This window comes from Periplaneta americana, chromosome 14 (genome assembly GCF_040183065.1).
Source record: "Periplaneta americana isolate PAMFEO1 chromosome 14, P.americana_PAMFEO1_priV1, whole genome shotgun sequence".
NCBI lineage: Eukaryota > Metazoa > Arthropoda > Insecta > Blattodea > Blattidae > Periplaneta > Periplaneta americana.
In genome coordinates, this window is record NC_091130.1 from 83,424,887 (window position 1) to 83,569,065 (window position 144,179).

Below are 144,179 nucleotides of genomic sequence, written 5' to 3' on the forward strand. Positions count from 1 at the left end.
CAAAATAATATCACAAGAGTATTTATCCAAAGAGATTAGAGTTCGAGTGATATTTCAATAAGATTCTCTCGAGAATAACGATAAATAAATGATTTTAATAGAATAAGATATTTAATGTTGCTAATTTAATATAGTATTTAATTGACCGACATGATCTTGATCTCTTGGAATATAAAATTCATGGGTAAACAGTTTACAATAGCTGTAGAAATTATTATTAGTGTACCGCCTCCTGGAACGCATCCACGCATCTGATAGCTGCTTATACTGCTTGCTCATAAAAACATTCTAACAATGTTTTCATTGAAATAATGTGTTTCCAAATTCCAACGGTAGGTGCAGCACCAACAGCTCATCTGTATGTCTGCTTCAAACTATATAAAAAAATTCTTGTACCTACTCTGTGCCAGTGTGACATATTGAAGTATGTTACAAATAATAATCATCAGAAACTTGTGTCAGAATCTCTTGTGGATAAATTCGTGGAACCTCTACTTGGTAATGTAGGGAAATTCCACACAGAAAAAGTTTTCCGGTTTCCTTTTTCGGAGAAACCCGCAAAAACTAAATTTTTACAAACTTTTTCTTTGGGTCGAAAATCGAAACTAATGATAGATAACGGTGTAGATTCGCGCTATTAAACACTTTCTGAAATAATTAGCATAATCGGTTGGAATTTATAGATTTTATTAACGTTTATACAAATCTCCTTTCTCGGAAAGTACTGAAACTGTAAGTTCCTGGGGCACCAGTTCATTTTTATTGAATTACCTAGTTGCAAAAGTCCCTATCTGGAAAGTTCATATATTTTTTGTAAGTCATCAAATATTGGTAGCATATGAACAGATTATGATCTCCTGCAGTTTTTAAAGAATAAAAACAATTAATTAACCTTACAAGTTCCATAAAATGCCCTACTGATGGTTAGTTTGCAAGTTTAATTTGAAAACTGTTTTTAATTCTGCCACGTAGAAGCTTTTGTAACTGAGCAACTCATTGGCTTTCATATTTTAAATTATGCATATCTTGTTGTATTTCCTTTTATTTCAAGAGCAAAGAATATAATGGATTAATGAAGCTGTTAGAGTCGTGAAACAAAGTAATATTTCAAGCACGTAATATAAACATAAAGCATACGACCTATACACACAAGAGACTTCAAGGGCCATTAGGAGCTGCCATCTAGCGGTAATTTTTTCCTATTCGTTACATGTTTGCCCTTTAAATGAGGAGGCAGTATAAAAAGCCATGGGATGTGTTCCAGGAGGCGGTGAATTAGTAAAATAGCAAAATTAAATAAATATTAGAGGTTATAAATTTTATTATAAACTAGTTCTTTCATTTGGTGAATTATCGACAAGATTAGAACTCATGTGATAATTGAATAATACTATTTCGCGAATATATGGGTATTAATAAATAAGGCCTAGTTTAAACATACAAAAACAGGTTAAATCACTGGCGCAGCGAGGTGGGCTTGGGGATAAAATTACCCCCTATAACCTGCAGAAAAAATAAACTAAACACTGTTGAAGTTCTAGAAATTCCAGTAATACATAATCTGATCACAATAATGGCAACTCTCTATTAACAACTCGCATTCCTGAAATATCATTTTCATAATTAAGAAATCGTACCTTAGGAAGAGCACAGGGGTGAACGCCTTAATGAATTGGCTCTCATGTACACCCCTTGACACGGAAATTGATCGCTGTTCAGAGACTATGTCCCACCTCGGAATAGCTCTGGAATCATCGTGTATGCCATGTTTACACGCGTGCGTTTTACATAGATTCGAAAGCTAATGTAGGCTATACCAATGCACTGATGGAGTGTAAGGATATAATGAGTTTCAACAAACCAAATCCAACTATCATTCTGAAATCTTGTCGAAATAATCTTGTCGTACCTGATGCGCAATTTGTTTAATATCTTGTATATGATGCACTTTTGTTTAATATATTGTCGCACCTGGTGTTCAGATGGTTATATTTTCATTGTTTCTTTAACAGTACAGTGGGCCATAAACTGCGTAATGGTCGTGCTAATATGAGTATTAAATATGCCTTAATTTATAATAAAACCAGTGGCGGAGCCAGATTTTAGTTCTGGGGTTGGCGGTTTTGAAAAATTTTTCAAAACCGGACTATAGCCTAATACAATACTGTAAGAAAACTTTAACATAGTGACGGGTCATTGTTACTAATGATGTCATGTTTATCTTCTTTCTACGAGTATCCAGTCAGTCACCCCGATGGCTCGATGTCTCCTGTTGCTCTCCTCAGCCAATATCCAAAAAGTCTTATTCTTGAGGATTCTTTCCAGCGTTGCTTCGTTGGCTAGTCTAGTTTTTAGCATGTCTCTTCTTTCAATAGCTCTGAGCATTTCAGTAGTATGTGTGCTAGTGCTGGTATATTCATTTAAGGTAAGAAAAATAGATAAACCCTTTTCATACTGTATTCATCCTATAGTACACGTGTCACTGATCGAAGAGCAGAAGGGAATTGTAAGAGTTATACCACAACCAGGTTTTCCACGTCGAAATCGGGACATTATTTCAAACAAACTGATGTGTAAATTTATTATACATTAAAAAGTGAACATATGAGGAATGAGAGTGTTTTTTCATGTGTTTATATTCTATAACTTTTAATACGGGTGTCCAAAAATTCTTACTTTTTTTTTCTTATATGACAATGAAACGGTAATAGAAAGGTCAGAAAATAACAGTGGATAGAAGAGGATTTTGTATATACTGTACCATGATCAGTTATGTAAACATTAAAAAAACTTAAACAAGTAATATAAAATAACGATTTATTAATAAAACAACGCTGTACAAATATTGTATAAATATAATTTACACATCATTCACAGTCCAAACTTAAACGAAAAATGAAGCTTTGACGTGAGACATAGAAATCATATAATTGAAAGAGACAATTCACATTAGACCTACGTAGACATAATCGGAAACGCAATTATTTAAATTAGGTGCTTGCCAGCTATAAGCATTTATGTAGGTCTATAAGTTTATGTCAAAACGAATTCCAGACAATTTAAAATACAAGAGTGACGCAATAATGGATGGTAGGACATCGAATCGGACAGAATAAGAATGTTACAGTATTTTCTGAAGTTTTCTCTGCTCAACGATTTAAGGAGCCAAGTGCTATAACAAAACCTTCTTCCAAACTCTACGACAGAGTACTTAAATAGGACTTACTGCCTTGTCAGCAACACACAAGCGACTCCTTCCAACACTCAATTCCATCACTCAAAAATATTACATGAAAATGAGTAATTTTTGTATCTCTTACATGTACGTTTCCTATTTTGAGTTCTTAATTTTATTGCTCATTTACGTCAAAGTGTTATGTTTGCATTTAAGTTTGCATTATGAATGTAATCTTGCCGTTCAGGATCTAGGGTAATAGGCGTCTCTTTCCGTAAACATCTTGAAACCAGGCTTTGGATATCTAAAAGGGTTCGAAACGGGTGGATCGTACCTATAACCGCCCTCTGGCTCGCCGAAAACTTGTCCCTGTGGCGCGCCATTCGACACATCTCCGGAATCTCCCGTAGGGGCAGGAGTGGTTGTCGTTGTGGTTGTAGTTTGAGTTGTGGTCGCTGGTGTCGTCGTGGTCGTGGTTTCCGGCGGTTGGTGCTGCGGAGGTGAGGCAGGGAATTCCTCGTTGCCGAGGTGATTATAAGTTGAATAGTAATTCTGAATTCTCTGAACAATTGCCTCGATGAAAGGAGGAAATCGTGTGAAGAAAATCTTGAGCGGAACTGCTACTGGAACGCCATGAGCGGCGGCGTAGGGAACTACGTGATGCGCCAGAAGGTGAGGAGGGTGATGGTGGACGTTGATTGGTGCTGCAACAAAAGCTCCGGCCCCTATTGGTCCGATCACTGGGCCCGGTGCCAGTATGGCGCCTCCAGCTGGCAGCGGGTGTGGGATTAACTTCACCGGAACGCTGTGGGAAATAATAACAAGGTTTGTATTGAAATTCAGTGCAGATGAGCGGCTATCACTGTCTGTGATCTCAGCTCTGTTTCGTCATAGCTTTATGAAACCAACGAAATAGCCATTCGATATGAATATGCTAATTGATTATATTATTACAGAAATAGTTTCAGGCCATCTCGACATCCACGCCGCCATAGATCTTGTCATGCTTTTCCATTTGAATTCATTTAACCGGGAACCAAACCTCTTGAGATCTACATACGCAGTAGTGTGTGTGAAAAGTAACAATTTTATTGCAATCGAATGAACTCGAATGAAGGCGAATAAAACTGTATAATTGTCATGATTGAGTAGGCCTAATCTTCAATTCGAAATAATTGAACAGAATAATGAAAGAATTTAAATGTTTTGAGGAAGAACCTACATATATTTTGCTAACAGAATAACCAGGTGTAAGGTGGTTGTTTGACATATCTCACCCCGCATTATAGCTTGTCCCGGCATATAAAAAAAGTGCCTTCTAGGATAAAGAACGAGGATGAGGAAATAGATTTTAACGTACCTGTAAGTAAATTTATATTAGAAAAAAAAAACAAATAAAAATTACAGGCTTCTACATCTTTACTCCTGCGGAACATAAAATGCATTAAATATATCGTACAATTGTAAATATTAAAGAGAAATTTACTCTCTGTCTATAATTTCTAATGAAGGAGTAAGGGAACATACCATAACAGATAAATTATTTAGGACCAAAAATTAAACGTAAACGAAGCCATAAGCATTGGGAAAAATATGTCGAATTAATTAAGAAACTTGAGTGTGAAAAAAGGTTAGCTCAGGAAAATTTTCTAAAAACTATTTTAAAAGAAGATGAAAGTAACAATTGGAGACAGTTTTATAATTATGTACGCAGGAGAAAAGGAAAAAACGAAGGAGTAGTGCTTTTACGAAATCAGAACGGAGAAAGTATAACTGATGACAAAGAAAAGGCCGACTTATTAAATTCCTATTTCATTTCGGTTTTCAATAATAATAATAATAATAATAATAATAATAATAATAATAATAATAATAATAATAATAATAATAATCCCGCTGATAGGAGTGGTTGTGTCACAGACCATGAATGTGAACCAAATTCGACTTTCAAAATAACTTCCAAAGGGGTTAGAGAGAGAATAACGAAATTAAAAAATCGGAAGTCTCGAGGACCAGATAGTATTGCTACAGAGATTCTTAAATTAGGTTCCGAGGCCATAATTCTATACTTAATGCGTATATTTCATGTTTCCATAAACAATGCAGCTATTCCATGTGACTGGAAATCAGCTATAGTGGTACCCATACATAAAGGTGGAAATAAATTAGATGTCCGGAAACTACAGACCGATTAGCCTTACATCTGTCGTATGTAAAGTCATGGAACATTTGATATCGGATTGTATTCGTCATGTTCTAAATGCGAAAGACTGGTTTTACAACCGCCAGCATGGTTTTAGGGAAGGCTTCTCATGTGATAGTCAAATTACGTCGCTGGTTCAGGATCTAGCTGAAGAGGTAGATAGAGGCGGAAGAATCGATGCAGTTGTGATTGATTTTTCGAAAGCATTTGATTTGGTGCCACATGACATATTAATAGATAAGTTAAGTAGGCTAGGAATAGATAAAAGAGTGGTGCTATGGATCCAAGAATTCTTAAAAGGTAGAACCCAGAGAGTTAGAGTAGGTCATGAAATATCGGAAATTGGAAATATAAGTTCAGGGGTGAAACAGGGCAGCGTTCTGGGTCCATTACTCTTTATAATATACGTAAATGACCTATGCCAGAATATTACATCAAATATGAGGCTATTTGCAGACGACAGCATTATCTATAGAAAGATTAGATTAAAACAGACTTGAATAAAATTTATAACTGGGCGTTAAAGCATAGGATGAAAGTAAATGGTTCTAAAAGTAAATTTACAACATTTTGTAAAACCCGAGGGGAAACTAGTCTTAATTACGAATTCAGTGGTGTTGTAATTCCGCAAGAACAATGTTGTAAATACCTAGGAGTGTATTTAAACTCCAAACTTTCTTGGGGAGAGCATGTTGATTATGTTACGGGTAAAGCATGGAGGGCACTTCACTTTATTATGAGAATCTTGAGAAAGGCTAGCCCCAAATCGAGGGAAATAGCATATCTAACGTTAGTGCGACCGTTAATGGAATACGGAACTAGTTTTGGGATCCCTATAGAATATACCAGATAAATTCCTTAGAAAGAATCCAGTATAGGGCAGCGAAATTTGTTAAAGGTAAAAGAGAAGATGGAAACGATACGATAAAAGAACTTAAATGGGAAACTTTGGAAAACAGACGTAGGAAAACTAGAATAACATCATTGTATAGAGGACATCTAGGTCAGGAAGCATGGGTAGACATAACGGCTCGGTTAGAAAAGCCAACGTACTATGGTAGGAACGATCATGATTTTAAAATCAAATGTAGGAAACAGAAAACGGATGTAGGTAAATTCTCATTTTTAAATAGAACTATAAATGATTGGAATGACCTTCCTGCAGCGGTCTTTGAGGGCTGTCCTTCCTTAAGGAGATTCAAGAATAATTTAAAAAGTTGTATATAAAGTGAAAATTAAAATTAAGGTGACATTCAACATTTAATTTTTTAAGGTGACATGTATTTATCTAGGCTGACGAGTTTACTTCCTTGGTTTGAATTGTAAATTATTTAAAACTAGCGTGTAAGAGGGCCTTAGACTAGAAATGTTTAGTTTAAATGTAGTTCTGTTTATAAGTATGCATAAGGATGTAATTATTTGACTTATTTGAACTGTTGTATCAGTGAAGCGAGGTGAGTCAGTGAAGTTATGGTTTTACAGTGCAGTGAACAGTTCCGATCAGTGATAATTTATAGCGTCAATGAAATGTGTTCTATAGTGTCAGTGAAATGTGTTACAGAGTGTCAGTGACATGTGTGCTAAAGTGTCAGTGAAATGCGTCATAGTGCCACTACAGGGAATGAGATGAGAGTAAAGTGAAATACTATTGAAACTTATGTAGGACCTATAGATAATTATGTAGGTTGTATTGTAAAATGAGGTATTTTATTTCATGTTTTATTATTATTGTGTTAAATTGTATTGTGTATTATTATTGTATTGTGTGTAAAATTGTATATGTGTTGTAAAATTGTATTGTGTATTGTAAATTTTATTGTGTATTGGTTATCATTTTATTGTGTATTGTTAATATTGTATATACCACTGCCACCGGGTGCTTGCCCACTTGCAGTGTAAATAAATACATACATACATACATAATCTTTACGTAGACTCTTCGCCCAAAAGTGCGTATACTGTTAAATCTCGGCTGTTAAAGTCACTCATTCGTGCGCTCCTTGTATAATGACAGTTGACTTAATATATATCAACATATATGCCGAACATAGAGTCAGGCCACAAAGGGAAAAACACCAGAGGAGGGGGATTCGATCCGGTGCTGTGGATTGAACTTCGGCATAGTGCAGTGGTTAGAATACTTGGTATATAGAACCAGGGACCCGGGTTCGATCCCGGCGCCGGAGCGTATTTTTCTCTTCTAATAACCATTGTTACCGTAACAGATAAATTCTGTAGGACCGAAATTAATCTTTACGTAGATTAAGAGTTACAATCGGATAGGAAAGGAAAATTTGATCAAAAGGAGTTACAACTCCAAGAATAGATGGGGGGGGGGAATTTCGAAGAATCACTTTGAAAACCGAAGAAAGCTAAAAAAAGATATCAGAGAATACCGGTAATATAGTGGCAGTTTATATTGGAAATCTAGAAAGAAGATTCAAGGAAATGAAGTTATATTGATACCGACCTCTAAAGAAAGCATAGTGAATGAATGAAAGACAAACGATTACAATGGAACAAAAGATGTAAGGAATCGTCAGAGGAAGACTGAAGTAAGATATGCAACATTGGAGGCATTACCAACTTAAACATTCTCCCCAACAAAAACAATTAGTTGCGAAGTCAAACAAGTGGCTCAAATCCATTCGCATAATTTACATTTTCAGCTGATTTCGAGTAAAGTAATTTCTGGCTGAAATCAATTGCGCCCAGCTGCATGGCCCCCGAGGTCGTTCTGGAAGTTTTATCAGTGGTGAAACTACACTGTCGGTAATTAGCGCCAATTTGTGGGAGGAAATATTGCATAAGCTCCAATGACCGTATTACAAAAGCGCCAACATCACAGTAAAACACGTGAAAAATATACAAAGTATAAATATGGCAACATAGCTGACAAAAAAATAAGCTAATTCTACTTACATACACATTAAATAATATGATAAATATAACCTAAATTAAAACGATTGTATTCACACATACTGTACAGTTGCGAAAAAATTTGGACCTAATACATAAATGTGTTAGCTGCTAAAATATTGCTTTGTTCATTGGCTAAAAATTGTAAATTATTTTGAACTGTTAACATAACGACATCAGTATTACCATACAAAAATTGCTAGTTTTTAATAATCAGAACTTCTATATTTTTCAATCGCAATATAGCTTCTTTCATTTTTTTTTGTAACAACAGAAATTTATTTCCTTCTTTTCGTTCATGTACATAGCTATTCCAGTATTTAAAATGAATGTACAGTAGAATTGAAGGATATATTTTCTACTGCACTGTCGCATTATCTTCCTACTTTTCTGACTTAAATGATCCTCTGTTTTACACTTACAAAGTATTTTGCAAAACGTGGATACTCAGACTCATGTTCATACTTTCAGACTCGCTTAAAATATCTGTGACGTTGCTGTTATAGGCCGTGCCACCGTTTTTGTCATGCCAAATAAGTAATGGGATCTTTAAGTGCGAGTGTCTTACCTTTGTAGCAGAGTATGGCAGATTGTGATTGGCAGATTGTTGATGTGACGTCTGTTTAGGAGGAAGTACCGTTCTAAGCTGCAGTGGCAACCGAAACTCACTGACTGGACTCTGTACTCAAGGACACACCGCAGGAACGCTAGCGTAGGGAAAGTTAAGTATACTTGGCTCGGAAACATGACGGCCTCTGTTCTTGGAATTGGTAATCCCTCATAAACCCCCATCCTCTACTCAACCCCTAGCCGCATGGCAGGAATACAATAGATCCCAGCATTGCCAAATCTAGCAGTCATTGCCTCTACCTGTTGGGTTTCACCCATTTTTAGTGTCTTTGTCGACGTGTTGTTTTATACCGTTGTGCGCTTCAATATGTCTAATTTATTCCGGCCATGATTAATGAGTGTTGGAGCACATGATCCGCAGCCAGGCCTCCTGATACACCTGAAGATCCAGGACCATCACGACAAGAACAACAAATAACACCGTCGAAGAAAACAGAATATCTTATTTGCAGAGGAGCGTAGCTAAGAAAACAAAGTGTTAAAATTGTGTCTAACGTTAGAAATTCTATCCATAAAGTAATCGAAAGTTCAGGCAGTTTAATAAGTATAAATCTTAACCACTTAACATCGGACGCAACCGGCGGAGTTGGATATATGGGCATAGAAATTAAGAATTACGGTTCACCAACTAAAGAGAAAATAAACAAATTAAAACAGAATTCGGTAAGATAGACGATTTTATACGTGATTTACTTCGCCGAACAGTATGTGAACAGTACGCGAAAGAGATATCGCCAACAGCAACACCGTCCTTAGCAACCTAAATAATGACATTATTCACAGTAGTGCTTAAAACTTTTCTAACTTACAGCAGTGAATTAAATGTTTTTAAATCACTCTCTACACGACAACCAACATATTAGCAATAGTAAAATGAATATATATATATATATATATATATATATATATATATATATATATATATATATATATATATGAACTTCTTCGCCAACAACACATTACAAAGAAAAGCCCTACAATTTAAAATTAAATTTACATACCAGTAATGAATAAAATATTGTATAGCACACTAGAGTAAACAGATTTTATGCGTTTGTGGAAATTATCACCCAAGGCGAAGCTGATAAAATCTAACTTTACTCTTTTGTACTATAAATTCTATAACTATTCAATGATCACAGTTTCAGAAAATTTTACCGGCGCAACATTTTTAATTAAGTATAAAATTCTGGAACTTCAATAACATGAGAATTTAACACTTATTATAGAAGTCTGCATTTTTTTTGTTTATTTAGGCAAAATATGTTAGTGAAAATATAAATATAAAGTGTTTTTTGAAATAAGTTTGTTCATTTTTACACCAATTTTGTTTTAGTAATTATAAATTAAGGTATATTTACAAAGATAATATAGTCTTTCTGAAAATCGCAGTTTCACGGAACACAGTTTGAAAAACGTTCGCAAATCACAATGACTTCAAGAATTGGCAACTCGGCTAAGGGTTTATCCCTTGCGCGTGCCTGCAGTTAACTGGTGAAGGGGATGAGGGAAGGTCGTCATGTTTTCGTGCGAAGTATACGAGTATCTTACTTTTGCCGCAGTCTGGGTAGCAAGACTGTGGTTGGCAGATTGTTAACGTGACGTATATAGCAGGTGGTACCATTCTCAGCTACACTATCAACAGATGCTCGCAGACTGTGCATTGTACTCAAGGACACGGGCCAGAGACGCTGGCGTCAGCAATAGTTGCAGTATTATACTTGAACAAGCTTGATAAATATACCTCTATGCTATTTCACCAACGCCCTTTATATATTTTTTTTCGATACTTGTAACTTTCTGGTGCTATACACAGCATAACTTTGTTTGTAGCGGTGTTGTCAAATTTTTCTTAGGGTTTCTTTTATTTATCGCTATTGTTTTGTTTACGTTGGGGCTTTTGTTACATCGCCATTGGCATTTATGATGGCTCTTATAAACAATAGTTGCCGCAAACATAATCCACTGGAAAATACAGCCACCACTCGAAATTGAACCCTGGGCCATTCTGCAGGAAGGTAGACTTTGTAAATAAAAAGTCGGCAGACCTCAACTTTTACTACCAATAAGTCATTTATTTTTGAGTTTTGTATAAATTAGGTGTTGCTACTCTTGGTCTTGCATTAATTTCCATACGAAATTGTAGTTTATTATCAAAATCGGTGATCCCAGAAGCGTGTTCTTGTCAGTACGAAAATTGAACACGAACGTTGTTTCTTTTTTATTTTGTCATATATGAAGTGAGTCACCGAGCATCTTGGATGCGACCTTGTTACCTGTGGAACGGCACCGCTGCATGTGGAGGCGGTGCAGGAATTGCTGCGGCGATCAGATGCGTAGTTGTCACCCGCAAACACAGCGCCAACAGCGGCCAACTCTGAAAACAGGAATAAGTTTGTTACGGGTTTTGCAAATATTGATTTTTTTTAAATTTGGTTTATTTTATGACGCTATGTCAATTGCTATTGTCTACTTTGGTCTGCAGTGGTCGTCAGCACTCGCTGAAATGGGTAATGGGTAAGGAGTGTATCGGAATATGCTCCGTGGTGCAGAAGGGAGAGAGAAAGCATACCCGCCAGCAGGTACGGACGCATGCTAGTACACCTCTTATCAGCGGGTAAGAGACGCTAGTCCGAAGGTGCACTGTGCTGATGACCGCTGTCTAGCTTTTGAGTGAGATGAAGGTGATAATGCCAGCGACATGAGTCCAGGGTCCAGCGCCGAAAGTTACCCAGCATTTGCTCTTTGTGGGTTGAGAGGAAACCCTGGAAGTAACCTCAATCAGGTATCTTATTGTAACTAGAATTTGAATCAGGGTCCGCTAGTTTCACGCTCAGACATGCTAACCATTACTCCACATTATTGATGTTATAATGATGATGATGAATTGATTATTATTTTAATGATGTTGATCCTTACATTGTACAGTTTAAGTAGATGGAATACTTTGTAATTTACCTTTCACAACAATTTTATTTCCTTTATTATGTTGGGAATATATTACTGTTTATAATTTATTTCTTGATCATTAAAATACACTGTGGAAACCAAAGTATTGAACATAGGAATTTAACATGGAAATTCACTTTATTATAAACAGTCTTTATCATTAGTGAAAATTGTTCACATTGTACAGACCGATTATTTAGTCCTAACAGCTCAGCGACGCGACGCGAAAGAGGGGAAGGAATAGGAGTAGTGAGGAGAGCTGCGGAGTAGAGATAAGAGCGAGCGGTCGGTAAAGGAATGCAGTACAGCTTAATTGTATTGGAAACATACCTCTCTACAGAACGCATGAGATCCGATCGCTTCGAATTCAAGCGAGTAACTAACCCATACACCCCTTGGCGTAACTAAATGGACTCGCCTGAACCAGGCGCATATCTCCGGCGACTGTCAGGACTAAATAATCGTACTGTACCTGTGTCGTAAAATATTACCATGCCAAATAAAGCTTCGTGACTTCTATTATCACGTCGTAACTTATGCCAAAAAGCAGGCCTGGGAAACTTTCAGCCATAGATGATCTACTTGTTGCCGAGGCCTCCTATAGATCTACTTTCAAGACTGAAAACAAAAATGATTTATTGTTCATATAAGTTACAAAAAGGCGATATTCCATAGTAGTAAAAGGAAATCATTTCCCTTAAAAACCAAATTCAGATGTATTTTAAAATAGAACAAAATGAAATAATGCATTTGTACCTGCTTTCTCGAATCAATCTGATGTCTGTGTCTGCATTTTATTCGCCAAGTGCTAAAAATCAAGGGGATAGTTTGTAAGAGCAAGCCTCAGATAATCTCCTAAATGTTTATCAGTGAGACTTGAGCGGTCTGAAATTTTAATCATGTTTAAATATGAAAATGCTGATTCACAGAGATGTGTTAAGCCAAAACAAGAGTAGGTCATTTCACTGCATCTTCTTAAGTTGTGGTACTTGTCTCTGGGCACTAATTTCCATAATGATGAATCACCGACATGAGCTTTCAAAAGAATGTCATTTTGCAGATTTACAATTTCATTTTCCAGACTAAGCTCGCTAATTCTAAAAATTTCATTGAAAAGGGCTGCAGTTTTCTTGACAACCAAATCTGAACAATATCTTGAATACTTTGGGATTCACTGAACCTTGCTTCAAACTCATTTAGAGTGTGTCAATTTCAGTTATGTACTTGTCTTTTCCAAATAATGTTTTGGATAACTCTCCAAATGGTCCTGAATTCTAGGAGAATGAGAAAAATCATTGTATTTGAGATCATTCATCATGAGAATAAATTTACTTTTGTACGTGAAAATTGTGCTTACCATCTCTCTGATGTACTTATTTTTGTCATGTAATTCTACATTCATTCACTAAGAGTGCCAGTAAAATTAGCTAAAAAGACAAGATTAGACAGCCACTATTCATTTTCCAACTGCTCATATTCGTCTTTGCTCTCCTTCAAGAATGATTTTACTTCATTGAGCAAACTGCGAAATCTGTGCAAAAATTTGTTGCTGCTTAATCATCGGACCATCGCACTTCAGTTTACAAAACTAAATGTGGTATTCCCTCATCAAGAGTTAAATTGAAGAGACGCCTCTGGAGAGGTTTTCCACGGATGGAGTCAATATGAAACGATTTGCAATAGAATAATATTTAATGCATAATTGTTGTCATAGCAACCCAGTTCTACATATATCTTTATATCAAACTACTCATCATTACAAATTTCATAATATGCTATTTCTTTATTAATTTTATTATAATGCTGTCGAAAAAAGTATAACATACGTCGTACTATTTTTTACTGTTAGAGGAAAATAGAATTATTGTTAATAAAGGTAAAGGTATTCCCGTAACATGCCATGAAGGCACTTGGGGGGCATGGAGGTAGAGCCCCATGCTTTCCATGACCTCGGCACTAGAATGAGGTGGTGTGGTCGGCACCATGCTCTGACCGCCTTGTACCCCCGGGAAAGACCCGATACTCAATTTTATAGGAGGTTGAGTGAACCTCGGGACCGTTCTGAAAGTTTGGCAACGAGAAAAAATCCTGTCACCACCTGGGATCGAACCCAGGACATTATTGTTAATACTTTTATTAATTTATCTAAGCTGGTATCTAAATTCGTCTTTATATTTTCACCATCATTAGCAACCTAAACAATGGATTCATTCACAGCAGTGAATTGAAGGTTTTTTAGTCAGTCTTGCATTAGTCACATTTCGATTGTCATTTTAGTTTCGAAATGACTTACTTTTACGCATTTAAGTTTGTTTTACGCACTAAAGTTTCTTTGACGTACTTTTTCTTAAAGTAGCAATATTAAAAACACAAACGTTTAAAGTCTTTATTATTTATTTATTTCCACTAGCGGATAAAATCTAATTTTACTCTCTTTATAAACTACTTTTTTTTTCGTTGTTGGTAATTCTATAAGCATCTATTAGATGCTTCATGGTTCGGCTAACAGATGGAGTTACTTGTCAACAATGTGACGCTGAAATGTGTGTTCAGGTTACTGCCCAGCGACAGTCCTGATGTATTTTTATATTTGTGATGATTGATTAATTAATATTAACCCGGCACACTCACAATCACAATCATACAAATTTCCAGACTCTAGACACCCAGAGAATTCCTCTTCTTCAAGAAAAATTCACCGAGAGCCAGCCCGGGAATCGAACCCGGGACCTCCTGATCTGCTGACCAACAGACCACGGAGGCAGTCTTTATAAACTACTATTTTATGTCAATAATTCTGTTTTATTAATATGGATCATGATTCATAACAATGTTACAATACAACTTTTATAACAAATGAGGGCTATGAGATAAAAGAAAGTCATGTAAGTTTTTCTGCTGATTAATAACAAAATATCTGAAATGAAGTATTACAATCTTCAAGAAAAGATATTGCTTGTGAAATGGTGTTATACTGCATATAAGAGAGTTTAGTTCAAGCAGGTTGAACGTTATATCATATTCAAAATAAGGAGGAGTAAATACTATTTTTGAAATAAATTAGTCAATGAAGTTTAATTTAGTTACAGTTGAAAAAAAAGTCTGTATTAATATTTCACCTAAAAGTATGCGTATAATATAATATTGTTGGGACAAGTTTCCCGGAGTTTTTTTCTCAGCCCATTAAGAGCAAATGCTGGGAACTTTCGGCATCGCACCACGGACTCGTTTCGCCGTCATTATTACCTTTATCTTCACCCATCCTACCTACTACCATACTCATGTTATACTTCATACGGGGGTAACAGAATCCGACGTAATGGATGTCCCAATCTCAGAACAGGTTTCTTCATTTAATTGTCAAAAATAGGTCGAGGAGCAAATGTCAATAAGCCAATATGCGCTGCGTTGAAAAAAAAAGTTGCATTTCTGGATTATACGTAAGTTATATTATTTATTCGTGTTTTCATAACATTACTTTAGGTTTTTCCAGTCTCTTTGACATTATAGACCTATTAGAGGAATTACAGTCTGTAATAACTTGATTGAAAATTTTCCTAATTTGTTTCGTGGTAACAGAATCTATTTCCGATTCTCGGTAACATTTATATTTTACAACAATAATTTCTATAGGCCTACGTATTCTCTCGCTCTTGTGTTCTCTGTGGTTATTATTTTTTTACTTGGTTATTTAACGACACTGTATAAACTACTAGGTTATTTAGCGTCGATGGGATTGGTCATAGCTAGGTGATATTTTGTGAGATGAGGCCGAGGATTAGCCATGAATTACCTGACATTTTCCTTAAGGATGGGGAAAACCTCGGAAAAACCCAACCAAAAAATCAACTCAAGCGGGAATCGAATCCACGCTCGAGTTCAACTCCGGATCAGCAGTCAAGCGCCTCTGCCGTATGAGCTTTTGGTCATGTGTGTTATGAAGGAGACAATTGAATGTCGAACAATGTATTGCATATAAACATATTTTCCCTATTATGTCGTACTCTTGTCACATCTTGTCTTATTTTAGATCAGCACTAAGCCAAGTTCATGTAATCTAAGATTGATGTTACATAACAGAAACAAAAATACCTATGATTCAGTGCATTGTCTGATCTATGATCAAAATTAAATTCCAGTTAGCGATATTCATGCAACATTCTTAGTGAAATACAAGTATAGGGGCGATACCTGCAGGAGATTTTTAAGGAGGGGGGAAGGGGAAAGGCTTTTATTTATAATCGCTTTAATGTCTCTAGTCATATCGCGAGTTAATCTTTTGGGTGAAATCCGAATGCTGTGTTCTATTGTTGTGAACTAAATGGCGTCTGTATATGTATTATTGATTTTTTATGAATATGATTTGTGTGATGAATGCGGCCAGTGATATTCAGGGATGTTGTAGCCAGAATTTCCTGGCATTTTTCTTACGATTGAGGGAAAATCCTGAAAAACCTCAACTAGGAAATTCAACTCGACCGGGAATCGAACCCGGGCCCTCTGCGTAAGAGACAAGTATGCTGACTCCTAAACCGCAGAGGTGGTCTAAAACTGTTATTTTTGCTTAACTGTATTTAGAAGGCTTAGGCAATTATTAAAAACGAAGAATAATATTATAGCAAACCAGTCAAACCTGTATAATGTAGCCGAATATTTAAGCTATTGTGTGAAATAAATTAATTTGTACAGAAAAATGAAGACAGTTGGCGAAGTGATGTTTGAACCCACACTCTCTCGCTGATGAAATGGGAGAACTGAATAAATTGCTATTCCATTGGAGCTTGTGGCCCGAGGTGAGACGCTAGAACTGCTCTCCACGCTTCTCAGAATAGCTACAGATGATTAATGGCAAACAGGAATTATGGCTTCAGTGAAACATGATGAGTATGAAAGCCTTCGAGCTTGCATTTAAGCAAGATTCGCTTTTACTAACGCGGCTTTAATTAAGAACAATGCACCTTCGATTTTCATCATAGGAATTTGCTTACTCGCTTAGCCGGATGGAATAGGCCTAGTTGATACCTCATGATATCAGTTAACGATATGTTTGCTCTACTAGTTTACAAGACTGCTGTAGAGCTCAATATGAATACTGTTTGTATTATAACCGATGGTAATGTTAAAAGTATTGATTTACAATGAAGTTCTAAATACATTATTTACTTGTCAAGAAACCAACAATACTATGAAATCAAATCATTCAATGACGATAATATTTACTGATATTCCTTCGCGAGTACAAAAGTAATCTTTGAATCTTACTGTTATGATTGCGATGCTTCTCCTTAGATCCAAGGTTTCTGATTTCATACCAGGTCCAGGGTGGTGACTGATGGATTCGCGATGAAATGCTTATCATAACTTTATTCAGAAAGGAAGTGAACTGAAGTGCCTTGTAGATTTATGCCACTCGAGGAAGAACCCCCCTAAGTAAAAATTGTCCAAGGCTGGATTTTCCTGCTTCACTCAGATGTCTCTGCGGATCTGTGAGACTTAAAGAATATTTTACTTTCGAATCACAAAAGTCTTGCTCGACCAGTTCGCACATATGGAAGGGAAGCCTGGACCATCAAAAAGGCTGACGAAAGGAGACTTACAACAGCCGAAATGCGGTTTATGAGAATAACTGCTGGTTACTCCCTTGTTACCATAAAAGAAATGAGGACATTCTTAAAGACATTCCAGACTGAACTGGAAAAAACATGTTGCTAGGATGTCCTCTAATAGCTTGCCAAAACTCATCTTATGCTATACTCCAAGAGGGCGAAGAAACTAAGACCTAAAAAGCGCTGGATAGACATCGTAGCAGACCCCTAGGTAGGGTGACCAGACGTCCTCTTTTGTCCGGACATGTCCTCTTTTTTAGGCCTTTGTCCGGAGTCCGGGCGGATTTTTTAAAAATCAAGAAATGTCTTCCTTTTCTAACTTGTATGCCTGACATTTTGAAATTATGTGATTTGACGCCTTTTTCGAGTAATTTGTCTTTAGGTGGCAGCAGCATCGATGGAATATACTCTTTGCCAACGATCATAACTCTCTTTCGCCTACTTATTATTGTCGTTGCTTTCATATGTAGGCAACTGTAAAATAATTTTGTACTGTTAAGTTTTATCATTAGTATGTTGTAAGAAAATAGATTTTGACATTTAAAGTATAATACAGACCTAACCCTAAATCTAAATAGATATTTTCTGTCCTCTTGAATATTATATTTCCCTTGACTTTCACTTTTTAACTAACTGTAAAATCGTTATTATTATTATTATTATTATTATTATTATTATTATTATTATTATTATTATTATTATTATTATTATTATTATTGTTATTATTGTTATTAAGTTTCATCATATCTATTTTGTAATAAAATAGATATTAATATAGTTTTGAGTATGATCTAAGCCTAAATTGTACTGTAAATAATTTGTAATAAAATATATTTTGACGTAATTTAAAGTATAATATAGGCCAAAGCCTAAATCTAAGTACATATTTTCTGTCCTCTTTTTTCTATTCTATTCTATTCTATTCTATTCTATTCTATTCTATTCTATTCTATTCTATTCTAAAAGCATGACTTTGAAGTGAAGATAAGAATGGTGATAAGTTTATAATAATTTAGAAACAAAGAAGTTTATCCTGTCTAACACAATACCGTTTTTACTTATGTTTCATTGGATCTCCTGCAGTGAACGGTTACTAATTTCGTAATCGTGCATTTCTGTTTACCATGCTCTTCAAGCGCTGGAGGAAACTTTCACAGCAAAGAAGATTCTGGATTACAAATCAAAACCTTTATTTTATGCACCTCCCACTAGAAATGGCGCCATGTTTATTCATCACCATGGAAACACAGATCATGCTTTGTGTCTGGAAATGCTGATGGGGCTTGTCTATCAAGCCGTGAGTAGTGGAGAATGCTCAAACTGGACGTCATGCACACACCTCTCGGCACGTTGTATTCGAGAGAAGACATAAGTGCCCTTGTCACACTTGCTTCTTTTTTTCTGTTGAGTGCCTTACACTTCTATACATTGTTAGTAATTTCCTTCTTCTGTCTTCACAGATCCTTCCACTGTGCAAGCCTTTGGTTCCGTAATTCGCGGGTCAAATTTCGGCGGAAGGTGATAGATTTTGATAGGCGATCATATTCCTAGAAGTTTCCAGAACTTTGGTCTCGTAAATAATGTCCGCTTGGACATTTAGTTCCGTCAGAAACGTCCTGGTCATGGACCTGGTCGTAACGTCTGGTTAGACATTTAGTCCGGTCCAATTGGGCCTTTGCAATATGTCCAATATGTGCAGGACATTTGGTCCTGTTAGTAATGTCCGGGTCATTTGGTCGTCTTGGAGAACGGTTTAAAGAATGATTTGTAATTTAATTACTATTCTACCAATTAATTCACACAGTCTTAATCTTCTCGGGTTTGTGAGTTCAATTTGCAAAGAATACCTCTCGTATTTCCTTCCCCATTACGGATTATTTCTTGTAACTAGTTTGAATGTAGCAACGTCTCACTAGAAATTGAAGGGTTCAGAGCCATAGTGGGCCATTTATTAAAAACAGAGAAAGCAAGGTTTAAAGTTAAGTGAATACCATAGTTTAATTAAGATTGATATGCCATATAGTTTTAATATGCATACTTTATGTTACTTGCTATACGTTTCATTAAATTATAATAATCACTTAATTTTAATCCTTGTTTTCTTCGCATTTTATTTATGGCGTTTGGCCCACTATGGCTCTGAACCCTTCAATTGTGTGTTATTCTAATAATAATAATAATAATAATAATAATAATAATAATAATAATAATAATAATAATAATAATAATAATCCGTGGCGCTATAGTCCACAAGGGCCAAGACCGACCAGCCGGCTGCTAGCCTCGCAGCCACATGCCGAAGCAAAGGTGGACGATCATCCAACTAGAATGGAGGTATCGTGTGGTTAGCACGATGTTCCCCCCAGCCGTTATATCTGGTTTGCGCAACCGGATTTCGCTACCTATCGTAGCTCCCCAAGTGCATCACGATGCTAGGTGGGCACCGGTTCCATACAGTGGCCGAAATTTCATGAGAAAATTTCTTCTCCCATGAGGACTCGAACCAGCGCGTATTCCGTAACGCGAATCCCAGGCAGGATGCCTTAGACCACGACGCCATGGCGCGGGACGTGTGTCTTCTAATACTATAAATAAAATGCATTATGACTCTGGACTTGTGATTAAAAGATTTATTACCGATCGAAAAATTGCAACTAATTGTCTTGGTTAGCTTACCTTCTCACTTCCTAAGCACAATAACATTCACCAGCAACTGATGAAGTACCCATACTTTTTAAGGAACAGTACCGCTATTGCGTCACAACGTAAGCATTGATATTACTAACATACTCCCCCCCCCCTGCCGCCTTATCTCCCGCTATTCTATTCATCTCGTAACATAAATATACAGGGTGATTCACGAGGATTTACCATCCCTTACGGAGCTTATTTCCGAAGACATTGTGAGCAAAAAATGTCATAGGCTATAAACATTTGTCCTAATCGCAATATTTTTAAAGTTGCATTAATTTGAAGTTATTAGTAAAATACCTTTTTTATTTAGTTTTACGGGTAAAAAAAAATTACAAATAGAGAATGAACTATTCAGAAGTATCATTTCTTTAATTCGCTGGTATTCTGAAGCTAAAAATGTGTTGTTAATTGCTTTGTACAGGTTGTATTTATCAATATTTAACTAAAAATGACATCATTTTTACGCGCTTATCACAAAAATTGTTACAAATCATACGACTTTAGGAACTTGATTCTTTACAGTTCAATTATTCATCCCAATGTACAGTCTTAAAGAATTTACAGGAGTGGCGTGATTTGTAGCAAGTTATTGTGATAAATGCGTAAGAAAATGCAATTTTGTAGTTAAAATCGAAAAAAAAAAAAAAAAATATCTACACGAAGCAACTGTGGAATTCACAACATATTTTTAGCTTCAGAATACTACCTAATTAAAGAAATGATACTCCTGGATAGTTCATTCTTTATCTGTAATATTTGTTTACCCTTAAAACTCAAGAAAATGGTATTTTACAAACAACTTTAAATTAGTGTAATTCTGAAAATAATGAGATTAGGACAAATGTTTATATGACATTTTTTGCTCAGAATGTTTTCGGAAATAAGCTCCGTAACGGACGGTAAATCCTTGTGAATCACCCTGTATAGACAATGAATTGATGAAGATTCAGAAATTAAAAACGCATTGAATTTGTTCCTTTTAATTTACGTGTTGATGTAGTGGATAATTTCTAAAGAGAGGAAAAAAATCCATACAATTTTACTTACTGCACGCATTTACTTACCTCACGATTTTATTTACAGCACTCGTTACCATAACAACCACTCGAATGCGGCATGATCGACTTACAGACATGAAAACCATAACGCTAAGTACATCATATTAAAAATATTATAATTACATCTCTGTTGCAGAGAAATAGTCGATATAAGTTACTAATTCGCTGATTAAAATGAATTACGTAATATAAAAACAGCAGATTTCCTACACGGAAAGATATCAATCATTTTATTCTGTTATAATGAAATCTGAACTTGAACGATATCCAATTTTCTATCATGGTAATACTTTCCTTGTACTTCGTGATATGACAAAATACAAATAGCGTAAGTGAGCTCGTCAGGTCCGGTCCGCTTGGCGCCCTGGATGTCCCGAGGTGCAGCAATGACCCAGCCACTCAAATTGCATACTCGTATGCGACATAGTGACTTGCCTGACGACTGTTGCGTGTTCCGTTACGAGACGCTCCGTTAGGCGGTGACTGGTAAGCAGAAGACCTGGATTAGAATTTCCAGGAGTTCAACTCGAAATTCATGCTATCGGGGAAGAGAAATTTCGTCCTCTCCGATATCATGCCCCACTTTATTACCAGAAAACAGAAGGAAACTACACTATTTTGTTGTACACAGACATTTATTAGTAATTCTAGCGAATTTTTTATCTCAGTAAATTTTTTATCGTTTCACGTGGACTTCTGTAAATATTTAAATGAAATAACGTACTGTGAACCCTGTTGCTTTTAAAATCATAACAAAATTCAGCATGTTTAGTCGGTATCCATTGATGTTTACTTTTCACTCAAATTCTTACTTTAGTTTAGTTACAACATTATTTTAATTTTAAAAATTGTATTATGTTTTACTTAATCTTATTTATTTCGCTCATGCAATATCATTTTATTGCAGGTACACCCTCTTTTAGATTCTGGCTGATACGAGTATGTACAGTACTATACTCGTACATCTAAATCTCATTACTGTAATATGTAATTAGTGAGAGATTTATGCAATGGAGGGAGAAAGGGCCACCATATCCCATTATATATTGACTTGGTTGCCTCATGAGTGATGCTTTGGTGTCACTTATGAAATTCAAACCTGTCTTCGAACAGTTGACTAAACAAAAACACAGAGGTGAAATTTGAATATTATTAACCATTTGAGCTAGAACTTTGAAAATGTGTATAGATAGATATATTTCTGCATATAAATAGCCTTTATGCAAAGTTTAATCTAATTTGGTCCCAAAATTTTATCAATTGTTACAAAGTTTGTAAATTAAAATTGTATTTTAAAAAATCACTCCTCCTCCTACAAATTTAAAAATTTTATTATCGTCTGAAATTTGCTCCACGTACCTTTCAAATTTCCTGAAACCAAGTTCCTATTTACTTTTTTTCAGATTATTCCCCAAGAGCTAATAATAGTAATATGCGTTACAAGAGCGGTATGTTGAAGTTTTCATGTTCGAGGAAAAGTTTGAAAAGGCGAAACGTAGTTGAGCTTTTTTAATTTCCGAGAATTGAAAGAAAACATACCGCTCGTGTATCGTACATTATTTTGTGCGAAAATCGTTTATTACATACCTGAAAGAGGAATTTCTAATTAGTTGTAGTGAAATCTCCATCTTGGTTTCTGTTCAATGACGGCAATTTTGGAAAACAAAAATATCTCTCTTCAACATTGTTGCTTTAAAATGTTTTCTGTGTTTACTATACTCCAGCAGGCCGTGATATACGTCTGTCTTTTTTTCCCCCAGTCAATAAATGCGAACTTAAAACAAACGGCTTCCTTAATGTTACATGCATCACGAAATGCAGTAACTTTAGTGGAGTTCTAGAGTTTACTTAATTTTTGAAAATATTTAAAAACAATAATTAACAGTGCAATTTAGGTGGAATTGCAGTGGTAAGTTTCCAATTTATAATTATTACTATATTGAACGACTCTAAAAATAATATGTTAAAAGCCTAAAGCAGTAAAATGAATATGTAACTTAAGCGGTAAGAAGAGGGAAATTGTTATGTGTGTTCGGTTGGGAATACTGAATGTGGAATTTTAGACTTACCGCGGGTTGGTTTTGTGCGGAAGCCAAGCAAATACGCACGATCTCGCACAAAAGTTATTTCATATAGCCCGATATAAAAACAAGTAAAAGTTATATCTATCAGGAAAAAGTATATTTCCTCCAAAAAGCTTGAGGTTTAAAGAAAATCCTGATAGCAAGGTTTGTTAAGCACATTTTTAAGAAGACACATAAAAATTCATGTTGTACATAGTACAAAGTTCAGAGGACTGGCAATTGCAGTAAAGCAGTGCCGATATGTAAGAAAATGGAGTAGAGAATTTTAGAGTGGGGTGGGCTTTTAAAGGGCCATCCAGAGAGTGCAACCTTCTAAAAATGGCGACCCGAAACAGTTGATTAAAGGGACCTAGCTGCAAGAAAATTGATGGAGAGGTTCTCTGAACAATGTAATATTTTTTTAATGTTGGAAACGAAAAATCAATTTTTTTTTTCACCAAAATTGACAAAATTTCACTTCAGTGCATCTTAAAACTTCATCACATTTACGTACGAGAGTCGGCCTGATTGGCGGAGTTGGTATAGTGCTGGCCTTCTATGCCCGAGGTTGCGGGTTCGATCCCGGGCCAGGTCGATGACATTTAAGTGTGCTTAAATGCAACAGGTTCATGTCAGTAGATTTACTGGCATGTAAAAGAACTCCTGCGGGACAAAATTCCGGCACACCGGCGACTCTGATATAACCTTGGCAGTTGCGAGCATCGTTAAATAAAACATAAAATTAACATTACCTAGGAGATACAGTCTATTAGTGTATGTACAACAAAATTAAAAAATAATGGGCCGGCGACAAATGTCTAAGTTCCAGAAACACAACATTGCGTATGCCTGTCTCCTTGAAGTTTCAGTTCACAAGATTACATAATTAAACCATTTAATGTGCTGAATTTTGTTCTAAAATCCGTGGCGTCACAGGACTTGAAGGGCCCAGACCGACCAGCCGGCTGCTGGTCTCACGTTCACATGTCGAAGCGGAGGTGGACGATATCCAACCAGAATGAAGGTATCGTGAGGTTAGCACGATGATCTCCCCAGCCGTTATAGCTGGCTTTCGCAACCGGATTTCGCTACCTATCGTAGCTCTCCAAGTGCATCACGATGCTGGGTGTGCACCGGTCCCATACACTGGCCGAAATTTCATGAGAAAATTTCTTCCCCCATGAGGACTCGAACCTGTGCGCATTCCGTAACGCGAGTCATAGGCAGGCCACGACGCCATGGCGCAGAACTTTGTTTTAATGTATGTTATAAAATAAAACTAAGGGTTGATTCTAGCTTCATCAAAGCCTCTGAAGAGTGAAATAGTAATAAAATATATAAATACTAAATCTATCGACACGGGGTACAAAATTTATCGGCACGAAGACGAAAGACGAACGAGAAAGATACGTAATACGCCGGATTAAAGTATGAGCCATTGTAGCGTAGGTGGTTTAAGCATGGTGCATGGATCTAAACAAGATAGCATTAATTGTAGTAGGTTGGAATCTCCGTTGGTCTTAATTTTTTACATTACAAATTTACAATAATAAGTTTTTATATATACCATTTACACAAGTACCAATTGGCGACATCTTCTGGAAGTCGATTGAATGTTATTGAATAGCACAACCCGTCCCCCGGGCAACACTACTGTCTGTTAATATAAATGTCTGCATTTATATCTCATTTATAGTTTTTAAAAATATGTTTAACTACAACATTAAAACATGTTACCATTGTAAACATTTAGTTCTATATGTTTTAATAATGACAATACTGAAGTGAAACTGTTTACCATTCTTCAGTTCATATTGGAGTTTAGCTTTCTATACAGGGTATATCAAAAATACGTGTACAAACTTCAGGCATGGGTTCCTTACACCAAAAGAAGGAAAAAAGTTCATATGAACATATGTCCCATAATTCTTTCCCCGTTAGGAACTGTTCAACACATTGGTACACTCATAATATGCCAACACACAAAACTCTTAACCAATGCTCGAAATGTCCTCCTCTTGCTTCTAGACATGCATGCACTCGTCGAATCATGGACTGTCGCACCCTTTCAAATACTCCGGGATGATGTCGAATGATTTCGCAGGCTTCCGTGACACGTCGATGAAGAGTTTCTTGATCCGGGATGTCTGCTCCATAAACCAATTGTTTAAGGTGCCCCCAAAGATAAAAATCCAAAGGATTGAGGTCGGGAGAACGTGCTGGCCATTGAACTGGTCCTCCTCTGCCTATCCATCTGTCATGGTAGACACCAGTTAGTGTATCTCGAACAAGGCGACTAAAATGTGCTGGAGCCCCATCATGCATAAACCACATGTTTTGTCTTATATTCAGAGGCACATCTTCGTGCAGTAATTCTGGAAGAGTGTTTTGGATAAAGTCCCTGTAGATAGCACCTGTAAGACGTGCTGGTAGAACGTATGGACCTACCAGACAGTCACCTACAATTCCAGCCCACACATTAATCATAAATTGTTGCTGATGTCTAGCCTGAAATACAGCACGAGGATTACGATCTGCCCATACGTGTTCATTGTGGAAATTGGTAATTCCATCTCTCCCAAACGTTGCCTCGTCTGTAAACAAAACTGATGAGACAAACAGTGGATTGGCTATTTGTGCTAGAAACCATCGGCAAAAGTTCTCCCGTGGTGGATAATCGGCAGGCGAAAGGCCCTGCACACGTTGCATATGATACGGATACAAGAGCTGCTCGTGAAGCAACAAAAAATTGATGATTCGGTTGTCTTCGGTCTGGAAACGCCATCTGATACAGCCGTACAGCCTCGCGTCCATTACCATTCGCGCGACCATGCATAAAAATGATGTCAGCCTGCTCACGAAATAAATATCGTCCTGCCATGGTTGAACGAAACACGTTAACTCACTCCACGTTCACAATTGCAACGTTGAAGACAGACTAATGACAAGTGACACATGTAAACAAGTCTCCATCGCAACACTTCGCCATCTGCAGTCCATTTCTCATAAAACGAGTCACAGCCTTCTATGAATGAGTGCATAAAGAAATGAATATTTGAGGTTGGACCTCGAAGGCCGTTGAACGCAAACTTTTAGTAATAAATGAATAACGGGGAAACAAAGGATTATGGAACATATGTTCATGTGAACTTTTTTCCTTCTTTTGGTGTAAGAAAGCCATGCCTGAAGTTTGTACACGTATTTTTGATACACCCGGTATGTTTTGTTTACCTATATTCTTCACAGGGAGCGTTAACAACGTTTGAAAGCCAATTTTCATAAACAATAAACCAATATTAGAAATAATAAAAAGTATAGCTATAAAATTATATGTTATTATAACATATTATATTGATATTTCATATTCTTCGTCAGTCAGATATCCGATACTAGCAGCCGTTTAGGTTCTTGAAGCCCCTTTTTGGACCTGTTATGATATTACGAGTACAAACATTAATTAGGGCCTACATATTGAATTAAACCGTAAAATTTTGCGTGGGATCTAGAGAAGGTTAGTTCGTCTTTTCATTTCGCTACGTATTACAAATGTTTTACTTTGATATGTGTTTTGAATATTAACTCCAGAAATAAATTGTATTTTCGTCCAAAACAACCGTGATACTTAAGAAAGTTTCACAACTCTCATAATATAAGATCACTCACGTCTTACAAATGTGTTATGACAAGGGAAGTGAATTTTATTACAATGAGACAGTCTTCACTCAAGGCAGCGATTATGTGGCTTGATCTGGCACATTTGTCAACAAAAAAGTAGAAATAATATCATTATCAACATCATATCTTACGACACGGATTAAGTCAAGATTGTTCCGGTTTCGAAGTGGTTTAATTTGATATTTCTCTGATCAGCGTTTTGTTGGGCTTCCTATGTTTCTCCTTTCAACTGGTTTGTAATGAAGCAGTTTATATGGTATTCCAGATAGTTCTGTTCATTCTACGTGTTCTCTCCATTTATTATTGTAGCATTCTGTTTATTGAGATATTTAATTGTAATTTACTCTGTGAAGCTTGGTTATACTTATATAAATAATATACCGCATACAAATTATTAATTTCTGCGAAGTATAATGGTCTGGGAACGTATTATTATTATTATTATTATTATTATTAATGTTGTTAATATTGTTATTATAACTGACTATAAATTTTGTTTACTTTTACTTGCTGGGCTTCTGATTTTCGAGAAAACAAAATAAACTACTAATTTGGATAACAGGTCAGGTCGTGTCTAATAATAACCCACGAATGAGGTTATAATATGTTTGCAAGACTTGCATAAAAAAGTTTATTAACAAATTTCAATAACACTTGTCATATAAAATAATACAATAAAAAACCAACCCTGCCGGCAAATGAACTTCTAACCTCTCGTGTTTCGAACTCAGAAACCTTAACCCTACCCTACAGCACTTCGTTGCAGTGGCTGCATTTTAGACGGATCACTATCAAAGAATCAAGTGGAACAAAAACAGCATTGATTTCGAATGCAATGAGTTTATTCGTGTGAACCTGACTTAAAAACTTTAAATTTAAACTACCAAGAGTCGGCCCATTCTTTTTGAGCCCAATTGTACGTGTATGTGTACGTACTTGTCCTTTTTCTAAGAAATTAATTCGTCTATCAGCCATATCTTTGTAATATTTCAAATATTTTTTAAAATATCAGTTTCTTTCTTCATCATGAACAAGCTGCGAATAACGTAAATAACTTATATAGTCAATAAATTCCCAAAGTATGAATGGTGATATTTTCTGTCTCCAAATTATCCATTGTCTCTTCTAATCGTAGGCCTATATAGGGTGGAAGATAACCTTTTACAATCCAGCTGGGATATATCTCGAATTATGACAAACAAGAAAGTCTAATAATATTTTGTTCCCAGAAGGGCGGTTTTCGAAAAAATTGTGTTTTGTAACTTGAAATTATGATTAAGTTTTTCTTGAAACTGCTTAAAATTAGATTTTTATCTCGTGTAGGATGATAGAGTAGGCTATGTATGTCCATGTTATAGTAGTATTTGCATGGAAAATAACACATATTTCGAATAAATCGCGTTAATAGTCGTGTACACATTGCATAGGGCTGTGACACGCTGGAAACACTGTTTCTTACCTAAGCAAAACAATTTGGCTGACAAGCAAACGTTCTGATGGGGGCAGATAAAAAAGTTAATTTTTTTTTCTTCCACCATGTTAATAATGTCAAAAGAAGTGCTTATACAAATTTTGGCCACTCGACCGCAATCACGAGGGCCGTAAAAAAAATAAGTTCGCCAGGGGCCGCTAACAGAAAAAAATACACAATTTCATTGGACAAATTTATTGAAACGGACACAGCAATTGTTGAGCTATTTTTCAACATATTTTCCATCGGAATTGAGACATTTCTCATATCATGGGATCGACAGAGAGAGGTGCAGACGCAGTCAAACGCTGGTTCCGATCTGAGGCGGCAGACTTCTACGACACAAAAATTGATCCCATGGTATGACAAATTTCTCAATTCCAGTGGGGGATATGTTGATAAATAGCGCAATAATTGCTGTATCTGTTTCAATGAATATTTCCATGCGATTGTGCTTTTTTCTATAAACGGCCCCAAAGGAAACTCACTTTCTGGACGGCCTCGTAATTGCGGTCGAGTGGCGAAAATTTGTATAAGCATTTCTTTTGACATTATTAACATGGTGAAAGAAAAAAATTAACTTTTTATCTGCTCCCATCATAACGTTTGCTTGTGAGCTAGGTGTACGGAGCGGACGATACGCTTACATTCACTTCGTCATTAGTTGCAGGCTACGTGCAGTTCGAGGCAGTTGAAACACAACGAGATGTCACAGTTTTCTAATCGTGAGTATCTGGACATGTTATTAATTTATGGCGAAACTGGTCACAATGCCGTTGCAGCTGCTCGTTTATACCGTGACAGACAACTGAATCAGGAGTGTGAAAGTTGTAGACACGCATCTGGTGGACACTTTGAACAATAATTTTAAAATACGCTGTAGAAAATGGTGTACAAAATTTAACAGTATACCTCACATTAATGTGTATCATTTTCATTTAGTTTCGAAGTTGTTTATTTCTTCCAAACATTGTTTTGTAATTGAGTTGGAGTGACATCAACTGTGTGATTCTCAGTGAAAAATACTACTGTATTTAAAGAGTTAATTTTGTTTTATGCATAATTTTTCTTCCTACTGTACTATTGATGAAATTGCCTTAAAATGTAACGGAAACTACGTGTTTATTCGTACTAAATTCAGCGCTGAAACGATACAATAACGAACGTTTCATCATAGTTTATGTAATTAACATGGAATGTAATGATCTCGCGAAGTAAACACTGTCTACAGCGTTGCAACATTGCAACATTCGTTTTCTCGAAATAGCCTATTACAAAAAGTATTGGACGCATGAAAAAATATTATTTGATAAAACGTTCTCAAATGACATGATCTGCTATGTGTGTGAAGGATTGTAAAAGATTATCTTCCATCCTGTATGTACGTAGTCAGGATATGAATTCTAATTTGGGACTGTGTTGTTGTAGGGCCTACATTCTTTGTCAGTATTGTCTTGTTTCTTTCAGTAAGACTCTATAGCTTCCATTAAGCATAATTCTTCTGCTTTTAGTTATTCTGTTGTAATTAATATTTCTTCTGTGGCTCATTTTTCTGAGATCTAATAAGAGTCTTAGCAATCTCATCTATGCGATTTTGCTAGTAGTTTCTGTTCACCCGTTTTCCTCAGAATACAAACTTCGCTGCCATGCAACAATCTTAATTTCTAAAGGAAATTGTGATTGTAATTTGGCATATGTTGCCATGTCTTTTTAATTACCACATAAATTTTATTTTTATAATAGGTAGTCTGTCTCTTCTGAAATTAAGTACTATATTTCATAACAATAATTGAGGTCCTTTGGTAAGTTTGTTTCTTATTAAACGTGGGCTGCGTTATTACTTTAATACACCGTTTATTTTTGGGCGTGTGTCACAGCGTTCGAATACATAAGCGTTCACGCCCAGCATGCCTACGCCTTTCGTCTTCGTGTACTGAAACCATGAATAAATGTTGAAACTTGTTTATCACTGCAATGTAATCTTCTAAGAGCTTAACGCAGAAAATTGACATCTCTGTGTTGAAATGAGAATGCTATTGTTGATATCAGAAAATGCCGTACCTCAATTGTGTATGAATTTAGATGTCATAATATACCTATCCTTGTATCCCGAAATGAAACGGATTGCATTATTTTGACGATGTTATCTTGATTTAAGCAGCATTATGTATGTTGTCCGTGACTGAACTTTCGTAACATGTATTAAATATAACGTCTGAATTGCGCATTTATTACGGCATTCAATTTTCATTAGAATTTGTTGTGTACGAAATCATGTATAAAAATTAAATTGTATTAAAATGAAATAATAATGATTACTATTACTGTTATTAATATTAGTTAAATAATATGTTATTATGACAGTAGTTTAATTAGATTAAGACCGGTTACACCGGGCGGACTGGTGGGTCAAGTTCATAGTGCGGTATTTCCGCCAACAACTCTCGAAAGCTGCGTTCATTGACTTTTTGCTTACGGAAATCGTTCGACGATTCTGCTAATATACAAAGATAATCTACATAAAGACCGATTTCTCAGCGAATATTTCTACGGTTAGGGTTGTCAGATTGATGAAGGACCTTACCGCCAAATATAGGTATCTCCAGAAGTCGCCCCCAAAATCACTCGATTTATACTTTTGTAATAACAATTTAGCACGACTAACAAATTTGTCGCAATTATTAGCTGAGAGGGATCTATGTGAATGCGTAGGATAGTTTTGGCTGAGCGAAATCCTGAAATATGATAATGAAAATTAAATTTATTCATTTTATTGTCAGACATTTCTTATTTGTGGCAATAAACAATATCCTACTACCATGTCAATACTGTAATGTCAAAAGAAGTGCTTATATACATTTTGACCACTCGACTGCAATTACGAGGGCTGTAAAAAAAATAAGTTCGCTAAGGGCTGTTAACAGAAAGAAAACACAATTTCATTCGAAAAAAATTATTGGAACAATCACAGAAATTGTTGAGCTATTTTTCAACATATTCCCCATCGGAATTGAGGTATTTGTCATATCATGGGATGGACAGAGAGGTGCAGACTGGTTCCGATTCCAGGCGGATTACTTCTACGACAGAAGGATACAAAAATTGATCCCATGGTATGAAAAATATCTCGATTCCAGTGGGGGATATGTTGACAAATAGCGCAACAATTGCTGTATCTGTTTCAAAAAACCTTTTCATGCAATTGTGCTTTTTTCTGCAAACTACCCCAAGGAAAATCACTTTCGGGACGGCCTCGTAATTGCGGTCGAGTGACCAAAATTGATAAAAGCACTTCTTTTTACATTATTAACATGATGGAAGAAAAAATTTAACTTTTTTTATCTGCCCTCATCAGAATGTTTGCTTGTTAGATGAATAAATACATCTTCACGAAACCATCATCTATATAAACTACGTACTTAACGAAAGACATCACAGATCAAGATACAGGTCTGTGAGGACTCGAAATTTTCACAATATTTGTTAAGCACAGATAAATATAACTCAGTATGAGCAGGGAATTGAGCACATTTGAATATTTATTCTATTCCTGGATTTTACCTTCACGGCATTCATTACAGCTAAATAATGAATTAATGAGTTCTTTGTCAAGTTGTGATATGAAATTTCTATTGTCAGCTTAGTCAACAAATGTCTGCTACTTTGAAATTAAAATTGAATTTATTTATTTAATTATTTGTTATCAGGATTTGCACTGTCCTGGGACAGTTTCCTGTACCCATTTTCAGGATTCTATACCCTTTCTCCATTCTTCTGCATTCTCCAATGCTCCATCTTCCAATTTCCTTTCATTGTTATAATTATTCCTTGTGTCCATGTTAATTTTGGTCTTCCTCTCTTCCTTTTCCCGTTGGAATCCATTCGTACACCTTCTTCGGCAATCTATCTTCTGTCATCTTCTTAATTGTTTTGTTTTATTATAGTCTACAATCGAACCTTGCACTTTCATTTTTCTCTTATAACAGCATTTCTAAATTTGTCCTTTCTTGGTACTCTTGCAGATCTCCGCCAGAAATCCATCTCTGTAGAATGTAGTTTTGTTGCTGTCTTTGACTTCAAATGCCATGTTTCTGAGCCATATGATATTCTGCTTTTAACAATTGCATTATACTCTATGTCTATACGATGTATGTTTGTTTTGTTTTTGTTGCGATATCTTTATCCCGGAGAATGATATTTAATTTTGAAATTGCTTATCTCTCTTTGTTAATTCTTCCATTTATATCATCTTCATGATTTCCATTTTAAGTTAGTTTAATTCCTAACACAATTAATTTATATTTCCTTTACCGTTTTCTAAAATTAAATCGTTTGAATCTGCACCTATTGCCATGTAATGCGTTTTCTTAAGATTTGTATTCAGAGCCCATTTCCTACATTCCTCTAAGTTTCCTGGTCATATATTTCATATCTCTATATTTTTCTGCAATTTCCAATTGATCAACAGCAAATAGTAACAATGAATATAAATCGTCATCTGTTAGTAATAGTCTCATTTGTGAAAATTTCTCTTATCAAACCGCTAGAGCATTTTGAAGATATATGTATATTTTAAGTAAGGTGAGTGAAAAGGAACATCATTGTTGTAGGCCTTTGGTAACATAAAATCGAGATGAAATTGTAATGTGCACTTTATTTTTTGTATAAGGTGATATATAGGATTTTAATAGCTTGAATAATGGCATCGTTTATTTTATAATGTTCTAGGGTTTCCCGTAATTTGGTTCATGGCACGCTATCGTATGCTTTCTGTAAATAAAAAATACCTAAAAAATAAAAAAAAATCATCTTGTTTTCTAGGTTGGAGGTTGATACAGCGGATCAACTGTCTGTTTGTCCGGAAAAAAATAAAATGCTAAATAACCTATTAAGAAATAGCCGGATGTTGAAAATAAGAGACGAACACTGCTACGTAAACGGACATTTCTTCTAGGAACATGGAATGTACAAGCGATAAGGGAGAAAACAATTGAATTAAATATCATATTGTATTTCACCATAGAATTAAAGTCATTATAATCTGCTATTTCCTACTAATATTAACTCCTGAATAGTATATTCTTTTTTCTAAAGTATACTTTGGCAAACCACTATGTACTCATACATTGTTGTGTCAGCATTCTCTTTTGATAACGTAACTATTAACAAGAAAAAAGAGAACATGATGTGTGAGAGACGCCTCGAGATTTTGAGAGTACCCGTTGCTGTATAATGTTACCCGTAACGTCACGATATTACCGCACCTCGTTATAATTCATTGCAATAGACATTTTTGAATAAAATTAAAAAAATAACGACGAAAGGAAGTTTAGCGGTTATAGAACTATAATAGGTATTTCATAAAATCTATTAACTTTGCAACATTAATAACAAGCGCCCAATTCGCATAAAGCAGCCTAAAATTCTCCTATCGCAAACTGTGCACCTCATGTCTAGTCGGGTCACCCAATTTGAGAAAAATCGTCTAATCTGGCAACTCTTTCTACACCACAGATACCGTCCTTTCTTAATGACAAATATTTTTCTTTGTGTAAAAATAATATGTATATTTCAGTTAGGACAGTTTTAGGACAAATAAGAGGTTACTGAAGTATTCAAGTAATGATATGATAAATTTTGAGACAACATGATGTGGGAAAGCGATATATTCGAAATAAAATTGATTTACAACAGTTATTTCATCGTGCCAGTATCGATACTTCAATTTTCTGGGTGTCGAATCTTGGCTTTTGCCCTAGAATAGGTCTTTTCCGCACAGAGCATGGGCACCAGTTCCGGGGACCGTGTTGGAACAAAAAATGCCAGAAATTCAAATCCTTAGTCTTATGGCCGGTTTCACCAAGCTTCTTTAAATCAGCACCAACGACTTGTCAACAAATGGATCGTTTAATTTTAACGGAATCTTTAAAAGTTGACTGTTTCACCAAGCCTCGTATCTTTAAAATTAACAGGCGTTTACTAACGAGGGGATTTTGTACTTATATCTTGCATGTTTTGTTTTTCATACGACCATGGCTTCGAAATCGCGAATTTCATTGGTTACATATGATCATGGCTGACTTTGTTTGGCATGAGGAAACAATCATAGGCAAACGGGCAAGAGGCTGTAATTTTAGGAACATCTTCCTAAATACAGTATGTTGTCATACCGCAATTAAAAAAAATAAAAGACAGCTGCTTCCAAATGTAAATAATAGGAATGTAGAGCAGTTAAATTGTAGCTGCTAAAGGAAATGTGAGAAAATTTAGCGGATTGTAAGGTCGACAGTTTAAAAATTGATGCCACAATTAATTATATACAAAGCATTCTAAGCAGTTATATTAGGCCTAAATTTAGGACGGGACATCGCCTCTTCCATAAATTGCATACTACTTTTCCACTGTATTTCATGTAGATTTATTAGTACCCTGTAACAATTTTGCCATGCTTGTGTATAAGGATTCAGGAGAGGTGTCATTAAATTGGATTTTAAGGGGTATCCATTGTCTCCTAAAAGAAAATCTCTTTGTACCCTTTTCATTTAAAAGGCATCCTCCTTTGGAATGTTGTGCTATCCGTGTAGACCAGTGACCGGCATGTTCCGTGCTCTGTGACGTCATACGACGTAGCCGCCTTGCTCTTTGCTCGGCAATCTCTGCATAATGAGCACAGCGTGGAGAGAAGATTTAACTGAACAGTGGTGGTGCGGCGTCTATGCACTGACAGAGCGCGATCCATTCTTCTGAGGTAGTATGGGAACAGCACAATTACAATACATTTGTACGAAAACAAAACTGTAAAACCTTGATAAATCAATGTAACAAAATATTTTGGTTTGTAATCATATTTAATGTACTTACAATAATATGAAACTCATAATACAGCCACTTGCAGAAGCGTTTGCATATACGAGTATAAATGAAATTCCGAAACTGCTATAAACATACAAACATATAAATAAATATTTTAAGCAGTACTGCAAATCTTTATCTACTCGGAAACTTGAAAACAGTTCAAGTGTTTTAACGCACATTTTTCTACATAATATACAGATTAAACTATATAGGCCCTATCTTGGTGAGTAGTATGCAAAGTATATTTCAACTTTTGAAACACACCATCACTTTGTGTCACTACCGTGCCCAAGCTAAACGCTTTGTCGAGATTTTTTTTTCCTCTTTTCTCGCGTAGGCCTACTATTTTTGCAATATTTGGAGTCATAGCCTGGCTAACACACAAGCGAAGAATATGTTTCAAGTACAGATCAGACAGGTGGTTTCTATCTTGTGGTTTGCAGATCTTCATACAAGAAAAGAACTGTTCACATACATACGTAGATCCGAATATGCTCAACATCCTAGTAGCAAATCTATGCAATCGAGGGAATCTTGCCTGGGGAAATCTTCTATAAAATGTAGATAGATCCTTTTTGTTTTCAACAGTCCTGTTCTACTGCTGCACTGACGCCACTGCGCTGGTGTGTGCTAACATTAATACGACTCAACTGCTCGCTCTCCCAAGCTCTTGCCATCTGACTGGCTCTTACGTCACAACTGCAGCATCTGCCGGCCACTGGTGTAGACCGTAACATTATCTTAAACCGAGAAGAATCTGTGGAGAGGCGTTAAGTGGGCGATTCCTATCTGTCGTATTCTAACCTATTACAATTTCAATAAACTAGCGTTGAGGTAGTTCTGAGGTAGAAGTGAAAATCGTTGAACTTATAAAGGATTTTTTTGTGGTAATGCAGTTGATCGTATATGCAAGACATAACAAAAACCTAAACTAATCAAACTAACCTGTTACAGATTCGTATGTGCAAGGTGTATAAGCAAAGTACGAAGGAAACTACCTCAGCGCTAGTTTAGCCACAATTTTTCTATGCGGAGTGTTACATAGGCCTATGAAATTGTTGGAATATTGAAGGAAAAATAGGATCTTCTATTGCAGAACCTTTTGGCTATATTACTGCCAGTATATACGATTGGAACATGTACACAATCTGTGTTGTCTATGACAACATAAAATTTAGCTATAAGCTTATTAGGCCTATAGAAATAATGACTATTGCAATGTTGATAGTACGTCTAATAATTTATTCACATATCTAGACAATACAGCTTTTGATACCCCGTTCATATCATCAATTACTATTTCAAAACTTCCCGCAACGTTATTTTAAAACGAGAAGAATCTGTTGAAGAGGCGTTAAATGGGTGATTTCTATCTGTCGTATTCTAACCTATACAATATACCGGTATTCAGTTTCTTGTAGAATCATTCTTACTACTTATTTCCCTAATGTGTAGCTTTCGTGGAATTCTTTATCACTTAAATCTCCAAAATGATTATTCCGAGTGTTATTGCAACATATAAGTTCGTCGTTATGTTGAAGTTCTAAATAAAGAACTTCATCATCGAATAATTACGTCCGCCATGTTGTTGACTTCTTAACGTATCGTTACTGTTTTAACGCTACGAATAGGTCCTAATAAATTAACGATGAATTTAAAGATGCGTTAGCAATAATGATACTTGGTGAAACACAAAAACTGACTAACGTGTCATTAAATTATATAACGGGACGTTATAATGATAACGAAGGTTGATGAAACCGGCCATTAGTGTAAAAAGACTGAGCCTTAGCCGAATGCTTACTAGTTAGACCATGAACCGATGTACCCTAACTTGTGTGACCATGCCTAATGATGTTACTTTCCGACCGAGTGGGTATGTCGCATCTCGATTTCCTCCACCCGTTTTTGCTGACTTTTCTGTGTTAGGCTCTTGCTGTTCGGAACTGGAAGTCTACGTAATATTATACAACTGTTAAAAATAATTTAAAGAAAATGACCCTGTAAGTAAGTAACTGTCACGTGACTTCTTCCGTTTCGCCGATCTTGCGACATAACCACTCGGTCGGACATACGTTCCCTCGCTAAGTGCAATTAGCTGCGCCGCGCGACCTCTCTCAGTAATATCTCGGCATCAATAGGAGTTACAAACCTGTGCTATCACCCGTTTGATTTGTAATCGCGAGTTCTGCAATATCAAAGTAATATAGACATTTGCGATATACTTTAAGTGAATCACAGTGAAAAATGTTTTGGGAGCTGAGACTAATATCGGAATGTTGCTTCATATGAAGAGAATATGAAGGGTGGAAGTAATATGACTATGCAGATTTTAATAGTTTATACCTTGGATAGAGCGTAACAGAAGATTCTAATACCATATCAATCCCAAATGAATACTTTTCCTGGAAAAAGAAATAATTTTCCCCTAAATGTTAACACTCTTTTACTCAATAAATATTATCCGTACGATTATGATTTTTTCTACTATCATTAGAGGAACTGCTAAGGAATGATTTATTCCTTTACTGTTTTAAAATAAATATAAAATATATTAAGACGTATCGTTATTTCCTGTCATTAGGAAGTCTAACAACTTTACTGCATTGACAAAGGGATGTAATGCTTATTTCCCCCTTGTTATGTTGTGAGTGCTTCACAAACTTATTTTAATTAGTTAGTTAACGCACTGTACCTGTTACTAGGTTATTTATCGTAGGTGGAATTGGTGATAGTGAGATGGTTTTTGACGAGATGAGACCGAGGATTCGCCGTAGATTACCCGACATTGGTCTTAGGGTTGAGAAAACCTCGGAAAAATCAAACCAGGTAATCAGACCAAGCGAAAATCGAACCCACGTCCGAGTTAAACTTCGGATCAGCAGGCAAACGAGCTACCGCCTGAGCTACGCTGATGGCTCTCGAGAGGTAGTACCCAGAAAAACGTTTCACGTAAAAAAAATAATAAATTTATAAGAGTATTATGCAAATTATTCTGTTTTATGGAAGTGAAATTTGGCCCTTGACTGATGACAATAAATAAATAAATAAATAAATAAATAAATAAATAAATAAATAAATAAATAAATAAATAAAATTGCGATATTTGACTTTGACAACCTTATGAGAAACCGTCAGCTGTATAAAGTAAAAAATGAATTTCTCTGGAAAAAAAATGAATGTCAAAAAATATGTTGTAAATATTGGAAATGAAACGTTTAAGTGGTAGCGCCATGTGCAAAGAATGGACAATTAACGTTGGCTTAATATAATTGTTTTTGAGTGTTCACCACAGATAACAGAATAGATAACAGTGCCGCCAAACCAACAACAAGACAATGGCGAAATGTCCCAACAATATTTTGTTATTGTTGGATTTTCGGCATTCTTATCTACTTTGTTATCTGTTATTGTTGCATTTATTCACATTATTAAATCCGGCATTATTGTTGGGACACTCTATACAATAAATGGCAGACAATTTTTCCACTCAGGGATCGGGTTCTTTCCCACAGAAGTCCCTGGTGGAGGGGAAGAGAAGGCGTGATGGCCTTATCTCTACCAGATTAAATAAATACTACTTCTATTATGGAATTCTATCACCCTTAGGAATTCATTGCCCTCTACAGTTTTTGAACCCGGAACCTCGAATGTAATGACAAGTATGACAGCCATTGGACGATTTGTAATACTGTGGCATCAGTAGAGATAGAAACTCTCGCCCACGTTCTTGGATCTTGCCCGCCTGGTGAAACATTACGCAACGCCAGGCATCACAAAATCAGATCCGCAATCGCTCAAGCTCTTCGCGACAAGGGATATATACCACCTATGAAGAAATCCATGGTCTATCGGAAACAGGAAGCAGTCGGCGGGTTGATACATTAGTCTTTAACAACACAACAGGCTATATAATAGATCCTACTATCCGCTTCGAATTGAATACAACTCAACCGGAAGATGTCAACAAAGAGAAGAATCAAATTTATGGTCCAATTGTTCCTTATTATTTACATATGCATAAGTGACAATCTATTGAAATTATTGGGTTATTAGTGGGTGCTAGAGGCACGATTACAAAAAAATGTATTAATTTCTGCAAAGAGTTCAATCTTGAATCCTCTTTGGCCGAGACTGTTTTTTTGATAGCTCTAAAATATTAAATCTATCTTTTGAGAAATCACATAAATAAAGTAAATTAATAACACAGTAATAATATATTATATTTGTCACTAAAACATTTTCATAAAATAGTACGTATTTACTAATAATTGTATATTTGGTATACTTTGGTCTTCAGGGCAATCCCTATTTTAGGGGAAGTTTGTTTGCATTACATCATATTGCTCTTGAATGCTGTACACAGTTCATTTCCCAATATCGTGTTACGTCATAAATGCCAAGCTGTTATTTGAAACTGGTATTTCAGATGGACCGAATGAAAGAGACAGTTTCAGAAAAAGAACAATTTTATATCATCTGTATTTCAATCTGTGCCATTGCGAGTTTATTGCATCACCCCAATTTAATGTATCGCCCTAATTTTCCTTTTAAAATTCCAAGATCAAGTCAAAGGAAAAATAGACTTATCCGAGACGAGTTAATCTAGAATGCCGGATAATCGATCCTATTACTATTGGTTACAGATAGCTGTGAATTGGTATAAGTAAGCATAATAAATACACCTAGAGAACCTGAGTACTCCCTTCAGGGAACTTGACCATTCCCTGAAGCGTTGTGCCTCGCAGTGTGATAAATTGAATCAGAACTTTAACATGCACAACAAGTGGCACTATTTTAACAAGACTATATCGCACCTGAGAAATTCTGGTTCCAACCTCCATGGCGCTGACTCCTGGTGTTGAAGCAGTGTCTCGCAGAATGCAGACATCTCATACCGTCTCCCGCTTATAACCCGTGGTCTGTTTGATGCTAGCCAGCTTCACTTATCTAGCTTCCTTTTTCTCTTTTTTTCCCAGCACATCTGTCTTGTTTGGACAATCTCACTTCCTGTTCCATTGAACTTACGGATAATACATAAGCCTTCTTTTTTCCTAGTTGCCAGCATATTACTGCATCGTGAATTCAAAACGGTTCTCTTTGGAATTCCACTTTAAGCACGGAAATATGTCACATACGGCGAATCTCTTCTAAGAGTTCCCACGCTAGTAGTCATGTACTACCTCATCCACAAACATCCTTTTCATAACGTTGCATATGTTCAGGATAATTTGATTTTTTTCTTTATGTCCCATAAATCTATATGAAATACAGGCTTGATTATTTGATATTTATCCGTGAGTTTATCAAGCTTGTAGCACAGTCTAGTATGTACAGTCACAAAGCTTGAGTTGTTGAGAGTACTAGGAACAATAGACTGTGTCGTTAGTATTTTACATTATCTGTATCTGTAATCCTAGTGGTTAGCAACTATCTATGGATGCATATTACCTACGTATTGAGCTTCGTGACTGTATATACGAGACTATGCTGTGCCGAGATCCCGTATGTTTTCAGCGAAGATACTATGTACAAATTGGTCTGGTTTAATGGTGTTAACGCGATTCTGTAGTCAGTCAATGGAAAGTGATCTTGATTGATTTAAAATTTAAATTATCTGTCACATGCCCTTCCCGAACTTTCACCAACGGAAGTTATCTCTTGGTCATTAAATCTTCCAAGGAAAAAAAAGTCTGATTTCGTTTTCTGCACTCTAATGCCAATAAGTTGCTGATATAAAGGCAAGGTGCACGCATAATGGGCAGTCATTTGTTAGTTTAGTGCTACTGTGAAGACATCCATCTTATTGATATCTAGTTACTGGAAATAATTTAATGTTTGTCAGTCCGAAATTAAATTCAGATTATAGTACTAATAAAATTCATGGACTGAAAAAATTACTTCAACACTTAATGGACGAAAATAATTTCGGTCTCTTAGGAAAATAAATTGTGAAATTAATTTCAAAAAAACTTCCAAACAGAAAAGAAAGGTTATACATGAGAGATATGGTTCATTGTATATTTTATACCCATGACCTGATTATTTTCACACTTGGTACACATAATACTGTTCTAGAAATCTCAAATATAATAAATTTAGATCCTTAAATCATGTAACCGAGTGAAGAAAATATCAACTTAGTCCGAATAGTCTAAATCTTACAATGGAAACATTTTCGACCTTTCATGCTCTCTGTTCCATTAACCAAATTCTGGGGGCTTCTGCATGCTTGTGCATGTATTATATTAGTCGTTGGATGGAAAAGAGCGAGTTCACTGACACCATCCGATGTACAAATTTAGAACTTTCTGTTACTAAGGAGTGCATCTATTGAATTGGTATAGCACAGGGTCCGGCAGAGGAAAGGGCTATTATAATTGAAGGGTTCAGAGCCATAGTGGGTCAAGCGCCATATATTAAAAACGAAGAAAACAAGTGCTAAAATTAAGTGATTACCATAATTTAACGAAACATATAGCAAGTAATATAAAGTATGCACATTAAAACTAAATGACATGTCAATCTTAATTAAACTATGGTATTCAGTTAACTTTATACCTTGCTTTCTCCGTTTTTAGTAAATGGCGCTTGGCCCGCTATGGCTCTGAACCCTTCAATTAGACTAGTTGGTTATTGACTCAAGAATTTATTTTTTTCAAAATGACGTACATGAAATCATTAAGTACATAATCTATCATTTATTTCTTGAAAAGTACGTCCTTTCAAGTGACTACCACTGAAATGGAAATGTGCTCCGTCAGACATTCACAAAGTGTGAATGAAGTCTTCATCTGCATCCATCAGATTTAAAATGTCCTCATAAAAGGTCCTTCGGTTAGAATACTTCGATGTTTTAACTGATGTACCTCCTAAATTCTGTATGGATGAAAATGTAAGTCGCATGATTAAATGGGAAGGAATCATGATGCCATAAATTAAAATGACGAAATTCACGTCTGATAACCTCAGAACTGTCGTTCTTGTGTAAGCGTTTAATTACAAAAGTACGTCTAATATTAATGTCAATATAGTATGAACCAAAAAGAAAGAAATATAACAAATGTAAATAAGTAGAGGTTGAACTGCAAGTAATGTCGTTAATTTCAGGAGGTTATTCTTTGAGATATTTCAAATAAAAAAAGTTTAATACAGTTTTGCTCGGATTTGCTTACTTTCCGAGATGAAAATTATTTTATATGAAAGATTTCATAGCGTGTTTCGGGAAAGCCATAGACTTAATTCCCAATATGCTCAATAAATTTAAGAGAGTAGTGTTTTATATGATAATAAATGATTAAAAGAATTTTAGTTATGTCCTTTAAATGTGAAGAAATTTGATCCGAACAAATGTAAAATTCCTGTGCAGAACGAAAAGTTACATTTGTTCGGATCAAATTTCAGCACATTTAAAGGATAATATTAAAATACTTTCAATCAGCTATTATCATAATGCACTTCTCTCTTAAACTGGCTGAGCTTATTGGGAATTAAATCAATGGCTTTCCCACAACACGTCATGAAATATTTTATATAAAAACAAAAGGCGCCAAGATCAGCAACAACCAGTTCTGAAGAAGGCCAATAGCAGGGCGAAACATGTTAACCAGGTACGGTAAAATTTAACACGAGAAAGACATAATACGTAATCCGAAGTGATATAGTGTTAAAAGTTCTGTAATCAAGATGTATAATTTTTATCTCTAAAAGCAAACAAAAACGGGGAAAATTGTATTAAACTATTTGTTTGTAATAGCTCAAAGAATAACCCCTGAAATTAATGACATGGTTTATTCTTTATATGCTGTGAGAGACGTATGGTACGCTCCTTAAAATCGTCCGTTCCTCTGCCAAATCCTGTACAAAATAGCAAATTTTTATAAACCATTCTGAAGCTTGTTAAAAATTTGATTGTTCATTGAATCGGCATCGTCTAAGAGCATATTTGATAATTGGAATTCCTATGTTAACTTAATTTCTTTTTGTACTCGTGGTTGTAAATTAAATATAATTTCTGTGCAAAAAAGGGAGGAGGAAAGAAACTTCTTACACATTGCCATTTATAACCTCTGTACTGTACGTGTTGTATGGGGATGGAAAGAGATATGTATGTTAGCATTCAAGAAAACACACAGATTTTTCTTAACAAACACTTTATTGTTGCAGGAACGAAGGTCATGTAACATTGCATGTAGTTTGCGAGTTGTCATATTTTTGTTTTGAGCTTTTATCAATAAATAACAAAAATTTGTCACTTTTATTATAAATAGAATAAATTTAATTGTAGGCCGTTTTAAATCTCTCTTTTTTTAGAATATACTCTTCATCAAAAGCAAACCTCTGTAATGACAGTCCTCAACATCTTGCATGAATTTGTGATATTGCACTTTCATGTTTCGATGTATCCATTATGATCTCAAAAGTATCTTGTTATGAAAGTATCAAATTTCACAAGTCCATCATTCTTCAGGTGTTTTATTCAACCCAATAATTAATTACCCTGAATACAGTATGTGTGAATAGCATCTAGTCTTAATGTTCCACCTATACTAAGAAATTATTCGAAGATATTTCGAGCTTCATTATAAAGAAACAGCAATAGGAAACTGTACATGACTTTTGTATATTAGATTCATCTATTTTACTTTTCTGTGTCTAGAAAAATTAATCGTAGCTATACTCTAATCAGTGTTAATGTTTAAAAATTGCCTGGCATAATAATTCCAGTGATGTGAGTTACAGGAGGAGTGCTAATCTTTAATAAGTTTCACGCTCCAGCAGAATGCTATTGGGTCATAGACGCCGTAGATCAGAAGTTAATAATTGATTTGAAAAAAAAAATCTTAATAATTTTGAGTGGAAATAGTTTTCTATTACCGTTAAATAATTACTTCATGTATCTTTGTTTGAAATCTTAACCACACGCACAATTTTCTTCAAAATCTCTTTTAGCTAGTGTTGTCGGTAGCTATATACTGACTTTCTGTCTTAAGACTTTCTTGCCTAAGTGAATAGTGGCATACATTTTTTTAGCCAGTTGTGTTTTCCTTGATTACACCAATATTATGAAACCAAATCATGCACGGAATTGTTGTAATATTTCACTTTTACTGCGAAGAAGTACAATAGTATTGGGTATTACCTTATAAAGAAAGTTGAAATTTATAACAGTATAAGTTTTAACAATCGTTCACATTGTTGATTTAAAGTCTGCCAGTCGATCTTTAAACGCCAGCAGTACCTGGAAGTGCAATATTATTAATGACATGCTACTGCTTGAACAAAAACGATTACACGAAGTTCTCTAGAAATTTTGACTACATTAATTTGAAAGCATTTTTGTAGATTATTTGTGATTGTGATTGTGATTTTAATGAAGCAAGTTGGAGGAATAGAATTTCTCTACATTTGGTTGATTTCTTTTCACATTAACTTTACCATTATTTCAAATATCCTGCGATTTCTCCCTACTCTGAAGAAAATATCCATACATCTGGCAACACTGCTCCAAGCTGCGAAAATTCTTTCAAATGATTTGGTGATAGGGTGGAGCACGCAGCTGTGAGGACCGTTAAGTTTTCATCTGCCGAATTCGGTGGGGGCCTACCGACGACTTACGATATTCAAGCAGTGTAGGCAACGTGATAACTTCCAGGATAGCCGCCCTTGGCCTGCTGCTCTAATAGATAGGCCTTATAGGCTGCCGGGGAACTCAAAGCCGCAGAAGCATGTGCCCCTGGAGGAGGTGGAGCCCCGCCAGACGGGCCCGCGACGGCCGTGGCCGACGGCGCAGCTACGGCCAAACCTCCGGGTCCCACCAGGGCCGTACCGATGGGCGCGGCGGCCGCTACTCCTCCAGGTCCGGCCAGAGCAATGGCCTGGGGCTTCACCTGCGCCACAGAAGGGCCTGGAGGGTTGTTGGCCTCTATGTCCTCCGCGTCTTCATCGCCTTCCGAGCCTTCTTCTCCTTCTTTCACCACGTTAGGCCTCGCTTTCAGTGCCTCGACTGTTATGGAAGCGGAATCTTCCGCTTGACTGACTTGAGGCCTTCCTTGTGGTGGTTGCCTGGCAACGTACACGAGGTTTTGATAGCCGATAGGCGCAGATGCGACATTGGCAACCTCTGGCTGAGTCTGCTTCTCTCTGACCGAGCTGATGTACCTCTGGAACTCCAGCGCGCTTGTACCGGGGACGTGGGACACGGCATTTCCGGCGTCCTCTTGAGGCTTGTCGAGAGGCACGACTTGTTGATTCTTAAGCAGCAGGAAACTGGAAACAGCACCGTTTGTACCCAGCCCTTGGTGGACTGCGTGGTTCCGTAGGGCGTCGAAGTTGCCGAAGAACTGAGGCTGGCCAATCACAACAAAGCGCTGTCCGGGGGCCGGCACGAGGGCAGGCACGGCCGGAGCCGCAGGCTTGGGGCTGGGTTCGTCTTCGTCGAATTTCTCCAACGATGCAGACTGTTGCTCTGAGGAAGAACTGCCTTGACCATCCACTACCTTGATAGGCTGGAAGAAAGAAGCGTTTCATGTGGTACGTTATGTTGATATCATTCTTGTTTAAGAGCCTCAGAGATTGTTTAGCGTCAGTAAGAATGAGATGAACTACTTATAAATTACACTGAGAGTAGAAACTTCAGTACGTGGCTAAAATTAGTTCTACATTAATTGTCAACCACAATTTTCGTAATATTAGCCAAGATCCGGCAGGATAACTGTTTCCTTCAACACCACTGTTGTTATTATTATTATTATTATTATTATTATTATTATTGTTATTATTATTATTAGAAGTAATAGTAGTACTAGTAGTATACTGGAAGCTATTGGCTCAACATTGTTCCCAAATGAATCTTTGATCATTGCTTTTCTATTGTACAATATTTCCTCCCTGGTTTTATAGGGTTGTCGAACTAGATTCAATCCAATGTTGACTGCCAGGTTTATCAAGCTGCTCATCCTTATGTTTTTAATGTCAACAGACTTCAAATGACAACTACTCTGAGCTCTGTAAGAGTAAGCCAGTGGCAAAATATATCGTCGTTGTTCCTGCAATAACTTCTATGTGACATATTTAACGATTTTCAGATTTTTGCTCTGTTAGATAACTTATATAGTGATACAGCAAATAATAAAATCTCCTATATGTAATTATATTTCTTTGTTTCGAAAATGTAAGAATTCACAGTCTCCTATGTATGGCTGCCATAAGATGAATAAATGTGTTTTTTATTCCTATTGAAAACTTTTATACTTTGCATATAGGAATTATTGCAGGAACAACGACGATATGCACAGCGTTTTGTTTTGTATCCTCACAAAGCCAATAATCTCTCCATCTGTAAGTCCTTTCTTTTGATATTAATATAATAATAATAATAATAATAATAATAATAATAATAATAATAATAATAATAATAATAATAATAATAATAAAACTTCAATAAAATTTTGTCATTAGGTAGGACCGTGGTATCCAATCAGCCCGAGAGAAATGTATCATTAGAGATGTTGCAATTCCATTTCATAGAGATCTTACAAGAAGGCTGACATGGTCTTTAAATTATAAACGTATGGTATGTGAAGCACCAAAGCAAAAATCAAACCACTAGTTATTGGTTCAACTGGATACACACACACACACACTACCGGTCAAATTTTTCGATCAGCTTTGAAAACAACTATATACTTTATTTCAATGTACAAACACATCGGAAAAACTAAATAGACCAACAAAATAAATATGTTCTCTCTCTAGCATTATGATATGATAGAATATTCAAAACGAAATCCCTATTTTAACCACAAATCCATAGTTGAGATAGGCGATCGAAAACTTTTGACCGGTAGTGTATGTTCACTACAAAATTATTGGAAGTTATCTCCGTGATAAACAGTTTTATAGAATTACTCCATACCATACACTGTAATAGCGCACAATGTAAAATTCAACCAGTTATGCAGAATTGTCTATAAATGTGTTTTGTAAATAATTTGTAACTCCGGAGCTACATAGGCAGGAAACATAATTGCAAGATATGCTCCATTTCATTGTAATAATACAACTACTACTCACGGTGTGGATAATAATAATAATAATAATAATAATAATAATAATAATAATAATAATAATAATAGAAATGATTATACCCGGTGATGTGGGCCTAATGGTTACCATAACTGCCATTTGGTCCGGTGTTCGTGGGTGCGAACACGTAAGGTTACTATGGATTTTAATATTAGTACGGCTTCGATCGGAAGGAAAATAAAACTGGGGTTCCCTAGACGTAATACGAAGAAATCTTATAACTGACTAGGGGCCTACAGGAAAAATGTACGAGCCAGATATTCCTTATCACACCAAGCTTTCTCCTTTGAAAATAAAAACCTCTGCGAACAAACTTTTTGATATGCATTGTATCTTTCTGGAGAGTATTGTTTCGAGAAACCACAGAAGTCTTCGGCAGACAAAGCAAAATATGAGAATATAGTAGGGAATATAAGGGTTGGAACAATAATTAAAGATAAATATTAAAACATGTTAAAATGGAAGAATGCGAAAATGTATATGGAGATTAGACGCATCGATCAACACAGGTGGCTATAAAAAGTGGGCGGAAACAGATTTGAAACCAAGAGGAAGAGAACTCATGATGGGAAGAAAGATATGTAAAAGTAGAAAGTTTGAGAAAAATGAATGGCAAGTAGAGAGTGATACTGTAGTTGGAAAAGTCTTCTCACCTGACTGCCAGGTAACGAATAGAAGTGTTCATAATAAACTCTGCAAATCCCGATATGTGGTAGGAAAACAGGAAAAGATGCATAAGTTAACATTTACAAAATAATTTTTGTTGAAGTGAAACGTTGACATTGGTAAGAATTCGAAAATAAAATAATCTTCGGAAGTGCAATCTCTATGTTCGGAAGCTGGAATTCCTTATTAATTTATAAAAGAAGAAAAACTTCACAAACTATTGGAGAATAACAAAAATGATGCCCGCTCTACGTAAAAGGGACTTTGGAATCAGATTTTTATTCCGAGGGTGTATGAAATGGCGGGGATGAAAGTCTGTTTGAAAATGATAATTTATTGTTTTTATATGGTAGTTTAAGTGTTGTTATTATTATTATTATTATTATTATTATTATTATTATTATTATTATTATTATTATTATTATTATTACTAATGCTGGGTAACTTTCGGTGCTGGACCTCGGACTCACTTCACCGGCATTACCACTTTCATCTCATTCAGACGCTAAATATCCTAAGATATTGATAAAGCTTCGTAAAATAACCTACTAAAAATAATTTTTACTAGAAAGAAAGAAAGAAAGAAAGGTTCTTGGACATGGTATAGACGTTACATGACAATGCGAGATAAACTGACAAATATTCTGTAAAAGGAGTCCATTAGAAAGAAGAAAAATGGCAGATGTAATTACAATCGGACCAGTGAATTTAACATCAACACGAAGAAGAGGAATTTGGAAGAGGGAATTATTAATAGATGGTTCGTGATATGTAGAGGAAAAAAATCGTTAACAGATTGGAAAAATCCACATATGGCTAAATGGAATAAATTTAAATTATTATTGGGTTTGTTTTTGCAGCGAGTTTGTGATGGTTTGACAACAGTTTGAAAACTGCTCCAACCTCAACTATGGCGCATGATCAGCGATGATCGGTTTCAAACCAACCCTGCACGAACGCTCATGTACTATAAAATAATTTACTAATCTCGTATGCTGAAGATGTAATTAAATTTCTCCGTATAATAACCAAATATAGATAAGCATGGAAACATAAACTATTAATGCAAAAAGCACGTGTGTGCCAGTAAAGTACTACTATCTTAATGCACATACGTCATTGTGATTTGAGATTGGCTTGCGCTTGATCCGCAAATTATTCTGAAAGTCAGAAAATAATTTGGTGACGGTTTGCCTTTGACGTCTGACTTTAATCAACAAGTAGTTCACGAACAGTAAAGTCGATGTGTGCATGCTCATGATGGTTGGAAACTGCTGCAGAAAAAAACCTATTATTATTATTATTATTATTATTATTATTATTATTATTATTATTATTATTATTATTATTAGTCGTGGCTTATGTACACACAATACTTCGCTGAAGTAAATAATTTCATTATTGGCTTTAAAATTAAGAACTTTACGAAAAACGATATGCGCAGTTTTAGTATACAGTTTCTAAAGTAGAGAAGGGATTAGTTAATTTTCAATTGATTTTTTTACGGTAAACGTAATAGCTTCAAATTTAAATAGAATAGGATGCATCTAAAATCACTTCGAAGCGGAGTAGAACTATATTAAAGCACTTATGAAAATAATGTAGTCATGAAATCATAAAGTGATTAACCTTTGGATTTGCATGAAAAATCTCTGGATGATTTAACAACACGTTAATATAAGAGATTCCGTTATTAACTTAATTTCCTTTTGGGATTATTCGAACTTTAAGGGAAGAGGATGGTATTTTTTGGTGAAAAATGAGTAAATTTAAAAAAAAAAACTTTTTTTCCTTAAAATACTCTGTGATATGTGTAGAATACATTGTATAATATTTTGTGGGTATTTGTGCCCTTATCGGTTGTTGAGACGCCAGGTTTAAACTTCCTGCGCTCTGGATTTTTAAATCACACCGCCCTTTGTTTGTTGTTTCCGGAACTTCATTTTTTTTTCAAAACCAAATTTTTCTTTAAAATACTCTGTGATGTGTGTGGAATACATTGTATAACATTTTGTGGGTATCTGTGCCCTTATTGGATGTTGAGATGCCATTTTTAAAGTTTCTGCGCTCTGGATTATTAAATCACACCCCCTTTCATTGCCGTTTCTGGAACTTTATTTTTTTTGCTACATTGCCAGACAAAAATCGATATAATTTTTTAACTAATAAAGATATATGAATGAAATTTAGAATACACATTCTCTAGACTACTAGGAGACTTTTCTCTGTAACGGAATTTCCCTAATTGATTTCATTTTAAAAATAAGTTTCTCTGTTTGCAAGAAAGAAAATAAAAAAATGTTATTAAATTTTAATTGTTTATTTTACAAATCTAGGAACTAATATCAAAATTCTGTTACAGGCAGTTTGTAGAGCGTGCTTTTACAAATAAATTGTAACAAACGGTTTGAATTTATCTTAAAAAATGGCTTAGATATATCGAGTTTAGTAAAATCCTGCATTGGGTACATTTTTTTTTCAAATCTGGCTCCCAAATATTTTTTTTCAAAATATTTATATTTGGTTGAGTTGCTATAGCCATGAGCTCTCTACATACAAAAAATTAATATTTGACACCAAATAGGAAAAAAGTTTTAAAAATTACTATCCTCTCCCCTTAATACTTTTAATTGGATGGTTTTAAATTTTAAATGAATATACTATAGTTTGAACGCTGCCAAACGCCTAGTGGTTCTGTACGGTCTGAGTACAGTAGTTAATATTTCGATGCTAGAGGTGGTAGAACTTGCTTTGTTAATGCCCATATGGGCGTGTCTCTTACCCGTCCAGACCAGGTGTATAAAACTCAAATTATCATACGCAATAAAAGTATTTTGCAATCTGAAATATACAACAGTATACGCATTAAATGTATCCATTTGAAACAAGTTCAGGTTGACTGAACAAATAATTGGAAGCAGACAAACTGAGCCTTACTAAAATAACCGAAAATCGAGATTGGCATATTAAAAATAAGGAATCACGTACTGAGATACTTAACAAAGGTATAATTTCAACCGGCTGGAGTTTTTACCAAAACGATTTATTTGTATAGACTTACATGAATAATATTCAATTTTTAATAATTGAGACAAGAATATTATTTTATTGCTTAAGGTAAGAATTGTTCCAAATGTTTGTATGTTTAAACTTTAATATTCTACAATTAGAAATTTCTCGTTAGAGATCTTTCCTTCACCACTCTGTCCTAGAGTAGCGATCGACAGAATTTTTGTCATCACACTTCTCTAGCTGAAGAGGCGAATTGAAGCCGAAACAGAGGAAACGCAAAGCAATAAATAGAGTTCACACTCTTGAAAATACAAGTTTGTGTTTTCGCAGATCTTTGTCAAATATTTGATCCTTTGATTGCAAATTTCAAATTGTAGAATTTGATACACTTCCTCAAATGCTATTGTTTTGTCTTTTGACTATGCTTTGCTAATGCTTTAATATTCACTGAATGGGATTGGTGAAGAAGTATAGTCTTATAAGTAACTATAAAGTTGTTTATGAAATCTGATTTCATTAATTGTGATATAAATTGATGAAATTGTTTGACGAGCTAAGAATATGTACCAGCAATGAACACTTACTTTCAGATATTCACCGACGCTAATATGGTTATAAATTAACTAAATATTTCCCAGTATGTATGTGGCATTAAAACTGTATTACACTACTAGCACAACAACCTAAACTGAATCTTCTTCGGAAACTGAGACAATCTTAAGATTCAGAAAAAGTTATCATCATGCAGAATCTGTCTACTGAACACGTCTTAAGTTTGATTATTCATGTGCTAGAGACTAAATCAATATCGCCGAGTGTAGAAAATTTGGTATAATTATGCAACCGTAAGTCTGTCAAATAATGTATTATCTTCTAGGTTAATGAATTTCGCTTTCAGTCTTAAATCTCGCGAGTTTCAATATTGCACGTAACTGCATTATTCGTCTAAAATTATTCCTTCCCGTAAGATACTCGAAAGATGACAAACAACGCAATTTAGTAAATCTCTTCCTATCAATTGACTTGTGCGTGTATGTTTTGGAAGTTGGATTGTGAATGAAAACTTCATGCTATCTCATACATTACAAGAAAGCTAAATTATTTCAGAGTGTATACTCAATTAGAAAATGAAGAGCCGCGGTTGCATGAACAGTCTAGCTAAGACTCTAGATCAATGCAGGAGACGAGTATTCAAATCTCGGAGAAACCAAATGAGATTTGTGATGGACAAGGACAGAATTTAGTCAGGTTTTCTCTAAATACTTGCTATCCTTCTGTCATGTCTCTACCAATCCATAATCAGCATCATCAACAGGAGGAATGTAGACAGAAGATGGGTGAGGTTAAAAAGAAAAAGGAAAAAAAAGGAAGATAGTAATAATAACAAGAAGAACAAAGAGAAAGTTGAGAAAAAGTACAAGAAGAATGGAAAGATGAAGCAGGAGGAAGTGGCCGTGAAGAAGAAAGGGAAATGTTTGGTAGAAGATTAGGAGGACACGGGAAGAAAAGGGAGAGGCGAATATTGAGTAGGAGAATCAGATGAAGAAGATACGTGGATAGAGGAAGATGAGAGACGCAAATAATAAATGGAGGATTAGAAAAAGAAGCAGAAGAGGAAATAAAAAGTGAAGGAAGCAGATGGAGAATGGAATCAGCTATGAAAGCGAATAGACGGAGGGATGTGAAAGAAATGGAAAGAAATGGAGAGAAGGAAAACAAAAGTTATAGGAGAAAGAAAAGAAGAATATGGTGAAACAGTGAAAGCAACTGGAGGAGAAGCCGAAAATAAAGACATTGGGGAAGACACAAGAGAGAGAAATAACGAGGTAATAGCAGAAGAAGAAACTGAGGAGAAATAGGAAAAATAAAATGGATGCCTATTTATGGAATTAGAATGAAGTAGAGGTGAGTTGTTTGTTACCTTCTTGGGGTCAGACTCCGGTTTGACAGGGTCGATCTTCTCGCTGGAAGCCTCCGTCGTATCGCCCGGCTTTTCGGTGGTCGTTGTCGACAAGTTAGGGATGCCCAGTGACGAGATAAAGTTGAAGATGGAGTCGATGTAGGTGCCGCCTCCACTGCCGCCCTCGTCGCTGCCGTCGGGCTTGCCCTCGGGGTCGGCCCGCATCACGTAGAGTACGGGGTTGGCGCCCGGCTGCTGCAGCAGAACATACTGTCCGCCCACGGGTAGGGGCACGCCCGCCGCCGCGAACTGCTGGATGCTGACATAACAGAAACATTACATATTTGGTCAGAAAGTCCGCGTACTGACAGCAGGCTGACACGATAACCTCCCGTAAGATCATGTTGAATCATTTGGGACAGGTCTATCCCGTATAACACAAATTACCTGAAGAAATACGTAGCTGCGAATACAAGTTTTAAGTTGCAAAAAGAATAATTTGGAATGCAGCGTAAAATGTTTTGATCTACTAGTATTTGAATAATATTTGTGTTTGTTTCTAATTATGAAGAAGATAAGCCAGAAGCGTCACATCCTACACTACAGTAGAGGCAGATTGGTAACGTATAGGCCTAAATCAGTCCCTATAAGAACAGTGTACGTATCTATCAATAGTAATCCAGTGTAATAAGGACGGTAAAAGAAAAAGTGTTTATAGGCCCCAGGCCTACAGTATATGAAGGGTTCAAAACCATGATGGGTCAAGCGCCATTTACTAAAACCGTAGAAAACAAGGGTTAAAATGAAGGGTTAATTTAATGGAAACATATAGTAAGTAATATAAAGTATACACATTAAAACTAAGTGACATTTCAGTCTTCATTAAACTATTCACTTAACTTTAACCCTTGCTTTCTCCGGTTTTAATAAATGGCGCTTGGCCCACTATGGCTCTGAACCCTTCATATAACAAGTGAAAGATCAAGAATAGCAGTGTCAAGCACGCACAGTTCCAACAATGTGAGGGAAAGGCCACTCAAATTCTGGTCTTACACCTTTTTTGGAGGCTGTTTCTGCATATTACGCTTTTAGATTATACTGTATCTACGTACTACTTTATTTAAGCTTAATGAAGCTTAACTTTGCTAAAATAAATAACAAAGATTTCGTCTTGATGATTTTTGGTAGATTCCCTCATGAGCCTACAATTAAAAATACAATCCTCTCCCGTTACTTATGGTAGAATAGAGTCTCCGGAATAATTTTATTTTCAGATCAAGACAATTGAACGTAGAATTTACAAATTGTATCTTTCTAAATAATAATGAGGATGAAGATTTCTTAGATTTTGTAGCTTATAGATGGAATAGATTTGAGGCAAGAGCAATTGGATTTAAATTCCTTTATAGTTGTAAACTGCAAAGCATAATAATGAAATTTTGAAAGAAATGTTCGGAAAGCAATGAAATTAAAAAATCAAGAGGTAACAGCGAAATACAAGCATAATAAATGTTTTTTTCTACAAAGGTACACAAAATGTGACAAAATTGAAGTTAAATATATGCAGGACGATTTCAAATAGGTGCATAAATAAATGTATTTGTACTTGGATGTCAAAGTAAAATTAAATAATGTCAGACAAAATTATGCATAACATCTGCTACTCACGTAGATGATAATTATATTGTGATGAAGGCGGTGATGTTTTAATGTCAACGTACTGTATAGCCATTGAAATTAAGTCGCCGAAAATTGTTCTATTATTCTTCCTTCAACATAGCAATTCGATGTGTATCGTAGTTGATATCAACTGCCACTATACAGACTGAGTCAAAAGATCGTTTACAACTTTTGAAGGATGATAGAGGAGGTGAAGATGAACAACTTTTTTTATGAACCAAAATTTATGTACTGAAGAAGGAAAAGAAGGGAGAAGAGTATTTTGTTTAGCAGTGTCATTAATTTAATTTCTGAAGTTATGTGGTGAACCAACAAACATTCTTATATAACTATGGCAAACCTTCATTAAATCACAATTTATGTTAACGGCCATTCTTATATAACTATGACAGACTTTTATTAAAGTACTACTTTTATAGTTATAAAGTTAATTTAGGACAAATGAGATAAACGTTGACATAAACGTCTTCACGGTTGATTTATTCTCTCCATATTCCACTTTGTCGATAATCGAAACTGTGTCCATTCGGTTACAAATTGCTTCATTAATAGGTTTAATAACTTTTGTTTCTTTCAATGCCAGAAAATGTCGCACTATAACTTTGTATTGCATGTGTGGAATCGGAATGCTGAACTGTCTGACGCCGTTAATTTATTCTTAAATCGTTCGAAGTGGTGACTTAAAGTTACGACGTTGTTGTCAACTTTCTTGTCTGCTTATTAATATTCTCAAGATTTGACAGCAATGCTTGCAATACAATTGAATTTAAATTTAAATTTACAATGTGTAATAATTAAAGGAGAAGAACTGTTCATATGGAAGATTAATGAAGGCCGATAATGGCCGTATCGGATGACGGAGTTGCGTGAGCTCGTTTATTTTCAACCTGCATGCATATCGCTATAGCAAAGTAACAGAATTCTAACCTGACACTCTGACAGTGACTACTCTCACAGCATGTTTCAGAGAGCAAGAATGTCATACATCAAAAGTCCGTTAAGAGAATGAAGACCACCTAATAACGTAATAACAAATAACTGCCAAGAAAGCGATATGTGTGAACTAATTGCACGGATAGTGTCTATAAGTCTCAAATAGAATCGATCAAACAATGTAAAGGTGCAGCGTACGAATAAAATGTATGTGTAAAAGCGATAAATGTGGAGACTTCAATGCGTGTATAGAACACCAACATAAGAGACTCGTCATCAAATTGAGTATAAATAAGGATAAATGTTTAATGTGGCTTAAATGATCTTAAAAATTAATTTTGTATAGGAAAATGTAATTCAGTATCAGGAGCTTTTCTGAGAACTACTTTTAACGTATTACAAGCATCAAGTATCTCTTACAACACAGTAAACTGCCTTCTGTGGCCTAAGGGTTATCGTGCTTGCAATTAGGTCCGAAGTTCTTAAGTTGAAGAACAGATGCATTTTTTGTGTTGTTGTAAATTTTTTATCACAGCTTTTAGTTTTCTGGGCGGGGGACAAATTCATAAATTTGTTCACACGGTATGATAGATATTATACCCGTACTACCTGGCGACAGAAATATTAATTACAAAGCCGACTGAGAAGTTCGAGGAATTCCTCGCGAGGTGATGCAGATGAGGTGGTGTGGAGATATTTTGGAACTATTCCAGGGAGAACGGAAGTATCTTAAGAAAACGTATTCCAATGCATCTTTGTGCAACACAAATTATATCTAAACAGTAGGGAATTTGAACCCAGATCTCTAGTATTGAAAGACGGCGGCGCAACAAGACTGTCTCAATCAGTGAAAAGACATATTTTAATATATTACGGCGAAGAATCGGGAACACATCAACAAAATCTACCCCACATCATGTTTTATTTCACAAAATCTACTTAATTTGATGCTGGATCTCCGACGAGAAAGTTTGTGTTTCAGCAGTTCTACTAATGCTGCGCCACGCCTTTAAGAATTTAAAAATATTGCAACGTTCTCCTTGTATATCTGTTTACAACTTCCCAATACTTCAATTCACCTTGTCACAGTACGAAATAATACGAGATGCGTCTCCTGTTGCCATTGAAATCTCCAAAATTTAAATAGGCCTATCTTAAGAGAAGCTTTCCATTAATAGTACAGAATGTTCTCGTTAGGTTCATTTCTATCCATGCATTCAAGTTACTAGGATAAAAATTCTTTTTTACTTAGGACAGTCCACTGTCCAGTCAAATTCAAAGAGCCTATAGGTTTGTTGCAGGTACCTTCCTTGATATCCTCTACTTTCCTCCCCGCTTTTCACGTCAAAGTTCACTGCTGTTTAACGAAACCATATCCGTAGAGAAATCTGCATCAATCGAGCTGCTGTCTCGCAAAATAAGAAACTAGATGGTATGAGGGCTAGCTTACAGATAGTACGTAATTTTAACTGAAGCCCTTTCAAGGAGGAGCAACGTTCTTTAACTCGCCTTGAAATAAAACTTCGGCTATTGGCGGACGCGCTTTTACACGCTAGTTTTTTTTTTTATTTTTAGTAGGTTATTTTACGACGCTTTATCAACATCTTAGGTTATTTAGCGTCTGAATGAGATGAAGGTGATAATGCCGGTGAAATGAGTCCGGGGTCCAACACCGAAAGTTACCCAGCATTTGCTCATATTGGGCTGAGGGAAAACCCCGGAAAAAAACTCAACCAGGTAAATTGCCCCGACCGGGAATCGAACCCGGGCCACCTGTACACGCTAGTTACGGAGACAGAGCTGTGTCTGTGATTCGAAAATAATAGACTAGTAATGTAAAATATTATTAAATACCGTATAAACACTTATTGATGACAACGGAAAAGGAGCGTACGTTTTATATATTTCCAACAGGATTATGCGACAACACATACAGCCAACTTCAATCGTCAGTACGAATGTGGACTCCCTCGATCTACCGACCTGACCACAGTGATTTCCATCTATAGGGAATTTTGAAAGATAAAGTGTGTAATGATTACCCACATATTTTGAAAGAACTGAAAAAGAACATCAGGAAATCATTGTATCTATATCTGAAAGGGAATAACAGTGCATAATGCGTCTTTTAGTAATGTTCAGAACAAAAACGTAGGCAGTTTCAGAATATTCTTTCTTAATTTGGATGAGTAATACTTATGTTAATAACTTGTGGTCAATACAATCACGGATGCTGCGCAGTTTCCGTAACCAACGCATGGTAGAGCATCGCTTTTCTGGGAGGTAATTTTCTCACCCAGTTATTTGTAGAATGAAAATTCACAGTAAAAAAATAGATAATTTTTGTACAACTCCGAGCCTAAAATCATGATTCGTCCCGACTTTCCTTTTAGATGGACTAAAGTCTTTCATATTTTGTCGTGACAAAGTCGTATTTGTTAACGTTTTCCTGTTTTTGTCGATTTATTGTTTTAGGTACATTATACTGTAACATTATAAAGAACCGTAGTTTCCAAGTTGTAGTCTGCGGCTATCTTCTCGATATACACTCCTTTCCTGCAGTCTTCGTAACAAGAAAACAGTCTTCGATAATCATAGTAAAAGTATTCTTATGTAAGAAAAGTCTGAGAAACCGTGTTGTAAAAAAAAAATAATATAGAAGTGATAATTCTGGGCTACGCAGTGAAAAACTTCACAAATTTCTGTGATATTGCGTTTGTATATGGTAGCCTACTTATAAGATATTTTCGCATACTTTAATAGCCTTAACACGTCATAAAGGTAATAATGTGTATATTTATATTATGTTCAAGATCAAATTGAGCCAGTGATTCAAAAGTTACGATTATGGCCCAGCCGAGTTGAATATGATAGCTTCAGTAATGGATACATTACTTCCCTGTACGAAAATCTTAAAATTAATCGTGTAGATTTCCTTATTGTAAGAAGTTGGGTGTAATTTTTTGTGGGGTCTAGTTGTCTTCTTTTTCATATATTTTTGAATAAATATTATAGACTTCTTGTTATATGAAGAACAAGCATAGAAATTGGCTGATTGTTTATCCAGATTTGAGAGAAAAGTAGGAAACACTGAAATGGATATAGTAATGATTAAAAGAGGAAGAGACATAATTTCTCGCAACACATTGGGTTAAGTAACTGCTCGAAATGTTGTATAAAAATGCTAATAAAATTATATATATGTATATATGTATATCTTGTTTTCAAGGAGTGGCTCTCATTGTCAATTTTTTTATCTGTTTTTCTTTTAATAATTAAGACCTCGCTCACATTTTATGCAGTTAAATATTTTTGCATAGGTAACTACCATACAGATATAACAATTTAAGTGTAGAGAGTTAATGGATTAGTTATTTCAAAACAGGGTGTCACAGTCCTCCGTTAAGTGGGGACATCTGATTTGGAATATTATTTTGCACTGACTATTACACTTTTACTACGTCACACTACTTTCGACCAATAAATCGGTACGAAAGGACATCTTTCAACCAATATGGCTGCTTATCGCACAATTTTATCGCGTCCCTAGCATTTTAATTTTATCGCGTCCCTAGCATTTGTTTATTTTTATCACCACCCTAGCATTTGTTTCTATGTTTGTCAACATTTCAAACTGCACTGGTCTGAACGTCAAAAAACAGAAAATTACAAACCACTTCAGTCGATGCACAGCACTTTCAAATATGACTCGCACTGGCATTCAAGAACAAGAATTAATAAAGATCACTGGTCATATATGAAGAGCACCATTCGGAAATCCTGAATAAGTTGAGGGATACATCATGTACATCAACGAGTTCACTTCTTTTACACACACGTCCAATATAACATCAACTGAACCACCAACCACTAAAACATTCAAATTTGAAAATTGTACTTTCAATAATTGTTACTTTTAAAATTATTCATGTTTATTTTTATTTCATCATAGTTAATTAAAACGTCCCTTGTTTATTTCATCATCCCTAATTAAAACTTTTCTAACACTTGTTTATATTATTTAGGTTATGTTTGTTATAGCTTCTGCTATATGATATTATGGATAGTCACGTATCAGAGATTGTTTAATACTAAGATTTATTGAAAATCATCTGTCAAGTGACATTGATTATGGGATCCGGATGATTGAAGTGAAATGCAAATGTTTTGATAAAAATGCAACTGAATCAACGAAGCCTTCTTGACTAGTAACAGTCCACAGAGTTCAATGATGATTCCATAGTTGGCACAACTGATACCGGTAACAAGAAAACAATCATAAAACACTACTACTATCTAGCGTAATGTTGAGATGGTACAATAATACATTTGAAGACAGTTGTATTTTCGTAAGCCAATTAATATTTTATTATATTGGAGTACTTTGTTACTTCTAATCTTTATATACTTTCTTCTAATCGTGTAATAGTCAATTAAATCCCACTCGACTTTTGATTTTCTCTAGATAAATCAAAATCTCTAGTGAGATTACTGTTAATAAAAGCAATTATGTGATAATAATAGAAAGATTTGTATAAAATTTTTTCACTGCAGAATAGTCTTGTGACTGTTGTCGCAGACAGACAATCCTGACATGCATTTTATTTTGAGAAGTGATAGTATTCATCAAAACAAGAAAACAAAGTACAATAAACATAGTCCTAAAATTAATATCTCCCGAGATATGTGTGTTATTTTGTTCATCATCACCATAGGAGATACTCCATTCATTGTAACGCATAATTCTGCTCTACGACTGAGGGACTCACACCTTGTTACCCTTTTGTTTACTGCATTTCTGATATGATAATGTATACCCAATAAGAAACGAGCAAAGAGCTCATATTAGAATATATATTATGCTGTTTTTACAATACCAATTTCAAAGACCTTTTTCGTATAAAACTTAACTTTAGACGTATACTTGTTATGCTTTTCTTCTTGTTTTGATGAATAAAATCACCTCTCAAAATATTAAGTTTTTTTTTTATGGAAATAACATTGAGCATACAGGGTTGTTTCCGATCTCTGATAACGAATTTGAATGACATAATGTGCGTCAAGAGTCACACGACAACTGAACTGTGGTGCGTTGTGACAGACCAGTAGTGATCTCAGAATGCACGGCGATTCATAGCAGAAATTCCCAAGAAAATCGAGTCTTTTTGGGAGGTGTAGGCTACATTATGACTCTTTCCAATGCCAAGTACACTTAAGTGAAAATAAAAGAAGCCTGCAATAAACGAGGTTTCGTTATTTCCAAGAAAGGCATCTTCTGTGTATTTAATAAGATTGATGAAGCTCAGATGGAATTAATTTGTATCATCTCGTGGGGTTAGGCGGCTTGTGACGGGGGGTGCATTTGTTTGCTTTTTCCACTCTGGAATTAATCGCATCCGAGTTTTGCCAGTCTTATTAGGTACACACAAGTTGCTTTTCTTGGAAATAACGAAACCATGTTTTTGCAGGCTCCTATGAATTTCACGTAACTGTACGTGGCATCGGAAAAGGTACCCCTCCCAAAAGCCTCGATTTTCATGGGGAATGCTACTGTGATACACCGTGCACTCTGATTATGAAATCACTCACTACTGGTCTGTCACCTCTCGCCGCAATTCAGCTGTCGGTGTGATTCTTGACGCACATGATGTCATTCAAATTCGTTATCAGAGATCGGAAACAACTCCGTATTTTTTGATGTTGAATAAGTACTCATACTGTCGGTGACTCGAGAGAAGACGAGAGCGGACTGAGGAGGAAGGGATCTGAACAGATAACGTACGACAACACGTGCAATATTCGTACTGCATTAAGCGGAAACATTAGGTCTCCTTCTGTTCAACTTAGGTTTAATTTCCATACGCATTGTTACTCATGTTTCCCGCACGAGTAATAACCTGGCTACTGGGATGCTTATCTGAGCGATGTTTATAATAATCAACAACGATAGTCAAGAAGGTCACATTCTTTCCGCTCGTCTTCTCCTGAGTAACGGACAGTATCTCGTAAGATATTAAATTTTGGACTCATATTTATTATTATTTTTTCTTGTTTTGATGAACACGCTTATCCCTCAGAATATTGAATATTTTTTAATGGAAATCATAATTACCACATTCTGTGATATTGATGAGCAAGTACACATATCTCGGAAGATATTAATTTTAGGACCCATGTTTATTGGACTTTTTTTTCTTGTTTTAACCACCTCTCAAAATATTGGATACTTAAAAAAATAAGTACTCTGCTTACGAATATGCGGTTTCTTTCTCCAGTCAATCAGAGATTGATAGAGACAGACGATAGAGGGGAAGAGAAAATCTAGATACAAAGATAGATGGAGACAGATACAGAGTGAGACGGAGACGGAGAGAAACGGAATAGGAAACAGACAGGAAGACGGGAGACAGGCGGAGAAAAATACATAAAAAGATAAAGAGAGAAACGTAGGAAAAGCCGAATTGCAGAGAGAGTCTGTGCAGTTGTAGAAACGTACCCAGCGCCGCTGCCCGGCACGACGACCACGTTGGCGTCCTGGCGGTGCTGTGGAGGAATCACGTGGTTGTAGTAGACGAGCTGCTGAGGTATGTGATGCGGCGCGGCCTGGACCCTTGCCAGCAGCAGGACTGTCAAGGTCACCCCCAGCGTGCGACTCTGCAACAGCAGGAGGCGGTTATGCAACGTGCCACACCCGGCAGGGTCAATAACATGCACTGTTTACACAATCCCATCAGCAGCGCTTCAATTACGAGTTCTTCCTGCTACAAGTAAGCAGAAAGGATCGAGTCGGGTATCGGGAATTCACCTGAAGTCATTTGTGAAGAGATCTTCTCAAAGTGGTATTTTATGTAATAAACTGTGACGCTACAGCCCTTTCAGGACCCAGACCGATCAGCCGGCAGCTGGCCTCATGTCCACATGCCGAAGTAGAAGTGAACGGTCATCCAACAAGAATGGAGGTATCGTGTGGTTAACACGATAACCCTCTTAGCCGTTATAGGTGGCTTTCGTAACCGAATTTCGCTACCTATCGTAGCTCCCCAAGTGCATCACGATGCTGGGCGTGTACCGGCCCCATACATCGCGCACTGGCTGAAATTTCATAAGAAAATTTCTTTCCCCTTGAGGACTCGAACTAGTGCGCATTCCGTAACTGGAGTCCTAATCTTAAATCACGACCTCACGACACTGTTATTTTATATATGGGACTCCTGTGATGTTGGGGTCAGCATTGACAATGGACCATACCACGACGGTTGATTGTACTCAACGCTATAGTTATGCGCCTTATTACAGTAGGTACATCGCGGTCACGATTAAGCTTAACTGGAGCTAAACTCTGAAGACTAAATTGTCGAGAGTTCTCAGATCGTCGAAAAATCACCGTTAATTTTTATAAACTCTGGGGATTGGAGTCAGTCAATACATTGTTCCCACTGCAATAAAATTTGGTCATTGCATCGTTCTCTGAGGGCATCCCATTGCTATGTCTGATAGTCGTGTCCTTTACATTCTTGTTCTTTATTTTCCACATTTAGACTTAAAGGGCCATATTCATAGACATTCTTAACGCGGGCTTCCGGTGGATGGTCAGCGAACTAACGTTTTGATAAGAATCCTGTACAAGTAATCAGTCGATAGCCGGGGCTAGTCTAGCACGCTCGTAGCGCAGGCTAGCGAAATGTCTATGCATAGCACCAAAATGTCTAAGTCGCCACAATTCTTAAGTTTAAATCGTTACTTTTTCGTTAATATATCTCTTATTTAGCAATGTGTAGCCTAGCACATCTCTTACTCTTCAGTTTCTCTTCACGTATTTAGTTTAAAATGGATTCTATTATTCGCAGACATGTAACAGTAATGGAATTATAATAAATGGAAAAATTGTGGTACTAGATACAAATCTACCGTATCACGCATTATACTGCTTGTGGCAGAAGTGAGTGATACATATGTCTAGTTTCTCTAGCTTCTTCTTGCTGCATTTCTTTGAATTATCATTTTTCATACACAGAATTTTCGCGTACCCCACACCAATTCATCGCATAGATTTACCCATGCTTGTTTCATTTCTATGCAATTCGTGGAGACAGTAGTTTACATTCGATGGTAGCACAGTGCTTTTGCCATATTTACAGGCAATTCCATTTCGTTGAGTGAAAATGAATCGGTCAGTCGAGAAAGGAACTAACAACACTTTGGTAATTTTCTGTAAATTGAAAAAAGTGTAGGAAAGTTAGGTTTTTAATGTTTGTGTTTATTTTATTTTTCAGAGAGGTAGAGAATGGGTTACTGATGTTAAAAATTGAATGTAAATATTAATTTTATATTTTACTCTAGTTAGAGAAAAATTAATTTATTGTAGTTAGTTTTTCTTTCAATTCTATATGACATTACCAGACAATAAATTGGCACTTCAAATTACTTTATTGTCATGTTTGCAAAAATTAAATTGCAACCTCTGAAATAAGTGGAGATAATGCTCAACAAATTAGAAATCATTACAATCATTACAGAAATAAATGAATGTATTGTACTTAATTTCTTTCAATTTTACTTAAGCGTCAGACTATAAATTAGCACATCAGATTATTTTTGCAAATATAAAATTACAGCACGTTTTGTAAGGGCAAAATTCATATCGCAATCAAAGAACGAATGTCCTCTACCAGGAAAACAGTCTGAGACCAAAAGTGAAAACCCTTTTCTGTAGTATTAAATGAAGGTTTATGAAAGCTTTTCTATAAATTTCTAAGCGGTTTGAGCCGTACCTTTATCAAGAAAGTCTTGACTGATCTTGTGCTTCTTCAGAATCCAATGAAAACTACTGTTTTCCTAAATAATTTCAAACAAATCTTGAAAAGCAAACTAATTACATACATATTCATTTATTTATCACATAAATGCAGCCAGTGTCAAGTCAGGTGATGCAAGTTTTGGAATTGAACGGAGCTAAGTGCAACAGTTAGTTCTTCCATTCTTCACTAACTCTAGAGAATAAATTGTAATCTACTCTCCCACACAATTGTAGGTAGTTTCTTCCGTTACTAATCGATAGCGTTATCTTTAAAATATAAGAAAGAATGTGTAACTCACTCTACCAAAAAAAAAAGTAATTTAGTGCCTTTCAATTCTCACGTATTAAAATGTTGCACAACGTTTAATATATTGAACTAAGAGAGAATGAAATACATGTCCAGGAAATCATTCAATGATGAGATACTGTCTTAGATTATGAAATGAACATTTTACTTTACGCAGATTAATAGCGTTTTCGTTATTTCGTTTGCTTTTAACGTGGCAAGCAGACTTTCAATTCGCTCTTAGTGTTTGCTTTATAAATTAGTATTTGTTAATCACGATGTTTATTAGCATTACGAGGACTTCATTTCCTCCGCACCCATGTAGTTGAATCTTATTAATTATTGTACACTGATTTTTAGTCGGCGGCGGGAGTGTCTCATAATCATCAACATGCTGTTCCATTAAGAAAACATTTCCTCATTATGTTCCGTGATGTTTACCTCCTACTTGTAGTTCAGTAATTTGTTACTTCTAAAGGGTGGAACCAATTGTGGATTTTCTTTAAAGATGTTTTCTACTCGACAGTTAATGTTAGAAATAACTTAGATAAGCTAGTATAATTGTAATTAAATTTGTTGGTTGGTTGTACAGCTATATTAATGAATTTATTATTTCATTCTGCTTATTATAAATGTTTTAATGAATTATAATTTCTATATTATTGATTGTTATATCTGTATCAATAATTAGTAATAATGTAAGTATAATTGCGATTATGGTTACTACTATTTTTGCAATGTCATTTGTAAACAATAATCAAGGATAATGAAACTCATTTGGCTACGTTAGTATCCAGAAATCCAATAAATTTGATTGGTTCTGCAGAGCCCGCGCCGTAGCGTCGTCGTATAAGGCATCATGCCTGAATTCGCGTTACGGAATGAGCGCTGGTTTGAGTCCTTATGGGGAAGGAATTTTCTCATGAAATCTCGGCTGGTATAATATGGGACCGATGCCAAAACAGCATCGTAATGAATTTAGGACGCTACGATAGGCTACGATGACTGGGGGATCATGATGCTAACCACACGATATCTCCGTACTCTTGAATGATCATTCACCACTGCTAACGCATGTGGAAGTAAGACCAACAATCGGTTGGTCGCCTTGGCCCTTGAAGAGTTGCATTAATCACTTCTAAAACAGTGATTTTTGGAAGCGGCAATATAATATTACAAAACATTATGACATAGCAACATTTTATCCGAAGTTGTACACTTGGTTAAAATGAAAGTGGTCTGTCTCTTGAGCAGCGAAAATTTTCTAAGTCTCTTCGGGTGAGCGCGCAGTTCTCTATCGTAAACCTCCGTGGGCCGCTTTAGTTAACTCCATAATACAAGGCGCTGATTTGGGCTACCTCCACAGCATGCTTCGAATCTCCGTAGTGAATTTTTTGTTTTGTCCTTTCTTTTATTTTTTACAACTCCTTTTAATGTAATAGGGGTGTATAGTGAAATAATATTGCTTATGTTAATTCATGTTATTTAGCCTACAGATAATTACAAAATTGGTAAAAATTTGTGGTTATAATTCCAGGAAATCAGAATGTATTTTGTCATCAGAATTATGGCTCTTCTTCTTGTTTACAATTACTACGTTTAGACCCTGATGATCACGGATTTAGATTAGTATAATAATCATGTTCCCTGTAGCACAACTTGCAAATTAATTATTGTCAATTATTTAACAGTCAACATATTTACTGAATGTTACTTAGGCAATAGAGTGCAAAGTAGCCGGAATTAATAAAATAATTAACACAGCATTTTAATAAGAAAGCCCCTAATTGTCGTCTTTAATGTTACTTCCATCTAGCGTCAAAAGTTTCTATTAACACGAAGAAATAATAAAGCGAAAAGTATTCTAAGGATAAAAAATGACGAAAACCTATTATATTTTCACTGATACATTTAAAAGGCAGCAAAAAGAAAGTTTAGTAATTCCATGATTTAAACATACAATCACACGAACTTTTTGTTGCTGCTCTACAAACTACGCTAAGAGTTTTACAGGAGTCAAAACGACATTGTAACGAGCAATGATCATACTCCACTTGAGAACCTATTAGGCAGTATATAATGTTTGTGTTACAATATTCACTATTTAAACACACTGAACGATGTCTGTTTTAAATCTCGTAAATGAATTATTTTCTCGGAAGATTTTAGTGATTAATAGTTGTGTTCCCCATTATAACTACTAGAAGAACATATGCAATCTTTTGAACAAAGCCTGGCTGTCCCGATCGCTCACGGAAATACCCGATTCGAACTTAGTCTCTCAGACGCCGGCCACTTTCATTTTGACCAAGCGTACAAAATGCATCAGAGAAAACTTCTTAAACAGTACATTTTAGTATAAATTAAAGTCATAGATTATATATTTATTCTTAGGGTTTTCGTGGTTTAGTCAACTTCCGAAGACAAGTCTGAATCTCACAAGTGATACCAATAAGACACCACTTTAAGGTAACTAGTCCAGGAGATAATGGGGTAGGGTGGCCAGTTCATTTCCTTCTCCATTGCATACATCGCCGATTAGCTACATGTTACACTAATCAGACATTAGATGCATACAAACAATTGTTCTTCCTCTCACATAACGTCAAGTGAGATGTACTGCCTGATAAAAGATGTACATATCAGCCAGAATTTCTTAGGGTTATATGAGTAAAATGTTTTTCGTGTGTAGTACAGAAAACAGAACATTTTTATATGGGGGTCTTTGGTTTGATTGATATTTCTAAGGCCGTGCCGGTGTGCATCATGCTCTCAGGCTCACAGTGGCCAGTGTGGCATTAGTGAATCCGATGCTGACAGGCAGACCAACTTTCCTCTTCCTTGACAGGATGTTCTCAAACGAGATCTGATAAGCCTCAGGGTCCAGAGTCTCAAATCTTTAATATTATGTAAGCATAAAACACCCAAAGCTTCACTCTTGCCTATTTTTACTATTGCATATGATAGATGAAATGAGGAGGAGTTGATGGATTGATAGAGGGAAATGAGAGTATCACGAGAAAATCCTTGGCACGTCTGTTTTGTCCACTACAAATTCTATCATAATCTGGCCGGGGATCGAATGGAAGAACAGAGCGCTTGCACTTGAGCAACAGAGGCAGCCTTAAAAGAAATGTTACTACAGTCTAGTATATACGTACAGTCACGAAACTTGAGTTGTGAGGGTGCTAGAAACAATAGACTGTGCCGGTACTATTTCGCATTTTCTGTAATGAGACGATATTAGCGATCCTAGTGGTTAGCAACTATCTATGGATGCATATTTACTAAGTATTGAGCTTCGTGGCTGTATATACTAGACTGTGATATTACTCTTCTGTGCGTTAACTGCGTTCAATCCTGGAAAAGAGGTCGCCACCTGACCGAGCTAGCCACTGGGTGGGGGAGGTGCAATATTGTGTGCAATCAGCCACACATGAGTATGAATACCTCAATAATAATTTCACAGCGAAGACGCCTTGAATGGCGTAGATTATGTTGTAACTCGTCGTGACTGACAGAAAGATAACGCAATGGACCGTATCGCAGATCCGTGCCAATGAGATCCTTAGTAGACGATTCATCAGTATGCGAGGCCTGACAGCCGTGACACTGTGAGTTCGATCCCCAGCAAAGATGGTTTGTTAAATGGTTATTTTACGACGCTATGCCATTTGCGCAGTTGTCTAGTATCGAAGGAATAGGTTATAGCGAGGTGAGTTCCAGGATTCGCTATGGGATTAGTTAGCATTTGTTTTACAGCTGGGAAAACCCTGGAAGGACACTGGACCCAGTGGGCTTCGAACCCAAGCCCGGGCACAGCTTCGGAAAACGTGTCCTGCTTGCTACTCTTAGACCACGCAGGAGTTTTTAAAAGCGTTGTATCAACTGCGAAGTTATCTAGTGTCGGTAGGCCTAGTATTGGTAGTAGCGAGATGAGACTGTGGATATGGCCATGGATTACATATTATTCGCTTTACACCCAACCAGTCCACACCTGTGGAGTAACGGTTAGCGCGTCTAGCCGCGAAACCAGGTGGCCCGGATTCGATTCCCGGTCGGGGCAAGTTATCTGGTTGAGGTTTTTTCCGGGATTTTCCCTCAACCCAATATGAGCAAATGCTGGGTAACTTTCAGTGTTGGACCCCGGACTCATTTCACCGGCATTATCACCTTCATCTCATTCAGACGCTAAATAACCCAAGCTGTTGATAAAGCGTAATAAAATAACCTACTAAAATAAAATAAAAATTTACACCCAACCAAGCAATCAGCGCAGTGGCGGGCAAGGAGATCAGCCGGAGTAGGCTAAGTACTATATTTGTCTGTTCTTTAAATTTACTCATTATTTCATGTAACTTCATCACTGATACTGAGCAAATTTTGTAATTTTGAAGTTACTCCTATAATATACAGACCTACCTATATCTGTACGCTCCCCAGTCTGTCTGTTCAGTCTTTTATTATATTCCAAGCTTATATTTTATTTTGAAATTGGCCACCAGCGTAGCTCAGTCGACTAAAGCGCTTGCCTGCAGATCCGAAGTTGCGCTCGGGCGCGGGTTCGATTCCCGCTTGGGCTCATTACCTGGTTGGATTTTTCCGAGATTTTCCCCAACCATAAGGTAATCTGTGGCGAATCCTCCGTCTCATCTCGCTATCATCAATTTCATCAACGCTAAATAACCTCGTAGTTGATAGAGCGTCGTTAAATAACCAAGTAAATAAAATTGATTTTGAAATTTAGAGCGGATTTGTTCTGCAACAATTTAGTGCTTCTATCATGTTGCCGGTTTATATTTTATTTTGAAATTAGGAGCGAATTTGTTTAGTAGCAATTGAGTCCTTTTATCACATTGCGAATATATTTTTATTTTGAAATTTATAACGGATTTTTTCTGCAACCATTTAGTGCTTCTATCATGTTGCCGCTTTATATTTTATTTTGAAATTAAGAGCGGATTTATTTAGCAACAATTCAGTCCTTTTAACACGTTGCGAGTATATATTTTATTTTGAATTTTAGAACGGATTTCTTTATTTTGTAACAATTCAGCATTTCTATCAGGCTGCCAGTTTATATTTCATTTCGTTATTAAGATCGGATTAAATTTGCAACAATTCAATATTCTTATCATGTTACGAGTAAGTATATAGGATAAAGGTTGGTAATATTGTGATACTAATAATATTATGATAGTTCTTTTGGAGATTTTTTTTAATAATTTTACTGCGCGAGAGGAAGATCGGTTTTTTCGTCAACTTATTAAGGGAATGTTCATGGACAACTTTCTGCACAAAAGCGGTCTTTTCTCGCTCAGTAAAATTGTAAAAAAATTCTCAAAAAGTACTGTCTTAATATTATTAGTATCACAATGTTACCTACCTTTACCCTGTGTTTTATTGTAAAAATTTAGAGTGCTTTTTAGTAACAATTTAGTCCTTTTGAAATTTTGCTAACTTATATTTTATTTTGAAATTTAGAGCGAATTTGTTCTGCAATAATTCAGTCTTTTTTTCACGTTGCGAGCTTATGTTTTAGTTTGGAATTTATTGCGGATTCGTTTTCCAGAAATTTAGTCCTACTATCATGTTGCCAGTTTATATTTTATTTCGAAATTTAGAGCAGATTTATTTTGTAACAGTTCAGTCTCTTTACCAACTTGCAAGTTTATATTTTATTTTGAAATTTGAAGTGGATTTATTTTGTGATTGAGTCTTTTTATTATGTTGTAAGTATATATTTTATTTTGAAATTTGGAGCGTTTTTTGCAACAATTTAGGATGTTGCGAACTGTATTTTACTTTGAAATTTAGAGCGAATTTATTTTGCAGCAATTCAGTCTATTTATCGCGTTGTAAGTTTATATTTACTTCGGAATTTATCGCGGATTCGTTTTACTACAGTTTAGTTCTACTATTATATTGCCAGTTTATATTTTATTTTGAAATTTGGAGCGAATTTATTTTGCACAGTTCAGTCTTTTTAATATGTTGTAAATTTATATTCTATTTTGAAATTTAGAGCGTATTTGCTTTGCACCAATTCAATCTTTTGATCACGTTGCAAGTTTGTATTTTATGTTTAAATTTATTGCGGATTCGCTTTGCAACAGTATAGTCCTATTATCATGTTATATCTTATTTTGAAATTTAGAGCGGATTTGTTTTGCAACAGTTCAATTTTTTTTATTTCATTTAATTTATTATATTCTACAGATCTTACATGACCAATGAAGCTTTGAGATGTGGAACAAGTCAAAACTTTACAAGATTACAATTGCAATTTTTACACATTTTTTTACAATTTTTACAATTTCTTACAATTTTTAAAATTTTGCATTTTTCTACAATTTTTGGCGATATGTAGTGAGGATGAGGTGAGGCCAAAGGATTCACCAAAAGATTACCTGGCATTTGCCTTATAGTTAACCTTTTTATAACGTTGCGAGTTTGTATTTTACTTTGAAATGTATTGCGGATTCGCTTTGCAACAGTGTAGTTCTGCTATTTTGTTGCCAGTTTATACCTTATTTTGAAATTTAGAGCGAATTTGTTGTGCAATAGTTCAATCTTTCTATCACGTTACAAGTTCATATTTTATTTTGAAATTTAGAGCGGATTTTTTATTTCATATCAATTCAACACTTGTATTATGTTGCCAGTTTATATATTTAATTTCGAATTTAAGAGTGGATTAAATTTTTTTTTGCAACAATTCAGTCTTCTTATCATGTTGGGACTATATATTTTATTTTGAAATTTAGAGCGGATATGTTCAGCAACAATTCAAAACTATTCTCTTGTTGCTGTTTTATATTTTACTTTGGAATTTATAGCTGATTTCTTTTGCAACAATTTAGTACTTTTACAATGTTGCTACCTTATATTTTATTTAAAATTTGGAGCGGATTTGTTTGCAATAATTCAATCCTTTTATCATGTTGCAAGTTTATATTTTACTTTGGAATTTAGAGGGAATTTGTTTTCTAATACTTCAGTCTTTATTTGCCAGTCTACATTTTAGTTTCTTAATCCGTAACCGAAAACCCTAGAATAAAATCTTTCAATATAGGTCCTATAGCCAAATAAGAATATAAACGTTCATCCTCTAGTTTACACACTAAGGCTTTTCATAATACAAATTATGCAGTTCATATTACACTCGTTCAAATGAAATAACTATTCGGATATAATCACTTGTAATGTGATTTTCCCTTTATAAAAGAGAGAGATACAAGAGACAAGTATCAGTGATGTATAGCGAGAATCTATGTTAAGTAACTATTACCACTATGGAAACAGACTGTTGAATGAGTAATTGTAAAACTCACACATTTAAGATGGTAAAGATAATACAAAGAATAGAAGGTGACATGCCATTGAAAAGTTTTGTTTTAATTGGTACCCGAAAAGAAAGAAGTAAAATCAATAAAATCATAGAAAAAGGGAATCATTGAATCGATGTAAGAAAGAGGACTTCAAGGAGGATGTGTGGATGGACCGGACTGCTTGATTGTTGGGAATCGGAAGTCGGCAACCACGTTAAAAACCGATATAATGCAGTTGTAAAACTGTGATGTATTACGAATATTCTTTAAATTGTTCTTCAGTCATTAATATCCTCTTTTCCAGGTTCTGTACAGCAATCAGGAGAAAATCTTATGAAATTGATAGATTTTCTGTGTAACTGATGGCTTAAATGCTCGGGTATTTAGAAACGGGAAGAACAAAGACTTTTTGTTTTACTTAATGCCCATAGCCAGCCCTCGGCAATATATTTCTGGTGATCGTTATGTTATAGAAATTCTGCTTTGTGGTGAGTTTTATAAAAATTGTTCTGTTAGTATTCTTTCACTGGATGATGAATGTGAGATCAAGAGCCGTATTATATTAAGCTTTAAAATCAGTAATTCAGGGATCACATAGTCTTGAAACATTCCATAGTAACGTCTTTCTAGTCTAAATAAATTTACAATTAAGCCATTTAATTCGCGTCTACAGTGATTAAACCATTATTTTGAGGAATAAATTTGTTATAAACATTGTCAAAGGAACTGAAATGAAACAACTGAAAGCAGTCACCATCATTTTCATAACTATTCTTTTGTTAATGGGATGGTGTTCTTACTTTTATGTTAAGTTTATTTTCAAAATATTTAGCGAAATAAAAGTTTCATCACTTCTCAATACCTCTGTGTTGAAACAGCGTAATAGAAATTGGAAATGTTGTGTTATTAGAAATTTTAGTTGCATAATATTTCGCGAAAGATGCTTCGTAGAAACAATGTAATAGTTTTCTAGTTTCATGAAGTATAGAATTATGTTTTACGTTATACAAATCTGTCCATTTTTGGAAAGCTTACGCGAAAGAAGAAAACAAGTTATATTTTCTGTAAAAATACATATTCCCATGCAATTATAACTATTAGAATACATTATTTAATTGTACTTATGCAATTCAATCCTGAAAAAGTTATGAAATTTTTATATTTTCATAGGCTTATATGCATTTCTGTAGCATTCTCAAAATCAGAAAATTGTTTCATTGCTATAATACAGAGGTAAATATGTGCTTCATAATATGGACAAAAGATGTTACCTGTTAACTACGTTCTGTGACGATGTATTTTATTCAAGACTTCATAGAAGCATAACTAACTGAAGTGTCATTTAAATATGCAGACTGTTAAACATTTTTTTATTATCAATCGTGGAAGCAATGAAATTAAAAGTATGGAGAGAAGCAAAGTGAATATGTTTAATACATTTTAACACTTATTCTCAGTACATTTCGGTACATGTATATAAAACTTCAAATTTAAGTGTCTCAAGTAGATGTTTGGGAATTGAATTTTGATTAAAAGTTATAATTTATAATAAAGACAAAATAAGACTTGAGATAATGTTTAGATTTGGGTACTTCATGAAAATTTGTTGTTTTATATAGTCTAATTTAAATGTAGGCATTTCAAATTGAATAACTGGAGATTCTGACTTTATAATATTTTATGTTGTTGAACTTTGGGAAAATAGAAGCTCTGTAGCGAAGTAATTCATTGTTAACTGATGTTAAGTATTTGTAGTCTATGTAAAAATTTTAAATCCTAAATGGATAATCATACAATTCATAAAATTACATTACTTAATGACTTCTATTCATTATAAATTTTTACCAACAATGGTATCGAAGTCAGGAAACGTTGATGAGAATGCTATTAGCCGTACAACAATGCCTCGACGTTAGAAGTGAAAGGAACATTAAAAGCTTACCTCTCCCGGCTTAGCAACACATTGTGCTAACAAAAGAAAGCCGACTGCAAAGAACAATAAAATTGAAAGTGATATATGAGCTTCTTACGTAAAGTTTGAAAAGACGACATCTTGACGGCGTTATAAATCACAGGATTCCCGTTAGATTATGTAAACACCGTTATGAACAAAACACTGTTGACAGGAGTTCACTCACCTGCCACTTCATGTTGCTAGCGTTGTGGTAGCTGATAGAATGCTGGGGCTAGTCGCGTGGTGCGCCGCTTATAAACTGCCGGGCTCCATCACAATGGCCTGGATTTTTCACGGAGAAGATGAAGCAGTGTTGTAAGACGGGGAGAGGGAGCTGCCATGGCATTGACACCGCTTTGCGTTTCCTCCTCCTCCTCGTACCTGACAACGAAAGTCTTCACGCCCTTTTATCGTCTTTTGTTTTGCCAGCTCGCTTCGCCACAATGACAGCTGCACCAATCTATTTTAGGCCTCCGATAGCCCTATCTCGCTCTCAAACTTGTTCTTCATTTGTGTTGGTGTCACATCCCGGATCTTTTCGCGCAGGGTAACAAACCTTTAACGTGTTGTATTAGAATATAGTTCTCGGATTTTACGAGTAGCAATACATAAATTTAAATTTGTATGGCAACTATTATGTAGGCTAAAGACAGAAACAGTTTTGAAACCACTTAAACTTAGCAAACAGAAGAAATACATAGAAATAAAGGTCAATTCATTTACAAATAAGTGAGAGTTATGATCCGAGGTGAGATTAACATGAAAACGAAAAAAATAACTTCATTTTGTTTTTCAGTTCCAGACACTGTGAAAGTTTCGTACAAATATATGTTGAGATGCTGATCGCTTCAATACTTCAGTTAGAAGAGTGACAAAATAAACATTAGTTTTATACAGCTTTACAGTAAAAAATCGACATTGTTTACGTCATACTAGAAGGGTGTGTCAACAAATTTTGCGTTATTGATATATTTTAATGGGACCTATTTGTATGAAAAGAATCATTTGGAAATTACAATGTAGCTACATCAGAAAGAATCAAAGATAGTACCTCCTTATGTAGAACAAGGGTAGCGAAAATCGTTTCATATTTATCTGGCTCTAATATAAACTTGCAATTTTGTTGATACGTCCTTCTGGGATGATGTCCACGATATAGTAAATTTTTGGAAGTTTTGGCATTCTCATTTGGTTACCTAAAAGGTTTCACAACTGTTTCGAAAGTCAAAACACTTTTCAAAGCACCTGAAGTTAGTTTTAAAAAGTAAATACACAGAAATGAAAGCTGACTGATTCACTCACATATAAGTAAGGTTTTATGGTCTGAAGAGCGATTAATATGAAAATAAAAAAAGCCTTTTGTTCTTGTTATTAATATATCACTTCCAGATTATGTGAATGTTTCTTACAAATATTTGTTGACTAATTAATCTCTTCAATTTTCAGTTAGAAGAGTGACAAAGTAAACATTTGTTTTAGATAACTTTATAGCCAAAATTCAGCATGATTATGGTGAATTTTTAGAAGCGAGATATTTGAACAGCGTTGGCCTTATGATTAGGTTCTCTAATAGGCTTCAAAACTGTTCCAAGGGTCAAAACAATTTTGAAAACCCTTAAACTTAGTTATGAATAACAATTGCTTAGAAATAAAGTGGGATATTTTTGGCTTGGAGAGCGATTAACATGAAAATGAAATTATCTCAATCTTGATCTTCATCATTAACATACCACTTCCAAATTATGTGAATATTTCGTATTTGTTGAGAAATTGACCGCTTCAGTTCTTCAGTAGAAAAGTGACGAAGTGAATTTTTGGTTTAGATAACCTTATAGCGAAAAATCGGTATGGTTTACATCTGGTGAACTTTTGGAAGTCATATGTTGGAACGGTGCTGGCATTATGATGTGATTCCCTAAAAGACTTCACAACTGATCCTTTACTCGATGAGGAAGTATGGCGCCGTTGTGCATAAAGATAAGATGTTCAATGTCACAGTGCTGTAATTTTGGCATGACATAATCTTTCTAAAGTAACGCTTTCAATTGTCTTCACTGTAACTAGTTTTTCTATTCTCAGTTTCTCCAAATAGTTACTGTCCTCCAATGAAACGGTAATGTGAAACCCTACCAAACAGCAACTTTTAGACCATGTTCTAGTTTAAGGACAATGGAAAGAATTCCACTTCGGCTGATTATGTGATTTTTTCGAAGTTTGCCTAACTGTAAGTGGAATGCCGCGTAATATTATGATCAATCCTCCATGGTCTCATGTCGCCAATATACCATTCCTACATCACCGATTATACCGACGCGACTCTAATTGATCTAGGTCGTTACATAACAGATTAAAACGCTTTTGTTCAACTACAGTGTTCGGATTATGTGTAGACAAAATCTTGCAAATTTAAGCTTTAGTATTGGCATTATTATTTACCTTGAAATGCGCTTCGTCAATCCACAAGATTTTTTCTAGCCGTGAGTGTAAATTATGAATGTATTCTACAGGTAATATATTTTATAAAATAAAGTTGGCATGATTCGATTTTCGGCGTCCTTAATTTCCAAAATAATTTTGATTTTGTATGGTATTATAAGAATACAGTTTCAATAAAGTGTCTTCTGGAAATTCGTCATACCGTCACTATCTTTCAAAATTATTCTTGAAACATTCTTATGATTATTATTAAGTACACGTAAGTATTAATTATGCAAAGGCTTGGTCCATATTATTTAAGAAACACTCAAAAGTTTTTATTGACACGTTATAAACCTCACATACATTAACATGAAAGGTAGCCAAATTCTTGCAATACACACTATAAACATATCTCTGTTTGTGCATGAAATGGCAGTAATGATCCGATATAATATATTCAAGGTCTTAGATTAGAGGTCGCACATAATTACATAAACTGCGCTCTTCACATATCCAAAAAAGAGAGAAGCCACATGGTGTCAAGTCTGGTGACCTAGAAGGTCAATGGCGATAGGCGAGATCAGCGGTAATTCAATAATGTGGTAGATGGCTAAATCGAAAATTTTTACGAAACAACGTTTGTACCATTGCTACTGAATTTGTTTTCGCAAACAGCAGACCGTAAAACGAGTTATGTTGCGGAGTTTCCAATTTTAGCAATGTCTCTCATGGCAATATAAATTAGTTTAATAGAAAGCTTGAGCTTGAAACTTTGAGTCATTTATAATAATAAACATGTTGTACCATGATTGTGTTAGGCGTACCATCATTTTGAAACATGGTGTATATCAATTGTTTTGATGGATCACTTCTTGCACCACATATTACTGTATTTTAAAAAAATTCAGTTACTTCCTATGCTTCAAAGTAGAAAATCAGCAACGGTTTTAATAGGAGGAGAATTGTTAGAAGATAAATTTCATATTTTCGTACTCCTGACTACTTCCTTGTTTCAGCATCAATTTATTCATAAATCATAAGTTTACTCTGCTATGAAAAATTTACCTTTCGATCTTGATTGAGGTTGTGCGACACTCAGGTTGTCTTCAGGAAAAGGAAAGTTTTTTTTTTTTTTTCAAAAGGAATCAGAAATCTCTTATTTATACGTTAAGCAAGTTTCAGTATTCTTCGGCGCTTGGGAGCATAAACTTGCACAATATTTAAATGGCTGCACAGTTGAATTTGAATTCCACGCAAACTTTATTTACAAGCTCCTTTTTCATACCTTTTTTTTTCAACACATTTTATCAAGGTCGAAATGTAATTTGTCTTACAATTTTCATACTAGAAACATGGAATTTGTCAACGACGTAACTAAGTCGTCTAAGACACTTGCCTGCCGATCCGGAGTTGCTTTCGGCCGCGGATTCGATTCCTATTAGGACTGTTACTTGGTTGGGTTTTTTCCGAGTTTTCCCCAACCATAAGGCAAATATCAGGTAATCTATGGCGAATCTTCGGTCTCATCTCGCTTAAATATCATATCGCTATCACCAATTCCATCGATGCTAAATAACCTCGTAGTTGATACAGCGTCATTAAATAAACAAGTAAAAATTATGGAATTTTTACTGCATGTTCTATGTACTACGGTTAAGGAAATACGGGAGCATTTTTTGATAAACTGAACACTTTCGAAATCAAGATACAAAACATATTTATTGAATTAAGTATTTAAATTTGCATATATATTTTTTAAATTTCTCTCCATTTATAGATGTAAATTTAAAATGCAGAATACTCAAGTCTTTTCTAACCATATTAAAGATGTCGTACAAAAAGATCATTCATAAAATTGAATTTTTAAGAGAAGATAGATTTTGAAAATATGATTTTGTTTTAATTTAAATAATTCTAACATCATTCATCTGATCATAAGGAAACTTTTATGGAAGGGGATGAAGTGTATAACATATGAAATCTCTTCCTTAAAAATGGTAGGAAATAGAAATAAAATTTCACCCATCACCTCTTAAGATATTTATTTAGAATATGTTTAACTTTGTCTTCTGATACTCCTGTGCAAGCAGGGACAATATTCTATATTCAATCAGTAAATTTTGTGCTTTCTCCGCATTTTAAGTCTTCATCAGTGGTCAAGTGCTCACCATGCTGGCCGTTACATCCAAAGTTCATGGGTTCAAACCCGGCAATAGGCGATAAAAATCCTTAGCAAGGCTTCCTCCGGCAGGGAAGTAAATCTGTGGACCTCGTGTCATTGATTTATGACACTGATAGAGAGCTGTGGGCAAAATTTGAAAGATATGTCTCGCCCTCGTTGAATTTGGACGCTGAATAAACTCTTCACTTGAAAGCGTCGTTAAATAGAATACTACTACAATGATGAACTGCAGCTGATGTTTGTGTGGTAGAACGACGCACTCAGTCCATTGTCCACTGGCTCTCAAGCACATGAATATTTACTTTGCAATTGTAATCGTGACTGTCTGGTCTGCACCTCTTTGCAATTTGTTACATGCTCGAGTCGGAACAAGCACTGGTTCTCGATTGTATCCTTGGAAGCATCCGTAAGATGTTTAGCACTCACATATTATGTGTGAAGAGTAAAGCATGTATTTTGTTCAGCTTGAACGTCTGTGTGATAGATAGATTCGACTTCTTTATTTAAAGACCATTTTACATTAAACAGCCTCCAGAGTCAAGATGATTGAAATGGCGATAATGGTACATTGCAAGTCACAAGGTAGGCCGAAGCAATGGGAGAAAACCTGCTCTGCAGCTACTCTGTCCATCACAAATCTGTCGGGATACAAATCCTATCCCTTTAACTGTCTGATTGGACTTAGTTTAAGCATCTTTGTGTCTTTCTAATTTAGTGATTGTATACCTAGGATCTTACTAATAAACCGTGTATAGTTTTTATACGAGACTTATGCAGAGTTGGGACAGAAAACGTTACTAATAAACCATGCATAAGCGATGGATGTATAAACAGTCTGTAACTATACAATGGGAATTCCTTTGTAGTAGTTACATACACGAAACCCCTCGTGTAAGCGTTGTATATAGAGAAAAATGGCCGCCCCTCTAACAGCTGTTCGTATCGACTGTCATTTTATGATGATGATTGCCTTTTAACCATAGAAGAACAAACCAAAGAGCACAGAATAATTAGAATAATATTGCTGTAGCTTGTACTCTTTGACCAAAATGTAGTGTGGTAATCGATCAGAGCCAGTTGTACTATCGATACTTAACATTAGAGCGCTCTACCGGATGCAATAGAGAACCACGGATATTCGATTACCTTTCTTAATGAAGTAATGACGAAACTATGACGTAGCTATGTAACAGTTATACTGTTATACACGACGTATGTAGTGATTACAGTTAAACTTCTCCATACGGACACCTCCAAGATACGGACACTCCTCATATACGGACAGATTTTTATGTCTCAACTGAAATAATATAGAAATAATGATAAATTTAACTCTCGTTTACGGACACGGACAGCTGTTTCACAGTCCTAAAGCTTGCTTTAGCTCCTGATTGCGGACAGAACTTGGATTTGAAGATCTAATGTGTTACAAAAATTGAAAATTTAGTTTTGAGAACTGTACAGAAATTCCTTAACATGATAGATGACAATAAGGATCTCGTAGGCTACCACTATCCCAGCCGACTACCCCTTGTTAGCTGAAAGCGGGTGGATAAACAAAGTCATAGAATTTAACCTGTCCGATGGGTCCAAGGTTTTCGCGATCGTGAAATTGTATTCGCCACATGATAGGGTTAGTACGGTAGGATTATTTTCTTCACTTCAATCAGTTGTTCTGTTTCGAGAGACATGGCAGCTGAACATAGGCTGCGGCCACAGTGGAAGCGTCGAACGGCGCGGTACCGCTCTCGAAAAATTGAGGGGTGGGGAGGAAAGAGCGTTGGTGTGGCCAAATAGCGCAGAGTTGGTGAGCGGCGCGGTGCGGCGTGGAGATGAGATCTGACAGTGTTTGCTTTTAGGCAATTCTTATCTAGAAAGAACTGCTTAAAATAGGAATAGAAGAGAATTTTATGTTCATCCATTTAATAAGAGATGTGAAACTCTGAGAATTTCATCGTCTGTATGGAGAATTAGGGACATATCCAGATAGATATTTTAAGTATACTCGCATGCCTATTACAACTTTCGACTATTTTCTAAATAAAAATAAGGAGCGACTACAGAAGCAAGCCATCAAATTTCGGAGATTTATCACTATTGCACAATGGCTAATCATTATATTAAGATACAATTATTTTAAGTTAAAGACACAGGATCATGCATTCTTCGAACAATGATGCAGGTAGGCTATACTGCATATAAATTAAATTAAATAAAATTAGTCGTACGAATCCTTAAATTTTTGTGTTGATGGAATTGTCTCATTCATTACGAATAATTGCATGGGCTGCATCTTACATGGCAAAAAAAAAAAAAAAAAAAAAAAAAAAAAAATGTTTATACTTACGAAAATTTAACATTAGAAATGAGCAGTTTTCCATTTTTTTTTTCATTTTGATTTATTGCATTTAAAACTTCTTACAATAGTTTGCTGTGCAAATTTTAATTTTTCCACTGCACTTATAATTTTTACTTTTCATATGCGGCAAAAGAGACATTAAAAATTGTGCTCCGTACCACTGAAAATATACTCTCTTGCCGTTGCTTTATTAACAGGATATCGAACTACTCTAGTTTCAGCATCAATTATTTTTTTTTATTATTGTGTATATATATCCTATTTTAAATAACCAATTATTGATAAATAGAATTAACATAAATATATTTTTTATGTAAGTGATATATATTTAAATAATTTAGATTTATATTCGAACCCTTGGCTTTGGTGTTGAGGCATTCGAAGACATATTCGTCTGAAGTGATACGTTATCATCGCTGATAATTGTCTTTACTTTCTCCCAAATCAAGACTGTTTGGAGTCGATGGGATCTCCTGGAAGGAAAGATTTCCTACAGTCCTATCAGAAAGGACGACGTCCTTCATAAACATTGTCAGGTCGAAAAACGTCCATAACTATGTAGCGATTCAAGAGCTTCGGAACCACTTCGTATCTTTGGGAGCTTCTGGAGTTCCTTCTCAAATTTATCTTTTAAATTCTACGACTTATTTTTGCCACGTCTTCTGAAATAGAATGCAATAATGAATATTTAATGAATTAGTGACTGAAGTATTAATATATTCTAATATTAAATATATTATTTCAATGTACCGAAGTACATATGATATTTCCATGCAGATATTCTGCGTCATCATACGATGGAAGAGTAATGGAACGGAGAAAAATTCTCTCCGGCGCCGGGATTTGAACCCGGGTTTTCAGCTTTACGTGCTGATGCTTTATCCACTAAGCCACACCGGATACAACCCCGACGCCGAACAGAATCGTCTCTGATTGAGTTCCAACTCTTGGGTTCCCTCTAGTGGCCGCCCTTTGCACTACGTCATAGATGTCTATGAACATCGGACCGAAGTCCACACATGTGCTCAGGTGCACTCGTTATGAGTGACTAGTTGGCCGGGATCCGACGGAATAAGCGCCGTCTTAAATCACTTCGTGATTTACGCATATCATATATTATTTCAATGTACCGAAGTACATATGATATTTCCATGCAGATATTCTCCGTTCCATTACTCTTCCATCGTATGATGACGCAGAATATCTGCATGGAAATATCATATGTACTTCGGTACATTGAAATAATATATGATATGCGTAAATCACGAAGTGATTTAAGACGGCGCTTATTCCGTCGGGTCCCGGCCAACTAGTCACTCATAACGAGTGCACCTGAGCACATGTGTGGACTTCGGTCCGATGTTCATAGACATCTATGACGTAGTGCAAAGGGCGGCCACTAGAGGGAACCCAAGAGTTGGAACTCAATCAGAGACGATTCTGTTCGGCGTCGGGGTTGTATCCGGTGTGGCTTAGTGGATAAAGCATCAGCACGTAAAGCTGAAAACCCGGGTTCAAATCCCGGCGCCGGAGAGAATTTTTCTCCGTTCCATTACTCTTCCATCGTATGATGACGCAGAATATCTGCATGGAAATATCATATGTACTTCGGTACATTGAAATAATATATGATATGCGTAAATCACGAAGTGATTTAAGACGGCGCTTATTCCGTCGGATCCCGGCCAACTAGTCACTCATAACGAGTGCACCTGAGCACATGTGTGGACTTCGGTCCGATGTTCATAGACATCTATGACGTAGTGCAAAGGGCGGCCACTAGAGGGAACCCAAGAGTTGGAACTCAATCAGAGACGATTCTGTTCGGCGTCGGGGTTGTATCCGGTGTGGCTTAGTGGATAAAGCATCAGCACGTAAAGCTGAAAACCCGGGTTCAAATCCCGGCGCCGGAGAGAATTTTTCTCCGTTCCATTACTCTTCCATCGTATGATGACGCAGAATATCTGCATGGAAATATCATATGTACTTCGGTACATTGAAATAATATATGATATGCGTAAATCACGAAGTGATTTAAGACGGCGCTTATTCCGTCGGATCCCGGCCAACTAGTCACTCATAACGAGTGCACCTGAGCACATGTGTGGACTTCGGTCCGATGTTCATAGACATCTATGACGTAGTGCAAAGGGCGGCCACTAGAGGGAACCCAAGAGTTGGAACTCAATCAGAGACGATTCTGTTCGGCGTCGGGGTTGTATCCGGTGTGGCTTAGTGGATAAAGCATCAGCACGTAAAGCTGAAAACCCGGGTTCAAATCCCGGCGCCGGAGAGAATTTTTCTCCGTTCCATTACTCTTCCATCATTCTAATATTAAGTAATCTACTACGTTAAGATGAACAAAATTTAAGGTACATTTCTAACATTACTCTTTCTTGTAGGTTTATAACCACAGGAACATCATTGCGATTACTGGCATTTTCCTTCAGGGTAGGAAAATTTACAGCAATTCTAATGGCAAGACAAACGTGTGAGGTAATCTAAAATGAATCGATTAAAGAATTTATACCACAACCAAATAAAGAAAAATTAAACGAAGTTGTCAGTGATTACTACGAACGTTGTGGTTCCCTAATTGCTTCGCAACAAACGACGAAAAGCATGGTCAGGTAAAGGGTCCTGATAAATTCAGTTCCAGATATTTTAATTTACGTAGTATTGCTACAGAGTATTGCTGGCGCAGACTAAACATTTTAACCATTGATATGGTGGGAAGAGGAAAACACAGTGATGGAGGCATTTTCACAACTTTACACCATTCAATTTGTTGGAGACCAACAGGTTCAGTGTGCCTGAACTATCGAACTCAATTGTAAAGGTATCACTTGTACTTATTGGAGATGAAGCCTATCCTCTAAAACTTTATCTTTTGAGGCAATATCTAGTGAGAGACCTAACGCCTAGAAGGGAAAATTTTAATCAACGCTTATCTAGTGTTCGAAAAATAATACGTGGAATGTGCTTTCTGAATATTGCGTGCTAAGTGGCGATTCACGATAGAAATATGGACACAAATGTGAAAAGAGCCAGCACATATTATAATCTTCCATTTGAGAAAAGATTGCGACAAAGAATGATCTGCATTATCATGAAACGACTTTACAAATTAGAGAACTGATTGTGTGCAAACTCATTAGAACTCAGATCGCAAGAACAATAGTTGCAATGAATTTTATAGACAAATAAGGAGTTGCAATGAATTTGATAGACAAATAAGGATAACTTCAGTGATTATTTCAATCAGTCGCAGATGTTAATATAACATTATAATTTGTACTTAATAGATTGTGTTTTTTCATAATAAAAGTGTCGGTATTCTTGTATGAGATTGTAAATAATTACTTTTGACCTAATAGTTTTAATCCTACCGGTATTTCTTTGCTTTAACGATCGTTAATCGTAACAACAGAAATATTTAAATCATATAATTGTACCTTTATTTCGGAGTTGGAATATGTTTAATATTGTACGCAGCACTGAGTGTTTATCCCGACAATTGCGAAGGGTTTTTACCTGGTGGCACGCGTTGTTGTTGTTTATCTTCCTCTCTGTCGCGTCGCCGGCAGAGGAGAAGTCAACTAGCTCAGTCATACGTCGGGGGATGCTGGAAGATCTTGTCCCCCGGTAGAGGAGATCTCTTCTCAGGGACCTTGTGGTTTTGTGGGCGTAAGATATAATGTGATATTCGTCGTTCTCACGAAAAGAAAACAAGGAGTAAATTTCCACTAAGTGTATTTATTCGGCTCACTTCCCTTGCTTGAGTCCAAGCGACGGAATACTGGCTGTTGTCTTCCGTGTGATTTCGGCTTCTCGTCTAACGCCAGTTTAAAATCGCTGCTGTCACTTTTTGAGTAAAACACAAAACTAAAAAGTGCGAAATCTACACTTTATCACTTCGATCGGCTGGAAAACGGAGAATGATAAGATATACACGATCGGAACAAGTGCCGGAAATATTATTAATACTTACACGATCGGCTCACAGGCCGTAGACTATATAAGTGAGTAAACACGCCACTGGCCGGCAGTCTTCTGACCAAACACACGATCGGCTCACTGGCCGGTAATATTCTGAGAAAATACACGCTCGGCTCACAGGCTGGTAATCGTCTGGGGGGGGGGGGGTACACGCTTGGCTCACGTCCTTTTAAATACTCACTAAGGTGACGCGCTCACCAGACGCTATTATTGTTTGCAAGATTCAAACAACGCTACCAGCGCGTTCCTAGACAGGAAAAACCCCTTTATGCTATACTAAAGTTCAGTAACCTACCTCGCGTCTACTGGTTTTAAATGCGTTAGGCGCCTGTCAGACTGAGTGAATAAAGAGCCTATTACGCGCTTCGCTGATCCCCGTGGCGTAGGTTAAACAAACATCTCAAAGAAATATAGAAATATCTAAAATGAAACTATACTATAACTTATATAGGAGAAAAAATATCTTACTATCGCTGGACCACCCGACTACAGCTTCAAATGCCCCTTTCTCAACAATGGAAATTCCCCTAAAGAATTTTCATTGTTGGGAAATCTCGCCTTCGACAATGCCATTCTACCGTTATCCCTATCGCGATCAGCCAGGATACACGCCATCTTGCTCAGCTATACAAATTCTAAAATAAACATGACATATATGTTTTTAAACAATCTCTCTGTGCACACAGTCATCATTCAAGCATACTTGCTAATCATCCCTCACACTATTTACATACATTATTTACAAAATTCATAAGATTCTTATTTACAGTTTCACAAATTATTCAATCACGCATCCGCCTTGCGTACGCAGTTACACTGCGCCGCACTGTACATTGGTATCCTGCCTTTAAACAATAGAGTCTAGCTCACTATCCTAATTTACGTATCTATATTTGCATTGTCTTGCCTGAATGGTCTTCGCAGCTGTTTATAGTATTTACTTAGAACCTTATTGTTGTCTAGGTCCTTCAACTCGCAGGTATGGTCTCCAAACTGAAGGATCTCTACCCGGACTTGCTGATCTGTCACACTCGTCGCTACGCGTGGCTGGCATTCTATTGTCTACCTGTTGCGCCGCCACCATTAATGCAATTCTGCGGTCCCTTTCTTGTTCTTGTCTCCTCCAGTCTCTCCTATCATTCCAGCCCCTACCAAAATTAGGCTGCCAGAATCCTTGCCTATATCTCCTATTTCTTAACCAGTGGGGTGGGTTGCTGTCCCTAGGGTGCATATCTGCCTCTCTATCCGTATACCATCTTATGTGATTAATTCTGCGGACTGGTCCGCCCCCATTATTTCTCATCCTATTTACATTACTTCCGCTACCGCGGTCAACACCAGGATTATTGTGGTTGTACATATTTCTGACAGGTTGAATATCCCTCCTATTTCGGTTTGGGCTGACAGTACCACTTTGACCCCGACTATTATTATTATTATACCCATAGCCTGGTTGTCTGTCAACTTCCCAGCTATTTACATTCATGTTTCCTCGAGGTGGTGAGAGGGCGCCATGTGCCTTCGAGAGGCGGAGAGCCTTCGAGTGGCTGGAATAACCCTGCGTTCTCCTTTCTGATAGTCTACTACCCATTTGTCTCATCAGTTGTTCCGTCTTTTGGCCTAGCCTCTCATCTATTTGCTTTACTTGTTCTGAAATTTGCCTGGCTTGCTCTGTACTCTGACCTAATCTTTCATCCATTTTTTTCATTTGTTCTGAGTTATCCTGTTTCATTTGTTCAAAATTTTGCTTACATTGTTCTGAAATTTGCTTCGCTTCCTCAGTACTTTGGCCTAACCTTTCATCCATTCTTTTCATTTGTTCCGTACTCTGACCTAATCTTTCATCCATTTGTCTCAAACTCTGTTTCCATTACTCTGAATTATCCTGTTTCATTTGTTCAAAACTTTGCTTATATTGTTGTGACATTTCTTGTCTCATTTCGTCGAAAATCTGCTTCATTTGTTCGGAAATATGCTTCATTATAATTCCCAGCTGTCCTAGCATCATCCCCTCTTCTCCCTTTTCCTTCTCGCCACATTGCTGGGTTTCTTCGCTATTTCCTATGATCTCGTCGTCCCCCATAGTGCTCTCCAATTCTAATCTTCCCTCCATTTCGCTGTCTCCTACGTTATCTATCCCTCTATTCTCTCTACTTATTATTTTCCTCTCACTCCCCGTCCCTTCGGTCTCAATTCTCCTATTCCTTAATAACATCTGGATATGCCATAACCTATATACAGATCACACAATAACAATCCCCTCCAAAATATTATACACACACACACACACATATATATATATATATATATATACATATAACGCTACACAGAATTATGCGTTAATAAATGTTATCCTCCCTACACACAAAGAAAGTTCATACATGTATAACCCTCCAAAATATTACCATCCACGTTGTCTTCCTCCTCGACGTAGCGTCGACCCTGCTCGTCCCGCGTGGCCGTGATGATTTTGCCGCTCTCGGTGTTGCCGCTCTCGTCCCGTTGTCTCGGCGGGGATGCTGCGTCTGCCTCTCTGCTGTCGTCTCGTACTGACGATAATCACGTTGCTGCTGCTACTGTTGTTCTCGTCCCGCCGCCTCGGTGGTATTGTTGATTCTCGTAGCCACGCGCTAGTATTGTTTACTCTCGAGCCACACTAGTATTGTTTATTTTCTTCTCGTAGCCACGCGTTGTTGTTTTTATTCTCGTAGCCCCACGTTGGGCGCCATTTTGCGACGGGTTTTTACCTGGTGGCACGCGTTGTTGTTGTTTATCTTCCTCTCTGTCGCGTCGCCGGCAGAGGAGAAGTCAACTAGCTCAGTCATACGTCGGGGGATGCTGGAAGATCTTGTCCCCCGGTAGAGGAGATCTCTTCTCAGGGACCTTGTGGTTTTGTGGGCGTAAGATATAATGTGATATTCGTCGTTCTCACGAAAAGAAAACAAGGAGTAAATTTCCACTAAGTGTATTTATTCGGCTCACTTCCCTTGCTTGAGTCCAAGCGACGGAATACTGGCTGTTGTCTTCCGTGTGATTTCGGCTTCTCGTCTAACGCCAGTTTAAAATCGCTGCTGTCACTTTTTGAGTAAAACACATAACTAAAAAGTGCGAAATCTACACTTTATCACTTCGATCGGCTGGAAAACTGAGAATGATAAGATATACACGATCGGAACAAGTGCCGGAAATATTATTAATACTCACACGATCGGCTCACAAGCCGTAGACTATATAAGTGAGTAAACACGCCACTGGCCGGCAGTCTTCTGACCAAACACACGATCGGCTCACTGGCCGGTAATATTCTGAGAAAATACACGCTCGGCTCACAGGCCGGTAATCGTCTGGGGGGGGGGGTACACGCTTGGCTCACGTCCTTTTAAATACTCACTAAGGTGACGCGCTCACCAGACGCTACTATTGTTTGCAAGATTCAAACAACGCTACCAGCGCGTTCCTAGACAGGAAAAACCCCTTTATGCTATACTAAAGTTCAGTAACCTACCTCGCGTCTACTGGTTTTAAATGCGTTAGGCGCCTGTCAGACTGAGTGAATAAAGAGCCTATTACGCGCTTCGCTGATCCCCGTGGCGTAGGTTAAACAAACATCTCAAAGAAATATAGAAATATCTAAAATGAAACTATACTATAACTTATATAGGAGAAAAAATATCTTACTATCGCTGGACCACCCGACTACAGCTTCACAATATTCTACGAAGTATGATTAATAATAATAATAATAATAATAATAATAATAATAATCATCATCATCATCATCATCATCATACGACATATTATAAAAATATTATTCGCGTTCAGTAAAATGTCTTCCTACATATTCCTCGTCATGGAGAGTCTTTTGAAGTTCTTCTCCCAATTATTCCACAGGAATACTCGGGTTTTCACTTCTTAAATGATAACTTCTTTCTCATTTCTTGACAATTCATACTTGCAATTGTGAGCGGCGCCGCTAAAATCTCAAACAAGAGCGGGCGGCCAGCGGCGTGTAGCGTTGTCCTTGAACCAACTTCTCCTCCAAAATGCAGCTCCGCTCACACTTTGGCCAGCTGCATTTGCTAACATGCGTTTGTGATTCATCCACGCCGCCACTCAACGTGCCGCGCCGCCAGCCGCTTCCACTGTGGCCGAAGCCTAAATGTTAAGTTGAAAACTGTAAATTACAATACTGCATAACTGTAGACCTAGAATAAAATTGCATGGCACAGTACTGTATTTTCCCTTTTCGGGCTTATCTACTATACTTCAAAGTTGCAAAGAATTTCTTGTAGTACAGTAGACTGTATTTAAAATTAAACTACAGTAATACATTTCATTTAAAGCGTAAAGAGATACATAATGCATATTGTAAATTTACTGTTAGAGTGGGGAGTCTCCCTCCCAATAAAGGACACCTCTCACATGCGGAAGATTGTTACGTCCCTTCGATGTCCGTAAATGAGAGGTTTCACTGTATTTGTAAGTAATTTACATACGACTTATAAACGAGCTACTCATTGTATAAGACAGTTAAACGTCTGTGTATAGAGTTTTTATTAATAAGACCTCTAATATATAAATGTTGCAACTGGACAGATTTTGACGAAAATGTGTTTAATTATTCTTGTACGTCATAAATTAGATATATATTCGAATATCATTAAATTCCGAAAAATACTTCTACATCTTTTCAGGAAATAATAATTTAGAAAATTGTATTCTAATGAAAAGGAAAGAAAATGAAGTAAAATTTTATAAGGTAATGGCATAGTCATCTGACCAAGGATCCATAAGTTGGGTAAAAAGGAAAAAAAAAAAAAAAAAAGACGTTAGACAAATAGAGGACATCAAAAACTGGATTTCTCAGATCAGTAAATGTTTGTTTTAAGAGGAGATCAGATAAGGAATGGACAAAAAGAGCAGAACTGACAGTACAACTGAGTTTAGAGAAATTAATACAATACAAAATTAATTGAAGACAACACTGGAGAAGATGCCCGACTAGAGGATCCCGAATAAAATAATGGAATACTATTGTGTAATTCTGTTACCTGTTTAGATTAAGTTTCATTGAAGCTTTGTTTTTTACAAGGACTATTAGCACAGTAGGATTAGAGGATTTTCCTTGTACAGTACAGCAACTGTGAACCTCTTTCTACTTCCTTGTAATTACCCATTTCTTCTTTTTGTAATTGTACTGTGGCTAAATTTGAGTATGGAGTGAAGGAGCATTATTTTTCGTAACAGTAAACTGTATGACGCGAAATTATTTCAGTAGGTCCGCAGCGTAGAAATCAGTCTCTGTTGAGGTGTTTACCTGTCAGAGTCAGTCTGTGCAATTTGTACGTAGCCTATAATGCCTCAATATGAGTAAGCGTAACTTGGTGAAATTAGGCCTTGAAACGAAAAACTTAAGTTTTTTAAATTGGTTATATTATATTATATTATATTATATTACGGTATATAATGTTATACTATACTATATTATAGACATTTTATGAAACTTAGGATCATTATTAGGATCATGTTTAGAAGTTCAAATTGCAATAGAATTATTCCCAGCAATACATTGTTGTCCAAATATTAAAATAGCATTCTCGTAATATACTGTAATATACGGATCTAATAATAACAGCATTAGTAAAAGCATTTTTTTGTTTCTTTTTGTGATGAAGGATAAGATATAGGTGGAACTGAACTAGGCCACCTTGGCCGTGATCATGGTTCGCGCATCTCGTTGCAGACCGGTTCGTTGCAGGTCACAAAAAATTGCGAGATGACCGGCATTAATAGAACCACGAACTGATAAAGATGTAAAGGGAGCATGCTGGGATTGGAAATGATACGTTTGGGCTGTTGGGTTGGGAAAGAACATGTCATCCGGTTTCCAAAACCAGACCATAATTCTGTACCTAGAGCAGAGGCAGGAATACAGAATTTATAGCAGAACGAGTTGACAGTTGATGTTCTTCATGTAGCGATTATTCTTACGTAGTATAATTAGAATTATGTTAATACAGCACTCATCTTTATAGTTTTTTCTTTGATGACCTTAAGGGCCTAGTACAATCCTTCACATGAACAAGTGATGCTGAAGAACCTTCCGAGACCAGTGCAACAGAATATGACGGTGTACATATTTACAGTCGGTGTTCTTCACACCTGACTGAGGTCTTGTTTGTAATACCTGTCATAAAAGTGCCGCTGTCTAAAAGTCACTGGGTTCAAATCCGTTCATCGGCGTTTCCTTTGTTCAAGAACGGACGACCTCACTCTTCAAAGCAGAATGGAGCTTAATTAACCTGATGGAATCGAATTGCAATGCCGAAAGCATCTTTACTCTTGGTTGCAAACACGCAGCAGTGACGTGAGCAAAATAATTTCGTTCAGTGCCGTTTCTTCTTCCTTTGCTTCTTTCTTTCAAATTATTTTTATTGTAATTTGTATCCCTCTTGTGTTTTGTACCTCTTTCGTTTTCCACTTCTTCCTTCTTTCTCTCTCTTTTCCTACCATTCTTTTCATCCACTTTCACTTCTCTATTATGTACTCATTATTACGTCTCTTAGTATTTTCGTAATACTTACCAATCACATTCTCATTTACTTTCTGCCTGTCCTCCTACTTTTAAATTACTTCCTTTAGTTGTTTATCCTTTTTCAGTATCTCCGTGATTCCTTTTCCTTTTCTTTTAATTATTCTATTATACCGTATTTTAATTGTTTTATTTTACATCATCTCTTCTTGTTCCTTCTAATCCTTCTGTTTTGTCATCCGTTTTATTTCTCTCCCCTTCTTTTCTATCATATTTCTCTATTATATATTCTCTCTTTTTATTCGTTCGGTCGTTCCATCCTTTATTTGCTTGTTGTGTATTTCTCTCTCACAGACATCGTTAAATAAAAAACTTACTAGGGTGGATCGGGGGAAGATGCCTTACTTTTTCTTTCATTGAAAATTTAAGATACTATTCATTTAGTTTTGAATTTCGTATTGAGATATCAAAGTCTGGAAGGTATTTTGAAACTATACTTTTGGTACAAAACAGAAAACATTAATTACCTTGTTTATAGATACAGGTTTTCTTCTTACCTGCACTGTAGGCATCTTTCCCCGATAGTCGGGCAAGATGGCAAATGTAATTAACACATTTACTGATATATACATTTTACCTGAACTTGGTTTGAAACATGTATATAACAAAAAATGACTTAATCTGAAGCTCATGGACATTAATTTCTCACTCGTTTGTCACTACTTAGTAACACAGTCATTGTACATATTTTATTGCCGTGTGCAAGACTCGTGAAATCACTTCTTGCACACAATGAATTCATTCCAGTACATTTTTTGTCATCATTCTTTATAGGTAGTGTTTAAGGGCACGGTAAAGAATCCCGTATGATTGTCATGCTCTAAAACAGTTCATATCCCCTGTTATAACATGTTCCATCGCAAGTTAAAGACTGTCCTGAATCCACTGACTTCAATCAGAGGATCTTACATAATGTTTATGCATTCCCTGCAATAAAACAAAAAATTAAACTCTTGCAACAATTTGCCACCTTACCCCGAAGAAATTGAGCATCTTCCCCTAGTATCGGGGAAAGATGCCTAGTGCTGTGACGCAATCTAAGATGGCGGAACAAGGTCGTCGTTGATTGTTAACAATACAAAGTTGAGAACCTTTACTACAATATCCATTACAAATGTTTGACAATTATTACGAATTGAAAGATGTATTAAAATTTTAACATACTTTTGAAATTATTTTATAGAAGAAAAATTACCTGTTTTCTTGCTTTTCTTCTTTTCACAACGAGAACACGTGGCAAAATGAGTTAGCTTCCACTCTACAGACATTCAACTGTCTCAGTGATCATGAAGACATGAGCGTGGCGTTCTCTCTTGGAAGAATGTGAAACTACAAAGAAATAAACATCTTACACCGATCGTCATCTCTCCCGATTCACTCTACTAATTTTTCTTTCACATTTTTCTTCACTTTTATTTCATTTTGTCTATTTTTTTATATTTGCTTTTTCCCCGATTGTACCTTTTATTTTTCCTACCCTCTTTCCTTCTATTTTTATCAGCCTAGAGGGCGGTTTTTAGTGTATTTGCATTTTTTTCCTGAGCTACCGTTGCATAAATGCATTTCAAGTTATTTGTAAACAAAGGTCAAGATTTTATAGTGTATATATACACATATTTAAGGTATTAATGCATATTTAAGTTTTTAGCGCATATAAACGCATATTTCGATTTTTTTTAGTAATATGTTACTTAAAACAAGATTAAGAGTACGAAAAATCGCAAAAATGGAATACAGAAGAAACACAGATATTGAAACACATTACAGTAATATTTTATTTATTGTAATCTGACAACATGTAGACAGTACACTTTTGTCGGCGAATCATTCCGAACAATTCCATGTCATTCAACAAAACACTCCATAATGAAATGCACTGCTCACCTTGTGCAAATGTATAATATAGAGACGTTATGATGGATTAAAGTTGAGATTAAAAGGGCAGATAATCAAAACAAGAAGCCGCCTTATCGTCTATTTCACACGTACAAAGATTTTGATATTTTTCACGAGAATCCTGCAATATGATCAGCGCGGAAATTGCAGGAAGTGTTGATGGACTTCTTTGCGCTCGCTAAACTTGAATTTCCCCATCTGTCAACAATAGATAGTTTTCGCATTCTCGACGCCCGCTATAAGGTTAACGCTATGTTGACGTCAATAGTAACGTATGTTCACGTTCGTAAAACTTGAGAAAGAAACGTAAGGGATCGGTGAACGTATTCCTTTAACGAACATAATTCTCTATTATACGTTTCCCGCCCCGTTAAAGATTTATCATGTCGTAGCTCCTATGAATCAATCACACTGTATATTTTTTAAATCGATAGCTCAATGTCTAAGAAAGACATAGAAAAAAATTCGAAATGAATATCTTTTTTTAAAAGGGAGAAACAAATATTAAGTCCGGTGTGATCGGTTCAGAATAGAAATTTACACCTTCAAAAGTTTGTAAGCGGCAAACTTTTTTATTTTTCACTTTAGATAGGTGCCGGAACGAAAGAAACGTTGAGAAAGAATACAAATTACTTTTAAAAGTGGTCGCTACTCAAAATCTTTACTGGCTTCCGAGTTACGGCGAGTTAAACAAAGGAGCGTTTCGCTTGGCGGAGTACTCACTACTCGACCTTTTGTCTGTTGAAATATCAACGAAAAATTCTTTCCTGAGGTTCTTGTACTTTGTCCTGAATAATTTATCCACCTAAGTAGATGAATATAATCCATAGTGATAAATCTCAAACGAAATGCCATGTTTTAACACCGAATTAGGCCTACGGTAAATTTCACATCCACGTTATCCGCCTAGAGATAGCGGATCCGCTATTGAAATAACGTGAGGTGAATGGCTCTGATTGGCGCTTTCATCAATGACGTCAATATAAGGTTAACCGTTTAGCATACTAGTAGGGTACGAAAACTCTCTAAAGTATAGGTCGATATTGCAATTTTCTGTCTTCTACTTGCCGACGTGACAAATTAGAATATTTCATTGTGTTATGGTGACAAGTCAGAGAAAATTCGATATGAGTAAAGTGCATAGTATTATAGAAGATCTTAACCACAAGAAAATATTTACATTTGAATTAATTTTATCATCGACGACGAACGAAGAATGTATCAGAAGTGTACTGCTTAAGCCAGAGGTTCCCAACCGGAGTGTCGCGACACACTGATGTGTCGCGCAGCTCCATGGTATGTGTTGCGAAATTTTGGAATTGAAAAATAAATTGTATGCCTTCAAAAAGTCTCTTTACAACGTATTTGTTATTTGCAACGAAGTCTTTGCTATGGTACATTTTATTTTGAGACAGACTGTACCAATCAAACGTGAATACTTGCAACAATGCTCAGTTCAGTTTTTCCACCATAAGACCACGCATAGAGAAACTCTGTCCAACCAACCAATCTCAGACTTCACATTAATTTAAATAGGCGAGTTTTAAAAAACGATAATAAAAATTTTTATCGGACATCTAGCATAGATAGGTTGGAATTTTTTACCTTTGTTTTTCTTTTCTAATGCCACTCAAGTTGCTGTTTGTTCTTTTAGAATTTTCGATTGCATGTTAACATCAACCTATCTACAACACTGGATGTCCGACACTACATAGAAGCACTGCTTTTTTTTTTTCTGGCGGAACGCGCTAGAACGGCGTTCCGGCACGTTTTTCTTGCATTTTTTTAATCATGGAACCTAAATATGTTTGAATAACTATGTTTTTAATATAATTTTTCTTTGAATTCAGCTTAGATCTTGAAAGTCTTAGTTGGACGAAAACGGGGTTAAAAACGACAAATTTCCCGTGCAGTGAACAGTAATCACCTCCCCGTCCGCTATAAAATATTCGCCTTTTTCTCCAGAAGAAAAGTATTCGTTAATAATAATAATAATAATAATAATAATAATAATAATAATAATAATAATAATAATAATAAAATCAAATAAGTGTGTCGCGATATCGTGGGCGTTCAGTAAAGTGTGTCGTCAGTCAAAAAAGGTTGGGAAGTACTGGCTCAAGCCATGGGTTGATGGACACGCAACTTCAACAAATGATGTTGGTTTAATAAATTCTTATGTATAACAGAAAAATCATCAATAACTTAATAGTAATTTTCTTAAAATAAAATAAGATTTTTAAAAATTTTAACAGGATATTTAGTTATTTTTAGTGCATGGTATATTTTGGTTTTTAAGTGCATACTTGGATGCATATTTTGCCGTTTTTTTAGTACATCTGAATCCGCCCCCTATTTATCACCCTTCAATATCTCCTTCCTCTATTTCCTTTCCTATCTTCCTATATTCGCACTTACTTTCACCTTCTTCTATTGTTTTAACGTTGTTCAATATATTTTCTTCTCCCGCCTTTTTCTTTCTCTGCGGTTCTTCTGCTGGAGCGTACATGTTGTTCTGCTGCTGTTCAGTAAACTGCGTTCAATAATCATAGGAGCTCTCGAGGAAATACCACAGTCAATTAGCGCCGAAAGATTCGAACTGGGTGATCGGCGTGTTCCCTCCTACGTATCTTGCTGTTCCGTGGTCGACCCCGGTCTATGGTAATTAAGTTATTAAACACATGATGTAGTGGCACTCGCAAGTCGAGCCGGATGGAAGGCGTTCTCAAACAGTTATAAAATATCTTTATTTACGTGTACTTAAAAGTTTTAGGTTGACTTATGTACTTAATTTATAATTTTTTAAATATTTTTTGTGATGCACAACATACCGCACACATGGTATATTGACGCGTCTATTTTAATAAAAGTTGTGATCATTGTGTCGTAATTAAATCACAACTTACGTTATATTAAGGAATCATATTAAATATCACAGGTCTATCAAACACAGTAAGATTACAGTGCCCCATATGTTTTGCCCTCAGTGTTAGTGGACATAGGCTATCTCAAGTTTCAGTTGTAAATATTAAGAGTGATGAATGACATTATTGCATCTCCTCTAGCCTTTGTATTTAATCATTGTATTAATAATGGAGTTTTTCCATCACTATTAAAAACTGTTAAACCAATTCATAAGGAAGGTGATTCTACTGATGTAAGTAACTATAGACCCATATCATTGTTAAGCACAATTTCTAAAATATTTGAACGCTTAATATGTAATACAATGTAACATTTTTTTTAAATTTAATTATTTACTCCTGATCAACATGGTTTTCTCTCTGGTAAATCAACGGAAACTGCCCTTTATGAATTTAATAAATATATTTATGAAAATCTTGATTATGGTAAACATGTAGCTGTATTATTATTTTATTTATCTAAGGCATTTGGTAGTTTTGATATTAATTATATATGTATAAAATTAGAAGCTTTAGGTTTTAGAGGCACACTTTTAGCATTTTTAAAATCATACTTGTCTAATTGCAAAATATGTCTAAATATTAATGGTATTCTTTCTAATGAGTTTTATGTAAATATGAGAGTCCCTCAGGATTCTGTACTTGGACCTCTTATATTTTTACTATGCATAAATGATTCGACTAATTATATAAAGGAAGTAAAGTATTATTATATGCAGACGATACCTCTATTACTGTTTGTTCGGAGTCTTGTAATGATTTGATGAGTAAAGTTGACATATCTATATCTTAGTTCAAAACGTGGTGTGATTATAACAAATTAATTGTTAATATTAATAAGACTGTATGTTTAAACTTTGTTAATAGACCTATGAAAATAAATTTCCCATGTCAATTGGGAGATACATTGACTCAAAGCCAACACGAGCATTCTGATTTTATTGCTAAAAAACTTTGGTCTGCTAATTTTGCTATTTGGAACTGAGAGATGTACTAAAAACCAAAATATTGATTTAAATTTACTACTCACTTGCTTATGCGTATCTCAGTTATGCCATTTTCTTATGGGGTAACTCTACAAACGCTAATAGGATATTTATTGCACAAAAAGGAATTATACGATCTATTTTTAAATGAAAGAGTTTTGACTCATGAAAATCTTATTTTAAACAATATAAGATTTTAATATTTCCATCCATTTATATTTACAAATACCTAATTTTCTTGAAACAGAATGAGAATAAATGCAATAGGAATTTAGATTATCATATTTATAATTACTGAAGAAGAGATGGATGAAGCAGTGGTACATTGTAAAAAGAAGAAACTCCTGGAGTTGATAGAATAAGCACAGAATTGTTCAAATATGCTCCTAATATTGTTAAAACTAGAATTCTTGAGCTTTTGAATATGTGTTGGACGACAGGTTTTGTACCAGAAGAATGGAATGTAGCTCAAGTATGTTCTGCTTATAAAAAGGGTGACATAGGTAACTGTAATAACTATCGAGGGATTAGCCTTTTGTGCTCTTGTTTTACGATTTATGCTAGAATAATAACAAAACGTGTAAAACCAATTGTAGAATCACTAATTTCAGAAACCCAACATGGATTCAGGAAAGGAAGGTCATATACAGATTGTATATTTATCATCACACAACTAATTGAAAAGCGACGAGAATTCAATCTTCCTACATATTTTGCCTTTATAGATTACGAAAAGACTTTTGATAGAGTTGATCGTAACATACTATGGAAGGTATTGATGAATCGTGGAATCCCATCTCAACTAATTAGTGCTATTCAGAGCCTTTACAAAAATAAATAAAATACCGAACAGTAAAAGCGAGATGGTAGAAATAAATCAAGGAGTGCGACAAGGGTGTCCCCTCTCGCCCACTATGTTTAATATATACATGGACGAAGTCATACAAATATGGATGATTAAGATTGAACATTTTATTATTAATAAGCTAAATTTTACAACATTATTTTATGCAGACGATCAAGTGATAATTAGTGGCAATGAAAATAAACTAGAGAAAGCAATTTTCAGATTGAATGAAGTAGGCAGTGATTTTAATATGAAAATCTCATCAGAAAAAACAAAAACTATGGCATTTGTAGAATCACAACCATTACGGGTGAAAATTGAATTAAATAATACAATTGTACAACAAGTAAATACATTCATATACTTTGTCTGGAATGTGACTTACAAGGCAAACTTAGAGATTGAAACTAAAATCAATGTTTTTAATCATTTCTGTGGAACTATACGACGTACACTGCGCAGAACAGTGAGGAAGGAAACTTTATTAACATTTTACAAAGTTATGGTTCTACCAGCATTCCTTTATGGCAGTGAGAGCTGGACTTTACGAAAAGATCAAGAACGTAGAAATGTAGCCAGCGAAATGAAGTTCTTAAGATATGTGGCAGGTTACACCTTGGTGGATAAAAAGAGAAATGAAGATATAAGACAAGATTTAAAAATGGAAAGTTTAATCGAGACGATTAACAATTATAGAACTAACTGGATATAACATGTAGACCGAATGCCTGAAACACGCATAACAAAAGCTGCTCTACAGTATATGCCTAGAGGAAGAAGATCGCTGGGAAGACCTAGAAAGAGACGGCGAGATCAGTTGTGAGGGGATGTAACAGGCCATTCGAGAGGCCTAATACTTGTTTGAAGATGATGATGATGATTATAATACATGAAATGCACATCTATTTTCAATACAAAATCATAGACTTGTGAAATATGAAAAGTCGCCTGCCTATACTGGCATTGTGTTTTTTAATAAACTACCATTGCAGACACAAACTTTAGCTTATATAAAATTTAAAGTGAAAGTTAAAGAGATTTTAACTGATCAAAGTTTTTATTCAGTAAAAGAATTCTTAAATTACAAATTATGACATAATATGCAATATTATTAGATTATATTATTTATTTTAAATGTATTTTAATTGGTAGTGTTTTAAAATTTTTATTGTGTTTCTTTTTTATTACGTAATTGACGTGTACAACCATGTATATGGTCATGTATTGAATAAACAATCAATCAACCTAAAAAGGTAAGCTCATCCCTATTACAGGACATGGAGACCCACTAGGTGGCGGAGAGTAAGACTCCCACCTATAGAGACAATCGCCATTAATGACAGTAGAGATACCAGTCCTACGTGCCCGCAGCCTTTAGCCCCAAGAAAATACCCTTTCCGTTAGAAGTTGAGTAAACCCGTGGGCCATAGTGCTGCTTGAAAAGTTGAATTAATGGAGAAAATCCATGATGCAGCCAGAACTCGAATCCGCGACTTTCCGTCTTGCAGTGAAGTTACAGCACGCCCCTTTAAAGGGTAGGTGCAGCTTACAGCAGTAAAATTTTGGAAATATTCAACATTTTTTTCCTCCATTACTCTATCTTGTACAACAATGAAAATTGGTGTGTGTAAAACACTGTCCTTCTGCTATATGAAAAAAAATGTGTTTACGATTTTAAAAAAAATTATATATATATATATTATTTATATATATATATATATATATATATATATATATATATATATATATATATATATATATTTTTCAAAATTCAGTTCACTGTGTAGTGATGAAGCGTTTCGCACATAACTAAAAAATTATCCAACATTCTGTGATGAAATTTTTTGTGTGTATTTATACCCGTCATATCTACCATATGATGCAAGATGACTTTTCTCCCTTTGATAGATTATCTGATAAAAAATAAATTCATAAAAAATGGTCAAATATCAGTATTTTCTTCTAACACAAAATCAAAAATATATATTATTTACTAGCCGTACCCATATGCTCCGCTGCACCTGTTAGAAATAAATATAAAATAATTACATAATTAAAATAGGACATTTGATCCAGGGAACATTCGTGTTTGATAGAAGGATAAATCGTTTAATATGTTACTTAATTTAAATTGTATTTTAATGATTAAAATGCTGTCATTTTGGTCCACAGAGCAATCATTTGGTGCAATGACAATTCCTTTAACATGTTTCTTAATTATTATTACATGCAACCATAGTTTAATGAAGATTGACATATCATTTAGTTTTAATGTGTATACTTTATATTACTTACTATATGTTTCAGAAGTTACTGTAATAACATTGTAGAATTATGTCCATCTGGAGAAACTATACTTTCCAATGGTGAAATAATAATTAAACAATTAATTAGCTTCCGATATTACTTCGTACAAACATAGAAACATTCTCTTAGGCTATGTTTAATAGCTTTCGATTGTTGTTGTCCAAGGCCCCTTACAGACGAAGTCATTTGTTTTTATTTCAGTACAGCGCCTTAGATGGCGTTGTTATTGTAATTTTAAAACTCATTTATCTCATTAAATATCAGTCCTATCAAAATTTTGTATAGAATAAAACGTATCGGAAATTATTTTCAAAGAAACTTTTATTATGTACTATGTTTCATGAAAATCAATAATGAGCGAGATATTTCGATTTATTTAATTCAGGCCCCCTTATAACCCCCCCTTTTAAATAAAGTATTTTGAATGCTATATAGCCTAAAATCTAAGTTATAACGAACTTAATTTATATTCCAATTTTAATATAAATCGGTTCAGCCATTATCGCGTGAAACGTAAGAAACATCCAGACAGACAGACAGACAGACATACAAACAAATATTTAAAAAAAGCGATTTTCTGTTTCAGGATGGTTAATTATACATGTTAACACCAATTATTTTTGGAAAATCGAAAATTACCAGAAAAATTTTGGCTACAGATTTATTATTAATATAGATTAAGGAATGTAGTTGAAAGAGCATAATTTTGTAAACATGAGTATCAGGAGTAAAATAAAAGAGAGGGAACATGAAAAACTTAAGTTTAATAGTTATGAGGGAAACGCTTCATCACTGCACAGTGAATTGCTACCATTTTGAATAAAAAAATATAAATAATTTTTTGAAGGGTAAAAATATTTTTCTTTGTATATAGCAGAAGGACAGTGTTTTACACATACCAATTTTCATTATTGTACAAGATACAGTAATGGAGGAAAAAAATGTTAAATATTTCCAAACATTTTACTGCTGTAAGCTGTACCTGACCCCTTAATAATGTAAAGCTCAGTCATTTTGAAGCAAGGTTACGAGAAAAATATTTTATACAGCCCAAGATACAATCGAATTAGAATTAAAGAAATTAAATACCCGATTAAACTTCTACAAATTCATGGCGTTACTTGCTTTACTATATGGCAATGGAAATTAGACACTGAGAAAAAGGGATGAAAGAAGAATAAAGATTACCGAAATAATTTTTTTAGGTTTGCAATGGGATAGGAAAAAATGCGAGGTAATTAGGACAGAATTAAAAAAAAAACAGAACGTTGTAAATAAATAAAAGATTCCCAAATTAATTTGCGAGGACATGTTGAGCGTGTCACAGCCACTTCAATCATAAAAACTGTAAATAACTATAATCCACATGGAAGGAGATTTGGGGGAAGTTAAAGAAAGCGCTGGAGGAATTATATTCTAATTAAGTTTAGGAGACGCCGAAGAGTGTCTAGGCGTCCACCGCTGTGGAGTAACGGTTAGTAGGCTATGTCTGACCGTGGACGAGCGGACCCGGTTTAAAATACTTGTTGGGAAACGCTACCTGGTTGAGGTTCTTTCCGGGGTTTTCTCTCAATCCAGTAAGTCTAAATGCTTGGTAATTTTCTGCGTTGGACCCTGGACTCATTTTGCTAGCATTAACACCTTCATTTCATTCAGACGCTATATAACCATAGCAGTTGAAGAAGTATCGTAAAATAACCAATTAAAAAAGAGCCTATATCCGTAATGTAGATGATGATGATGATGGTGATGAAATAATAAAATCGTTTGTCGCCTATATCAAGATACTGACAATGTGTCCAATGTTAAGTAAGACGGCTAACTCCAACATTAATTTTAAAGCATATTCTGTGTGAGAAAAATAGTAAGCAGTAGGCTAAATTAACGTTATTATCAATTAATGTTAGAGGAGAAAAATTCGCTCCGGCGCCGGGGATCGAACCCGGATCCTTGGTTCTACGTACCAAGCGCCCTCACTATTGACGTACGCCGAAGTCCAATCCAGAACACTGGATCGAACTCCCCTCCTCCAGTGTTTTTCCCTTTGTGGCCTGGCTCCAAGTTGGGCATGTATATTGACATTTTATATTTAGTCAACTGCCATTCTACAAGGAGCGCACTCAGTTGAATGACTTGGTGCCCGGGATTCCACAGTAATATGCACAGTAATTTGTACAGAAATAGGCCTATACACTGTTGCTAGAACAATCTACGTTCAACTGAGTGCGCCCCTTGTAGAACAATCTACGTAAAGATTATTAATTTCTACCATAACAGATATATTCTGTAGGACCAAAAAATAAAAATCTTACATAAATTGTTCTAGCAACAGTGCATATTTCTGTACAGATTACTGTGCATATTACTGTGGAATTCCGGCCACCAAGTCACTCAACTGAGTGCGCTCCTTGTATAATGGCAGTTGACTTGACATAAAATGTCAAAATATATGCCCAACTTGGAGTCAGGTCACAAAGGGAAAACACTGGAGGAGGGGAGTTCGATCCGGATTGGACTTCGGCGTAGCTCAGTGGTGACAGCGCTTGGTACGTAGAACCAAGGACCCGGGTTCGATCCCCGCGTCGGAGCGAATTTTTCTCCTGCAATAGTAATTGTTACCATAACAGATATATTGTGTAGGACAAAAAAATTATAATCTTTATGTAACGTTATTATCAGGGAACGGATTTATATGGACTAAAAATATATGAAATATGTAAATATATATGTAGTTATTTTTACCAAAATATGGAATTAAATATGGATTTTTACCAAAATATGGAATTAAATATGGACTTAAAATTATAAAAAAATGACTATGTACGTTAAATATTGGTACATTTTAATCAAACTAAACAAAAAATATAATGGACGTACCTTATCTTCCAATGTAGTTTCAACAAAACACAATTTTTATTGTCTGTTACCATAACAATAGGTTACAAACATTTCTTTCAAGTGCTGAAAAGTGAATCTTCTTCTATTGTCTCTGAGGATAGATTTATACTGACTAAAAGAGCGTTCGACGTCACAAGAAGTAACTGGTACATAATTCAATTTCACAATGTCTGCTGGGGATAAGTCCAAGTTAATCTTCACTGTTGATTCACCACTCATCACAGCAACAACCTTTTGTAGTTCTTCATATCCAGGGTTTTTTGAAAGTACAGTGTCCACCTTAGCTCTTACTGCATCTGCAACTTTACCTCTACCACGATTCAGTTGTTCCACAGTACTATTTATAATTTCAAAACTTTCAGATAGTGAAAGGTGCCTATTTTGGAGACTTTTGAGCGTTTTTATGATGCATGAAAATGTATGCTGAATGTGAGCTAAGTCATTCTTCACACTTATGTCACAGGTAACTGTTTTCGCAGTATCAATTGAGACTGCATCTTCAGAGTCCAATGCAAGGAGAACATTGTTAATAGAGTCTATATGTTCGGCATAATATTCAACTGCTTCTAGCCATGTACCCCATCTAGTTAAAATTGGCTTTGGTGGCAATGGAATTTCAGGGTACATTTCTTTCAACACGTTAACTCTACTGGGAGCTTTGAGAAATACTTTTTTCACTGATGAAATCAACAAATCTACTTTAGGGAAATTGTCTCTGACCACTTCTGCCACACGATGAAATGCATGCGCCACACAAGTAAAATGAGTCAATTTAGGATATACAACAGATAATGCTTGTCCAGCTTTGACCATATAAGGGGCAGCATCGCTAATAAAGAATAACACATTATCGTACATAATACCCTTTGGCCACAGGATACCCATAGCTTCGTTGAACAGTTTAACTATAGTTTTGTTATTGCACTTTTCTAGAACATCACAATGTAAAAGAATTCGTTCAGAATATTGTTCACTTAACAAACCGATAACTACATTACCAACAAGTCTACCTTCTTTGTCGGGAGTCTCATCAATGGAAACCCAAATTGAACTATCTTTAATTTCATCTCTTATCTTCTTTATTGTCTCATCGTAGATGGATGGAGCATACGTCTTCCTAAGTGTTGACTCATCCGGGATTGTATGTTGAGTATATTTTTCAAGGAATTCCCTGAAGACCTTATTCTTTAGTTTGTAGAGAGGAATATCAGCAGAGATGAGAGAACGGCACAGGTCGATGTTAAACTCAGATCTTACATTCGATGTTGTTGGTTGTGTTAAAAACAATTGTCTCTGCTTGGAATTTAGTTGTTTGTTGGCCTGATGTTTACTAGTTGTAATGTGTTGTTGCACCAGGAACTTTTGTGTAGATGATACTGCACACTGACACAAATTACAAAATAATATTTTATTGTCAGTTGATAAACCATCTTCTTTAAATTCTGAAATGTAACTTGTTAGTTTTGATTTTAAATTGACTGAATGACGTACTTTTGGCATATTTACCATCTTTATAGTATGATTTACAAAACTGAACCTATGTGTACTCTGACTGGCATTTAACTGTTGAGCTGCACAACTGAAGTCTGTTAAAAATTTTAAATTAAATTAATACAGTTTTGTAACTTACTTTCCCATTGTTGATAGGACTGCTAATTTTCAAATAACTCTGATGTTAAAGGGATTACTGAACATGTGTTTAAATCTCTATTGTTGAAATGTATTTTTAAAAGTTAATGGAATTTTGTTTTGTTTTATTGTTAAACCTAATATAATATGGACTGTTTTATATGAAATATGGAAAATATATGGAAATTAACGAAAATATGTACTAAACTCTAAAATATGGAAAAATATGGAAAATAAAAGTAGGATTTTTCAACCCTACACATTGTGAAACATAAAGATAATGCAAAATATAAATTATATTAGCTTTATAAGTAAATATGTATTTACATATAAATCCTTTCCCTGGTTATTATCGTCTATTGTAATTTTATTTTCTGAGTTTTGAACCCCTCTGTTCAAATGTTTTTCAATGGGTTTTTCACACATTACGTTTAAGAGTGTTTCCGTATTAACTTTGTCAAACGCGTTAAGGATGATGATAATAATAATAATAATAATAATAATAATAATAATAATAATAATAATAATAATAATAATATAAGGCGTAACAAGCCACAAGGCCTAATACATGCAAGGACGACGACGATGATGATGATGATGATGATATACAGGTTTTTGGGGCGTTCCTTCGTCAAAGCAAGCTTACCGAATTCCGTTATTTCATTGCAGCATGGGGACATAGGTAAGCGAGAAGAAGAGGGAACAGAGTGTTCTCGGATAGCTAAATTCTAAATTACAGCCACTCGGAAGGGAGACAGAAATCTGAAAGGAGTTTTTCAGTTCGAATGTTCCAGAGTAAGAATTTAAGTATGGGGTATCGTGCAGTTGTAAAGTATAGAAATATTTGAATAATTTCAAGGGAAAAATTGTTCCGGGGCCAGGTATCGATCCCGGGACCTCTGGTTGATCGTACCAGCGCTCTAACAACTGAGCTACTCAGGAACTCCACCCTTATAAGTGGATATAAAGGGCTATATGTGGATATAAAGGGAAAAATTGAGACGGTGTCGGGTCGAGTTCCTGGGTAGCTCAGTTGGTAGAGCGCTGGTACGTTCAACCAGAGGTCCCGGGATCGATACCCGGCCCGGAACAATTTTTCCTTCGAAATCATTCAAATCTGCTTTACAGGGAGCTTTACCTGAAAAACTAGATTTACAAATAGAAATATTTGTACTATAGTCCACACCTGTGGAGTAATTTTAGCGCGTCTGGCCGCGAAACCAGGTGACCCGGGTTCGAATCCCGGTCGGGGCAAGTTACCTAGTTGGGTTTTTCCGGGATTTTCCCTCAATCCAATTTGAGGAAATGCTGAGTAACTTTCGGTGCTGGATCCCGGACTCATTTCACCTGTGTTATCACTTTCATGTCATTTAGACGCTAAATAACCTAAGATGTTGATACAGCGTCTTAAAATAACCTACTTAAAAATGTACTATAACTTGATAGAAAGACTCGTCTCGTTTACCTATTCAACATCAAGATTATTGTAAAACTGTAAAGGGTTATATCTTCCTTGATTGCAAGCCGATAGTAAGATATTGTGTATTGTAGGCCTATTTGCTACAGTAGAGGAAAGTTCCATGCAGATCGTTTGTTATTACGTTCTTGTCTCATACTCATTTCCCTTAATTATTATTATTATTATTATTATTATTATTATTATTATTATTATTATTATATTTACACTTGTTTCTATTTTCTATTTCATTATATTTTATTATGAATTAATTTATATCTAGCGCCTTGCTCTATTTCTTCTCGTTCCCACTGCGCCATATTGGTCAAATCCTTATTCACCCTTAACATTTGACGTTGTATGATTTGTGACGTTTCAGTTTATGATATAAAATATTTGTGTAGAGACTCGAAGTATGGTATAATATACCTGTATTTGTGCCCTAACTTAAGCTGCTGATTTTGTCAGCATTTTTTCTAATGTCAGTGTCTTTTTTTTTAAGTGTAGATTTATATTGAACTTTAAAAACAAAGCAACAAATGTCTCAGCACTCAGGAGGATATGAAACTGACACAGATTTTTACATACAAATGAGCAAATGTATGTAACATTGCTTATAATCAGGGAAAGGATTTATATGTAAATACATATTTACTTATAAAGCTAATATAATTTATATTTTGCATTATCTTTATGTTTCACAATGTGTAGGGTTGAAAAATCCTACTTTTATTTTCCATATTTTTCCATATTTTAGAGTTTAGTACATATTTTCGTTAATTTCCATATATTTTCCATATTTCATATAAAACAGTCCATATTATATTAGGTTTAACAATAAAACAAAACAAAATTCCATTAACTTTTAAAAATACATTTCAACAATAGAGATTTAAACACATGTTCAGTAATCCCTTTAACATCAGAGTTATTTGAAAATTAGCAGTCCTATCAACAATGGGAAAGTAAGTTACAAAACTGTATTAATTTAATTTAAAATTTTTAACAGACTTCAGTTGTGCAGCTCAACAGTTAAATGCCAGTCAGAGTACACATAGGTTCAGTTTTGTAAATCATACTATAAAGACGGTAAATATGCCAAAAGTACGTCATTCAGTCAATTTAAAATCAAAACTAACAAGTTACATTTCAGAATTTAAAGAAGATGGTTTATCAACTGACAATAAAATATTATTTTGTAATTTGTGTCAGTGTGCAGTATCATCTACACAAAAGTTCCTGGTGCAACAACACATTACAACTAGTAAACATCAGGCCAACAAACAACTAAATTCCAAGCAGAGACAATTGTTTTTAACACAACCAACAACATCGAATGTAAGATCTGAGTTTAACATCGACCTGTGCCGTTCTCTCATCTCTGCTGATATTCCTCTCTACAAACTAAAGAATAAGGTCTTCAGGGAATTCCTTGAAAAATATACTCAACATACAATCCCGGATGAGTCAACACTTAGGAAGACGTATGCTCCATCCATCTACGATGAGACAATACAGAAGATAAGAGATGAAATTAAAGATAGTTCAATTTGGGTTTCCATTGATGAGACTCCCGACAAAGAAGGTAGACTTGTTGGTAATGTAGTTATCGGTTTGTTAAGTGAACAATATTCTGAACGAATTCTTTTACATTGTGATGTTCTAGAAAAGTGCAATAACAAAACTATAGTTAAACTGTTCAACGAAGCTATGGGTATCCTGTGGCCAAAGGGTATTATGTACGATAATGTGTTATTCTTTATTAGCGATGCTGCCCCTTATATGGTCAAAGCTGGACAAGCATTATCTGTTGTATATCCTAAATTGACTCATTTTACTTGTGTGGCGCATGCATTTCATCGTGTGGCAGAAGTGGTCAGAGACAATTTCCCTAAAGTAGATTTGTTGATTTCATCAGTGAAAAAAGTATTTCTCAAAGCTCCCAGTAGAGTTAACGTGTTGAAAGAAATGTACCCTGAAATTCCATTGCCACCAAAGCCAATTTTAACTAGATGGGGTACATGGCTAGAAGCAGTTGAATATTATGCCGAACATATAGACTCTATTAACAATGTTCTCCTTGCATTGGACTCTGAAGATGCAGTCTCAATTGATACTGCGAAAACAGTTACCTGTGACATAAGTGTGAAGAATGACTTAGCTCACATTCAGCATACATTTTCATGCATCATAAAAACGCTCAAAAGTCTCCAAAATAGGCACCTTTCACTATCTGAAAGTTTTGAAATTATAAATAGTACTGTGGAACAACTGAATCGTGGTAGAGGTAAAGTTGCAGATGCAGTAAGAGCTAAGGTGGACACTGTACTTTCAAAAAACCCTGGATATGAAGAACTACAAAAGGTTGTTGCTGTGATGAGTGGTGAATCAACAGTGAAGATTAACTTGGACTTATCCCCAGCAGACATTGTGAAATTGAATTATGTACCAGTTACTTCTTGTGACGTCGAACGCTCTTTTAGTCAGTATAAATCTATCCTCAGAGACAATAGAAGAAGATTCACTTTTCAGCACTTGAAAGAAATGTTTGTAACCTATTGTTATGGTAACAGACAATAAAAATTGTGTTTTGTTGAAACTACATTGGAAGATAAGGTACGTCCATTATATTTTTTGTTTAGTTTGATTAAAATGTACCAATATTTAACGTGCATAGTCATTTTTTTATAATTTTAAGTCCATATTTAATTCCATATTTTGGTAAAAATCCATATTTAATTCCATATTTTGGTAAAAATAACTACATATATATTTACATATTTCATATATTTTTAGTCCATATAAATCCGTTCCCTGCTTATAATTTTGTAATTTCTAATTTATTAAAAAATGCTGAGTTTAAGAATTGCTTGGACAAATTTTGTAAATTGGTAGTTCCTGATTTTGTATAGGATGCTAAAAAGTACATTTTCATGACGCCCAAATTCATAGTTTCATTTTTGTATTCTCCAGATCTTACAGTGTGTGAAATCATAAACATTGTTCAAAATTACCTCCACTCATTGCCATACAATGCATGCGTCCATCTTGAAAATTGTCTAATACTTTCAACAACGATGTTCTGCTGATCTGTTGAATCTCATAGAGTAGCTGATCCTTCGTTTCAACTCTTATTAATCGTCTCACATTTATCTGTAGACTTTCTGCTTCAAATAACACCATAAGAAAAAAATAAATGGATTCAGATCAGGAGATCTTTGAGCCATTCAACTCTTTCTCTTCTGCCAATCCATCTTCCTGGAAACTATTGGTTCATTTGTAATTTGTTTTGGTGTTCCAGATTTTATCTTATTTTTAATCAATTCTTTCTGGATGCACTCCATTAAATAGGCAGTTACATCACCATAGCGTATCATCATTAGAATATAATTGTCGTGTTGATCAACTTTAGATAGACGTTAGAATGAAGGAACCATTGTTATTCAACTGTCTTTGATTTGCTTCCGCCGATGATTATTGGATCCTTCGCCGTCTTTATTCTCAGTTGTGATAAAATGATAGATGCAATTCTCCGTTTCAGTTACTCACTGGGTTTATGCAGTAACAATGTGTAAATGAAATACAGTAAAACATGGTTATAATTTCATACTTTTTTAAAACCTAGAGAACACAAAAACGAAAAAGTAGCCTAAATGAGGAATTCATTCATTCAGTTTGCTTCTCTAGGGCAGATCTTTCAAAGTAAACCCAGCTTTCTCCAATCTTTCCTATTTTCTGTCGTCCTCTTTGTCTCCGCATATGATCCACAAATCTTAATGTCGTCTATCATCTAATACCTTCTTCTGCTCTGAATTCTTCTCCCGTTCACCATTCCTTCCAGTGCATCCTTCAGTAGGCAGTTTCTTCTCAGCCAGTGACCTAACCGATTCCTTTTTCTCTTTCTGATCAGTTTCATTATCATTCTTTCTTCACCCACTTTTTCCCAACACAGCTTCATTTCTTATTCTGTCTGTCCACTTCACTCTTTCCATTCTTCTACATATCCACATTTCAAAAGCTTCTAATCGCTTCTCTTCACTTCGTCGTATTATCCATGTTTATGCACCATACAATGTCACACTCCACACAAAGCACTTCACTAGTTTCAATTAAGGATATCACATAAAATATTCCTTCCTCATGGTACGGTATATAAAGTTACAGCTTATTATTTAGAGACATATACAAAATTTGTTGATTTGATCCAAATTACTCTTACAAATATCACTTTTCAATAAAACTAATAATCAAAATATTATTATTAAGAGTGTTTACTCATTTTGTATTTCAGTTAACAAACAGAAGTGGTAATGAAAGCGTAACATTTTCCTTGTGTATGTTGAATATAAATACATTATAATCCTGTACTGGGTCCTGTTGATTTGAATCGGAAAATTAGTTCTTTGCAAGTTATTGTACGTCTAATTTCAATAGGCCTATAAAGATTTGAAACTGTCATTGTCATTAAAAGATTTTATTTTTCAACTGTGTGGCAACATTAATAAATCAACTTTTCAAAGCTGCCTTCAAGATGTAATGATTAAATACCTGTATAGATAAGTAATTATTATTTGAAATCTTGTATGATAAGACTCCGACAATCGTGTAACCTGTAAAGAATTCGAGAACATTGGAGATACGAAAAATGTCAACATACGATCTGAAAACTCAACTTCTTCTTTCGAACTCATTTCTAACTACAGTTACTACAACAGGCATGCAAGCGTATTCGACAAATAATTCTGATCCCGCTAACTTGAATCCTAAAAAAAAACGTGGCAGTTATAAGAGATCAGGTTCATTTCTTATAAAGCGAGAGACGAGGACACATCAGTCGTTCATTTTATGTCTTGTGAACTGAAGTAATTACTATGGAGACCTTGATGAAGAAAACTTCCATTGAAATAACAATTGCTTGCAGGTATATTAAGTAAAAGCCTTTCCAAAAGAGACGACTGAGCAGAAATAATTTTGAAATTTTGTTAAGCACATGTTGATAGAATATGAAACTTGGGACACTGACCGACATGTTAGACGTTCAAAGACCTTTGCAAATGGAGGAAATGCGTTGAAAGGATCGTTTTTTGCTTGGGACATGCCGAACTTGAATCTTTCTTTCTTCTAGAATTTTGACAATTTTTATAAAGAGTTATGTACACATTTTATTTTATTTTAGATGTGCTAGCAATCTTTTAAAAGTTACTTCTGGCGTCAGAAAGCATACAATGAGACTATTGGAATGCTGTTCTACGACAATGACGCCATTGTCCTTCAACACAACAATGCGACCTCGGATATCAAAGATACTATGCTATTTAGAAGGCGCTGGCCCTTCATGAGATCTGAATTCTTTTAAATTACGAGCAAAAATGACCATCTACATCACGCATTAAGTTTCTTTAGCCTGGGATAAATGCGAATTTAAAAACCACAGTTTATTAAATTATGAACTTGAAACTGTTAAAATTGCATTCCTTTTGTTAGAATATTGTTCCCTGCACTTTTCTCCCAGCCATCTTCGAGTCCTTTACTTATAGTTTGCAACTCAAAATTCATCATTCTGATTGTTCTTCTCAAAATTGTGAATGTCCCATATTAACCGAATTCTCAGAAGTTAAGTATTTAGGCATTACAATCGGCCAACACTTACGATGAAATAAAAATATTACATATTTATGCAATAGATTACGTAAAACAATTTATATCTTTATTATACACAGGTTGTAACTTTAATAATGGCAACTATTTATTTATTACGAATATACAAGTGATGCATCTGTGAAACTTCTACAGTCCTCCAATGTAGTAACCAGCATTGTCTACAACTTGTTGCCAGAGTTGTAGAAGTCGTAGTATCCCTGTAGCAGCTCCTGTTTGTTGATGTTTCTGATGGACCTCCCTACTGCCTGAAGAATATCGGGAACAGTCCGGAATCGATCGTCACGAAGTGGTTCCTACATCTTTAGGATTAATTCATAATCAGAGGGGCTTAAGTCCGGTGAATGTGGTGGATGTAAAAGCACTTCCTACCCCCAGCGACGGTACAAATCAGCTACAGGGTGTGCCACGTGCGCCCTTGCGTTATCCTGCGAAATGATGAGAGGTTTCTGCAAAACGTGTGGGCGCTTTCTTCACAACGCTGGTCTCAGATTGTACTCCAAAAAATGACGGAAATACTGTGCATTAACATTCTGTCTTTGCGGGACGGTATGTGTTAGGATGACGCCATCACAGTCGGACACAACAATCAGCATAACTTTCACATTCGTGGGGGTACAACGCACCACTGTTTTGCTTGGTGACCCGTAATGACTCTACTCATTTGATTGACGCTTAAGTAGAAGTTCGTATGACCTGGCCCATGTCTCATCAAGCGCAATAATACGCCGTAAGAAGGCGTCTCCTTCACGATCATAACGCTCCAAGTGAGTCTGAGCGGTGTTATATTGTATCCATCGCTGTGCCTCCGTAAAATTCCAGGGAACCCACCAAGATGCAACTTTTCTCATTTTCAGGCGATTCTTTAGAATACGAAACACAGTCATATGCGATATTCCTATTTCCTGGGCTAACTCACGTACCTTCTGTCGTCGATCGTTGTCTAATAGCGCCAAAACAGCTTGCACTTCCTCTTCACTAACACTCGGACGACCCGGCCGAGTCATGTTTTCCACGTGGTCACACTCCTCGTTGAAGGCTCGAACCTATCTCGCCACAGTCGTGTATGGTAACGCCGTCACTCCACGTGCCTCAACAAGGCCGTCATGACATTGTCGTACTGTACGACCACGGGCAGATTGAATTTTCAGCCAAGATCGCTGTTTCTACTTTGTAAACATGGCAAAGCACAACTGTAACTAACAGGAGACTAACTTCAACTCACCACAGCACATGCGCTGTGAGTCGGACGGAATAGTCCTTTTAGGGAGGAGGAGGGCGGACATAGACTAACATGTGGTAGAAGCGACAACAATTAACACCGTCTCATTTCGCTTTACAGCAGTGTTGCCACTATTAAAGTACTTCGGTCATATTTACCAGTTAATATTTTACGTCTCATTTATTTAGTTTTATTTCAATCCATTCTCCAGTATGGAATTTTAGGATGGGGAAATGCTTGTAATTCTAATCTCACTCCACTAATACTTATTCAGAAAAGAATAATTAAAATATCTCTTAATAAACCAATTGATTACTCATCCGATCTTTTGTTCACTGATTTTAATGTTTTGAAAATTAAACAAATTTATTATATTGCCTTATTAAACTTCATACATAAAAATCGTAATAAATTCAAATTGTATCATCATAAATATGGAACTAGACGATCTGATTTTATACGACTAGAGGAACCAAAGTGTTTCACAAGCACTACTGGTACCTACTGTAGTTTGGTCCAAGGTTATATAATAAAATAATTAAAAAATACCCAAATTTAGGAAATCTAAGTATCAGTAATTTCAAAAATAGCGTTAGGAATTTAATTTAAAAAAATATACGTATATATATATATATATATATATATATATATATATATATATATATATGTGTGTATTTGTGTGATTTAAATTGTTAAAATTGAAATTGTATTTTTGAAGTTAATTTATTCCTATAATTTTTTTTCTTGACCCACTTTGTGTCAAATAATTATCTTTGTTTGTGTTAAGTATGTATTTAGATAACTTCCTGAGCACGAGTTTTTCTTCTTCAGGGAAGAATTAAGACTGTATTTTCGTACATGTTATTTTATTAACAATAGACAAACTACAAAGTAATCGACGAATTTGTAACCAGGCATTCTCTTTATTGAAATTTCTCTTCTGATATGAAAGTATTAAAATGAGTACTGAATCTGGGACTATTTCGGTCATTCATCATCGAATCAAACAAATTGATTGTCAGATTTCAATTATTTGTAATACTAATTGAAAATTCTGTAGGCTATTCCATAAACACACTGACAAAGGATTGTAATGAATCCAATTTTCTCACCATCGCCACCTGTCTTGCTTAGAGCGTGCAATTCAAATTTCTTATTAAAGAGGGTACATCGTTTGAAATAATTTAAATTTCAAATCAAGTTGGCCAATTCAAAGTTTATGTAGCCGCCATCAGCGAAGCATGAGTTCAGAATATCTAAACTACAAGTTGCTGACACACAGTTCTTCAATTTCGTAGAGTGTTCGCTATAGAATAGTTTTTCATACTCGTTAGGCACTTTTAAAAAATAATTCTACCTAATTCCATGATGAATTATGATAAATTTAGACACTATAAGACCCAAAATTGCAGATTTAAAACAATTAGTTTCTGTACGTAAAAGCTGTTAACAAATTATGGTATAATATAGTAGGCATAAATGAAAATTTCTTCAAATTATGGTCGAGGGAAACATTGAGTTTTTGAAGGAAGTGTAGTAAATTTATGGAATTCAATTATTTCGTGGTCCTGCATCTTTCTTATTTCTCTTTTCACAGTCTTTGATTATTTTTTTTATCATTACATTTGAATACTTGGTTGACAACTTAAATTGATGATACTTGCAGTACAAAATGTTGAGGTATAGGATAATTTGTAAGAATGCTTGAGAATATAATTGTAGTAGATTTCTGGGTAAAATTAATGTAAGTTAATTTTGTATTTGAATTTGTGACGAATGACGTCTCAATAGACCTGAGGATTATTATATTTTATCAAGTCAATGACAGAGATAAAAGCAACGATATTCTTCAGTGACATTTGATAGAACTAGTTTGATTTCAACAAATAATAGCCTAGATGTTCAAATCTTATAGCAGAGAAATATTCACACCCTCACAGAATATGTCGTTATGTTCCCTCCACATACTGACAGCCTCTGAAAATGGAGTTCTACTAATATGGTGGAGGTGTCTCTTTAAAAAGATACTACCCTGCTAAGAGGCCAAAAGTTACTCTGATAAGTTTCCTGGAGAGCTCTAAAAGTTCCTTGCACGTATTTAGGGTAGGTTGTTGGACAAGTTCTTTTCCTTGTCATTGAACCTTTGTGTTCTTCCTTATAACGACTTGTTACTTAAGCATCTTCTTGTTGATACGTTTGCTTGCTATCTTTGCAGGAAGGGACAAAATAGTTTCAGGGCTAATGCATTTTTGACTTGCACTCATGTTTGCTAGAAAATACGTATGCAATTTCATAATATTAGTTAATATGATATTATCAGTAGTTACTCTTTGTATTTTTTTTTTACTTTTCATCCAAAAAATAATACCAATATATCGAAATATTCTCTTGAGAAATAAACTTGAATGAAACTAAAGGTACCCATAATCTCTAGGCACGTAAACAGTAATGGATTGTAATTTAAAATGTATGACAAATAAGATCTTAGAATGCAGGAGAAGATGTAAAAAAGTCTTCTGTGCCATGAATCAATAAGCATACAATGTTTTGGAGCTGCGTGTCAGTTCCATCATGAGAGGAAGGGGGAAACTTGCATTCAATCCATTACCAAGAAGTCTTCCCCAGAAAATGGTTACCGCGAAATTGTGTAGAAAATGAGAATTGAAGTAGAAGAACTGCATTGCATTTCAGTGAGGGTTCATATTGGAACTATCTTGGCGCTTTTGAAGGTATGTTCAAAGATAAAGGGAGCAAAGTGCAACAGTTGGTTATAATATTGGTGAAGATCGTATCTTAAGGGTACTAGGACATGAAAATCGGCCAAAAATGTCATTTTTTGTTTTCATTGTTTTCGAATTCTTGAATAAATTCTCTATCCAAAAATATATATATTGTAGGGGTTTCTGGGTTTAAATGCCCTAAAATAGGGAATTTAAAAATGGCGTCGTAGTTGCACGCCCCTTTTTTAAATGCCCAATTCAACTTTTTAAATATGTTATAATTTCTGGGCTATTTATTGGAATATTTTGACCGGGTAAATTTCTTTGCTGTTGTTGGTGCTTCTGGATACTCTGAAACTGCAAAGAGCATAACACAGCCCAGTGGAAAGCACTCCTGTTTTGTTTTGAATAACCTCGTGTAAATTTTGTTGCAAAAAGGATCTTTTTGGTGTTATTTGCATCAGTTTTATTCAGCATTATTAGTGTGTATGTGTGTGTGTGTGTGTAGTAAAAATGGGCAGATTAAAGAAGTTTGGCAAAAGAAAACCAGTGTTTAATGGTAATTTAAGTAAAAGCAAACATAATATAAGTGAAAATAACTTGTCAGAGCCTAGCTGCAGTAGAGAAGTGCATTCAGCTTCTGCAAGAAAATTGTCTCACATAAAACCAGAGTGTGATGACAACTTTTATTTTAGAGATGAGGGATATTCAAAGGGTTTTATCATTGTGGACATTCAATTATTATCTAATTTGGTGAAGAAAACTGTACAGTGTAAGTATTGTAGTGGCGTCGACTGTGTTGAACTTACAGAAAATAAAAATAGTAGGCGAGGGCTTGCAACTAAACTGTCTGTTGTTTGTAATAAGTGTAAAGAGTCTGCTTCAAGTATGACATTCAATAAGGTAGGGAAAACAAAATGTTATGAAGTAAATTTAAGATTTGTATATGGAATGAGAAGTATTGGCAGAGGCAGGAAGCCAGCACAAACTCTGTGTGGTATAATGGATCTCCCACCACCAACTGCCAAATTTAATTTCTGCACTTCCCAACTGTTGAAATGTCTGGAAGAAGTAGCAAAAAAATCTATGACAAATGCTATAGAAGAAGCAGTAGCTCTAAATGAAAACAGTAGGGACATAACTGCTGCTTTCAATGGGTCCTGGCAGAAGCGAGGCCACACTTCCCTCAATGGTGCCATCACTGCAACTTCACTAGACAATGGGAAAGTAATTGATGTCGAATGTTTGACAAAATTCTGCCATAATTGTAAATCAGGCCAGCCTGGACATGTTTGCATGAAAAATTATGATGGCTTCAGTGGTGGGATGGAGAGCGATGGAGTAGTAAAAATTTTTCAGAGGTCTGAGAATTTATATCAGGTCAGATATGTGAATTACTTAGGAGATGGGGACTCAAAGGGATATAAGAAAGTTGAAGAATTAAATGTTTATGGGAATGTGGAAGTAAGTAAGCTGGAGTGCTGTGGACATGTGCAAAAGAGAATGGGAACAAGACTAAGAAAATTATGTAAAGACATGAAAGGTAAAAAATGTTCTGATGGTAAACCGCTAACAGGGAGAGGGTGGCTAACTGACAGTGCAATAGATCAGTTGCAAACCTATTATGGACTGGCCATAAGGAGGAATGCTGGAAAAGATGTAGAAAAAATGAGAAGAGCAGTGTGGGCAATATACTTCCACAAGTATAGCACAGATGAGGAGCCATATCACACGTTATGTCCTCCAGGTACAGATGAAGACTGCTGGTGTGGGTACAATAAAGTTTCAGTCACTGGAAATAAGTATTCCCATCAGCATTCACTGCCTCCAGCTGTGATGGATGAAATAAAACCCATCTTTAGGGACCTCAGCAACCAGGAGCTATTGAAAAAATGCTTACATGGGAATACACAAAACCCTAATGAAAGCTTTAATCATTGTATATGGGAGCGCATCCCAAAAACAGTTTTTGTGGGTTTAAAAACCTTAAAACTGGGTGTATTAGATGCAGTCATCTGTTTTAATGATGGTTGTGTAAGTAGACTAAATGTGTTGGAGAGTTTGGGCATTGAAGTGGGCTCAAATACAAAAACTGCACTTTACACCATTGACAAGAAGCGCTTCGAAGACGGTGAATAGTTTGCTTTGCAAATGACTAAAGAGGCCAGAACAAGAAAGAGGAATGCCAAAAGGAGGAGAGAGGACCAAGAAACACAGGAGCAGGATGAGTATGGGGCTGGAATGTTCTAGATTGGTGAGTGAAGTACAAAATACACGTTTTCAGTTTTTTGCATTTTCCCGTAACCTTGATTTTTCAAAACTTAGGTACACTTATCTCATAAACTAATGAAGATAGAGTCATGAAATTTTTGTGGCAGGTACATATTAATTAACTCTTTAAAATGAATGGAGTGGTTTTCTTTTAAATTTCATCATTGAATTTTTAAAAATTCAAATCTAAGGAAAATTTTGGAAAAAAATTATGTTAATATTTTTTTCTAAATTTTTTACACATGTGATGTTTAGTCAAGAAAGTAGTGCATTCATTTTGTCATTTGATATGTTCTTATTGTACCACAAAAAAATTAGAGAGGTCTGACTAAAATTCTATGAGATATGTGTACCTAACTGATGAACCATGCATAAGAATTTATTTTCTAATTACCTTATTTGGGGACATCCTATAAATATTCTATTGGAGATAAGGGAGATAAGTGATTTAATTTTTCATGAAAAGATAATATAAACATTGTTTAATGCATGCATGGTATAAATTTCATAAACCTGTGACATAGGAATGCTTCAGTAGAGCCTATATGTTATTTGCTTGTTCAAGAGCTAAAATAGGCACTCGTCACGTCCCAGTACCCTTAAAGGGCTGAATCACATTCATAGGCTGCATGTCAGGCGGTCTCTTCTTCTAGTACACTAAGACTAGACTTGAAGTTTTCCGTGAAGGAGTCTTATTTTTGCATGTAATTTCTAAGTATAAAATGTTGTATGAGAATTGTATACTTGTAGTTTGTCGGAACACTCTGACATCTTAATCAGCTTGTGAAGCTGATATACAATTTCTGTTGTTCTTAATGGTCCCTGCCCCATATTTGACGTTTCAAGCAATTAACATCATATGAGATTTAATTAAAGTTATTAATAGATAACATGTCAGATGTCGTTTCCGGTAATCGATTGGATCAGAGGGTTGTAGGTTGAATCCCAGCAGAGAGCGATGAAATCCTTAGCATGGCTTCCTCTGAGAAGGCAGTGAAGGTGGGAAACTAATGTTGTAGATTGAAATACGTCATTGACAGCATTAAAATGAGCAAGAAAGTTTATGAACGTATAAATATGTCAGCGAGAGAACTGTTCAGTTTTCATGGACACCACTGGGATCTAGTGACCATGTTGGCCCGTCTGATATGTACGGTACCCTGATTTACTGTTTGAGCCAATGTAAACGGCTGTGGTGATACGTCTCACCGTTCTACAGTTGCAGAGTCCACGGAGTTCGCGTGAACCTCTGCTATCTATCGAAACCTCAAACGTCTACATCGGTTATGATCTCAATGAGTTATGTTAATATAATTACGAGCTCCTGAGAATGTTTCCTTTAATTTTATATTATAATTCATGTTATTTCATTTTTAGTGTACGCTGTTTTATATTTGTATATTATTTTAATGTGCTTAATGTATATAATTTTAATTTTACGTTTCATACAACACTCTAGAGCACAAAATTCGGCTTTATCGGAAGTGAGCTAATTATACACTAGTTATAAATTACGAGAATATGGTGAAGAACAGTGAGAAAATCAAGACGGGATAAGATTCAGAACACAGTTATACGGGAAATGTTAGAAGCGAAAATAATGTTTTTGAGGTCATAGAAGAGAGAAGAGTGAGGTGATGTGGACATAGTATGAGAACTTCGGAAGAGGAGTAACAAAGAAAATTTTAAATTGGCATCCAGAAGGCAACAGACGAAAAGGAAGACTAAAAGAAAAATTGATTGACGGAGTAAAGAGAAGCATGAACAATCATGGGCTTAGAAAGAAAGGAGATTTATGGACAATTAAAATTAAGTTTGGGTGAATGAACACCATTACTTATGAAAAATTTCTGCTAATATATTTGTATGGCTATAATTTTAAATTTTGTGTAGAAGGGATTAATAAATTTTGTAATAATAATAATAATAATAATAATAATAATAATAATAATAATAATAATAATAATAATAATAATAACAACAACAATAATAATACTTACTTATGACTTTTAAGGAACCCGGAGGTTCATTGCCTCCCTCACATAAGCCCACCATCGGTCCCTATTCTGTACAATATTAATCCAGTCTCTCTCTTCCTTTCCCACCTTCCTCAAATCCATTTTAATATTATCCTCCCATCCACATCTCGGCCTTCCCAAAGGTCTTTTTCCCTGCGGTCTTCCAACTAACACTCTATATGCATTTAGAATACGCCCGTAAGTGCTACATGCCCTGCCTATCTCAAACATCTGGATTTAATGTTCCTAATTATGTCAGATGAAGAATGCAATGAGTACAGTTCTGCGTTGTGTAACTTTCTCCATTCTCCTGTAACTTCATCCACTTAGCTCCAAATATTTTCATAAGAACCTTATTCTCAAATACCCTTAATCTCTGTTCCTCTCTCAAAATGAGACTCCAAGTTTCACAACCATACAGAACAACCGGTAATATAACTATTTTATAAATTCTAACTTTCAGATTTTTTGACAACAGACTAGATGACAAAAGCTTCTCAACCGAATAATAACAGGCATTTCCCATTTTTATTCTGCTTTTAATTTCCTCCCGAGTGTCATTTATATTTGTTATTGTTACTCCAAGATATTTGAATTTTTCCACCCCTTCGAAGGATAAATCTCCCATTTTTATATTTCCATTTCGTACAATATTCCAGTCACGAGACATAATCATATATTTTGTCTGTTTGGGATTTACTTCCAAACCTATCTCTTTACTTGGTTTCAAGTAAAATTTCCGTAATTTCCCTAATCTTGTAACTTATTCACGTCATCCGCATAGATAAGAAGCTGATGTAACCCGTTCAATTCCAAACCCTCTGTGTTGTCCTGAAATTTCCTAATGGCATATTCTAGAGCGAAGGTAAAAAAATAAAGGTGATAGTGCATCCCCTTGCTTTAGCCCGCAGCGAATTGGAAAAGCATCCAACAGAAACTGGCTTATACGGTTTCTGCTGTACGTTTCACTGAGATTCATTTTAATTAATCGAACTAGTTTCTTCAGAATACCAACTTGTGTAAGAATATTATATAAAACTTCTCTCTTAACAGAGTTATTATTATTATTATTATTATTATTATTACTACTACTACTACTACTACTACTACTACTACTACTACTACTACTACTACTACTACTACTACCACTACCACTACCACTACCACTACCACTACCACTACCACTACCACTACCACTACCACCACCACCACCACCACCACCACCACCACCACCACCACCACCACCACCACCACCACCACTACTGTAATTGTCTCCGGAACTTGGTTTTCAAAATTTTTGTCCCAACCGTCTTGCCGGTCTCAGGGGTCCGGTCGATTTCGTGTTGATGTTTACTGTGACTGGACTCCATTATCTACACGGTGGTATAAATTTATTTTCGCTATGTTTATCTTTTCAAAAGTTGTGGACGCATCAATTGATTTGTAACACTTGTCTTTTTGACGGCTTTACCGAGAGGTTGGCTATCTACCATGCCGAATACACTGATGTATTTCTACGTCAAAAACCCTGTCACTGATAAAAGGCTCTATTCAAGATTTGTGGACAATCTCTCGTGCACGTCGATTTTAGAGTGTAAATAGGCTCCGCATTTTAAACTGTCTTTATAACATTTACTCAATGCTAGACGGTCTCTTCTTCTAGGCTACAAAGCCTACACTTGGTGTTTTCATGAGGGAGTCTTACCTAGTACATGCAATATTCAAATGCACAGTAAGGCACTCCTTGAATGAAATCCTCACTACATCAAGTCAGCACTTATCAGGACGAATATTTGCTTGATGATGTGCTGAGACGCCTTTGCATCAGCCTCTGCTTCTGGACCCTGCATATTTTAATGCTGAGCTCTGCTTTCTATTTATATAACTTCAATTTAAATGTGAATAACCACATTTCTCTTCTGCAGGTTGTAATTAATTTTTGTGCCACGTAAGTAATGATTGCAACTATCTACACGAGCAACGAGAATTAATACTTCTGACCAGATAAGACATCATAATTGCTTATGTCATTACAGTTAATTGCTATTTTTTATTGCGAATTTAATTGGAACTGTCTCAGTGCCTATTATTTTCTCCCATATAGGGAATAAGCAGTCACGCACCTTGGGAACTATTAGTGTGTTTCAACATAATGTAAGTATGTGACAATTTTGAAGTCCAATTTCGGGATAAGTTTAACGAGTCTTTCTCATAAAGAATGTATATAAAAATTCTTAATAGAGTAGCTTGAGTTATACATGTTTCGAGATTTGAAGATCTTTGTTGGGATTTACCCAGCCCCGTTTTCTGCCTCACATACCGCGGTACTCGCTTGACGTGGACATCACATTGACCAAGCCACTACAGTGGCATTTACAATCGACTAGCTTAATTTATATAAATCTATGTATATTTGTTATAAATTCAGACTAGCAGATAAGATGTTTATTTTCCATTCTAAGGTCTAAGTTGAAGTGTAATTTGTAGTATACAGAAGCTGTGTGAGACAGGCTTTCTTGAGAAACTCCCATTTTCTCTGACATAATTCTACCATTCATGCATATTTCGCAGGCTTTTCTCAACGGTTAATAACAGTGGGAAACTGCTTCACGTTAAGATTTTTCGCAGGAGATAACACTAAGCAGTTCTATAGACTTAGCGGAGGAAATAGACATAGAAACTCAAGTAGTTCAAACTCATGCTTTAATCTTCGTCTGTGGCAGAGACAGTTTTGCGCGTGAAAGAGCCCCGTCCAAATGGAGAGGCCCAGGCAATATTTTTCGGCCATTTATCTCCTACGCTGAATAAACTCTGCAGGTGGGAATCGCCTAAAGCAAAATAATCTGCTGTGTGTATTAATTACGATTAATAATTTCGTGAACATTGTTGTGTGTATAGATCTGTGATTTCAATTATAGGGACAATGCATTCAAATGAAGAGTTGGCGAAAATGCACTTAATAACCCTAATAATCTTGAAATCAAAAACTTCAGACTCACATTGATATGAAGTACGAGGCGAATCCAGAAAGTAAGTTTCCCTATTTAAAAAAAAGAACACACACTTTCAGGAAAACATTTATTGGCAACAGGTACAGCAAAGTTTCAGCTATTTTTCAACATAGCCATCATCAGAATTGAGACACTTGTCGTATCGTGGGATCAAGTTTTGTATCCCTCTGTCGTAGAACTCTGCCGCCTGTAAATGGAACCAGCGTGTGACAGACGTCTTCAGCTCTTCGTCGTTACCAAAACGCTCGCCGGAGGACAGGAATTTCTTGAGGTGCAAGAAAACGTGAAAATCGCTGGGCGCAAGATCAGGACTGTAGGGTGGGTGATCAAACAACTCCCAGCCAAATTCCGTCAAAATAGCTGCTGTGCGCCGAGCCGTATGTGGACGAGCATTGTCATGGAGTAGCGCAACACCTGCAGTAAGCTTTCCACGCCTCTTGTTTTGAATGGCACATCGCAATTTTCGCAGTGTTTCACAGTAACGGTCAGCGTTCACTGTTTCACCTCTTGGAAGGAAGTCAATGAGCAGAATGCCCTTCCTGTCCCAGAGCACCATGCACATCACTTTCCGTACCGACAGCGTCTGTTTGAATTTCGTCCTGACCGGAGATCCACTATGCCGCCAATGCATTGACTGCTGCTTGGTTTCTGGGGTGAAGTGCGAAATCCAAGTCTCATCGCCCGTGACGATCCTGTCGAGGAACTCGTCGCCGTCATCGTGATACCGTTGCAGAAAAGTCAGTGCTGCTCCTAAACGTTGCATTTTGTGTTCGGGTGTCAGGTTTTTCGGCACCCACCTGGCACACACTTTTTTGAACAGCAGGTGCTTAGTGATAATCTCATGCAACAAGGATCGAGATATCTGCGGAAAATGGCTGCTCAGCTCCGTAATCGTGAAGCGACGGTTCTCTATAATGCACTGCCGCACCAGCTCAACACGATCATCATTGATGAGGGACGGTCGCCCACTGCGCTCTTCATCATGGACACTTTGACGACCTTCGGAAAACTGCCTACACCAGCGACGCACCATCTGCTTACTCATGATGTTCGGCCCATAGATGTTAATGTTATGTTTTATTTAACGACGCTCGCAACTGCAGAGGTTATATCAGCGTCGCCGGATGTGCCGGAATTTTGTCCCACAGGAGTTCTTTTACATGCCAGTAAATCTACTGACATGAGCCTGTCGCATTTAAGCACACTTAAATGCCATCGACCTGGCCCGGGATCGAACCCGCAACCTTGGGCATAGAAGGCCAGAACTATACCAACTTGCCAACCAGGTTGACTCGGCCCATAGATCTGACAGAGCTGCCGATGAATTTCAATTGGCGCAATGCGGCGGCTGGAGAAGGAATAAGAGCTTCCATTTCGGACCACTGCTGCCACGCTACTGGCACCAGGCGGGACCTGTCCGGCTGGTATATGATTGATACGTCATAGATCTGTTACGCATGCGCAATTGACACGGCTAATTACTTTTACTTTCAAGGGGAAAAACTCGAGAACCTTACTTTCTGGATGCGCCTCGTATTCTCATTTTTAACATTATGAGGAATCCAGCCGGAAAATTTTACTGTGTATTTTTAAATATCTTTACATTTAAAATATTTTTTTAAACCTTTCGTTACAAATCTTAGACCTAGTACATCTTGATTTCATGTGCCATGAAGCATTCATGTTACAACTACTCTTTCATTAATTAATCGTTCAATTTTAGTTTATTATTATCATTATTATTATTGTTATTATTATTATTATTATTATTATTATTATTATTATTATTATTATTATTATTATTATTACTATACAAGCAACAATTTAAAATATTTTGTATTGATGCTACAAGTTGTAAAATCGAAAAAGTTTCATTCGTGAACATGACTTATTGTAAATTAATCTGCATTTAGATGCTTTCTTATTTGCCAACAATATTATTGGTTGATTGATTGATTTGGATTCAGATGTTTTTTCGTTTGCTACCAGTATTACTGATTCATCTGCAGTCATATATATTTCATATTTTTCAACAAATTTTATTGATTAATCTATATTAAGAAGTTTTGACTTTTACCAACAATATTATTGATTAATCTGCATTCATATGTTTTCCTTTTTGCCACTAATATACTATTGAACAATCTGCATTTAGTTGTATTCTCTTTTACTACCATTATAATATTGAGCAGTCTGCATTCAAATGTTTTCTATTTTGCCACCAATATAAAATTGAGCAGTCTGCATTAAGATGTTTTCTCTTTCGCTACCAATATAATATTGAGAAATCTGCATTCAGATGCATTCTCTTTTACTACCAATATAATATTGACCAGTCTGCATTCGGATGTTTTCTACTTTGCCACAAATATAATGTTGAGCAGTATAGATACAGATGTTTTCTCTTTTGCAACTAATATAATATTGAGCAGTGTAGATACGGATGTTTTCTCTTTCGTTACAAATATAATATTAAGCAATCTGCACTCAGAGGTATTCTCTTTCAATACCAATATAATATTGAGCAGTCTGCATTCGGATGTTTTCTACTTTGCCACAAATAAAATGTTGAGCAGTGTAGATACAGGTATTTCCTCTTTTGCAACTAATATAATATTAAGCAATCTGCATTCAGATGTATTCTCTTTTACTACCAATATAATATTGAGCAGTCTGCATTCAGGTGTATTCTATTTTGCTACCAATATGATATTGAGCAGTCTGCATTCAGATGTTTTCTTATTTTGCCACAATATAATATTGAGTAGTCTGTATTCAGATGTTTTCTACTTTGCCACCAATATAATATTGAGCAATCTGGATACAGATGTTTACACTTTTGCAGCCAATACAGGGTGATTCAAAAGTCTATTGACATTTTTCTGATACTGCTAATGCATGGATTTCGTTTGTATATAATTGGAAAGAATGCTCACCATACGAGACAGAATAGCAGTCGTTTGAGCTCGACTACGTGGAATGACCTACGAACAGGTCCAGCATGATTTCAAGAGAAGATTCAGGAAACCGGGGCCTAGCAGGCGAGCTATCAGAGATCTGGTAAACAAATTCCAACAAACTGATAATTTTGCAGATGAGGAGCGTTCGTTGAGACCGGCTACAACACCACATAACAGTGCAAGCCATACATGATGCAATCACACGGAGTCCCACCGCTTCTACCAGGAGACTAAGCAGGGAGCTTGGTGTTTCACAAAGCACTGTATGGCGTACCTTACGCTATACGCCATATCACACCCAGATAATGCACAAGTTTGATCTGAGGATTTTGCAGCTCTACAAGCAATGTGTTTTGACTTGTGAGATGCAGTCGAGAATGAAAACCTGATGAACAATGTGCTGTTCAGTGATGAAGGACCGTTTATGTTCGCTGAGCGAACAATTACAGAGAATACTTACCTTGACATGCTACAACATTTCTTGGTACCCCAGCTGGAACAGGATGGAATAACAGACACCGTTGTTTTCCAGCAAGATGGAGCACCACCCCATTTTGCCTTAATTGTAAGAGAATACCTCAATGAAAACTTTCCCAATAGGTAGACAGGTCGTGGCTTACCGAGAATTTGGTCGTCCCACTCTTCAGACCTGACGCCCTTAGACTTTTTCGTCTGGGGGTTCATTACGTCTAAGGTGTATCGATTACGGATCGACACCCTATAAGAATTACGACAGCGAATAACTGCTGCAACAGACGGGATCACACATGCTATGCTGAACAAAATGTTCCGGTCTACGGAAGAAAGATGGAGGCTCTGCCTAGACGTAGGGGGCAACCACATTGAAATGCACTAAATATAGTCTTTGGTATAGTATGTTTCAGATGTACAGGGACTTTTGCATTTGCATGCCATTTTCCATAAAATGTTAGGAGACTTTTGAATCACTCTGTACAATATCGAGCAGTCTGCATTCAGATATTTTCTCTTTTGACACCAATATAATATTGAGCAGTCTGTATTCAGATGTTTTCTATTTTGGCACCAATATAATATAGAGATGTTTTATGTTTTGCCACCAATATAATATTGAGCGGTCTGCATACAGATGTTTTCTCTTTTGCCACCAATATAATATTGAGTAGACTGCATTCTGATATTTTCTATTTTGCCACCAATATAATATTGAGCAGTCTGAATACAGATGTATTCTATTTTGCCACCAATATAATATTGAGCAGTCTGCATTCAAATGTTTTCTATTTTGTCACCAATATAATATTGAGCAGTCTGCATTCATGTTTTCTATTTTGTCACCAATATAATATTGAGCACCCACACCTGTGGAGTAACGGTCAGCGCGTCTGGCTGCGAAACCAGGTGGCCCGGGTTCGAATCCCGGTCGGGGCAAATTACCTGGTTGAGGTTTTTTCGGGGGTTTTCCCTCAATCCAATACGAGCAAATGCTGGGTAACTTTCGGTGCTTGCCCCCGGACTCATTTCACCAGCATTATCACCTTCGTATCATTCAGACGCTAAATAACCTAGATGTTGATACAGCGTCGTAAAATAACCCAATAAAAAATATTGAGCAATCTGCATGAAGATGTTTTCTCTTTTTCCACCAACATAATATTGAGTAGTCTGCATTCAGAAGTTTTTTATTTTGCCACCAATATAATATTGAGCAGTCTGCATACAGATTTTTTCTATTTTGCCACCAATATAATATTGAGCAGTGTGCATTAAGATGTTTTCTCTTTTACCACTAATATCATATTGAGCTGTCTGCATACAGATGTTTTCTCTCTTTCCACGAATATAATATTGAGCGGTCTTCATACAGATGTTTTCTCTTTTGCCACCAATATTAATATAGAGCAGTTTTAAATCAGATGTTTTTCTATTTGGCACCAATTTTATTTTCTAACATAAGATGAAGCTCAAAACCTAATTTACTTGCATTTCCAGTAGGTTTGTCTCTTGTTATTTATTTTAGAATGTGACACAGCTCCAGTGTGTGTTTCATTTATAAATAATTCCTTGATCTAAAGAATAAATTAGCAAAGAAAATTAGGATAATTGGTCATTTCATTTGTTTATCGGAAGGCGATGACTATGTTTACCCAATTACTATCGTGTCAGATCCCAGCGGAGGAAGTTCTGGTTGCCTGAGGGCGAGATAAAATTGAATTGCTTCGCGTGTAAACATAGATTTATGTTTATTGAATTTGTAATTTCATATCTTATTCAGATTCAGTTTGCTGCTTCATTGTCATATCTGAGAACTTGCATGTTGTTAACTGAAAATAGCTCATTTTTTTGCTATAACTTATAAATATATCGACACTAGATCAGAGATTTTGCGAAATCTGTGAAAGCCCAGAAATAGTCCCTGACATACAATCGCAATGTGCATTGGCTATATTTAACTGTAACGTTTATCTTAGAGAGTGACCCAGAATCCTATATTCGAGACTATTCTTCTTCTGTGCTGCTATGTTGGAATATAAATTTCATGTTGCGTTTCAAGTTGTTCTGATATAAATACAAGAATTTTATAAGATCAAAAAGAATGTAATTTAATAATTTAAAATCTAAGCAGTCAAAATTGATCCTTACCAGCCATGGCGAAAATGTGAGTCTCGAGCACATTGTGGCTCGCAATGATAGCTATGCATTTCTCTTGCTTCCTGCCTCCCCGAACCCCCTCCCTCTCACTCACTGCAGACAAACTCCGTTCCATTTTTATTTGTCTCTGACCTGCAAGTGGCGTATCGTCGCAATGTCTCTCTCGAAACCATGTACCTCTACAAAAACGGAAGTTTCAAGTAGAATGGGAGGACGCATTTTTTTTCGACCAGTATGATGAGAATATTAAATGTATGATTTGTTCACAAGTATTACGAGGAAAACGGTCGTATAACATAAAACGGCATTATATTAACCTACATGTCACTCTATATTAACCTACATGTCACTCATGAAACATAAAAAGGTTAAGTGTTATTATTATTATTATTATTATTATTATTATTATTATTATTATTATTATTAATATCATCATCATCATCAACATCATCTCTGTTCGTCGATCGTTTTTCAGCAGGTGTACGAATAATGCGGTTAGATCTTCAATTTAATTCACAGATTTACAGTATGATCTTAAATGAAATTAGATATAAGGACTTGAGAAATGTTGAACTTTTCAAATCTTTCCCAAAAAATAAATATCGAAACTTCGTTCTTTCTCTTGCTCTGTTGAAGCCATTTTCGCTACAACTTATGTTTGTGAAAAATTATTTTCAACAATGAAAATAGTAAAAACCAAATTTAGATCACGACTGGCAGACAAATACCTTCGTGATCAACAACGGCTGGAAGTAAGTGACATAATTCCTGATTTTGAAACTCTGTCGCAGAGACATTCTGAAGAAAGTTAATTTTAGGTTGTGATAATGTGTCCTATGTTTTCTTATTAATTTCTTTCTTCGTTACTCGTACACATTAGTTTGTAACCTTATACTCTATAAAATTGTATTTAAGTGCGTGACGTAAGGAAAATTAAAATCCATTAATAAGTCAGTTGCTTCACTTCCCCTTCGGGTGTCCGCCTCCTGCCATAGGTGCTATGCACGTTGCAGGTTAGACAGTGGCTCGGCGCACGATCAAATTTTCACCACGGCTGCCGTACGATATTTTATTTTGAAATACCTGTTTTACTTATTTATTTAGTTATTGAAATAAGGACTGGCGAATATATTTGTATTAATGCTTTGGCCAAAATAAAATATATGTTAAGTGGCAAATGGAGTACAAATATAACAGTAAGAAAATTCATAAATTTGTATAATTTTGTGAAACTTCTTCTTGGGTACTGATTTTCCCCGTTCCGAAGCAACGTTTTAGAAATATTGGTCTAGCCATCTCTTTCTAGATCTTTTTATCCATATAGATCCTTTTGGTTTATATTGAAGTGCAATCTTAGGTAGTCTCTCTCTTTCCATTCTATGTGTTGTATTTGATCTTTCAGTTTTTATCTATTTAGTGGTATTATATTGTTGTTTCTAATGCAGTCTCTTCTAGTAACTTCTGACAGTTGTCTCAAAGTCATATTGGGCAACTTCAATCGTTGTTCTTAATTTTTATTCAAGACCCAAGACTGACTACCATATAACGGCACCGGTTTACTTATTGTATTATAAGTTCTTAATATATCATCTTTTCTCATTCGTTTTCTGAAATTTCTTTTTATATTTTCAAAGTAATTTAGAACCAACCATCGGAAAGCAGGGTGAACCTCGCCAGAAATTGGATATGCATTGGGTTTTCGGGGTGGGCGCAGTGTAAGACTTTCGAAATAAGACAGTGTGAATTTATGACAATGAATATAATTAACAAACAATATATGAATGAGTTGATGGATTAAATACATAAGTTAATGAGATTAAATAAAGAAAATAATAATATGATGAAGTAATCAGAATGAATATAGTACATAAATGTCCAAAACTTGATACGATCCTATAGATCCCATTAATCTCTCATAGTTATGACTTGGCTTGAGTAATGACCTGCACAATTATGAATATCATAACTTACAAAAGTATTCCACGCGGGAGCCGTCACACACATTTAATCTACATGAAACCATATATACTTCACATTTGAGTACAATTTTCATTTACTGTAAAAATCTCTGTACTATTAAACAAGAATAAATTATCATAGAGAGAGACATGTATAAAGGGAAGACGACAATAAGTCAAACCCCGCGTAAATAATAAATCTGAAATTCAATATCATTACTAGTTAAGGATCAACCAATTTGACCTCCGGCACATTAGATACTTTATCACGATATGGAACAGCCCCGCACTCATGATATTTACCCCAGAAATTACAATGAAAATCTCAATATAACATCAGAATTCTACACGCAGTTTTCCGCGTAATCTGTGCATACAATAACTAATGTATAAACACACGCGAATCCACTTCGCGTAAACTGGAGAAAACTTTCATACCAAAATGTACCAAATTATCCCACAATCAATAACGTCAAAACACGTGTCCCAGCAATATATATATATATATATATATATACATACACAGGGTGTTTAAAAAATACGGGGCATAATTTCAGGTATGTATTTCCCACATGTAGACAATAAAAATAGTTCATTACAACGTGTGTCCGGAAGTGCTTCATTTCCGAGTTATGGCCTTCACAACATTGAAATTCACCGGAACGTTTTTCTTTCCGCAGGTCGTTGTCATTACAAAAGATGTTCAAAATGCCCACCTCCTGCTTGAATACAGACCTCACATCGATGTCTCATTGACCTGCGAACACGATCCCAAACTCCAGGAGTATTGCGTATGTCCTCAGAACATACCACAATTCGATTCCGAAGGGATTCCAAATCAGGCACCGGAGACGAATAAACCAATGATTTTAAATGGCCCCACAAGTAGAAATCGAGAGGGTTCAGATCAGGTGAGCGTGGAGGTCAAGCAATTGGGCCACCTCTACCTATCCATCGATCAGGAAACCTTCGATCCAAGTACCGGCGAGCCGTACGACTGAAGTGTGCAGGAGCGCCATCATGCAAGAAGTGAATGTGTTGACGATTGATCAGTGGAGTGTCTTCAAAAACATGAGGTATGGTGTTTTCCAGGAAGTTTGTGTACGCCTGCCCCGTAAGTCTGTTTACAAGTACATGGGGTCCAACTAATCGATCACCAATGATACCGGCCCACATGTTGAGGGAGAACCGCACCTGATGATGAGATGGAAGAGTTGCACGTGGGTTTTCATACGCCCATACATGCTGATTGTGGAAATTTGTTATGCCATCTCGTGTGAAATGTGCTTCATCTGTAAATAATACTAAGGCAGGAAAGTTCGGATTTACACCACACTACTGCAAGAACCACTGACAGAACCTAACTCGTGCAGGGTAATCTGCTGGTGACAGGGCCTGTACACGTTGCAAATGATAAGGATACAATTGATACTCTTTCAACAGCCTCCAGACAGTCGTATGAGGAACGTTGACTTGCAACGCTACCCTTCGTGTGCTGATAGAAGGAGTCATGTTCACAGCCTCCAGAATCTCCTCCTGTACTTCTGGAGTTGTAGATCTTGGTCGTCCCCTTCCCAAACCAGGAGAGTTAAATTTTCCATACTCGCACAGACGGTAATGGAGACGTACAAATGTCTTCCGATCTGGACATTGTCGCTGTGGGTACCTCTCCTGGTACAAACGACGAGCCAGCGCAGCATTGCCGTCCGCCTTACCGTACATGAAGTGTATCTCTGCCAGCTCTTGATTTGAATACATGTCGCACAGTCTAACGCCTACATAACACTGAATGTAACCTTCGCCTCTGAATGAACTGTCAGAGTGCCCTCTTAATGTCTCCTTTGGCGGCAACGACCTGCGGAAAGAAAAACGTTCCGGTGAATTTCAATGTTGTGAAGGCCATAACTCGGAAATAAAGCATTTCCGGACACATGTTGTAATGAACTATTTTGATTGTCTACATGTGGGAAATACATACCTAAAATTATGCCCCGTATTTTTGAAACACTCTGTATATATATAAAACAAGTATCCTGTCTACTAACTATCTGCTGAGTGAATAGACTAACCAGGCAATATTATGATAACAAAGGTAAATTAGTACATAAAACGTATGAAAGACACGGATACAAACCAACGAGATGCTTAAGCCAACATAACTACGTGATACAAAATATGTAAGTCGAGCACTTTGTACAAACGACATCGTAAGTAAACCTTGTACGTAACTATAAGTTCCCAAATTAACCTCTCCAACCGACAAGTTGCCAAAATTTCTTAACTGTGCAATGATACGTTCCTAAGTTAACTAGACTAGACGATTTAACATTCTCAATACAAACTTTCCCGACGGCGACCGTGGTGGGAATATAATGGTGAAGCAGTGCGCAGCCTCGCCCGTTCTTCTACTACGTGATGACGTCACGCGGGAAGCATTGCAGACTCTCTCGCAGCTTGCTAGCTTAGCTCAGCTCAGTAAGGTTTTGGAAGTGGGGTAGGTTAATTGATTATAAATACCAAGAAGCTGTATTAACTAATCCCTTCCCTACTAACGTCTTGTCAGGAACGTGATGCGCTCCCAAAGCATAGCCGTCTAGACATGACGTCTTGTGACCCTGCGACTTTTATTGACAGTTTTCATTCAAGATGTCAAATGCAGTTTTTTCAAGCTGTCTATTTAGAGGGTTGTTATATGTTGTAAAACGAGCTTTCGTGAAGAAGAGGAGTTATTTTCCTCTAAATATACGCGAAAGGTTTTCCAGAATTCTGTTTGAATAAAAGTGCATTGAAGTTCTGTCCTGCATTCCAAGTGGAATGAACAAAGTTTAAGAAAGGGAATCAGAGTCGAGGTCTTGTAAGAGTTATTGGCAGTAAAGTGACATGACAGAAAAGGTTTGTCTACGAAGCACAACATTCACATGGTCAACATAAAGGAAAAAAGGGTAACAATAAAGGGGAATAAACAGTGGTGAAACTGAAGGGCGTAATAGAGTACAATAATGTTATGTTGTGGGTTGACTGTCAGGTCAGCGTCAGAATGAAGTCTTATATCCCTTCTCCATTATGGGAAAATACGTAAAAAAAAACTACAGAAATGTTTCTTCAATGTAATGTTTATGGTACTTTTCAGCTTTTCAATGTCTACGTAATTGCATGTAAGACCGTGGAGGGAAGCAAACACAGGAAGGAAAGGATCTATACAAATCTTCGACTTGATCTGGAAGCAGGTATTTTATAGAGAGTTAACCTTGTCTAACTGATGTGTTAGTGAAAGGGGGGGGATGCTGGAATTACGACGATAATATTACAAACAAGCTGTTGGGCTTATCCCCCCCCTCCCGTCATATACCTACCACCCACAGAAAAAAAGCCAGCGAGAACCTGCAAAGTTTGTAAATCTCACAAGAAAGAAGCGAAACAACGTGGGAGTGCAAACAATGTTTTGTACTGGAGTCTTTCGAAACTTAACATACTGTTCAAACTGTTACCAAATTATGAGTATAATATCACAATTTGTAGTAAAAGACCCATGTTTATTGCAAACGACCTCCACCTGCCTTTAAATGCCACTTACCACACACCACCTATTCACTGTCTGCGCGTGGAGGTTTAAATAGAGATTCCAGGCAATAAACCCGTCCTTTTAAATCTTACTGCGTGAACTTAAAGGTAGCAACAAGCAAACTTTAGAAAAGAGTCAATAATGAACATTTGTTAAAGGCAGGTGTCGAATTAATTACGTTCATTCTGGTGTACTGCTTTCGTTAGAAGATATATGTTCATGGACTCAACTCGGTTTGATCCATTCAGGGTGATGGACAGAATACGTTCTGAATCAGATCTTCGATTTCAGGCTGGCTTTAAAGAGACCGAAAATGTGAATTGCAACAAATGTCAAGTGTAGCATGATGAAGTGTCCCTAAAAGAAGGCAAATTCGAAATAAAAAAAACGCATTCTCGATAAAATGTGGACTTAACGCGTTTTGATTCCGAGCTCCTCAAATACGTTCAATAAAGTTTCATCGTCAACATTTTTATATTACTTAAAAAAAAACACACATCAGTTTTTCATTCCAGTGATTCTGCATATTTCTTTTAGTAAAATGCTCCTGCACACAATTTTAATATCTGAATATTTTTTACACAAATTAAGTCCACAATTTCCACATCTGACATTAATTTTCGTAATGTGAACGGCTTTCTTGTTAGCAGCTAGTACTTGAAATAGACCTTGATTCACCCTCACCAACCACTTCTGTATTATCTTCCTCACTACCACTTTCTTTCTTCAACTCCGCCGGTAAATCAGTTTCCAATAGCACTATAATATCACTTTCACCCAAAACATTAAGGCTGCTATTATCCACAAATCAACTCATGTCTATGTTCTGTATCCCTGAACACAACTAGATTTGAATAAACACCAATAAAGAAAGAACAAATTTACCAACTCAAGTTTCTACACTGCAAGTAAATGGTAAAGTGGAGAATTGAAACAGTAAACGACTTTAACGGCATTACAAACAGTTACAACAATGGACAAAAGTCACAGAATTCAAACTAGAAAATGTTTAAAAGAGTAAGTCATATGAAATGCCAAGGGTGGGTAAAATCTGTCAAGTAACACATACTTCAAATTATTAGTCTGCTATATTTGAAATCTAAAACAGTACACATATGTGCATACTTTATCATGTTAGAGACAAATAGAGTAAAGGTGAAAGCTGTCAGATTTCATTAATTCAAAAAAATTTAGAAAATAAAAAGGGTGGGCAATTTTTTCCCAACCGTGATAATGCTAGGGTTAAGCGAGAAAATAATTATTTAATGCCCATTGATTGACGCCTTTTTTGCTCCTCTATTGACATTCGAGACAATTGGATCCTTTCATTTACTGAAGCCTTTTGTGTCTGGAAGTTGTTAAAAGATACCACAGCTTTAACATTTATGAGACATGTAATTAAGTCCTTTTAGCTTAGAAAGTTTTGAAGAACTATGAGAAAATTATTCCCTTCTGCTGAGCGACTCATATGTGAAAAATTTTAACAATATGATACACAGGAACATACTAGTTAATAGTTATTATAATGCTGTAATTACTCACGTTTCGTTATTAAGGTCTAATGCGCTATCCTCTGATACATGTTCGTTTGAATTGGTTTTGAAGTGGCCTGAAGAGTAGGCCTATATGAACTATTGGCAATGATGTCATGAATTTCTTTCCTCCTCCGTTTTTCACATCTGTCCAATCTCAGATTGTCTGTTGATTTTCGTTTCAAACAAGACTGCGACAGAGCTTTTGTGGGTACAGCGTCTACTTTCAGATTACGACTGCTTTTTGGTTCATAATTTAGGAGTTTCTGCTTTAAAGGTACTTCGTAACTTGACTCCTCAAAATGAAGTGAATAAATTCGAGCTGAAACAAAATTAAGTCTTAAGATTTTTACCCCCTTTCTTTTCCCTCAAAGCAATCTATGGAATAAGTCAAACAGTAAGTTTAACATGAAAATATAGCCTATTTTGCAAATGAGTTGCGAAGCAAATAAAATTTAGTAACATGCGAGAAAACTCATCGTGCTGTAAATTGACTTCATCCTCCCTTCTAAAAGCATGCAACCATTGTCTTGGCAAGTCTTCATTCTTCGGAAACCTATAATATTTTACGTCAGTTCCTTTTGTTTTTCGATTGTAACTCAAAGAACCAGATACTGCACATCCAGGCATACTAATAGCATGTGTCACATTAATGGCATTACTGATACAAGAATAACATTAAATATTATATATATAAACAAAGAATTAACGCCGTGCACGTACACACAACAGCTGTTTGTTTTGTTCCTCGAGCACTGCGGTGCGAATTAGCGCGCCGCTGCTGCTTCCCAAGTGACGACATGCGCAGTAGAAAACGAGTTTGAGTCAACCGTCTGCTACACCATTATATTCCCACCACGACGGCGACGAGTTTCCAAGTCTACCTCTCCACGCGACAACAAGTTCCCGAGAGTCGTTCCGTACTTTAACCGTAAATAGGAAAACTCGCCTTCTCTCTCTCGTTCTCTCTTTCTTTCTCTCTCTCTGTCTCTCGAATAATCAATAAAGTCAGAAGCTAACCGGCCAATAAGGATTTATAAGAGAACAAATGAAAGGGAAAGAGGGCGCTGACAGTACCATAGGAGGAGAGTGCACGCTATCGGTGGTATAACGGAGAAATATGCCCGTTGAGACATCGAGCTCGGCTCAATTTGTAACTTTGGATATGTTTTCCTATTTCCTCTTTCTTTGCATTAGTTATTACACAGCGCAGATAATTAAAGAGACTCACTTGTTCAAGAATTTTGATCTGTATAACCATTTTTGCTGTAACGGACAGTGACAGTACTCGCAGTAATTTTCTTTTTTTTTTTATTTTATTTGCAAGACATTTAATTTAGTACATACAAATGGCATGTGGCATCAATAATTATTGAAGTTCCGCTAATATTGTAACATTATGCACAAATGATAATTTTTGCTGCAACTTTTAGAGTTCAAGCTTAAACTCTGATCCTACCTCAGCCATGCAGAGTAAGGTCTTATCCACAAATGAGATCTTAGAACCAGAGGCCCGGAGTCCAAGTCCTATGAGTTATATTATGAACATAGGAAACCCATACTACAGCAAATATTTCACCGCAGACTATTTTTAACTATTATAAATGAGACTGAGTTGGAGTGAGTTGATAGAATGATAAAAGAAAGCGGGAATTCCCCGACAAAAACTTTCTGCAACGTATGCTTTGTACAAAATAAATTTCGTCATGAACCAGATCGGAGATTGAACCCGGGCCGCCTAGATGGAACACTAGCTAGCTAGAGCTAAACCAGAGAAGCGACTAAATTATTATTTATGGGGTGCACCTATCTGCCGCTACTATGTGTAAAATAAGTCACTTGACTTCGTTGACAAGTAGAAACGTAACTCAAGTACTAGAAGAAGAGAGAATCCTGAGTTAATATTAGGAGAGGGTGAAATTTCTATTTTCTACAATTTATAAGGTAGAGATTCACATTTAGAATATCATCCCTTTCATATAATTATTCTTTCATTTAAGTTTCATTATGATCATATGAATGATTTTTGAGTTATTCAAATTAAAAAATGCGCATTTTCAAAATCTCTCTTTTCTTACAAAATTTAAATTTCATACATTATTTTACGACATATCTCATATGGATAGAAAATAATTAAGTATCCAGAATTTTAAATTCACGTTTATAAAGGAAGAGAAAATATTTTAAAATCATATGTAACTTCAAAATTCAAATTTTTAGTCTCCACAAAATGTTTGATTTTTTAATTTCGAAAATATTTAGTTTATAAAAAATTCTACTGTGTTCTGTTAAATACAGTATACAAAATAAAGTAAAAATTTTATACTCCCAGCATCAAAATTGTTAGAACCTTTACACTTTGAACATGACGAAATGTGTTGAAAAAAATTGCGAGGAAAGAGTGTGTAAAGTTTGAATGAAATTCAAATTCAAGATTGTAGTCATTTAAATATGACGTAATTTTTATTGAATAACTTTATAATACCTTTACTGTGTTAACTTTTGCAGCTTACCTGGCTTACTAGTTTCGAAGTGGTATCCTTCATTGTGAAGATTCCGCGTTGTCTTCTGGTTTCCTGTTGTGGTGAGGTGTGTTCATAATTGTGTCGAAAAGGTTGTGTGTTTTGAAATTAAGTTGAGTGTCAGGATGTGATATGGTCGTGTTTTTTATGTTCATAAATTTCATATTGTTCTAGGGTGTTAAGTTTCTGGTTTTTCGGTTGGATGTATAGTATTTTAATGTCAGTATCTATGTTGCTGTAGCTATGATTGGAGTTTGTGATTTGTTCTGCATAGGTTGAATTATTGTGCGGTTTGGTTACGGTTGTGATATGTTACTTGTAACGTGTTTCAAAGGATCTTTCAGTCTGTCCAATGTAGAAGTCATTGCAACTGTTGCATGACAATGTGTATAAATTGCAAAAGTTAACAGAGTAAATATTCATAAATTTATTCAGTGATTATAAATACTAAAAGAGTTTATCGAACAATTAATAGCAATTTTTATGTTTCTAAGCGCAGCAGAGCACTGAAACTTGTCCATCACATAGGCCTAGATTGCTGGTTCATTTTTACAAAAAGAAGAAATGTGATTTTTCATTGAAAATAATTAAAGTTTCATCCGCCCACCTCCTTCACGTTTTCTTTTCGTCTTACAGTTTGTGTCGACAGCAATTTTCTGTCTGTAGTACTTGTTTGTGCATAAACTTGCAAAGAGATTTAGACCTGATTTTCCTTGTTTGGCAACTTCACGGCCGTGTATTGTATCTATACTCCTGTAGGCGTTATTATATGATATAAATCCGCCACTGATTGGAGTCGCTGCTCATTGTGACTATGTTGCTATTTAATCAGTGGCTGTCATCGTTTGTTTATCTCTCGCTAGAGGGCATAAATCAACGTCCGTAACCTGTAATCATGGGTAATCACAGTTAAGTTTAATAAATCCGAACGCTGGTCATCTCTCACTCCTTCTTTGGCAGGGAATGTACGGGCTGTTTCCCTTATTGAAGACGGCTCTTTAAAAGGTTACGCCACCGACGTAGCTCAAACGATAGCACGTTTGTCGATTAATCCGAGACTAAGTTCGGGAGTTCGTTCGAAACCTGCCTGGACTGTTTACCTGCTTATGTGTTTTGCAATTTTCATCGACGAGGTTCTTTCGATACGATTAGATGCAAATTGAAAGTCAAAGAAAAATAAATTAATCAAATCAGACACAAGAAATGGCCACACTTAGAAAAATAATAAGAAAAACATACATACATACATACGTACGTACGTACGTACGTGTTCTGCCCCAAGGTAGGTCTTTCATTGCAAACCCAGCATTCTCTAATCCTCCCTCTTTTCTATCTTCCTCGTAGTCTCCGCATATGTTCTTATCTTAATGTAGTCTATCATCTGATATCTTCTTCTGTCCCGAACTCTTCTCCCGTTCACCGTTACTTCCAGTACATCCTTCAGTAGGCAGTTTCTTCTGAACCAGTGACCTAACCAATTTCTTTTTCTCTTTCTGATCAGTTTCAGCATAATTATTTCTTCACTCACTCTTTCAAGACAGCTTCATTTCTTATTCTGTCTGTCAGCAGCTGGTAAAGAAGCCTGTTGTACCTGGCTTTAGAGACTCACATGAACACACTATGCTGACTAAACGTTTTGTTTGTTCCAAGCAGGGAGAGACACCCGAGAGTTGTTCCGTTCCATATCTACCTGTTTGCAGCAATCAAAATTCAGTATCTTCCCAGACGACTGTGTGATTTCTTTGCTACAATATATATTGAATTTTTTAGTATACAGCTAGGGATCCAAAAGTGAGGAAAATTGGATTTCTATATTATTTATCGATTCATTATTTACATTTTTACGATCAGATATATATTTTAAAACCGATTATAATTTTAGGCACAGTATAATTCGAAACATGAAATAATAAATTACAGAAATAAAAAATGTACTAATTGAATATTATGTGCTAATAAAATACATGTACTATATCGCAACCTTAAAATAATACTGCCGTAACTACCAAAAGTTAGTTTTAAGCAAATGCAAAATAACATTTCAAAGTCGTATGAAAAATCATTCTTACCCAGTATCAATACGAATCCTGCAGACTTTGCACTTAAACTTAGAGATTCGACAGTTCTGTTGTTTGATAGAGGATTAAATAAAGGTTACAAAATTGTCTGGTACTCAAAATTCAATTTTTTGGAATTACGACAATATAATCTAGGGGTGCAATATTAATACAGGCCTATAGAAACAAAAATAACTGAGCTTTTTTTATCTGAATTAAAAGAAACCAACTTTGAGATGAAGTGTGATGTTGAGAAGCTCATTGTGTGAATAGAAAAACATCCGGCTATTTAGAATTTGAACTTGAAGGATCACAGTAACTGTGTGTTTTATAATATGTTTGCTGCAGTGTGTATTGAAGATGTTTTAAACAGCAAAAAACACTTTGCTTCGAGCAACCGAAAACAGTTTCCCGCAGTGTGGGCCTAGTAGTAGGGCCTATGTTGCTTATGTGTAAGCTGTAATTCGTTGTTGCGAAGGCGATTACTGATTAAGTACTCCATACCATTATTTAACGTTTAAGAGAGGTGCCCGAGAAGCCTGCTCCACATAGAGAGAGTGTGCGTGAACTTAAAGAAAATGGGAGAAAGGTAGTCTGTGCACGATAAAACAGCGAGGAGAAATCATGTGCTTATCGAGGAAAAACTGAACGAAAATGGAGAATAACAGCACACACCCGATAAAACTCCCTTTAGGCATGCACAACAAACAAACAAACAAACATTTCAGAGTAAGATAGAAAAGCTACTAAACGTTTTAAATTACAAATATATACAATTACTGCCATGAATTGCAACTAAGTGCCAGTAGACATCGCGTCAGCTCTTGTAACTGTGTTGTTAGCATTATTGTAAACGGCACAGTTGACCCACAGTTAATATTTTCAAATAAGCCTTGGTTTAATTTGCATGGAAATGTTATTACACAAAACAACAGGTAAATTGAAGCGTTGAGAATCTCCATCTTATACACGAAATTACGTTACCTGACACAAAAATTATACGCTGTGATACACAGCGATATAGAATATGTCATCCAGTTTCGGAATTGAAGCCACAGTTGTGTTGACAAGAGAAGTAATTAATGAAGGGAATGCAATATATTTTCTCTTCATATGAAGCGACATTAAGAAATTAGTCCATGCTCACAAATATCTTTCACTACGATTCATTCAAAGTGTAGCCTAAGTGTCTATTATCACTTCATTATTTCAGAACTCCTGAGTAACCAACAATAGTTACAACAGCAGCAGTAGCAGCAGTGATAGCAGCAGTAATTGTAGTAGGAGTAGCAGTAATAGCAGTACAGTAGTAATAGTAGCAGTAGTAGTAATAGCAGCGGCAGTATTGGTAGCAGCAACAGTGTTAGTAGTAGTACTGTAAGTAGTAGTAGTAGTACGAGTAGTAGTAGTAGTATGAGTGTGAGTGGTAGAAGTAATAGTAGAAGTAGTATGAGTAGTAATACTAACAGTACTATCAGTAGTAGCAGCAGCAGCAGTAGCAGTAGTAGTAGTAGTAGTAGTAGTAGTAGTAGTAGTAGCAGTAGTAGCAGTAGCAGTAGCAGTAATAGTAGCAGCAGTAATAGTAGCAGCAGTAATAGTAGCAGTAGTAATAGTAGCAGCAGTAATAGCAGTAATAGTAACAGTAGTAGGCCTACCAGTAGCGGCAGTAATAGTAACAGTAGTAGGCCTAGCAGTAGTGGCAGTAATATTAACAGTAATAGTAGTAGCAGCAGTAATAGTAATAGTAACAGTAGTAGCAGCAGTAATAGTAACAGTAGTAGCAGCAGTAATAGTAACAGTAGTAGTAGTAAAGTAGGAATAGTAGTAGCAATAGTAGTAGTAGTAGTAGTAATAGTAGTAGTAAAAGTAATAGTAACAGTAATATTAACAGTAGTAGGCCTACCAGTAGCGGCAATAATAGTAACAGTAGTAGTAGTAGTAGTAGTAGTAGGAAGAATAGTAGCAATAATAGTAACAGTAGTAGTAGTAGTAGTAGTAGTAACAGTAATAGTAACAGTAGTGGTAGTAATATTAACAGTAATAGGCCCACCAGTACCGACATTAGCAGCAGTAGTAGAAGTCATAGTAGCAGTAGTAACAGTAATAGTAGCAGTAATAGTTGTAGTTTTTAACAACACAACGCTTGGAACTGTGAAGATTATAGAGCGTAGAAATGCAGTATGGATCAGGCTGACAAATTCCGATTGGAGGGGTTTTCTTTTATTAACTTTCCATAAATCTTCTACGTGGGCGTTTCAGGGAGGATGGTTTGCTACTACGGATTTTATTATCTTCGTAATCAAGCGCCCTCGGCGTGAATTGTTGCAAAAAGTATGTCACCTCATGACGCCAATTTTCTAAATCTAGATACTAATAGCTCATATCCAAAAGTTAAAAACTCTCGATTATGATCTGTGAGTAGTCGTTTCGGATTGCAGTTCAGACAACAATTGCGCAGAGCAGAAAATCGTCTCGATTAGGTCAAAGAAATCATCAATCATTTTCTTGCGTAGAGCACGATGTCCGTCCGCTATGGGAAAGATATAACCAGACGAACAGCTTCTACCAAGGTCAATTACATTCTTCCATTGTCTGGTAGCTAAACATTGGACTGCCATATCTGACAGAGCATCGAGAAGTGCTCTTCACTGTGATATGCCCACTGACAGAGCAATTACTTGTTTCGATACAACCAAGCCCTCTCGTGGCATTGCCTACTTTGAAGCCCTTGAGAAAAAGAATGACTAAAATTTTCAGAATGATTTGTCACACATAGGAGAAATTTATCTTATTAATCGAATCAAAATAGGCCTACACAATATATCGTTATTATTGTCATATTATTATTCTCCTTCTTCTCCTTCTTCTTCTCCTTCTTCTTCTTCTTCTTCTTCTTCTTATTATTATTATTATTATTATTATTATTATTATTATTATTATTATCATCTAAATGTAGAAAGCGTATTTTCCCCTACATATATGTTAGGGTTCTTTCATTCATTTGTAGTTTTCTGTTCAAGGGAAGGTCTTTCACTGCAAAGCCAGCATTCTCCAATCTTTTCTATTTTCTGAGTTCCTCTTAGTCTCCGCATATGATCCATATATCTTAATGTCATCTATCATCTGATATCTTCTTCGGCTCCGAACTCTTCTCCCGTTCATTATTCCTTCCAGTGTTCCCTTCACTATTCCTTCCTTCAGTAGGCAGTTTCATCTCAGCCAGTGGCTCAATCAATTCATTTTTCTCTTCCTGATCAGTTTCAGCATCATTCTTTCTTCACTCACTCTTTCCAACACAGCTTCATTTCTTATTCTGTCTGCCCATTTCACCCATTCCATTTTTCTCCATATCCACAGCTCAAATGCTTCTATTCGTTTCTCTTCGCTTTGTCGTAATATCCATGTTTCTGCCCCAAACAATGCTACACTCCGCACAAAGCACTTCACTAGTCTCTGCCTTAGTTCTTTGTCCAGAGGTCTGCAGAAGATGCTCTTTTTATCTATTAAAACTTCCTTAGCCATAGCTATCCTTACTGGCAGCAGCTCATGTTATTGCTTGTAATACACCCCAAGTATCTGAATCTGTCCACTAGCTCTACTGCCTCATATAGAATTCGCAC

General features: G+C 35.8%; 2 protein-coding genes across 3 annotated transcripts; both read right to left on the bottom strand.

The window, feature by feature from the left end:
* Positions 1–2,800: 2,800 nt before the first annotated feature.
* Positions 2,801–40,262, bottom strand: LOC138713519 (uncharacterized). Of its 2 annotated transcripts, XM_069845689.1 has the most exons (3): positions 40,116–40,262; positions 11,204–11,304; positions 2,801–3,980 (listed from the first exon to the last, which is right to left on the bottom strand). In XM_069845689.1, the coding sequence occupies exons 1-3, from the start codon at positions 40,140–40,142 to the stop codon at positions 3,419–3,421; spliced, it is 690 nt and encodes a 229-aa protein (XP_069701790.1). In that variant the 5' UTR covers positions 40,143–40,262; the 3' UTR covers positions 2,801–3,418. The 2 variants fall into 2 exon arrangements, with proteins under 2 accessions (XP_069701790.1, XP_069701789.1); XM_069845688.1 differs by lacking the exons at positions 11,204–11,304; positions 40,116–40,262 and adding an exon at positions 8,866–9,723.
* Positions 40,263–44,433: 4,171 nt separating this feature from the next.
* LOC138713520 (uncharacterized) lies at positions 44,434–74,273 on the bottom strand. Its single transcript, XM_069845691.1, has 4 exons — positions 74,129–74,273; positions 62,073–62,230; positions 52,985–53,282; positions 44,434–45,806 (listed from the first exon to the last, which is right to left on the bottom strand). Exons 1-4 carry the CDS (start codon positions 74,138–74,140, stop codon positions 44,922–44,924), a joined length of 1,353 nt encoding a protein of 450 aa, XP_069701792.1. The 5' UTR covers positions 74,141–74,273; the 3' UTR covers positions 44,434–44,921.
* Between the last annotated feature and the right edge of the window lie 69,906 nt (positions 74,274–144,179).

Coding starts and splice junctions, on each gene's coding strand:
- LOC138713519 (XM_069845688.1), bottom strand. CDS start 9,089: ATGGGGGTTTATGAGGGATTACCAATTCCAAGAACAGAGGCCGTCATG. Junction 3,981..8,865: donor TGCCATACTCTGCTACAAAG/GTAAGACACTCG, acceptor TATTTCCCACAG/CGTTCCGGTGAAGTTAATCC.
- LOC138713520 (XM_069845691.1), bottom strand. Junction 53,283..62,072: donor GTGCCGGGCAGCGGCGCTGG/GTACGTTTCTAC, acceptor CTGTTATGTCAG/CATCCAGCAGTTCGCGGCGG. Junction 45,807..52,984: donor CGGAGTCTGACCCCAAGAAG/GTAACAAACAAC, acceptor TCTTTCTTCCAG/CCTATCAAGGTAGTGGATGG.